Raw genomic sequence first — 144,179 nt, forward strand, 5'->3', positions numbered from 1 at the left:
CACAAATCGCATGTTCTGAACTGTGTTTTCTGGTTAATTATAATCCCAGTTTGACATTGCCGATTCTGCGATATGACTATTGAAGATTCGCACATTGCAATATCGATGCTGAAACGATATATTATGCAGCCCTAACATGCACTATAAGTGGATCAAATAAAATTAGCCTTAGTGTATGAGTGTGGGTGCTTAACAGTTTTAGGTTGCGGCTGGAAGGGCATCCGCTGCGTAAAACATATGCCAAAATAGTTGGTGGTTCATTCCGCTGTGGCTACCTCTGAATAGAGACTAAGCTGAAGGAAAATGAATGAATAATTGAATTTTAGGGTGAAATAATGCTTTTGGAGCAAAATAACTTTGCATTTGCCACATTTATACAGAAGATACAGATTAATACTGGATACAAGCCATATGAACTAGGATTGTGCTTTTTTTTATGAGCTCTTATTGTGTTAACTCTAGACAATGTTCTTCGAAATTCCCCTTTTATGTTTCCCACAAACACAAAATGCAAATATGACAGTTCGGGTGGCTGGTTGCATGGATGCAAATGTGTGAATAGACTGAACGAGACTAAATATCAATATAATTCACACTGTACATTCACACAACTAACACCTATTCACCTGATGTCTTACGAAGCCCTCAAAGCATTTGTGTAATTACATATTGCTTTCATTTTGATCTTATTACATTTGTATATGATGAAAATAAGTTTTTTTTTAAAGTGCATTTTTATTTTCCCTTCATTGTTCTTATTTTGCCCAAAACTGCTTCAAACCTATATATATATATATGTGCTGTTTAAGAGCCTCATCATGACATGAATTAGCAGTTGCCTTACTTGCATTTAGTAAAATACAGGTAAACCACATACTTTAAATATTACCAACATGTTCCTCGCTACAGTATACAACCAGGCACATATTTCCTTATTACTGCAATGTGGAAAGCTACTGATGGGACGCTACGGCATGCATGGGTAACTAATCCAATTTTAACCACTTCTACTTTTACTGTTCATTCATAATATACTAAAAGCGTTCTTATCCTAAAGTGAAGTTCTGTTGCGTAACTGTATTGTATTTCTTTCAGAGAGGACTCTTTATGATGGTTTGAGGACTGTGGATGTGTAAGTGAGCGCTCATCTCAATCATCAACATGCCTGAGCAATCTGAAGATCAGCTGTCGAACATCTTTGAAGAGCTCAACCTTCTGTCCCTTAAAAGACAGCAGTTCACCGACAGACGCAATGTGTTGGCCATGCTCATCCAATTCAAGAAAAACAACGGGCAAAACGAACAACGTCAGTATGATCAGATCGAACCAAATGAATGTTTGCTTTTAAATGATTTCTACAGAAGCCAGATATAATGTAATGTAATGTATTTATAATGTAAAAGACATCTAGGGATGAGGAATTATGGCTATAAGAGACCCTGGACTACATTTGTATGTAGATTTTTACATAATTGATAAATAGGCTTTTCATTGATGTGTGGTTTGTTAGGATAGGACAATAAATGGCTGAGATACAACAATTTTTTGAGGGTTAAAAAAAATTAATTATTGTTTACATGTCTAAATTAGGATCTTTGCTATGCACATTACTAATAAAAACTAACTTTTGATATATTTACACTAGAAAAATGTACAAATTTCTTCATGGAACATGATCTTTACTTATTATTCTAATGATTTCTGATGTAAAAGCAAAAAATAATCATAAAAAAATAATCATTTTGACCCATACAATGTATTTTTAGCTATTGCCAAATATATATCCCTGCAACATAAGAATTTCTGTTGTCCAGGGTCACCTATGTATGCGTGTGTATGTGTTTTTACAGTGAATTTCCTCTTGCAATGAACTGATGTCACTCACGTTAGATCTTTTACCCAACAGAGTATTCCAAAGAGAGAGAAGAACTTCAGAAAATTGATGAGAAGCTTAAAGAGCTCTCTGAGAAAAAGGTTGAACTGGAGCAAAAGCAAGAGCGATTAAACGGCTTGCCTACTTTAATAGGTAAAATGACACCTCATGCCTTATACTATGCTTAAACATTTAAAAATCGATCTTTATGTTACAGTTAACAGTATTATTGTTATTATTTCAGACACATCATCATCTGGTGTTGTATTTGTCGACAGACCACCCGATTTTCCACGTAAGAGTGTTTATATGGTAATAAATATCTGTGATGTGCACTCATAAAGTGATTTATTTTTCATTCAGTATTGGATATTGTACTTTCTCTCATGGGATTTTAAACCATTATGAGAAAAAAAAAATGACTATTGAAGTCAATGGGTGCCAGCAACCAGCATTCTTTAAAATATCTTCTTTTGGCTTCAGCAGAAGAAGGAAACCTAAAAAAGGTTTAAGTAAATGATTGCATTTGCATTGTTGGGTGAACTAACCCTTTATACACAAAGGTTCTTTCCACTGCATTAAAATAATAAAATTATTAGCTCCCACTTTAAATTAGGTGGACTTAACTACTATGCACTTACACCAAAATACATGGTACTTTATGTGTTCATAATGAATGGTAGAACACTTATGGTAAAATTGAAGGGGTGTATGGGTAAAGTTAGGGGAAGGTTTAGTTGTATGGGTAAGTTTAAGTTGTGTTAAGGTGTTTGGGATGGTCAACAGTGTAAATAGAAATAAAATTACAAAAAAAAAACTACACTGTAATAATTATATGAATAATTAGTCATGACAGCATATGTTTTTAGTTCATTGTAACTTATTAAGTGAAGTTTTATAAACTAATTTCAAGAGGAGCATGTGATATGATTGAGCACGGCTGAATTCTCATCCGTAATCAGTAATAATCCAATCAGAATGATCCAAGCTTACAATAAATAGACCGATTTTACCCAACTGCCTTATCTTCGTTTTGAAAGAATCCCCCCGTCCACCCCATCTCCTCCTTTTCCTCCCTTTTTTAAGGGCAGCTCTCGAGACATACCTGATCTCGGAACCCCTTTATATGCTTATTGACCAGGCAAGAGCCTTAGGCTCAATTATCTCCGAGCTCAGGGTTCTCTCCCGGAACAGCATACCAAACCTGCTATTAACGCCAAGCATATCTAAGTGTGAACTCTTGAAACTAAGTTAATTATGTTCTAACTTAATTTTATAAGTTCTGCAAGCTGTTTTATATCAGTTTAACATACTATAAGTTCAATGAACTGATAAGGTTAATTTGATTCAGCTTAAAATTTTAAGGCAACCATAATTTTATTGTATTTTTTACAGTGTACAGATGCAAGTGCATGCATAAGTACAAAGAAAAAATAACAACATGTATTTAGACAATAAGTACATTGTAACAAATAGTTAATTTGAGTGTAAGTACATATTAGTTGATGGCACTTAATGTAAAGTGGGACCAATTATTAAAACCTCACATAATGAAAAAAAAATGTTTTTTTCCCCCTAAAATTGTTCAAAATGAACAGAAAATCTTTTCTTTGTGACATCAAGGCTAAATCCCATTTATTTTTAACCCTTGTGTTCAAATGTATTACCGTTCGTTATGTTTTATCCATTATATACTTCCATTTTTTTTTGCAAATCTATGACATCCTAATCATGCATTCTTGGTTGTTGGCCATTTTCCCTGCTTGAAAGAGGTACAGGTTGTACATTTAACTGTTTCATCAGTTGGTACTATTAACTCCTTAAAGGCCTGTGCAATAAGTTTCTGAAATTTAGTTGGAGCTCTATGGAGTATAACTGTAAATTATACTGTGCAATAAATACACTTTAGATGTTTTCTATGTTCAGAGAGCTATTTTGATTTTCTCAGTCATTCAAAAGAAGTGTGCAAACTCACACAAGCACACACCCATACTATATTTCATATAAAAGTACTTACCCAACAGGGAAAACCACCAGCATTTTACCAACAATAAAGAATGCATAATTATATGGTGTCATTCTAATGGTAGTCAGTGGGGCAGAAACAGCCATTAACACTAAAATGTCAAAATAAGACTTGTCATCAAGAATCATTCCATTTGCTGAAATACAGAGAAAGTTTTGGTCAAATTAAGACTCAAAATCACCACGGAGTGGTTCAAAACATTCCCAACAGCACACAAGGGTTAAAAGTGTGGTGAGGTTTGATGTTTGTTAAGATAAGATATGGCGGCATAAATAGAAAGCAGCTTCCTCACAGAAAGCTTGTTTGTTTTCTCAGCTCCGCAGGTTTTTTTGAATGTTCGGGAACTTCCTCCACATGCATCTCAAACACAGTGTCCATTCTGTCAGCAGTTTATAACCACAGATGTCTCAACTCAAGTTGGCAGTGTGGCCTATCTTATGTGTTTCATCTCCATTATATTTGGGTGAGTTGCCCTTTATTTGCTTTATTGTCAGCTATGGTGAATACGATTGTTGGGATTCACTAAAATTTCCATCCAAACAGTCCTTTCAGTTTTCCATCTGATATGGCGTGAGGTCTGAAATCATTAAATATTTATTTTAGTGTTTCCTCAGTGGCACAATTTGGCTGTTCATTTCAGGAAAATAGCACATATATACATACAGTTGAAATCAGAATTATTAAACCCCCTTTGAATTTTTATTTATTTTTTTAAATATTTCCCAAATTATGTTTAACAGAACAAGGAAATTTTCACAGTATGTCTGATAATATTTTTTTCTTTTGGAGAAAGTCTTATTTGTTTTATTAGGACTAGAATAAAAGCAGTTTTAAATTTTTAAAAACCATTTCAAGGTCAATATTATTAGCCCCTTTAAGCTATATATTTTATCGATAGTCTACAGAACAAACCATTATTATACAATAACTTGCCCAATTACCCCAACCTGCCTAGTTAATAGTTAGCCTTTAAATGTCACTTTAAGCTGTATAGAAGTGTCTTGAAAAATATCTAGTCAAATATTATTTACTGTCATCATGACAAAGATAAAATAAATCAGTTATTAGAAATGAGTTATTAAAACTATCATGTTTAGAAATGTGTTAAAAAAAACCTGTTAAACAGAAATTGGGGGAAAAAAAAAATAAACAGGGGGCAAATAATTCTGACTTCAACTGTGTGTGTGTGTATATATATATATATATATATATATATATATATATATATATATATATATATATATATATATATATATATATATATATGTATGTATATGTATATGTGTATATATATATATATATATATGTATATGTGTATATATATATATATATATATATATATATATATATATATATATATATATATATATATATATATATATATATATATATATATATATATATATATATATATATATATATATATATATATATATATATATATATATATATATATGGGTGATGCAATGACGCAGTGGGTAGCGCTGTCGCCTCACAGCAAGAAGGTCGTTAGTTCGAGCCTCGGCTGGGTCAGTTGGCATTTCTGTGGGTCCAGTTTGCATGTTCTCCCAGTGTTTGCGTGGGTTTCCTCGGGGTGTCCCCCAGTTCCCCCACGGTCCAAAGACATGTGCTGTAGGTGAATTGAGTAAGCTAAATTGGCTGTAGTGTATGTGTGTGAATGAGTGTGTGTGGATGTTTCTCAGTGTTGGGTTGTGACTGGAAGGGCATCCACTGCGTAAAACATATGCTGGATTAGTTAGCTGTTCATTCCACTGTGGCAACCCTAGATTAATAAAGGAAATAAGATGAAAAGGAAATGAATGAATAAATGTGTGTGTAATTGTATATATTCAGGGTTGGCTTGAAGGTGAATAAATTATGAGATAATTTTCATTTTTGGAGGAACAACTGTTCCTTTTAAAGCACTGAATAAACATGAATCAACACCAGGTTTGTTAAAATATACAATGACCTCTGAAATGTATGATTCACGTTAATCAGAGATTAATCAGCGTTTCAATGCTGAACGACATTAAAATAGCTGATAAAAATAATGTTTTTCACCTCAGTGTCCACGTCTCCGTAGGACAAAACATTAGCAAAGTAAAAAGGTGACTCTAGAGGGCAGCATTTCGCTATATATGAATCGTATTAAATAGTTTACCCTAAACTTAAAATGGTCATCATTTGTTTCTGCTTGTTCAATACCTATTTGAGTTTCCTTCTTCTGTTGAACACAAAGAAAGATATTTTGAAAAATTCTTCTTGCTGGCGCCCATTGACCTCCATAGAATTTTTTTTCTTATTATGGAAGTTGATTGGAGACAGCAACCCCACCTGCATTCTTCAAAATATCTCCCTTTTTGTACAGCTGAAGAAAGAAACTCATTAAGACTTAAAACACATGAGGTGATTCTCATTTTTGGGTGAACCATCCTTTTAAACAGTATTTAGATGATGTTTTCAGCGTTTTGAGGGATATTGAGTGGTTCTTAATGACATTTGTGATATTAAATAAATGGTAACATGTTTGCTTTCTTGCAGCTTTTAAGGGATGACCCGGGAAGACTGAACATTTTTTTATTTTACTTTTTAACTTCGATGTGCAAGCCAGTGTATAATGAAATACAAACCATGCATCTAGAAACATGTTTGTGAATACTTACACTGTTTGTTGGTGCTCTAGATTTGCCGGTTTCAAACCGAAGAATTAATATTTTTGGCGCAAACATGCTTTCACAATGGTTTAAACCATTATAGGGGTGGTCAAATGTATATTGAAGTTATATATTATTTCAATTCTTAATATTATTTAAGATACAGATCAGAGCAAACTATTTCTTAACTATTACAGGGCAGACCCCCCTTCCCCCCACGTATCTTGTTTTGATGTCCTTCAGCAGTGATCAAGCTTTTATTAGGGAGGCCAGACCACCCCAAACCCCCCTGTAATTAGCACCCTGGTGCTAGTTAATGCTATTTGTATTAAGAATCACACGTAACATATTTGTGTTCTTGTTTATTGTGTAGTTGTGTAGCTGGCTGCTGTCTAATCCCGTTCTGCGTGGATTCCCTCAAAGACGTGATTCACAAGTGCCCAAAATGCCGCAGTCACATCACCACTTGCAAAAAGTTCTGAGGGCTGGAACTCTGATCAAGCTGCAATGAAAAGAAAGCTCAGCAGAAGAATCTTCACTTTTATAATCATTACGCAACCCGAGGCACCTGGAAATGTTTCGGAAATGTCATCCTGACCTTTTTTATACAGGGAAGATCCCAATGGAATTCCCTGCATGCCTGTTTTTAAAGGTACAGTTGTGATATTTCATTGCTCAATGTTTACCGAAAGGAAATAGTCAACTACTGAATCTTCAAGGTACCTTTTGTCTACTGGTTTAAACTTTAAGAACATTCAACACTTAATTACGACTTGGATATTTGCTGAAGTACTAAACGCATTCATCATGATGTAGTAGAGGAATATAACAAACTGAATCAAGACATCATGTGACTAAAGGCTTGATTCTGTCTGGAAATAATGGAGTTTGAGTTCTTCAGCCGATTAAAAGGAATTCAGTCTTGTTTTGCAGGCCTTTCCGCTGAGAAAAATATTATTTCTGGTGAAATGTCAAGTCTATTTATTGTGTTTTTAGCTTTCTTTGGATTCTGTTCTGCAAGTATGGAGGGCAAGTATTTGATGGTTTCAAATGCAGAAATATTTTAATGATAAAAGGCTGTATATACAATAAAGATATATATACACAAAGAGAAAGTATTTACAGTTGCACAAATAGCCTACATTTGCGTAAAAATATATACACTGTGCAAAATATGAGGCATACCATCTACATCACGCTGGTCAGTACATTTTCAACATTTTGTTTTCTTCACAGCAAAGCAATTACTCTGTTGAATAAGCTTGATAAAAGTACACCTCGCTACAGGTCTGATGATAGGATTTTGCTCCACCATGGGTCTTTTTTTTGTATAAAAAATATTTATAGAGAAATAAAATGTGATAAAAATATATGATTTTTTTGTGGTAAATTTAAAAAACTAAAAGCGCTGGGTCTCTGATAGAGACAGAACCGTGGTATCCCTTTACAAAATTACATTTCTAAACATAGAAATACATTCTTTCATTTTGACAACGTTTGGAGAAAGAACTGAATGTCAACGGGCTCAGTCTAAGATCAAGTAGGTGTACTATTTGGCGTTATTGGCATGTTTTCACAGAGCGTCTAGGGAGAAATGTGCTATAATATTTGCCAAAACAGATTATAGAGTGATAAATCAAAACACAGTGGTGATAAGAAAATCATTCAGATGTTTCATAATGCTCCAGCAGATGTCGCTACATTTTATAGAAAAATACTCTTAAAATTCTTGCGAATAACTGGAGAAGATGCGCTTTAGCTACAGTACATTCACAAAGGCTTGATGTCACCTGCATTTCAGTGGTTATAGAAACATTCCACCTTTTTTGGGGGGGGTAAGATTCTTTAGAATTCATTCAGTTGATTTCCAGGTCTGGTGGTAGCACTTTTAGCTTAGCTTAGCATAAATCATTGACTATTAGCATCTTGTTCAAAAGCTTGACTCTTTTCTAGCTATATTGTGTAAGACTGACAGAAAATTATGTTGCTATTTTCTAGGCTGATAAGGCTAGGATCTATTACAATAATCAAGCAAATTTGCTGCCCTACCATGACTACAGCAGGCGGAGTGATATTGCGCAGCACCAGAAAATAGTCCCCAACTAGGTACTAGTTCTTGGCTGCATCCTGAATCGCCTACTACTCAGTAGGTACTGCATTTGAATTTAAATGTTCTACTTGGTCGTTAGAAATGCATGTTCTGTACAGTATGAATGGAACTCGTGTGTACTACATCCACCATTTTGTCATGATCACATGACCTACCCGCGTCAGTTGCGTGAATTCTCTCGCAGGGCATCATATGCACACTTCAGAATCTCATCGGCAGTAGTAGGTCATCCGGGTACTTCTCGCATACTTTTTAAAAAAATTCTATGTATGTGGACACTACTCGGCTTGCATACTTTTTTAGCGTACTATAAAATATGGAAGTATGCGATTTCGGACGAAGCCCTTGATTATCTGTTTAAGTCTTGACGTATCGGTGACGTTTGGAATTCGGTTTCCGGGTTCAAGCCACTACTCATTTGAATTGAGAAGATATCCGTTTATTACCACTTTTTAGTCCTATCACACATTAAAGTGAATTTTATATAAAATCACGGTGTACTAGATAGTCTCTGGACACCAATATTTTAACATTATAAATATATATTTACATCTTAATTTTGATGATCACTTTCTGGCGGTCGGATATTCGGCATATATATATATATATATATATATATATAGCAATTGTGATTTTTGAAAGCATTACATCGCTTTGTAAACGTTTATTATTACCATTTGTCGAATCTCCCCACACAGTTTGAAAGAGTGGTTGGACCCGGAAGCCGCTTTACGTGATGTCACACCTAACAAGCAGATTATGCTGGACTGAGAATATCATTACATTTGAAATCGCATACTTCCATACTATATAGTACATTAATAACAGTATACAGTATGCAAGCTGAGTAGTATGTCCAAAAGTCCAATGTTTGATAAACAATATGCAAGAAGTACCGAGATGACCTACTACTACCACCAGCAAGATGGATGGTACGCTATCCCATCATGCCATGTGAGAGAATCTATGAATGGGAGTGAATTGACACAACTGATGCGGGTAGGTCACATGATCATGCCAAATAGTGGATGGAGTACGTCCGAGTTTCACTCATACAACTCACATTCATACTATATAGAACACACTTTTCTAATGGTCGTGTAGTAAATTCTAATTCAAATGTAGTATATACTTAGTAGGCAATTTTGGATGTAGCCTATAATTCCTAGCCATAATGATGAAAATAGCAACTTTTCATTTTCCGTGTACATGATGTAATTACAGAAGAGTCAAGCTTTAATAAAACTAAGGTTCTGAGCAAGATGCTAATGGTCTAATCCAAATCAATGACTTATGCTAAGCTTAAGGTGTTCCTGGCTGACCCAGAGATCGGCTGAATGGATTCAAAAATGGTAAAACTCAATTGTTTATCTCTAGGAGACTTATAAAATGAGCCTGTTTCCAAAAAAAAGTGGAGTGTTCCTTTAAGCAGAAAGAAGCTCTGTGAAATACAGTGAAGTTTGGCCTCAGCAGTACATCTACATCCAAAAACAATGACGTACAGTATAGCAGAGTCTCCAATCCGAATACAGCCTTATCTGAATATGGGAATTTCACTGGTCCTGTTCAATGTTGTTTCCCTGGTCAAGACACACAACTGTGCCAGTTCAGCTGGTTTGGTCTGGTCTGTAAGAGAGAAATGCTGTTCATCCTATCTCTGCTCTTTTGTGAGGGATGATAATGGCCACTGGTTAGGTTTGTTTGTGGGTTTTCCCCCTCCCTCTCTTTGGCCTCATGCTGGGTTTGGTAAACAAACTGGCTCTGTTCTTCCTCAGCTTGTGCGCTGTATAAATTTGAATGTTTTATGTTATTTTAGCTGCCACATTATTGAGTACCCTAATGTGATGGCTAACAGCTCATGGACAATGGCAGTTAATGGCGAATGTTAATGAGCCATATTTGTAACGATTATCACGGCACAACGTTTCTGTCACAAATGTTTGACATTTGCAAACTCTACAGAATTAAAGGGATAGTTCCGCCCAAAATTAAAGTAATAGTCATCACATTGTTATAAACTTGTATGAGTTTCTTTCTTTAATAGAACACAAGAGAAGTTATTTCATTTCTTAATACCGTTGTGGCTGGATCCGCTGTGTAAAACATATGCTGGATAAGTTGGCGGTTCATTCCACTGTGGAGACCCCTAATGAATAAACAGACTAAGCCGAAGGAAAATGTAATGAAGTTATTTCGAAGAATGTTAGATTTTAAAACTTTTAAGCTCCAAAATGAACATGATCCTTTGTATGATGTACAACGTGAAGTTTAAGCCCTTATTTTGTTTAATCGGAAGATTCAGTAAGATTAGACCTTTAATGTCATGATGGAAGACATTTTCTTGATTTGTGATGTATATCTGAGTTATCAAAATAGGGATTTATAAAATAAAACCCACAGACGTGTGAATCATTCACAATAGGACTTATTTTCATGCCAACTTTAAAGTTATTAATAAGCTATTCGTATGCGAACACTGATTAGTGTTGCACTATACACCGATACTAAAATAGTATCACGATACCCTGGCTCTTAAAACGATTTGATTCCGCATTTTTTAGTACCGCTACTTTTGAATGACAGCTGTAGTTTCGAGTGCTCGTCAATAGGGGCAGTGTGGAGGCTGCGTGCTTCTTCTACCGCAAACTGAGTGTGTGTGCTGTTGAACTGAGGGTTGTCCTCTCACACACTCAAATAAAATATATGCTAAATATATTGGGAAAATGGAGGACATATGCCTGAATTATTATTTTTTAACATGACAAAAATGTAAGTAGCGGTCTGTAAACATCATCTAAAGCTATGGGATGCTGTAATAATACCTTGTCAGAGGAACAATGTAAATGTAGATCTTTTCAACAAATTTTTATTAGCAGATGACATTATGGACAGCTAAAAATGCATGTCACGTCAATTACCCCCCACCGTGAACAGAACCAAGCAACATCTCCAGGTTTTTTGAGAACCAGACCAAAAAAGTTATGTGCACTTCTGTCTATAGTGTTTTATTTTTAATTTTTAAAGCTGCAACTATTTTATTGATTTTAAATGTTTTACTTTTTAAAAATGGTTCTACTCTGTTTAACTTGACAGCAAACACTGTTTATTAATGAATAATATTTTGAAAGAAAAAAGATGGTGTAATATCAATTTAGAATTGGTATCGTGATACTTAATTTAGGTATGGTATCGAAGTCAAAATTTTGGTATCGTGTAACACTAACATTGATCATTTTTAATTACAGTCTGTCAGTTAAAGTAAACCGGAAGGTGCTGTGGCTTATTTCAGTATATTGAAGTACTTCCATCTGAATATTGAGTAGGGTTGGAACTTCCTTTTTATGAATTGTTTCCTTGTAATAAGCTAGTTGGTGCATGATTAAGGATATTTTGGCTGAAGCCGTCAAACTGACGTCAACAGAGAAGCTCTAATCAAATTCTGACCATTTGCGTCTGCATTTGGAGTTGTAAAGATTACCAAAATCTAGAATCCATTTTTCCATGGATTAACTTTCACGGATTAATTGTTCACCTAAAAATAACAATGTCTCCTAGCAAAATAAACATTGTAAATTTGGACTTTTAAGACTTACAAGCTACTGTTATGTATTTTTTTGGAGCTTTAAAGTTTTAAGCTTCATTCACAGTACGAGCGACTCGCAGCAGCAAAGCGACAAGAGACTGTTCATTTAAATGGAGAGTGAGAGACTTCCGGCGACAACATCTTACGTGAGCGACAGTGACCTTTGGCGACCAGGTGGGCGTGTCAACCATCGAAGTTGAGAATCCTTCAACTTTATGCAAATGAAGAGCGACTTTCTTGAGCGACAGCCAGGGGTGTAGTGGACATTTTAAAAGTGGGGGGGGGACAGCTGTATGAAATCCAAAGGTTTACATTCTTAATCACCTGTTTCTAAATGGTCAGTCTCTAAAAGTGCGGGGGACGTATCCCCCCCCCCCCCGTCCCCCCCGGTTGCTACGCCCCTGGTGACAGCCAATAGGTGCACCAGTAGAGCTCACATGATCCTCTCTCAGCTTGCTCAGTGGCCGGTTGTATTCTCTCTGCTGTAGACCTGAGTTTGCAGCAGGTCGCCACAGCTAAATTCGCTCATATTGTGAATGAGGCTTTAAGAGACTTCAGCTGACAAATGACTGAAACAGCTTTAAAATGTGTTCTGTTTTCCACAAAAGAAAGATAAAGTTTAGAATAATTTTAGGATGAACTATCCCTTTAAAATAAATGACTACAGTTCATGGACAAAGTGAATAGCAAAGGCACAACGACTGCACTTATAATCCTAACTTTCCCCAAAATGAGTGACATGAAACTAATATACATATCCTGTCAGTAAAAAAAGACACTCATCATAATCTAAAACAAAACATTTTAGATACCAAAGGCCAACAGTTTCAAAAACTGCTTCAAAATATCTAAAAAGCAGGTCTCTGCCTAAATATATAGGTGATACAAAGTGTCTCTACATTCTTTTTCTGCCTTGAAAGAAGTGTTTGTAACAATAACGGCACACAAACCTGCGCAAATGAGAAAAGTGGATGCTAAACTATCAGTGGTCGCATTGGCTTTCGCACAGAACCCAACGACTGAGCTCTAAAACAGTCCATCCATTGTGAGCTCATTCCCAGTGTAACGGCAGATCAGTGGAATCCAAGAAATCTGATGAAAAGACTGCGTTTGGAGAGGAGATACCAGCAGGACCGGGGATCGTGAGGTCCAACCACTCCATGTTATCGAGACCGGGTACTTGAAGGGCGGTGGGCGGCGCATCTGTGAAAGTCAGATCTGAGGTGTCCATTGGGGAGTGTGGTCGCTCCAAAAGCTGGTTTTTAAGCTCCTCCATCAGTCTCAGGGTCCGCGGTTCTGCGTCCTCCAGAAGCGCCTCCAGCTGGTTATCGGACGCCAAGGCCACCAGGCTGAGTGGAGGCACATGGGTTTGGTTGGGCGGACGGGCCACATGTACCTGTGGAGGAGGACGTGATAGCACCGTGTTGATGGGCAGGGTGGTGATGTTGGCCGTCACTGGGTGAAGTTTGTCCAGAGATGGGTCCTGTCTGGATAGAGGTGGAATTTCTGGGGGACCAAAGAAAATGGTTTAGCCATACATGCTTATTACAGGTGAAATGTGAGGTTTGTTCTTTTGAAAGTTCTCACCTCCACTCTCGATTAAGACGTCAAACAAATCGTCCATGTGCTGACTGGTAGCAGTGGGAACCTTTATGGAAAAATACAAGATAAGACAATGATAAGGTCTTCAAAAGACATTATGAAGTATGCAACATACTTTGAGATAGCCTTCAGTTTGAATCAGAACAAGGACCTTTTATTGATCAGAACCTTTAAGAGAGACAGTGTTGATCCTGGACAAATGTAAAACTGCCAGTGTTAGCAAGTGGAACATAAGCTTTAGCTAAGTGCTCAGTATGGAGATCAATATTGTATTACCTACACTTTTCTAAAATTAACTGCTTGGTCCTATTTCAGTTATCCAAACAGGAGTAAAAGAGCAGGGGGTGCTCTGAGTGGTTGCTAGGGTGTTCTGGTGGTTATTAGGTTAGCCTAATTTATTTGTTTGATCAATCCGAATAATTAGTAAAGATTTCTAGCATGTTAGAGCTAGGGTTGGTCGATGTCGACCAATTTGGCATCGTACGATGTCTAATGTGAAACATTGCAATGGAATCGCCGTCGTAGTTGGCGGTGAATTAATAACTTTAGAGTAATTAATTAATTCATAACGAATTAATTATTTGTAGCCTACCGTTTCAACTACCTGACCCGCAAGGTCTTTGTTTTACCCATAAACAAATCATAAATAAATAAAGATAAGTTACACACAAACGACCACCTGTCAATCACTTTTTTTGTGGGACTCTCACATGTATAGGCAGAGTGATCGGTGTCATTATAATGGCGTCGACAAACTTGGTTGGTAAAAAATGTGCACAACCAACAGGAACCAACCAACAGTATCTGAGGTTTTCGCTAAAATTACTGAGTACAAGCATGAAGCGAAAGGTTGAAGCAGTGTACTGGCGCTGTGTCACATTACCTGATAGATTGATAAAAGACCGAAGAGTCATTAGATAGAGACAAGATTAATTAAATATCATGTTTAACAACTATAGTGAGACGTGATCCAGCGGTACATCCTTGATAAACTGTCTGATGTGCGCTGGGGTAGCTGGAGCAGACATGCACATACGCTGCAGCATGACAGAGTGTGTGTGTTTGTGTGTGATCACGTGATATGCATTTTCATCAGTTTTTCAGAAATGCTAGATGAAACGCCAGCATGGATGTGGATTGTTTTCATTCTAAAATGCCATTTTAAAACTAAGATGTATTAGTATAAGCGGGGCCTAAGTGTGTACTTTTTAAGAGCGGGTTGCTGCTGTGACGGGGCGGGGTTCAGGATTGCGATGCCAGGTCAGCATCGTGATGTCTATCGGCCATCGGCGATGGATGATGGCATCGTCTATCGACCCAACCCTAGTTAGAGCACTTAGCTAATCATTATTAGCATGCAGCTAGTCACTGCTAGCATACTGGAAGTAAGTCTTCTAAAATAATCCGTCTTTACAATGTCAATAAATCATACAAGTCCCCCAAAAAGGCTGGTCGTCCATGAAAGTCAAAAGTACTAGAGTATAGGATAATGTGGAGGATCTTCATGAGCAATCTGAAGTAAATTAGCTAATCGTTATTAGCATTAAGGTGACATGCAGCTTGTCACTGCTAGCATACTGGAAGTCCCATTTGCTGTCATTAATCTGCTAATTCCTTATTTATCTGACAAAAAACTGATATAGGGCGCACTCACACTATGCAATCTGAACCGTGCCCAGGCCCGTTTCGTTTGAGAAGTGTGAGTGCTCTGAATCGGGCTCAGGCGCGGTTCACTTGGGCTTTGGTGTGGTACGCTTGTAGTGTGAGTGCAAAGCGCGCCTGAGCCCGAAATCATTCTTACTGTTCAATGAGCGCAAACTGTCGTAGATTATTAAAGACACAAACCCTTTCACTGCATGACAGCTGTACCTTTAGCAAACCTCCTACTTCCTGCAGCACGAGGACTTGGCGTATCTGTTGGGCGAAATATTTGACTGCGTCCCAAAAGCATCCCAATCGATAACTAAAGAAATCTCCACTGTGCTGAGCGAAAGCGCTTACTGAACAGGGCATCATCGATGACGTAAGCGTGCCCAGACCTGAATGTAATGTGAGTGCGGGCTGTCGGGTGAGACGGCAGGTTTGGACAAGCGTGCTTTGGCCCGGTTTAAGGCAACTGTACATAGTGTGAGTTCTCCCATAATCTGGCTAAATAAAAATTTACTTGCAGCCAAACTGCAATTTTCACTGACAGCAGGATATTGAGCTGTTCTAAAGTGACTGAAAGACTCTGACAGGATGCTTTCCAGATAAATGTTAGCAAGCAATAGAAATTTGTCATTAAAATCGGTGATTTCTAAAATAATGCATCTTTACAATGTCAATAAATCATTCAAGTCCCCCAAAAAGGCTGGTCGTCCATTAAAATCAAAACCACGAGATGACAGGAGAATCTCAGTGGACAATCTGAGGTAACCTTTCGGATGTTTCTTTGTGCTACAATCATTGCTGTTCTCAAAAACTGATCATTGTATTTTCCACAAAATTTTTTTGTCAAAGTTGATTATTTTGTAAACATTCTACTAGCATGGCATGGACGCAACAAAAATTCCTTTAACCTTTAAATGACGCAGATTCCATTATGCCAGTGTTCATCAATTGTTCTTTAATATTGATCTCCATTAGTAGATCTAGTTAAAACGGAAGTGTATTTTAAGCATAGTTTTTAATTACCTGCATTGGGGCTTGCAGGCCTCTGGTTTGTTTGACGGCCTCCTCGTAGCGGGGTGGGTCTTTGCTTTTCGGACTGTGGTGATTGGGGAATGACGTTGGCTGATGGATGTAGTTGAGCTGACAGGGTGAGGGAGGCTGAACAAAACATAAAACATTTAATAACTACAGTACACTGACCAACAAAGAGCACGCATACAGATAGATTCTGTCAATGTCCTATTTTTTCCCTCAGGAAAATCAATATCAATTCTATGGAAAACAAAAATAAGTGTTCAAAGTGATGGTAACCAATTGCTACGAAGCTAAAAACGTTCTTCGTGCTCTCCTGATTGCAGAGTGCATTAGGGTACAATGCAATGTGAAGTTTGTGCCTGTCACTTTTTATCCAGCTGTCCAATCACAGAAAAAAGGGCGGGGCAAATAAAACTCTGACTCACTATCACATCTTACTTAAAAAATTACTGAGCAAGAGTCCATGTTTGTACAAGTTAGGGATGAGGAATTTTTTCAGTTTATTTATTGCGATAACAGTATTAATGACAATAATTCATAAGGATCCACTGAGAGACTTGTTCAAAAAATGTTATGAGCACATGCGTAATATAATGTTTCATTCATACTATACTCTAGAGGGCGAAACGGAGTACAAACTCCACATCTGCACCTGTGGTATATTTACAATGCAATGCTAATCGGTCTAGCTTTTTTCAATGTATATAATACTATAAGATTGCATGTTTCTTCCCGATTCTGTGATATGAAACCATGTCTGCTCACAAAAATAGTGATTTCAAACACTTGACCGATGAAGTAATAGGGTTAGGGTTAGCAAGACTATTAAGGTTAGCAAAATTGTATCGCACACATGCTCATAGAGTCAGCATTGGGTCATTCGTTTATAACACTATAGTTGTTGTGTTGCCATAGCAACTATACTCTTACCACAAATTAATTCAAACATTTTGCTACAGTATGATTACTATAGCATTTACTATAAATTACTTCAGTATTTTTTTCAGATGGGAATAAATGATTGCTATAATATAAGAGCCTGTCTTACATTGTTAATCTGTCCGTTTGGGGTTGTGTGTCTTGGGGAGACTCTGGGCGAGTTGTTGATGAAGCACTGGGGCTGGTTCTGGCTCTGCCTGTACTCAAACCCAGAAGGTGAACCTCCACACAAAGGTAAACCCTGTAAAAACATCAGACGGGAGGTTAATATCAGGCCCAGAGCAGCAGTGTAAGAAAATATGTGTTTATCAGTGTGTAAACAAAGACCTCTTGATCACAGACCAAGTCTCTGTCTTATTGATTAGTGCTCTTTTTGATTTCTCTTTTGGATCTTTTCTCCAGTCACCTATTTCGTCAGGTCTGCGTTTGATGTTGTTGAGAGGGTAATGAATCAACTCAACTGCTATCGCCAGGGCAACATCAGAGATAACTACAGGACACATCGCAGGCCTCAGAAATGGTTTTCGTTTTACCTACACGCCAAATCAGACAGAAATGCACCTGGGCCTTGTCATCACAAAAGTGAACTTATTTATGAAGTGTGGGAACACTGAGAGCAAGAGGAATATTAAAGGTTAATATTTACAAGCACCCTAAAGTATGTATTTATAAAAATTTGATCATATACTATAGTTTTATTAGAGCTGCGTGATTATTTGAAATGAAATAGAGATCGCATTTCAGCAAAATCTGCAATTCTCATGTACATTTTTTCAGGGAAACACAGCTCTGTAATCACTTTTGCTCAAAGGCCAGAGGGCAGAAGATTTAACTGCTTTTATTGATTCAGTATTTCTAATAAACACACAACTACTGGATCATCTCATAGAATGATATATTTCAAACCCTCGACTGAAGTGTGGAGTGAATACATGGTATTAAATGTGGTATTTTCACATGCTTTCATTTCAGCAGCAAAACAAAGCCATAGTTCACTGAGATGCAATGTAAACATCTGTAAGACAACTCTCATCTATTTCAGCCTTGTGTCGAATAAGTCTTACTCAATCTTTTGTGTAGCTTGTCAATGAACTATGACTCTGTGTAGTAAACTCTGCTCAATCTGAAAGCCGTTCCTGGAGATTTACATCTGGTTACAGAACCGGCTTTACTGACAAAATGTGCATTAATATTATCTTCGAATATTCGGCCAGCTCTAACTTTTATTCTAATATCTTTTAAATAATGCATAATACATAGCTAAATTTTTTTACGTTTTAAAATTATCACTGAAATGAACACTTGAACAATAAATGAACACTTATTTTACACAGTATTTACTTAAAAAGCAAACTGTGCTGTATTCAAAATCACCCCTATATCCTTGAAAGAGTGAATGAAACGAGTTGATAAATTCCTCAGACTTCTTGATCAGGCCCTATGGGAGTTATTTAAAATTGTCTATTAGTAATGAAAAAAAGTATTTAGATATGCCATGTACCATTAACATTTAAAAAATTTGTTATGAATCTTACATCAGTAGGATTCCACTTTGGTTGCCTCTTGTGGTCAGATGCGGAAATTCATTTGGCATGCAAACTCTCGCAGTGTATTATTGTATTCTCAAGCCACTGAGTGTACATAGCTTACACACTTATTTTGCGGTGCATTGTGCATTGGGATTGACTGCACTTCAGAACGTCCACTATGTTGGACACCACTACAAATGCCTGCTCCCTCAAATAGTGCATTAGGTTTGAGTGTTCCTACAAAGCGACATCCAGGAGACCTTTTTTCAAAACTGGATCAAAACTCTGCAAGACTGCAGGACCAAACTTGACCACCCCTGGACTATGCTAGTTGCTAAAATATGCTCTAGCCGGCAGCTAGCTCTTTGCAACTCTCACATGGACGCCCACTAAAGCTAAGCAGGGCTCCGCCCGGTCAGTACCTGGATGGAAGACCACATGGGAAAGTTAGGTTGCTGCCAGAAGTGCTGTTAGTGAGGCCAACAGGGGACACTCAACCTTCGGTCTTTGAGGGTCTTAACGCCCCAGTATATTGATGGGGACTCTATACTGCTCAGTGAGTGTCGTCTTTCGGATTAGACGTTAAACCAAGGTTCTGACTCTCCTGAGTCATTAAAAATCCCAGGATGTCCTACAAAAAAAGAGTAGGGGTTTAACCTTGGACAAATTTGCCAACTGGCCTCTGTCCATCATGGCCTCCTAGTTGCCTTCATCAGTCTGTCTCCTCTCCACTAATCAGCTGGTGTGCGGTCTGGCACAATATGGCTGGTGGTGGATGAGGAGACCCCCCCCCCCCCCCCCCCCCCTTGTGCAAAGCGCTTTGGATGTCAAGAAAAGCGCTATATAAATGTAAGGAATTAATAAAATATTTGAGAGCTGGATAGCACATAGATCATAGCTCAGGTGCTTTGAATGGTTCCACACTCTCCCAAATCTAAACTGCCTATCTCTAAATGGATATGAATAACGAGCCTTCTTCTTCACTATCTACAAGATTGTTTTTTCACCCATTCATCATTCACTAGATGAAAACAAAGTCCCTTTAAGGCAAGTCATTTCACTCGGCGGTCATCTTTGAAACATCTCTTGGGCAGTATGCTCGGGCATTTGGTCTGAATGGGGAAACACCAAATTCTCCAAAACTGTTTCCCAGGCTTACAATTACATTACATATTTAGACTCCCCAATAAAATTAAACAACAACCGACTCATAAGTTTTGTTACTAAACATTGAAATCGAACAAACTCAGCATATTGTCAGGTTGCCCAAGCTAATGCGTATGATCTCTCAAAATGAACAAGATCACAACACCAACCTCATTTATGGCCGTTCTACACCATATAAGCCTCTGGATAATGATCGTCTGATCGAGCTGCTCTTCTGAAGTAATTCACAACTTGTTCTTAATGGTGAATCCTCCCCAGAAATGAAAGTGACTACTCATTTACAACAGTAGTTGCTGTCATGTGATGTGTGTTTAACAGGATGGACTGTACCTCGCATTTGTTTCATACAGATTACAATATCAAAAAAACTTTTGTTTTCAAGTGCACTTGGTTCTTTTAAAAGTACAAATATATTTCTTATGTCTGTGAAGCAAAAATACAAAGACATTTCATTGTGTTTGTCGACCACAAAAACTGTTGTAAAAAGCACATGTCTGGTGAGAGCTTCTCCCTCAGAGAAACGTCAGTCTATAGCGATCGATGATTGGCTCCTGTACTAGTAGGCAGGGCTTCATTCAACATATTGACCGTTACACTTTTCCACATTCAAAACTGTACAAGTGACATGTCTTGTGTATTCTATAGTCTTCGATGAAAATCACACAGAAGTGGTATACTCACATGAGGGGGTGAAGGTGTCTGATTTGAATGCTGTTGTAGCATCGTATTATTGGACGTCTGTGTTTGCAGAAGTGGAGTCTGTATGATGCTTTGAGCCAAACTTGGCATGGCTGATTGGAGAATAGTTGGTGCCTGCCAAAAAGAAGAGAAAAGCTCCAAATAAAATATTTATAAACATATACATATTCCTTACCATAAACAGAAGTGAAATATCACCTTTGTGCTCATGGGGTTGCTTGGCAGGCTGAGGGGTAGCAGGATTTGTGAGGCAGACTGCGGGCTGATAAGTGCCTGCTGATGCAGCACTTGAGGGACTTGCTGGGTGTTGATATAGAACTGCTGCACTTGAGCGTGGGTCATCTGGGTATGTGGCTCTTCCTGTTTCACACCTGGAGCTTGCAGACTCTGTCCGGAGTTGCAGCTAGGGCTGGCACCAATCTCCTCTTTGACTTGGACCAGTGGACAGGGTTCAGCTTGGTGTCCTCCACTCCTTTTCTCCACCTCCAACTGCATCTTGAGCTCCTCCACCAGCCGCTGCTCCTGTTCCAGCTTGCGCATCAGCTCCTCAATCTGGCGCTCCTTCTCGTGGAGGCGCTGGTCTTTTTCAGACACCTTGATGTCCATGTCTTCAGGGACAAGTTTGAAGGGTGAGGTCCCTCCTGGAGGCTGGGCTGGAGACAGTGTGCATTGGGCTTTGGTGGGACTGTCCCTGCTGTCCTCCATGCTGACATTGGAGGCCTCGGGAGACACCGGTGGAGTTGTGCTCATGTTATCAGGTTGCAGAGAAGCTTTGGAAATGTTTGTGTCTATGATCTGAGAACTCTCCTGGTGAGCTTTGAGCCTTTCTATCAGATCGGTCTTTGTGCCGGACACAGGAAGTCCACGCAATTTTAACTCTGCCTTAAGCTCAGCCACCTAGAAGACAAAATAGCAGCTGTACTTTTGTTTGTATGTCTACTGGCTCGTTCCCACTGTGCGGTACAGTTCAGTACACTATAGTACGGTACACATTCATTTTTGTTTCCACAGTCAGAAGTACCAAAACAGTGTGTGTGCGATACCACATTATTGATACTCTTTTGTAAGAGTACCCAATAAAATAACGTGTAAGCATACACCCAAAGGGGTAGGCTGCCCTGTGAGAAGTTGGAGGTTAAGGGGCTCACTTCAGCCATAGTATTGAATGTTGAAGAGTGTGCTGGTTATTTACTTCGAACAGCTACAATCTACAACCTTTGGATCACTAGTCCAACTAGTCAGTAGTCAAGTATTCAAATCATTAGACCACAGTTGCCTCACATACACTACCTCACAAAAATCTTGTCATCGATCACAGGTGTAAAATCAGCAATAACTTGATTTCTAGCTGATCATTTGGAAATGTGGCAGAAGGTTTTTCTGATGAATCATCTGTTGAACTGCATACCAATCATCAAGAATACTGCAGAAGACCTATTGGAACCCGCATGGACCCAAGATTCTCACAGAAATCAGTCAAGTTTGGTGAAGGAAGAATCTTGGTTTGGGGTTACATTTAGTATGGGGGTTACAATTAGGAGAGGGCAAATTCTTCACCAGGATAGCGCTCCTTCTCATACTTCAGCCTTCACATCAAAGTTCCTGAAAGCAAAAAAGGTCAAGGTGCTCCAGGATTGACTAGCCCAGTTACCAGACATAAACATTATTGAGCATGTCTGGGGTAAGATGAAGGAGAAGGCATTGAAGATGAATCCAAAGAATCTTGATGAACTCTGGGAGTCCTGCAAGAACGCTTTCTTTGCCATTCCTGATGACTTTATTAATAAGTTATTTGAGTCATTGCAGAGATGTATGGATGCAGTCCTCCAAGCTCATGGGAGTCATGCAAAATATTAATTCTTTTAAAAAAAAATTCTATACTGTATGTTTTTTCTGTTGAGTGACAAGACTTTTGTCTAAGTAAAGTCATACCTTACTGTCCTAATTTAATAACTAAAAATCAAGGCTTGATCATATTTTATTTTGATAAAATATCAAATCTAGAGGCCGTAATCTAGAGGCCTTTGTCTTTCATATAAGCCAATTCTGATACCAAATGAACAACTAGAAGTCAAGTTATTATTTGTTGTTCCTAAAACTTGGATAGGCGACAAGACTTTTGCCAGGTAGTGTTTAGTATACAACCATGACACCATAATATTACAATGATGGTACGCAGCTCAAACAAAGCTTGTTGTCTTGAACAGCCACATGCAAAACAAGGTTATAACAGTTTTGCATTTTTAATTAGTTGTTATTTGTATACTATTTTTAAATTTGCTGTACATTCCAGTGTAGTTTTAGTTACTTTTACTAATGGCTTTGTTAGTTTTAATTTAGTATTTATTTTGTGAACACATTTCTGTTTTAGTTTGGAAATTCTAGTTAACATTCGAGTAAACAGAACAAAGTTTAATGTTTTCACAGTTTATGTTAACTCTTGTACAAATGTCTTAGTAATAAAACTAAAATAGTTTCTTGAACAAACACAGAAATCCAAAAGTTAAAAATACAAAGAATTCAGACAATTTTCTTCATATTAAAGATCCCACCAAATATGCAGTTAGTATACGTCTATAGCTGTAGTATGTCTAGTTTACGTTTTTGGCAAGTAAAGAAAAAAAGTGACGAATACGAAAAAATAATGCGTTTTATGTTTATACATAACATTTATAATTGATTTGCTATGCGCTTGAGTGGTGTGTTACTGCAGTATCTACAGGTTTTACTTTAAACAGCTGCATTTTTCAGTGCCAGTGTCTGTTGTTAGTTTAGTTTTAATTTATTATGATTCTAAAATTTTATTTCAGCTTACAAAAATGTTTTTTGACCAGCAGTTTTAGTCTTCATAGTCTAGTTTTCGTTTACTCAAATAACCTTTATGCCAAGAAGCAAGAACAGGATCTGCTGCATGTCCTTCATTGTTGTTTATGAGGCTGTTTTCGTCATATCTAAACAGGTAGAAAATTTGAGGGGTGCTGCTTTCTCTGTCTATTTGTGAGTGCTTGCCACATGTCTACATTTGAAATAATGAATTGAGCATGCAAAAGACTCGATAACTGAATGACCTATATGACTTGTTTTCTTCAAGTGAGAATAACGTTGAAGGAGGTTTAATCAAGTTGACCCGTATTATACTGTACTGTACTTAATCACACTGGTCAGTGGAAACAAAGCATATCTTGCATGGAGAACATGAACAAAGGGGTACATCACCCACCTTCATCTCATCTAGGCTGGAGGGAAGAGACCCGCTTTTACGAGTGTTGTTGGGACGTGAAGCACCCACACTGGGCAGAGACACCACAATGGGAGTAGGGAGATTGGGGCTGGTGCTCAGGGTGATGTTGGGGCAGCTGTTCGGACTCTCAGCTACTTGCCTGCAGAGGAGTGTGAGGGATTTTAAATGCAACGGGAACTTCCTGTTCCCCTCATCATTCACAATAAACAGCCTTTCTACACAATGGAAGCAGAGGTATATCTTGCGGCAACAGAAGCCAAAGTGGAAAATAATGTGAGGAACTTCTGTATTACAGCTGGTGTGATGAAAGGTCTTTTAGACAAGATTAATAGTTGAAAACGTTATTTAAAGGCTATCATTCATAGCACACAATGTTCACATTCCTTTCTGAGCTACGCACTTGTGTTATAATGCAATCAGGCTCGCAGTAAATCATTTCAGTGTCAGAACTGAAACTGATATATCAGAATTATATTCAATTGCACCGGTCCGAAACAAATAATTCAATTGAACTGACATTAAATAAAGGGAAATAGCATAATGTTTATGCGCATACATGCCTACAGGACATTTTACATTCCAGTGTTCCCCAATGCACTGAACTCTATGGAGCAAAGCGTGTTGTGCAAATATGTATTTATACAGCTCTGGAAAATATTATTATCAGTTCTCCAGAGTTTCAGAAAAATATCTGTGTTTTATTTTACAAACTACTGATAATGTGTCTTTAAAAAGTTTAAAGAGCGTATAAACATCTTGTTCGTATACTCATGTGTTCATTCCTTTCGAAAATAATATACATAAAAAAATTATCTGAAAGTGGAACTGACTAGGACTGCACAATATTAGAAAAACTTTGACATTGCAATGTTTTTTTCTCTGCTATATATATTGATATAAATACAATTTCACCAGATGACTTAAATAGCTCTATTTGGAAAGTCTTTTATTTAAATTTATTGGGATGATTTTGTACGGGAGTGAAATATAAATGTATTTTTTTGTAAGTAAGTATATATCCAGTTGAAGTCAGAATTATTGAACCCCCTGAATTATTAGCCCCCCTGTAAATCCCCACCCCCCAATTTTGGAGAGATTTTTTCAACACATTTCTAAACATAATAGTTTTAATAACTAATTTCTAATAACTGATTTATTTTATCTTTGCCATGGTGACAGTAAATAATACTTGACTAGATATTTTTATTTATTTTTATATTTTTATTTTATTTTTATATTTTTATTTTTATATTTATTTTTATTTAAGATACTTCTATACAGCTAAAAGTGACATTTAAAGACTTAACTAGGTTAATTAGGTTAACTAGGCAGGTTAGGGTAATTAGGCAAGTTATTGTATAATGATGGTTTGTTCTGTAGACTATTGAAAATAAAATGAGCTTAAAGGGGCTAATAATTTTGACCTTAAAATGGTTCATTAAAAAATAAAAACTGCTTTTATTCTAGCCGAAATAAAACAAATAAGACTTTCTCCAGAAGAAAAAATATTATCAGACATACTGTGAAAATTTCCTTGCTCTGTTAAACATCATTTGAGAAATATTTAAAAAAAGAAAAAAAATTTCAAAGGGGGGCTAATAATTCTGACTTCAATTGTGTGTGTATATATATATATATATATATATATATATATATATATATATATATATATATATATATATATATATATATATATATATATATATATATCTCAATCAAACGCAAAATAACATTGCATAGTCTTCATCTTTATTAAACTTCTTTATGCACTATTAAATTGCTTTAAACTTTCTTAAAATGCTCACAAAACCACAGGCCTTAAAACACTAAGCAGATGGTAAACATTCACTATTTTATGATCAATTTCTGCAGTGTTTCCACAAATCTTATGTGTTTTGACCAGTGGTTTCTCGTCAAATATAATCCCAACTATAGGTTCCAACATTGCATATCCTGCGATGTGACTATTGCGGATGCACACATTGTGATATTGATGCTGAAACAATTTATTGTACAGCCCTAGAATCGACCATTAAAAGATTATGATTGCTACATCTCTATTGCATCATACATATGATTAAAATGGTATGATTAACAAAGGTATTTCAAAAATATTTCACTTTTCTCATCATTATGTCTGTTCAGCATGCAAGTATTTTTGCAAAATTGAAATATACCTATCATTTACAGACCAAAATACATCATATAATTTATGTACTGGAGGAAAATTTCATTAAATATTACACATCCTGCATTAAAAAAATAAATCTTGTGTTTTACATCAGTTATTTCACTTTTCTTGCCGCAATATGTTGTGTTTGAAAAAGGTTTTCATAAAATGACGTAATTGACCTGTCATTTTCCTAAATAACCAATAATGTTATTTAGGAAATGACGTCATTTTGATGTACCCCAACGTTGTGGGGATGTTGGATTTTGTTTGGAAATGAAAATTGGGTCGACGTCAGAACCCAATGTCAGGCCAACGTCAATGTCCGACCTAAAATCAACCAAATATCAACGTCTAATTATGTTACCCTTGGAAGTTGCATGGACGTTACCACTATCTATCAGACGTTGGATTTTGGTCACTTTCCAACACAACCTAAAATCAACCAAATATGAGCGTAATTTGACGTCGTTGTTGGACATCAAAATAACGTTGTCCTAGACGCTGGCCAGACATTGAATTTTGGCCACCTGGCGTCACGACCTAAATCTAACCTAATATTAACGTCTTATGATGTTGTGTGCCTGCTAGATAATTTGCTGTTGACTATTTATCAGAAATAACTTGCAGCAGTTGAATTATCAATAGGTTATTATTGTGTTGGTGGATTTATTTTATTATAAAAACTATGTAATCATTTTATCATACTAATATCAGTATATTGTAAATATCATTTTATTGTAGACTTAAACAATGACATTTAAGAATAAAAAAAGGAAAGGACAAACTGTGCTGGTGCTAAACGCTGCATGCCATGTGAAAAGACTTTTAAATGCGAGTGTGACACATACTTGAGTGGTGCTGGTAGTATGGCCTGGTAATTGTAATGCTGTTGCTGTTGGCTGAGAATCTGGAGCTGTAAAAACTGCTGCTGTTGTTGAAGCAGCTTGGCATAAGACGAGTCCATCGGGGTTTCATTGGGCTCCTGCTTCTGGTCAGGTGGGATGTACTGGTGATACTTGAGCTTCTTAATGCGTGGTTTGGGTTCTTTACTCTTTTTGCTGCGGCTCTTGTCACTGGACAGTTTGGGCTGGCTTTGCTGTATGGAAAAACAGCAGAAGAAGTGAACAAAAGTTGCCAGCTGAAATCAACCACAGTCATCAACACCTTCGCCTTGACGTTATATAATCCGTCTCCTTGAATGGTGATTTCAGGTGTTTCTTGAACACCAAATTAAAGAAAATTACAGTAGAATCATTTCTAATAATTTTGATTTAAGCCTAAGGGTTCTCAATCAGCTCCCTTGTTCAGTCAACCGATTCAAATGTTATCACTCAACTGAATGGGCAATATCAGTGGTTATCAGCTGACAGATATGGGCCAGTAGGGGCCTTCTGCGCCTACTGGTAGGCTCAGAAGGCTGTTATCATCCATCCACATGGTTAATCAGCTATAGATCACATACAGCTGTGGTCAGAAGTTAACAAGAATTATTTATATTATTTATTAAATTTCCCATTAGTTGTATTTTATCAACGTCTACCCCAACCCTAAACCCAATCTTGACAGTAATGTAAAAACAGATCTGCATCTGGAGTCTTCTCTATTAGTATAGCTGATTAACCATGTGGATGGATGATAACAGCCTTCTGAGCCTACAAGTAGGCGCAGAAGGCCCTTACTGGCCCATATCTATCAGCTAATAACCACTGATAACGCCCATTTAATTGAGTGATAACATTTGAAGCGGGCGGTTCAGTAGTCAGGGCACTGATTAGGGGAGTCAGCCATTTTAGGGTCCCTCTCAATCACAAAATTCTTCCAGAAAAGTACCACAATGCACCATGAAAAGCATGAATGCTCAAAATGCTCCAGTAATGGTTTTCTGTAGAAACATGAATCACATGAACCAACTCACCAAACAAAGACACACGAGAAATGCTTTTAAAAAAATAAATCAATATCTATTTACAGTAGACAGCATTTAGATACAGTAGATTACATTATAGTACATTTATAAATTATTATTTGAAATTTTGTTGGTATATGAAAATAAAGGTGCTTTTAAAGTCCTTATGAAATTAATATATGAAATCTATCAATTATTTTGGTTTCATAAATTCGAGAATTTTATGATCAGTCTACTAGCGAACCAAGCTGTGCTCAAAATCATGTACATGACCTAAGGCAGGGGTGTCAAACTCAGTTCCTGAAGGGCCGCAGCTCTGCACAGTTTAGTTCCAACCATGCTCCAACACACTTATCTGTAGGTTTCAAACAAGCCTGAAGGACTTAATTGCTTTGATCAGGTGTGTTAAATTAGGGTTGGAGTTTAGTTCACTCCAGAATTGCAGCCCTCCAGGAACTGAGTTTGACACCTGTGACCTAATGATTCACGAGTTCACAACCTCAAGAGCTAGGAAGCTAATTGAGATGTATCCTATGTTTATTTTGTATCACTACATTGATAGATACTGTTGTAGTTTTATTGATGGGTTAGATTTTCATTATAATTTACGCCATTAGTAATTCTATTCAGCTGATCTCCAGCTCTGGCGGGAGCACTTTTAGCTTAGCTTAGCATAGATCATTGATTTGGATTAGACCATTGTAAAATAGTTGTAATAATTTTCCTATTTAAAGCTTGACTCTTCTGTAGTTACATCATCAAGTTTATCAGAAAATGAAAATTTTATAGACTAGTATGACTAAAAAATATACTCTTATACTGCCTGCTGCAGCCATATTAACACAGCAAGATAGTTGTTTTGCTAGGTTCTAGACATATCAGTCTAGAATATCAACTTTTTTATTTTGCATAGGTCTTCCCTACTGAAAAAAACAGCTTAAACCAGCCTAGGCTGGTTGGCTGGTTTAAGCTGGTCGACCAGTCTGGTTTTAGAAGGGTTTTGGCCATTTCCAGGCTGGTTTCCAGTCATTTCCAGCCTGGTCTCAGCTGGAAACCAGCTAAAACCAGCTTGACCAGCCAAAACCAGCTATGTCCAGCTTAAACCAGGCTGGTCAAGCTGGTTTTAGTTGGATTTAGCTGGTCCTTTTCCAGCCTGACCAGCTAAGACCAGGCTGGAAATGGCTGGAAACCAGCCTGGAAATGGCCAAAACCTCTCTAAAACCAGGCTGGTCAACCAGCTAAAACCAGCAAACCAGCCTAGGCTGGTTTAAGCTGGATTTTTCAGCAGGGTTAGAAGACGATGTACCCCCAGAAGAAGCTTTAAATAGGAAATTTATTGAAACTGTGATCCTTTTTGAGGGAGATGCTAATAGTCTAATTCACTTCAATGATTCATGCTAAGCTAAGCTAAAAGTGCTCCAGCTAGACCCAGAGATTGGCTGAATGGATTTTAAAAAATGTAAAACTCAACTGTAGTAGGGACTTGTAGAATTAGCCTACTTCCAAAAAATAGAGTGTTCCTTTAATGTTATTTAATGTGTATTTACGAACATGAACAAAGAATGAACAATGTATCTACAGCATGTATTAATCACAAATCAGCATTAACTAATGCACTATTACAATTCAGATTCTTGCTTGTAAACATTAGTTAATGCACTGTGAGTTAAGAATTAAGAATGAACATCCTGAAAGATGAATATATACTGTAATAAGTGTATTATTCATGGTTTGTTCTTGTTACAGTAACTATCATGAACTAATTCAACCATATTTAAAAGTTTTACCATGACTTTGTGGTTCAGTTTTGTTGTATTTGTTGTATTTTGTTGTATAATGTTGTAAATATTACCATAGATATTTACATTAGATGTCGCCTACACTATTGTTGTCTATTAAAAGGAATGCGTCAATAGAGCCGCTATTGAAATGAATGTGGGACCAAGGTGCAATGGAGGACTGTCATCCAGAGCCAGAGATATATACACATATATACATTTATCTATGATGATGAGTTCTCCCGGTGGTCAGTATGCAAATATTTTTTTTAAATTACATTTTTTAATTGTACATCACTTTTTTTACAAGTGACCGCACAGGCATTGCCGACAAAGTGTGTGTGTTTGTGTGCATGGAAAAAAATGTATTATCCTCACTGTTAAATTTGATCCAATCTATGTCCTGAAACACGACCCCTCTCCTGCTTTCCCTTCTCATTCTAACGGAGAGAGCGATTCGTTTGTGAATGAATCTCCGTTATGAACGACTCGTTTGCTTAGCCGAGAATAATACAAGCTTCTGGCACCGCAGCATCTTGTTGTCATTTTTCATTTACGTCATTTGCTTATTTTATTTAACAAAGCTAACATAAGCCTAGAATTTAGTGCGAGTTGGTGCTACTTTGCCTTATGGACAGCGCAGTAAGAGACTGTATTATCATCAATATAGCTACTTGATTAGCACAAAAGTTTGTACCATACAAAATCATAACAAACGTAATCTTATCTATGAAATGTTCTGCCTTTATGCTTTGTTTTCTTTGTTTGCTCGTTATTACACCATAAGCAACGCTGAAGTCCAGCATCTTCACATTAGCTTTAGTCTTAACAAAGTGCGGTTGAATGACATTTGTCCTAGGAGCACTGTACAAATATGGCGGCGCAATTGGCGCATGCTCAGGGTCCGTATACGATATCTATCAATGGTTTCATACATGTCAAGTTATGAATAAAAAAATGTATATATTAATTTTGGATTCTTATCCATCATTGCTTTGGCTCTTGTGATTGAATTGGTTGGGTTAGCTTTGCTAAAAACAAAACAAAACAAACAAAAAAGGAACATTAAAGATGAATAAATACTGTAATAAGTATATTGTTTATGGTTAGTCCATGTTACAGTAACTAGAATAAACTAATTCAACCGTATTTAAAAGTTTCACCGTGATTTTGTGGTTCAGTTTTGTTGTAGTTGTTGCATAGATGTCAAGTTATGAATAAATAAATATATATAATCATTCTGGGTTCTTATCCATCATTGCTTTGGCTCTTTTTATTAAACTGGTTGGGCTGGCTTTGCTAAAAACAAAAACTGAACAAAAGGTGTCACCTGAAGGTAACCACAGTCAACACCCTGTCGCTTGGAATATTATCACCAGATTTGTGATTTCAGGTGTTTGAGCCCGCTCAGTTCTCTTGCTAACCGAACTGTCAGCACTGCGAGAATACCTGCAGTTGAGAGATTTGTGAAGTTTGCAACCGCAGTGAATAGGTGGGACGTGCATGAGCATCAACCTAAAATCACAGGAAGAGGAAACAGGAAGAATGAAGGGGACATGACCCTCATTGTTCCTAAATACTGAGTCACAGGATACACAAAATGGTTTAGCTCCTGGGGAAGGGAGCTGAAAGTCATTGAGATGTAATAACATACCATTTCAGGCCGTCTTATTTGTGTGTGTGTGTGTGTTTGTAGCTTCCCAAAAGCACCATCTAGAGAGAAGGTCAGCGGTGACCCTGTGTTATGTGGTAAATATGCGGAGTATGCTTTGAAGGCATGGATTATGATAAATAAATATGAAAGCTGTTGGCTGACTCATGTTTCTGTGTCCCTGTTTGTTCTTCTCTGAATGTGAATGATTTAGTTTGACCTCCAATTGAAGACAGAAGGCGGCTGCTGGCTCTACTCTGCATCTGCTGCGACTCTGAAAGTGATTTGGCCTCAGATAGTTTTGACAAGCTGCTCTAAACAAGCTGTTTAGAGTGACAAACAACAGCACTGCTGCTGTGCTGCGCTGACACTGAGGTAAACGGTGTTTTTAGTTAGATATACACTACCGTTAAGGAGTTTTGGAGGGTTTCATTTTTAAGAAATCAATACTTTCATTCAGCAGGGATTTATTAATTGATAAATGAAGATTTTTTCGAAAAGCCTATTATTTCAAAAAGAAGACATGGTGGCTCAGTGATTAGTACTGTTGCCTCCAACCCAGGCTCATTCTGAAAATGTAGTCCCGAGGTCACTGGTTTAAGTCCCGGCTGGGCCAGTTGGCATTTCTGTGTGGAGTTTGCATGTTCTCCTCGTGTTCATGTAGGTTTCGTCCGGGTGTTCCGGTTTCCCCCACAGTCCAAACACATGCACTATAAGTGAATTAAATAAACTAAATTGGCCGTAGTGTATGTGTGTGTGATTGGGTGTTTCCCAGTACTAGGTTGCGACTGGAAGGGCATCTGCTTTGTAAAACGTATGTTTGATAGGTTGGTGGTTCATTCCGCTGTGGCTAACCCTGAAAAATAAAGGACTAAGCCAAAGGAAAATGAATGAATGAATATTATTTCAAAATTAAAAGTTATCTTTTTGAACATTTTATTCAGCAAACAATCAAATACTTTTATTTTATAATTTTTTTCTTGGAGAAAAAAATACTGAAATTATGTATGATGACTGAATGATTGCTCAAGTTGTTATGTTATTAAATCACTGAGACACTACTGTAGTTTATATCAATAGGCTAAACTGCTGTAGTTTATATGAATAGGTTAAACTATTGCAGTTTATATTAATAGGTTACACTATTTAATTATTCTTTTTTTAATTTCAATGTAAAATTCAAAATTGGCAGCAATTAAATTTTTGTACATTTTAAGTGAATTAAGTTTAACTTTAATAATCAACTACCTAAATAATAAATTAATTGTAAAAATGTTTTGATATTTTTGCGCATGAAGTCTGTGATTAAAGCATTACCCAACAGTCAACAGCTGCAGATGCTGGGTGTGAAAGGAACACCATGGTTGATAAATAAATAAATATACATTTGAAGTCAGAAGTATTACCCCCCCCCCTTTGGATTTTTTTTCTCTTTTAAATATTTCCCAAATGATGTTTAACAGAGAAAGGAAATGTTCACAGTATGTCTGATAATATTTTTTCTTCTGGAGAAAGTCTTATTTGTTTTATTTCAGCTATTAAAAGCAGTTTTTAATTTTTTTAAAACCATTTTAAGGTCATAATTATTAGCCCCTTTAAGCTATATTTTTAAAATAGTCTACAGAACAAACCATTGTTATATAATAACTTGCCTAATTACCCTAACCTGCCTAGTTGACGTAATTAACCTAGTTAAGCCTTTAAACGTCACTTTAAGCTGTATAGAAGTGTCTTGAAAAATATCTAGTCAAATATTATTTACTGTCATCATGACAAAGATAAAATAAATCAGTTATTAGAAATTAGTTTTTAAAACTATTGTGTTTAGAAATGTGTTGAAAAACTCTTCTCTCCGTTAAACAGAAATTGGGGAAAAAAAATAAACGGGGGCTAATAATTCAGGGGGGCTAATAATTCTGACTTCAACTGTATATAACTTATTAAGTATATGAACACACAGAGTATGTTTTTGAATGTTTCTGTTAAACAAGGCTGCAGGACTTATCCCAGAAGGAACTTTACCATACTAAACTATACTATACTTCCTGTATAGCTCGTCAGTCTAGAAAAGAGCAACTTTTCATTTTCCGTTGGTCCTAGAAGACGATGTACCCACAGAAGAGTCAAGCTTTAAATAGGAAAAATAATGACATTTTGATCAGTTTTGAGGGAGATACTAATGGTCTAATCTGATTCAATGATTTATGCTAAGCTAAGCTAAAAGTGTTCACGCTAGACCCACTTAACATTTCAATCCTAAAGGTGTAAAGGTGGTAAAGGTTTCAATCATAAAGGTGCTTCCTATTTTTGTAGAAACCATGAAACAAACTTTTCAGTATTCTTTGATAAACAAAAAGTTAATTTGTTATTATCGGTAAATTAATTTATTATTATTAGTTAATATATTATTATATATTTTAAATAAAATCAGTTTAGATTGTCCTTGATGAATGTTTTTATTTAAATTGTATTTTTAAACTGTAACAATTTTAATATTAATATTCAATTCAAGTTATTTGTATAGTGCTTTTCACAATAATTATTGTTTCAATTCAGCTTTACAAAAGGTGCAAACAAGTGCATTGCAATCAAATTCAGAAAAGTTAAGGTTACTTGTTACCATAACTTTACAAGTTACTAATAACTTTAACTAATAAATATATAATTCAATGCATTTACCACCCCCCCCCAAAAAAAAATATTCTGAGATCTGCTGACTTATTATTCTTGAATTTCCGATCTCAACAGCGCACAATTAAACAGAAATTAAACAGAAATAAACAGATAGTCCATGTTGTAAATTTCTCCACATACCTAGCTGAACTTGCTGTTGTGAAATTACTCAGCAATACCATGACTCACTGGCCTTTATCTCATAGCACAAAACAAACATTGGCAGGAAATGACATCACTGTGGTTTAGAGACATATGGTTTACCTTCACGAGGGTGGGTCCGGGTCTTGTGAGAACAGCGGCAGTGATGGTCTGAGTGGCATTCATTATTATTCTACTATCTTCTGCTGAAGTTCGGCTCAGGACGTCCGAGCACTGCATTGTAGGTGGACACGTGAGATAAACAGGGATTTAAAAATCCATATGGCCACAAAGAGATAAAAAAAAAACATAAATGAAGGGGAAAATATCATTTGTATAAAGGCTTAAAGTAAATATTTGCCGTCAATTTTCCTGAACTGGTTATCAGTCAGTGTGGTCTGGATGTTGATGTGGAGACTGTTAAGAGGCTGACCTGGAGTTTGGAGACGGTCGGAGGCGATACAGACGATGAATCAGGCAGTCTGGTTTCCACAGGAGAAGATGCAGAGCACTGAGACTCGTGACTAGCTGGCTGATCTGGAGAAAGAGCTTCACTGCTGTCATCATTGAAGTTACAGTCGTCCAGTTCATCAACTGTAGAAGCAGACAAAATGGGAAACAAGACAAAACAACAACAACATATTAAATAAAATGAGAAGAAACGACAAAGGATAAGACAAATAAGACAAGAAAAAACAAGATCAGACAAAACAAGGAACAAGACAAAACAACACATTAAACAAAATGAGAAATATATGACAAAAGATAAGAAAAAAACAAAACAAAACAAAACAAGATGAGACAAAAAAAAAATCCTGAAACAAAACCAGATTAGCAAAAAATAAAGAAACAAGACAAAAAAAAAAATCAACAGATTCACAAAATAAAATGAGAAGAAATGACAAAAGATGAAAAAATCTAAACAAAACAAAAAGCAAACAAACAAGACAAAACAAAAACCAAACAAGATTCAAGAGTTCACACTTAAATATTGCTTGATACTAATAGCAACCCTGAGCTTGGAGATACTTGAGCCCAGGTCGCTTAGGTCCCGTTTACAATAGTAAGCTTTAGTTTTAAAATGGCGTTTTAGAATTAAATTGATCAGCATCCACACTAACGTTTCACCCAGCGTTTTTGAACAACTCTCCGTCTACACTACACCAATGAAAACACACATCAGGTGACCACACTCTGGCATGTGCTCCAGCATATTAACCCAGATGAGAGCTGTGCTCATTGGACTGTTCATCAAGGATCTACCGCTAGATCTAATCTCACTATATTTGTTAAACGTAATATTTAATTCATCTAATTGTCTATATCTAACAACACACGACGACTTTGGTGTTTTGAATCTATTACTTATTCTCAGGTAATGTGTTTTGGCTGAGCGCAAAGATAAGTTAATAATTAATGTAACCATGTACATTCTGTATATTGACTGATTGCTTGCCTTTATTTTCTATAATGTATAAACTCATTGTACGTTATACTTTTTATAATGGCCATTATTGATTATTAAAACTGATATTCAGCCAAAGAGAGGGTATGTTTCATATTTTCAGTGAAATGAAAGGAGGCAGTTATGCTATAGGCTCCGTTTTGTTATAAATATGCATACAGTGAAGATGACGCTCATATAAATATGCAGCATGACATCTCAACATTAAGTTGATAATATTAAAATAAAATAGCAGTTCCTTATATCATGTTTTCATTTTATTGTTAAGATGATGTGAAGAAGGTTATGAAGTACACTGTTCCCTTTGAAGATTTACTCGACGTGTCCGCGGGAGTTTGTTTTCCATATCAAACTAGCGAAGTCTGAACTTACAAGGAGAGTGTGCAAGACTGAACTGTGTGTAGGCTACTTAATATTGAGGGAAAAGCCCCAATCAGATAGGCGAATGTCTGCAGCCTTGTCTCCGTTTTCAGATGTCTCTGTTTTCCCTCATCCACACTGACACAGAGCAGCAGCGTTTTAGAATGGGAACGGCCTCCTCAGCATTTTCAAAATGCTCCATTTTCGGCGCTCGAAAACTCCGGCGTAGTGTGGACGGATGGCGTAACTGTAGCAAAACTAAAACGTATTAGTGTAAACGGGGCCTTAGCCTAGAAGGGGATCTGAGATCAGTTAGGAATACTTTTTAAGACCACCCTGTTAAGAATTAACGACATTGATATTTTGGCCGATACTTATAATGATTACAATAAAAAAAAAATCTATTGGCAGATACCACCAATATATTGTGCATCACTAATAAAAACGGTTGTGATCACCAGTGGCGTTGTCTCTGCTGGCTATTACTTCCTGTAGTCTGTTGTAATCGCCAGCGGTATTTTCTCTGTTGGAGATTACTTCCTAATGAACTACAACTCCCAGAACTCTCTGCACTCATCAACTCCTACAGCAGCTGACAATAATATGGACACTCACACACAGTCACAGCTGTAACCTATGATGCACTGATTACAAGGACTATAAGTACACTTCACCTTCACTCACACATTGCTGAGTCTTGTTTATTTGTTTTTGATCCTTGCCTTGCTCCTTATTTTGATTTATTGCCGCCTAGTCTGGCTTATATTTTGACCACAATTATTGGATTACCCTTGTGCTATTGTTTTGCTCCTGTTTCTGACTATTGCCTGTACGACCTCAATTTTAATAAACTGGATTTGGATCTGCAAGTCTTTTGTAAGCGTCCACTTCATAAAAAAACATAGACGGCTAATAAAAATCCATACTGCTTTAAGGGATAGTTCACCAAAAATTGTTTATACTTTATCCTTTACACTTTATTTTTTAATGGCTTATAGTATAATTTTATGAATTTATTTCCACTATTGAACCCAAAATAAAATATTTTGAAGAATACTGGAAACGAGCAGCCATTTTCATCCATAATATACACTCAAAATTATGTTTGCTGTTTGTAACTACTTATTTAAAATGAGCTGAAACAATCTCTTCAGGTTTTTTGGGACAACTTAATTGTTTTATGTTCAATCTACTTAAATTTGTAAAAACTAATAAGCTAAATTAATTTCTTCATGCTGTCCCAACCCAAATCGATTTCGTGAAATCTTTTACAGTGTAGGAACAAAATACTGTGGAACTTTTGGAACAAGTAAGGAGGTATGGAAGACTTTTTGCTATATCTCCCTTATTAAGCATGTAAATAATCCTCGCTTTTACCAATGTCAACAGGCAGGATGTTCTTCTCCACCAGCTCCATTGGTCCAGGCCTCTGTGCGATCTTCTCATTGAGGTCATCTGCCAGACGTGCCCTCTTCAGTTTCATCTGAGTAGCTTGCAAAGAAGGTTCTGCATGGGTTTCTGAAACAAATAAACAACTTCAGAGCATTCGGAAAGCTACACAATAAAGCCTCCAGGAAGTGAAACAAAGTATTTTTATGAGACTAGTGGTTTTTTTAGCACATCTGTTCGGTGAGGTGCGTACCTTGTAAAATGTGCATGCGAACAAGTTCAGCACGGTCAGGTCTGCTTCGGATTTTATGTTTCAGGAAGTTTTCAGTCTGCATATGATGAAAATAGATATAAATTGAGTAAATTAATAGTCGAAACAGTTGATAACAAGAAGGTATAAATGAATTAATTACTGAACTGCATTAATTAAACTTATCATTTAAGCAGATTAATTGAATTTAATGGTTTTCATAACCTATACTATTACTTATTTAAAGGGCAGTTCGTTAATGAATCATTGAAAGTGTGTGAGTATTTCTGAGAAGCGCCTTCTTACCCTTGCCCTCTCCAAACTTCTGACCTGCTCATGAAAAGCTGCAGGTGTCTTTAGCGCTGGAAAAAAAAATAAACATCCTTTACATGACACTGATATGACATCATTTCATATCTTTAAAATAGATTATGCTTACGTTGTGCAAATCGCATTTTGGTATGTTAAACTGCTGAACTCTGAGATGCTGTGTCAAGAAAGGTTCATACATGTGTCCCCTTAAGCGCAATCTTAAAGCTAATGTACTTAAGTTTAACTAGAAAGTCAGCATTCTAACTGATTTTAGAGAATATGCACCATAAAATTTGTAAAGTATGTTGATCAATTTAAGCAGAAACTAATGTAAATTTGCCAATAAGAGCAATAAAATAAAAATAAACGGATAGTTCACCCAAAGAAGAAAATTCTGTTATTATTAACTCAGCCTTTATACATATCAGTTTTGAGTTTCATTCTTCTGCTGAACACAAAACACATATTAAAAATCCGTTGACTTCCATAGTATTTGTTTTTCCTACTATGGAAGTCAATGGTTACAGGTTTCCAGCTTTCTTCAGAATATATTCTTTTATGTTCAACAGAAAAAAGAAGGTCAAAAATGTTTATAACCACTTGAGGGCGAGTAAATATTCAGTAAATATTTGGGTGAACTATTTATTTATGAAAGATATACTCTCTGAGAACAAGTCAGATTTTGTCAAGTCAAATTTTGCTTTGAGAGGATGATGTTTTACAAGGACAATATGGCTACAGTTGAAGTCAGAATTATTAAACCCCCTGAATTATTTATTTTTTAATAACTGATTTATTTTATCTTTGTCATGATGACAGTAAATAATATTTGACTAGATATTTTTCAAGACACTTCTATACAGCTTAAAGTGACATTTAAAGGCTTAACTAGGTTAATTATGTTAACTAGGCAGGTTAGGGTGATTAGGCAAGTTACCGTATAATGATGGTTTGTTCTATAGACAGTCGAAAAAAACTAGCTTAAAAAAGCTAATAATATTGACCTTAAAATGGATTTTAAAAAAAACCCTGCTTTTATTGTAGCCAAAATAAAACAAATACGACTTTCTTCAGAAGAAAAAATATTATCAGACATACTGTGAAAATTTCCCTGCTCTGTTAAACATAATTTTGGAAATATTTAGAAAAAAAAAAAAGAAAAGAAAAAAAAATTCAAAGGGGGGGCTTCAACTGTACATTCTGTATGCACACACATCACATAAATAAATATTGTTATTAGTTTTACAAAAAACAAAGAAACACTACAGTCGGAAGTGTAGCATGCATTCATAACGTGTTTTTGCGCAGCGACGCTACTTTGAATGAGCCCGATTTACTATACATTAAACAGCAACACTGTTTCATGAAAGACAAAGTTAAGATGCCGTTCTTTAATCCCACATGGATGCTATGAGGATAAACAAGAGATGAAAAAGAGACCAATACTCTGAGTATGGTGAGAATGAATGAATGACAGCTTCTAAAAGTGTCTGCGAGACATCCCCTTTTTGCCCAGGAGGCCTACCTTGTGTTCTATTTGCTAATTTAAGCTATGTTTTAAAGGAGAAATTTAATATATAAAACTACACATTATTTATATTACTTCATATTACCTAAACCTCTTATAAGCTATTTATATTAATGGACAATGCACAGATATCAATGTTTTATTTTTACACTACATTATTTAAAATATACCAAGCTTAGTTTACAATGTTTACAATGTTTACATTGCTCTACTTACATTGAATCCAAATCCCAAATATCAGAAATGACAACAGATTATTAAGATTAAATTAATGTCAGTTTTAATGTTATTGATTAATGCACTTACTTGACAGATTTCATTTATACATTTTCCTTCTGCTTAGTCCCTGGTTTATCAGGGGTCACCACAGCGGAATGAACCGCCACTTACTTGACAGATTTATGTATATTTTTAATTTTAGGTGGTTTGTGTATGTGTTTTATGTTTGGTAAAATATTTCTAATGGCATCTTTAGTGATTTTTCAACTTGTCTTGTCTCAATAGGTGCATTTATAGGTTTTTGCAAAAAGTGGGTTTAGCTGGTTTTGATGCAAAAGAAAATTTACTTTGTTAAAAAACAAATAATTGTGACATAAAAAAAAAAAGTATTTTATTTACCAGCTAATAACCTTTTCATTATCTATAAAATGAAACTTCTGAACATAATTATAGGAGTCTGATAGAAAACAGAAGGTTAAAAAAGAGGTCTGATGGATTTAGAGGGTTTTGCATCTGAACTCTTCATATGTCTATGGATTTAACCATCAATTTAACCATTAACGTCCTTTGAGCACATTTAAGTTACTAAGGGTTGACAGAGCATTATTTTATTTTCCTCCGTCCATGCCAATTCCATGCCCTTGGTCTGCAGAGCATGTGAGACTGTCTGCGGGAGTCTGACAGGTCTTGCACACACAACGAAACGGGTAAACGAGAGAAGATTTTCAACTACTCAATCGACCGTGAATACAAAACATTTAAAGTATGTTAATAACAGTAAAGAAAATGTGTCTCTAAATATACAGTTGAAGTCAGAATTATTAGCCCGCCTTTGATTTTTTTTTCTTTTTTAAATATTTCCCAAATGATGTTTAACAGAGCAGGGAAATGTTCACAGTATGTCTGATAATGTTTTTTCTTCTGGAGAAAGTCTTATTTGTTTTATTTTGGCTAGAATAAAAGCCGGTCAAAATTATTAGCCCCTTTAAGCTATGTATTTTTTTTGATAGTCTACAGAACAAACCATCCTCATACAATAACTTGTCTAATTACCCTAACCTGCCTAGTTAACCTAATTAACCTAATTAAGCCTTTAAATGTCACTTTAAGCTGTATATTCAGTGTCTTAAAAAATATCTAGTAAAATATTATTCACTGTCATCATGGCACAGATAAAATAAATCAGATTTAAGTTATTAAAACTATTATTTTTAGAAATGTGTTGAAAAAATTCTCTCCCTTAAACAGAAATTGGGGAAAAAATAAACAGGGGGCCTAATAATTCTGACTTCAACTGTACTTAGATGGCCAGTCCAAGTAAAGTCTATGTGTGGGAAGCACTGGGTATTTGAGCTGAAACTTCACTACGCACTCTAGGGACATCTGAGAATTCTTTTACATCTTGTGATTGCATCGTAATAGGTCCCTTTTAAGACATCAATGCATCAATCTATATGATGAATAAATGTCTTTTGATCATGGATTCACGTAAACGTTAAGACAAGTCCAAAACAAAACAAGGAACCTTTTAAAATACTACAATTCTGAAACATGTAGTAACAGAGAATCGGTTCTGCTTTAAGTATTTCTGTGGGTGTTGAACTGCCATCTTCATCTACGGTCAACAGGAAATGACACAGCGGATGTGCCTTAATTAGAAAACATTTCTCACTAACACCGATCTGCCCTGCATCAATAACCAAGCATGACCTCAGCACTGCTAACAACAACACTTTCAGCAATGTAATCCTGACATTAACGTGATTAAGGAACGCAAGAGCTGCTCATAATGGGCAAATCCCAAGCACTGACTATAAATCCATGAGGAAAACCACAGATCTTGCTAAGCTAAAAGGCCCAGTCGCTGACTCACTATTGTGACTCTTGGATCATGACATTAGGGGCCTTAAACAGACGGCAAGCAGCAGACACACATCAGCCACACTATTGTTCTATCTCTCCTTCCTTATCAGTTTGTATCCTCAACAGACGTTTCTTTTATTAGAACTGCTCTCCTTACTGACACACATTACTTACTCTGTCCACTCGCTGCCTGAGGAGTAATCCTTTAAAAAATGATTAAAAAACACACATCGTGGCTGTTCCACCTTATGAAGAATAAGTACAGCATGTGTGCAGAGCTTAACCGATAATGTCTATGGTACTTTGTCAATGACGCTGGGATTAAGAGTTAAAATAACCAGGAAATTGATCATATGACTAACTTATTGTTTCGGACTTGGTGGATTACTTTGTGGAAGTGCAACGCATGTGGGCTGAATGTGTGTAAACATTAATAGATGACATTTAAGCGCTGTGTTTCCACGAAGCAGGTATGCATACTCACGTGGCATGATGCCCTGGTCTGCCAGCTGCTCGCGTGTGCGTCTCTGCTGCAGTCTTAACTGAAGCACTATGGAGGAAACAAACAAAAACTTAGGGAGGATGGAAAATGTAGGTTTTGGGAAGGGTTTCAGCTTTGTATGATGTGAAATTAGAAATACTCCACAACAGGTCTTCACTTAATCAAGAATAATGGCAGGCAATTATAATTCTTGTATTCTTTAAACAGTGTACTGCAAATAACCCCCCCAATTCTCAAACTTTTTAGGAAGAAACGTTAAAGTCTACATGAAATCTACATTCATTCATTCATTTTCCTTCGGATTAGTCCCTTTATTCATCAGGGGCCACCACAGTGTAATGAACCGTCAACTTATCCAGCATATGTTTTACAACACGGATGCCCTTCCAGCTGCAACTCAGTACTGAGAAACATCTATACACATTCATTCACACACATACACTACGGACAGCTTAGCTTACTCAATTCACCTATAGCGCATGTCTTTGGACTGTTGGGGAAACCGAAGCACCCGGAGGAACCCCGCACGAACACGGGAAGAACATGCAAACTCCACACAGAAATGCCCTTCTTGCTGTGAGGCATTAGTGCTAACCACTGAGCCACCGCACAGCCCTGAAGTCTGCATTTACAATGTTTATTTTGCTAGCACACATTGTTAGTCTTAAGGTGAACAATTAACCCATGCAAGTTCATTTGTTTAACCAGTTAAACTGTTTGTTTTGGTAATCTTCAATCAAAAACTGACCATTTGCTTCTGCACTGGAATGGCAGTCAATCTCTGATGATGTCTGTGCACAATATGTTTAGCCACGCCCCTCCAATCATTAGATCGCATGAGTAAAAAATGAGAAGAGGAGCGCAAAAATTATACCCCGCCCCCTACTCAATATTCAGTTTCAGCTGGAAATACTACATCCTACTAAACTAAAGGTCTGCAGCAACTGCTGGTTCATGCAGACTTTATTATTATTAATAATAATAATAATTAAAAAGAATTTCCCAAGATGGGTTGCAGCTGGAAGGGCATCCGCTGCGTAAAACATGTGCTGGATAAGTTGGTGGTTCATTCTGCAGTGGCGACCCCGGATTAATAAAGGGACTAAGCCGAAAAGAAAATGAATGAATGAATGAATTAATTAAAAAGAAATCAACAACTCAATATAAAACTGGGGTATTATACACTACCTGACAAAAGTCTTGTCACCTCTCCAAGCTTTAGGAACAACAAATAATAACTTGACTTCTAGTTGATCATTTGGTATCAGAAGTGTTTTATATGAAAGGCAAAGGCCTCTAGATTACGCTTATTTTACCAAAATAAAATATGATCAAGCCTTGATTTTTAATTATTTAATCAGGACAGTAAGGTCTGACTTTGCTTAGACAAACGTCTTGTCACTTAACAGAAATAAATGTACAGAATATAAAGTTATTATGATTGAGGCATGCTTGCAAGCTGTCATTGATAACATAATTATACCATTTTTTTCCACTTGTAAAATAAGACATAATTATCTATTATTATTATGTCATTATTAGATTCCTTATTTCATTATATTCAACATTATGTAGGTTATAGTAGTTATACTGACACTTAAACATTTATTCTCATGCATAACACTCTGTGTTTGCTATGAAAGCAAAACATCAAATGCTTGTCGTAATCAAAACTCTAAAATGTGACATGATTAAATAAAGGACGTGTGCTCTTTCGGTTTCATTTTTCACTGTCAAGTGTGGTTCATACTTCCTGCGTGGCTCCCAAACTATCACTCTGTGCCACAAACTGAACGTTATTTACAACTTTATTACCTCTTATTCACAGCCTATGCAGGTTCTGTTCACTAAAGTAGACTTTATTCACAGTTGTGCACACGCCCTCTCTGTGGTAACGGATTTATTACATGAAGACAGAAATGCCATTTTTGGGTGAATTATGCCTTATAAATACAGTGGGTGACTTTTTAAACACCATTTTGAGGTGTCCAAGTTGTTGAGCAACTTATATAAAACAATGTGAAAAACTTGTGCGACTGCCTTTCTGCTTCTGACCTTGAAAATATAATTGGCCGAATTGTAGAAATGCTGAATTAAGATCATCTATGGGGTCGAATCGAGCTCATGATCATTTTTCGATTAATCGTGCAGTCTTAAGAAGGAGCACTATCCTGCTAAAGAATTAGCCCTCTCCTGTGGTTTGTAATGTAATAGGCAGCACAAATGTCTTGATACTTAAGGTGTCGAAATTGACATCCACTCTGCAGATCTCTCGCATGCCCCATACTGAATGTAACCCCAAACCATGATTTTTTCTTCACCAAACTTGACTGATTTCTGTGAGAATCTTGGGTCTATGTGGGTCCCAATATGTCTCCTGTAGTATTTGTGATGATTGGGATGCAGTTCAACAGGTGATTCATCTGAAAAATCGACCTTCTGCCACTTTTCCAAATTACTAAAAGTAAATATTTGTTGCTCTTACAACTGGAATTGAAAACAAGACTTTTGTCAGATAGTATAGTTAACTAAAAATGTAAAATATATTCAATATATTGGTTAAACTATTTTTTTTAGCTTAACCAAATAAATATGGCTAAAAATGACCACAATTAGTAAAAATGACAAATCAAATTACTTTAAAATCAAGTCATTTATTTATTTAATTTATTTATTTTAGGGCCATAACACCCATGCATTGAGAGAACTTGGAATAGAATAAAAGTATAAAATGAAATCAAAAAATTTATGAAATAACAACAGCATCAACAACAAAAATCAACGCCAAATCATAAATGACAACAAACAAATCCATAAAATTGGGTATTGGTTGAACTAGCTATTTGACAGCTATTAAAATCAAATTACTTTGAAATGAAGGGTGCCAAACTCTTCTATTTTAGGGCCATAATAGCCATGCCTTGGGAAAACATGGAGAACATGGACGGTTTATTCCACTGTGGTGACCCCTGATAAATCAGGGACTATGCCAAATGAAAATGAATAAATGAATGACATTGAATCAAACAATTATAATATAACAACATCAACAATAAAAATCATAACAGCAAATAATAAATGGCAACAAACAAATTCATAAAATGGGGAATTAGTTGAACCGACAGCTATTAATCTTGACATCATTTAGTTTAAAAGCTTTACATTTGTTTTCAAAACCCTTGCAGTACATGTTGAAATGATATTAATATGGTTAATACTGGTAGCGCTGCATAGTTTTGGTGTGTCTTGAGATAAATCACATGTAATCACTGTTTTAAAACCAAGCGAAAGAAACCACCAAATATACAATCCATCATTTTCTCTTTCATCTGAAATGTTTCGATGTTAAAGGTCAACCCAAGATTTGTACTTTATGCAACGCAATAAAAATCTCAACAGCGCTGACCTCGAAAGCAAACATACAACAGCACACTGTTTATAAAAGGGATCAACAACAGAACGGCGTCCAAAGCACAAAATAATAAACAGCGCAACGGTCCTATCAACTGCACAAGGTGATGTCATCTTAAATCTTTGGCTCTGGATTCGCTGCCCATAAAAAGCGAGATGCGAGGCGTTATTGGTTTGAACGAGGAAGCATTGAAAACATCAAAAAGACATCGAATGCCTGAGTGAAAAGGTGAAATGCGGGACGATATGCACAGCCTGCTGCACCCAATGCCATTTCTCCATCCCACAAGACGGTTGGGTTTATGCATTTCAAAACACTAGTGTGGGCATGTTGGTTCAAGAGAAGAACAGCACTCCTCTGCAAAACATTCGGAGAGGAGGGCGACAGTTGATAGTGACAAATGGGATGCTGGAGAGCGGAACATGCCCAGCAGAGGCAATCTGATTGGCTGAGGATTGAGGCACAGCACACCCAGTTCTGCTCCAGTCCCAGGAGAGCGACCACTCTGTCTGACTCACCCTTGCTAAAATAAACCCAGCCGTTGTGAGAACAAGGCCTGGGAAACACACGATTTTGGAAATGGCATGGAGGGGGTGTGGATGCGGAGCACATGCATTCTGTATTACACACTTGTGAAAATAACGGTTCCATAAGAAGTTGTTCTTCTGCAATGCAATAGAAGAATGATTTTTGTGTGACGAACGCTTCAATGAATTGTTCTTGACACATTTTCTTAGTGTTGGCTGTGCATAATTGTAGTTTAGTTCTTTTGGTCTCGATCAAAACCCACACAAACATAATATATAGTCTGTAATATATAGTAATATATAGTCAGTAATATATAGTCTGGTTCACACAGTCATTTTTATGACAAGACCTAAAGTTTTTGTTTTAAAGTAATTTGGTTTTGTTTTTTGGTCTGAGAAAGAAAGAAAGAAAAATATATTTTTAAACATTTTAAATGTAATAGTATTAATAACTAATTTCTCAATTTTAATAATTAATTATTCATACACTCACCGGCCACTTTATTAGGCACACCTGGCCAACTGCTCATTACTGCAAATTTCTAATCAGTTAATCACATGGCGGCAACTCAATGCATTTAGGCATGTAGACATGGTCAAGACGATCTGCTGCAGTTCAAATTGAGCATCAGAATAAGGAAAAAAGCTGATTTAAGTGACTGAATGTGGCATGGTTGTTGGTGCCGAACAGGCACTAAGTCTGAGTATTTCAGAAACTGCTGATCTACTGGGATTTTCATGCACAACCATCTCTAGGGTTTACAGAAAATGGTCTGAAAAAGAGAAAATATCCAGTGAGCGACAGTTCTGTGGGTGCTAATTCCTTGTTGATGCCAGAGGTCAGAGGAGAATGGCCAGTAACAACAGTAACTCATATAACCACTCATTACAACCGAGGTATGCAGGAAAGCATCTCTAAACGCACAACATGTCGAATCTGGAGGCAGATGGGCTACAGCAGCAGAAGACCACTCCGGGTGCTACTTCTGTCAGCAAAGAACAGGAAACGAGGGCTACAGTTTGCACAGGCTCAACAAAATTAGACAATAGATGACTGGAGAAATGTTGCCTGGTCTGATGAGTCTTGATTTCTGCTGCGACATCAACAACATGAAAGCTTGGATCCATCCCGCCTTGTGTCAATGGTTCAGGCTGGTGGTGGTGGTGCAATGGTGTGGGGGATTTTTCTTGGCTCACTTTGGGCCCATCAGTATCAATTGAGCATCGTGTCAACGCCACAGCCTCCCTGAGTATTGTAGCTGACCATGTCCATCCCTTTATGACCACAGTGTACTCATTTTCTGATGGCTACTTCCAGCAGGATAACGTGCCATGTCATAAAGTGCAAATCATCTCAGACTGGTTTCTTGAACATGACAAAGAGTTCACTGTACTCAAATGGCCTCCACAATCACCAGATCTCAATCCAATAGAGCACCTTTGGGATGTGGTGGAATGAGAGATTCGCATCATGGATGTGCAGCCGACAAAACTGCAGCAACTGCGTGATGCGTTCATGTTAATAAGGACCAAAATCTCTAAGGAATAGTTCCAGTACCTTGTTGAATCTATGCCATGAAGGATTAAGGCAGTTTTGAAGGCAAAAGGAGGTCCAACCCGGTACTAGTAAGTGACTAATAAAGTGGCCGGTGAGTGTATTTTACCAAGATATTCAGCTTAAAAGTGTATTTTAAAGGCTTAATTTGGTCAATTGGGAACTAGTCAAATTATGCTTATTAGCAAAAGTATTGAATTGCAATGGACAGCACTGGAACTATGATGAAAAAAGTATGCTCAAGCCTTTGTTCTTTTTATGATTTAATATGATCATGTTTTGTTATTAATTTATTAAAATGTATTGGGTAAGTGCTGCATTCGTATTTCAGTCAAACCCCATCAGAATGTTTTGGAATCCTCATGTTTTCAGCTTGTTTGGTGTTCTCCAGCATTCAGCTGGCAGTGTTCACACTTATTCAAATGAACCGCACAATCAGATCAGTCACACCAGAGTTTGTTTCAATTGAAGCAAACATGCCAAATGTGCACACCCTTTAATAATTGAAAGACCTTTTCACCACTGAAGAGCCTTTTGTTCATTTGAATGTACTCTGGAATTTCAAATTTCCTTTTTGGTCTAACTAGTTACAAAGTAACTGCAATTAAATTACTTTTCTACTAAAAAAAAGTATGCAGCAATGGCGTGAATGATTTTAGTATGGCACCCTACCATGGAAGAATGAATGTAGCAGAAACCATGGTACGGGATTACTTAAAATATTTAGGTAATTTAATTACAGTTACTTATAATGTACTTGCATTAAATACTGTACATAAAGTTAACAGTTCTTTATAAATCAATTTAGAGCAGCATTTTAATTGCATTTTTTGATATACAACTATATTTCATATGTATATACTATAGACGGTTACAATTATAAGGATGATTGAACTTGCGTAACATGAAATTAAATGAGTGAGTAATTAGTTAATGAAAATATAAGGTATACATTCAGAGAAGCACAGTAAGGCCCAATCCCATTTATACCCCTTAGCCCTTCCCCTTTTATCTTGTTTTGTGAGTTCACATGAAGGGGTCCCAAAGGCATAGCGCATAGGAAGGGGCAGATACCCCTTTAAACTGAGATTTTTCAGGACCACACTCGAAACCAAGGGGTAAGAACATTTCCCAGAATAGGCCAGCCACAACGACAGCATAGTTGAACCCGGAAGTAAGGAGATCCACAAATTAGTATTTCTTGTTATTATCACAAACTTTTACAACAAACAAATCATATGTTTTAATACATTCATAATGGCATTCGTGTTTTATAGCCATGCTTTAAAAAAAAAACACGCTAAAATAAAACCCGCAAAATTGTGCTTATAATAGTAAAACTCATAATAGTAGTCATTATAGTAGTCCCACAACATACTGACACTCAATGACACTCGAATACCCTGTCAGAACAGTCTAGTGGCTGGGACTGAGCTTTTTACAGTGTCTAGTATAATGTTAATGTTGTGTTTTGGTGTGTTTCTATAGATGAATATGGCCACTGTGTAAATGCGCAGTACAATTATGATCTTATTGCCACATTAGATCATTATGATAACATAATATATGCCTTCAGTGATTTCTTGAAGATAAATACCCAAAAAATAACACAACTGGAATAACTACAGCAGTTCATCTGATCTCATATGAAGCAAGAGATCGCGATGACATTTGATGACGTGTGCAGGTGCTGAAGTGCTGTACCATTTCTTAGGGGTAAATTTTGAAGCCCTTCCCCTTCACACTTTGTTTTAAGGGCCAAGGGAAAGGGGTAGGGGTACAAAAATAGAATTGGGATAGGGTCTAATTATGTAATATATTGTGGTGAATTATAATATACAGATTTTGTTCACCTAAAGAATGATAGATTTGTGAAAAAATCAAGAAACACTTTGATAAGAAATGTATCACTATTCTATATAAAATGTGGTGTCGTTAATGTGGAACGTTTTGAAATTTTCAAGTGCTGTTTTGAGCTTTAAATAAAACTAAAAGTGTCTGTTTGACTTAAATTAAAAAGGTTTAATTTCTACTGTCTACATGCATTGAGATTTATGGTAATTTTTAAGTAGCATTAAGTCAAGATCACTGTAAAAAATGCTAGGTTACACACAAATCCTTCAGGTTGTCCCAACACAAATCAATTAAGTTAACTTGATTGTTTTTACAAATTGAAGTGGATCGAACATAAAACAACTAAGTTGTTCCAAAAAAACCTCAACATTTGGGTTGATTCAGCTGATTTTAAACATGCAGCAAAACTATTTTTGGAGTGTAATTAAATGACTCATTGAGAAACCAAGTTACGTTTCAGACAAAGTAACTAGAAAAGTAATTTAAATGGCATTTTAATGATGCAATTAGCAATTGATTACTTTTTACTTTTTAGTAACTTACCAAACACTCGATGGCAATGAACAACATTTCTTTTCAAAAAGTGAGCTAAAGAAAAATAATGGTCAGACTAAAGGAGGGGGGCCTGAGAGCCTCTCCCACACCACCCTGCCCCCAAAAGCTTGGAACACTCTGTCCCAATCCAGGAGGCAGTGCGTTTCAATATTAAAGCTGTTATCCATTGCAAATCAAGATCCGTGCCACCACTGAGTGGCTTTTTTCAAAAAACAATGTGGCGAATGAAGCCTGTTGAAAGAGTAATACCACAATCATCTTCATGTCATGCCTGCAGTCATCCCAGTGTTTGCTGAGCTGATGTCATTCCTGATGTTCTCCGCTGAACCCTGACTGACCTTCATGTGGCTCCGGGCCTCACTCTCTAGCTGTACAATAAACAACAGGCAGCTCGGAGCCCGGTATATGCCTCACTTCTCTAAACCCTCTCAAGATTCAATCCAAAGCCAAGCCTAAAGCTGTGGTCAGATTGATCATTGTTTGATGAGGTTTTGCTCTAGGTGAAATTCGGTCATTTTGATAATAATCAGGGACTGGGTATTTTGTGACAGACTTCACCACACATTAAAGGGATAGTTCACTTTTTTTTATTATTATTGTTAATATACTCCCCCTTAAGTGGTTCAAACTTCTATAAGTTTCTTTTCTGTGTTGAAAACAAAAGAAGATATTTTAAAGAATGTTGGAAACCTGAAACCATTGACCTCCATTATAAAAAACACTCAAAAAATTTACATTTGCTGTATGTTCAAACTACTTTGACTTTGAAAAAGACTTTTTCTTGAGTTTTTTTGTGGGGGAAACTTACTTTTTTATGTTTAATCCACCTAAATTTGTAAAAAACTAATAAATTAACTTAATTGCTTTATGTTCCTTTACATATCAATTATGTGAAACCCAGCATTTTTACAGAGTATAGAAGACAACTGATGCCAGTTTTCAAAATTTTTTTTCAAAATAAGTTTTTTTTGTGTTAAACAGAACAAAGAAACTGGGTGAATAAACAATTTTTGTGTGAACTATGTCTTTAAATTGAGATTATTCATCTCAATGGTAGAAAGAATTGTATATATTTATAAAGACTTGATATACCTCAAGCAAAACTGAAGGACAAACTATGGAGTCAGATCAGTCTCAAAAATAATACATTTACAAAATATAACTCAAACATCCACAACACAATTCACATTTACAAAATGAAATTCGCAAGTTCACAAAATACGATCCAAAAGTGCACAAATCCAATTTGTACTTCAAAACCGGGTTCATAAATACACATTTTCAATTCATAATTTCAAAACACGATTCAAAACTGCACAAATCTAATTCGTACTTCAAAACACGATTCAAAAATATACAAACCCACTTCGCAAATTCAAAACACTATTCATAAAATGCACAAATCCAATAAGCACGATTTAATAAGCACGATCCAATAAGCACGATTTAAAGCACGATTCAAAAATGCACAAATCCAATTTGTACTTTAAAACACGATTCATGAATACAAAAATCACAATTCGTAACCTTGCTGAAAAATCCAGCTTAAACCAGCCTAGGCTGCTTGGCTGGTTTTAGCTGGTTGACCAGCCTGGTTTTAGAGGGGTTTTGGTCATTTCCAGGCTGGTTTCCAGCCATTTCCAGCCTGGTCTTAGCTGGTCAGGCTGGAAAATGACCAGCTAAAACCAACTAAAACCAGCTTGACCAACCTGGTTTAAGCTGGACATAGCTGGTTTTGGCTGGGCTCCCAGCCTGGCTAGGTGGTCAAGCTGGTTTTAGCTGGTCATTTTCCAGCCAGCCTTCCAGCTAAGACCAGGCTGGAAATGGCTGGAAACCAGCCTGGAAATGGCCTAGGTTGGTTTAAGCTGTTTTTTCAGTAGGGAAATTCAAAACACAATTCAAAAATGCACAAATCCAATTTGTAAATTCAAAGCACGAACCAAAAATACACAAATCTATTTCGTACATTCAAAACACGATTCAAAAATACACAAATCCAATTCGTAAATTTAAAACATGATTCATTAATACACAAATCCAATTCGTAAATACAAAACACTTTATTAATACACAAATCCAATTCGTAAATTCAAAGCACGATTAAAAACTACGCAAATCCAATTCATTTGGCGAAAATATTTATGATTTTTACTTGTGAATTCATGAATTGTGTTTTGAATTTACACATTGTACTTTGTAAATATACATTGTGCTGTGCATGTATGGATTTTTATTTTGTAAATGTATTATTTTTGAGACTGATCTGGCTCCATAACAAACTACCGTGATTTCAACCAAAATCAGACCCAACAAAGTTTCTGTGAGGAAAGTTTCACCCCAAACATGGTTTGCATTAGTTTCAGATAGCTCAAGCAAATTCATCACTGACAAAAATAAAGCCACTTCTTTTAAAGCCCTCTCATGCTTCAAAATACCCTGAAAAACAAACCGAATTGATGTAATTTCAAGCATAATCAGGACAAAATGAAGTTTGTTTTGGGACTGTTTGAAAGTAAACTTTCTGGAAAAAAGCATTTCACATTTGTTCGCTAAAACACTTCTAACACAATCTGGATTGACATTATTTTTAAAAAATTAGTTCCAGAAGTTTGAAAGTGAATAATTTAGTTTGTACTAATGTCAGATAGATACAAATTCACAATTTTAAAAAGAACTAACCAGACTGTTGTCATTTCAAGCATTAAACCCTGCTCAGGTCTTTCAATCTCTATACCGATAAGAGAGAGAGAGAAAAAAGCTACATGTACAAGTAATGTCTGTGTGAGCTGTGCTTCACACATCTACTACTATTGACAATCAACAAAAAACTTTTTTTGCCCACTTAATTTTGCTAATGTGACCACACCTTGACGCAACCAGACGCTGCAATCATAAATTAAATGAATGGGCTGTGTTATGGCTACTGAGCCTGTTAACGCTGACTAAACCAAGCTGTTTATGAAACACTCTGACATGGACCTGGGCTGTGTTGACATTACAGTTAGCAGCTCGAAAGATGACTGTATCTTCATGGGTGTTCAGGAGGACAGCAGAGATTTGAGATCTGATAAACGAATGTATTAATGAGATTTTGAGGTTCATCAATAGGCACAACTCTTAAAACTGACATCATTTACACTAGTGTAAAGTAACAAATTACAAATACTCAGAATACTATAACTGAGTAGGAAATGTACTCATTTCTAAGTAGTTTTATAAATGTGTACAATTACTTGAGTACATGTTTAGTGCTGTATCAGTTATTTTACTGTGCTATTTTGCTTCAACCTGCAGTCATTGCTTTATTTTGATTGGCTAAGTAGAATAATCCATCATGTGATTACCCAATCAAATTGCGCATAGGAAAATCTCTTTAAAAAGACATTTAAAGTGTCCAAGAAGATGCAAAACCATTACACACAATGACTGAGACTATTTAGACTGGAATATAATAATATACTAACTACTCTTGAGAATTTTTAGAAGGGCTACTACTTCTCACTCAAACTTTGAGCAGTATTCACAACAGAAGACGAACAATGCCTACTGTATGATAAGGGAAATTGCCTTAAACAATAACAAAATGCACTACAGAATGTTACGTTTTCAAACACATACAAAATTCCATGTACTCTATCAGTGCTGCATGAGGTTGGTTTGTGCCACCAACTGTTGGAAACTCATGACTTGTTAGTCAAAGTTCAATTACTAATCAATAACATATAGTCACAGTTACATTTTTTGCATCTAAGATTACATAGACTACACGCTGCATGTAAAACGAATCAACCTCCAGCTAAACTTTTAATTTGTAAGTATATACTCACTACTCTTAAGTATTTTTAGAAGGGCTACTACATTTTACTCAAACTTTGAGAAGTATTCACAACAGAAGATGAAGGATGTCTACTGTTTGATAAGGGAAATGACCTTAAACAATAACTAAATGCAGTACAGAATGTTACGTTTTCAAACACATGCACAAATTGTATGTACTGTGCTGCATGAGGTTGGTTTGTGCTGCCAACTGTTGGAAGCTCATAATTTGTCAGTCCGAGTTCAATCCTAAACAATAACATATAGTCACAGTTACATTTTTGCACCTAAGGTTACAAAGATTTTGCACCGCATGTAAAACAAATCAACCTCAAACTAAACTTTTAATTTGTAAGTACATACTCACTACTTTTGAGTATTTTTAGAAGAGCTACTGTACTACTTTTTACTCAAACTTTGGGCAGTATTCACAACAGAAGATGAAGGATGCCTACTGTATGATGATGGAAAATGGCTTTTAACAATAACTAAATGCACTACAGAATGTTACGTTTTCAAACACATTAACACATTTTTTGTACTCTATCAGAAACTCAAAGCTTGCTAGTCAGAGTTAAATCCTAATCAATTACATATAGTCACAGTTACATTTTTGCATCTAAGGTTACATAGATAACAAGATAAACTTTGAATTTGTAAGTATATACTCACCACTCTTGAGTATTTTTAGAAAGGCAACATTTTATTCATATTTTGAGCAGTTTTCACAACAGACACTTTTACTCCACTACATTATGACAAACAATGGTACTATTCCTCGAGTATGACTTTTCAGTACTCATTCCACCGCTGTATATATATCCAAAAGATAACGTCATGCACTTGAAAGTCTAGTTGTTGAGAAACCTGTAGAGAGCTGTTCCTCCCATAAGGCATTAAATGCAGATAAACTTCCTGAAGTGACACAATAAGAGCTCTAAATGATTAACTGAAGGGTGAGGTAATGTTTGGGTGTATGTTTGAATGAAAACCTAGATGATAAGATGACAGCACAATGTATCTGGCATCAGACATCCAAGAAAAAAACAAAACACGTTCAACCTTGAGTCAAAATCTATCACTATTTATGACATTATAATTCTGTCAAGCGCATTTGTAGTACAACATTTGTACACACTCCGGATCCTCTCAACATGTGCTCTGCTAATAATTACCAGCTGCTGTGAGTTTAGCATCAGCTTCAATTCATGCTCTCATAAATCCATGCACACAGGAATTTTAGGAAAGGTTTTTAAATATTTGCATTTACCCCTGCAGACATTCAGCGTCTCCACTTCAAGGCAGGCCATGGAGATGAGGGACGGATCGGACTGCTGCCGTGTCTGGAGTCCCATGGATTGCTATGGGAAATCAGGGCCGAGGCAAAAAACGGCAAGATCTGTCAGGAAATTCCCCAGCGTGGAGCTCAAATCCAGACCGTTCCGACAAGTTCCTTCACCGGCTCTGTCTCTAGACTGGCTGTGTGAGTGTTTGTGGGTGTGTAGTTCTCCCAGGCGCAGTGACTGACAGCAGAGGTGGGGCTACAGAGCTCTGGCTGTTAACCCTCTACAGCACTTCATCATCCTCTCGGGCAATAAAGAGGAACTCGATGCAAAAAATATTCACGCCAAGCCAGAACTTCCTACAATATCGCAGCATACTTCAGCTTTCACAATGAGAACAGAAAATGTGCAGCTTTTTGACCTCTAAAACATGATGTCATGGAAGAAAAACAGCAAAAACAACCCCCCGGGATGCCTCTGTTTGTCTTTGTCACTTAAAGTTGACAGAATTCATATCCAGGGTTTACAGTTCCTTGTTTGTTTTTCAGAAATCCGACTTTCTAATAAAGCACAGCGTGTCTCCAGGGGTTTTCTGGCAAAAAAGCCATTAAATTTCTTATCTACAGCCAGGGTTGTTGTTTTTTTTTTTCATAGTCGCTGGAGATTAATAATGCAGAGGGAAAGAAAATATTTAAACAAATCCTATCTGAATCTGCCAAAGTGATTAAACACAATGGAACAGGAACGTCCCGGGGGAAAAACAATGGGAAAAGTTGTCCCGGGCCCAGTATGGTGCTGCGTGGTTTAGTTTACTCGGTGGGATTAGTGGAGCAGGAACTGGGGATGTGCAAAGCTATTTTTGTGGGTGGGTTGAGTGATTGATAAACTATAGTTTAAATAATCCATGAATTATTAAGGTAAACTCTACACACACACACACACACACACACACACACACACACACACACACACACACACACACACACACAAAAAAATCTCATTATTTATACACCCTCATCACAATCTACACTAAAAAAAACTATATTTGCTGTTTGTTCAACCTACTTTTTTTGCGGGGACAACTTAATTGTTTTATATTCAATCTACTTAAATTTCTAAAAATGAATAAGTTAAATAATTTGTTTTTGGACAAAATGAAAAAATTGTGTTGAGCCCAGCATTTATTACAGTGTACAGTACATGTTTGTGTATGATCATTGCCGAGTCAGCACAAAGTTGATAATTTTACTCATGAATTTAGATGACACCTGTCCTCTGAACTCACCATGAATCCAAAATGATACCAATATAACAGTTTCGGTGAGTACACTAAAAACTTATGAGGAAAAAAAAAAGTGTATCATAATACTTGATCCGTGAATTATGTCTTACATTTTTTTCTTTTTGTTTCTGTTTTAATTTACTGGTCTGTTTTTAACTTTTTTAATCCAACCAAAAAGCACAGAGTAAATCACTCATGGTTCTTGACTGAAAAACATTTTGAGTTTTAACAAAAATGTACCTATATTTATTTGGATAGTTTATGTAATTTTATGTTTGATTAAAATTATTCATGCTATTGCTTAGTTCATATTTTTATTTGTTTTAGTTTTGTACTCAAAAATAAATGTAAATAAATGTAGTACTCAAGTACTAAAAATATTTTCTTTTGTTATAATGTTGATTTATTATATTCTTGTAAAACAAATATCTGAATACATGATAGCGTTGATCAAAAACCCACTAAAACAGTTTTTGTGTGTGTCTGGGCCAGGGAAAATTTTGCCAGTGTAAGTTTAAAAGCTGAAACACAATGTAAGATTGTAAAGTGGTAGTTAAGTAAGTAAAGTAAAGTTTCCCAGTGATGGGTTGCAGCTAGGGCATCTGCTGCGTAAAACGTGCTGGATAAGTTGGTGGTTCATTCTGCTGTGGCAACCCCAGATTAATAAAGGCAAAGCAAGGCAAGTTTATTTATATAGCACATTTCATACACAGTGGCAGTTCAAAGTGCTTTACATAAACAGGAATAAAAGAGACAAACACAAGAAAAATAAAAACAAATAATAAAAATGATTAAAAACAGATAAAAACAGATTAAAATGTGTTAAAAACAGATTATAAAAGAATGAAAAAGAAGAGAAAAACATAATAGTGCGAACTGTCGGATGTAGCACAGTGCTCATTCAGTAAAGGCACAACTAAACAGATGTGTTTTCAGTCTTGATTTGAATGTGCCTAATGTTGGAGCACATCTGATCATTTCTGGAAGCTGATCCAGCAGCGGGGGGTGTAGTAGCTGAAAGCCGATGCACCCTGCTTTGACTGAACTCTTGGAATTTCTAGTTTATATGATCCTAAAGATCTGAGTGATCTGTTAGGTTTGTATTCAGTGAGCATATCTGTAATGCATTGAGGTCCTAGGTCATTTAGTAATATACAGACAAGTAATAATACTTTAAAATCTGAATGTAACTGGGAGCCAGTGTAAAGACCTGAGGACAGGTGTGATGTGCTCTGAATTCCTGGTTCTGTAAAGAATCCTGGCAGCAGCTTTCTGGATGAGCTGTAACTGTCTAACTGTCTTTTTGGGAAGGCCAGTAAGGAGGCCGTTACAGTAATCCACCCTGCTGCTGATAAAGGCATGAACAAGTTTCTCTAATTCTTCACTGGAAACAAAGCATATAATTCTTGCAATGTTTTTGAGATGATAGTATGCTGAATTACTTACTGATTTGACATAACTACTGAAACTCATATCTGACTCCAGAATCACAACAAGATTATTGACCTTATTTTTGTTGTTTGGCCTATAGAGCCAAGGTACGCATTCACTTAGAGAAACTCACCTCTGTTCCCAAATGCAATGACTTCAGTTTTCTCTTTGTTTAACTGAAGAAAGTTTTGGCACATCCAACTGTTAATTTCATCAATGCATTGGCAGAGGCTGTAGTCATTAGGCAGTAAGGCTAAGTAGATCTGAGTGTCATCAGCATAGCTGTGGTAGGAGATTTGGTTATTTCTTATTATTTGGCTCAGAGGGAGCATATAAAGGTTGAACAGGGACTAAGCTGAAAAAAAATGAATGAATAAATGAATGAATGAATAGATAAAAAAAAAAAAAATATATATATATATGCTTTGTGTGGTTTTTGAAGTGTCAGCTTTGCGGAGACCCATACAATTGTATTGTTTGAAGATAAATTTTATTTCTAAAAGTCTCAGTTTGTGTAACAAAACTGCCTGTTTCAGGTTATCCGAAACATCTGAAGCATTCAATTTAGCAGGTGGTTAATATAGACAATGCATTTGTATTTTCAAAACTAGTAAATGGGAGTGGAAAAAAGAAACGGGTCTTGAGACACATCTCAAAACACAAGAACAAAAATCACAGGACAAAATCTGCTTGTGTACTAGTGTTCATTCATTCATTTTCCTTCGATTTAGTCCCTTTATTCAACAGGGGTCGCCACAGCAGAATGAACCGGCAACTTATTAACATATATAACTTAGTATATGTTTTACACAGCGGATGCTTCTAGCTGCAACCCAGTGCTGGGAAACATCCATGCACTCTTATTCACACACACACTCATATAATACGGCCAATTTAGTTTATTTAATTCACCTATACCTGCATGTCTTTGGACTGTGGGGGAAACCAGAGCACCCAGAGGAAACCCACATGAACACGGAGAGAACATGCAAACTTCACACAGGAATGCCAACTTGCCCAGCTGGAACTCGAACCAATGACCTTCTTGCTGTGAGATGCTAACTACTGAGCCACCATGTCGCCCTGTACTAGTGTTCCTGAAGGGAATTAATTTAGCTCTATTTTTTACAGTATCAATACAGTAAAGTCATGGAAGTTTTCAAAAAAGCTTATTTACATCACAATTAATTACAATTACAGAACAGTTCAAAAACATCAATGTACAAACAGATCTCACAGAACATTTCATTTCCACTTAGAAATGTGTAGGTCGTGAGATGACCTGTGGGAACATTGACATCAGTGTTTGAGTAGGGGAATTTATAAACAGCGCTGACGTTAAGTTTCACTCTGCTAGACGGGTGGGTAGAAAAGAGGAAGGATGGGTACGGCCTGTCCTCTAGCCTGAGCAGGAACAGATCATGTTGATTTAGGCCAGACTAACAAACCCTAAATGAGCTCATAATATCTTTAGGCAGCGGCGAGCAGGAATCAATTACGAGCACAATACAAGAAAAGAGTGTTCCTTTTAAAGGTATTTATTGCTGCAGTTCTTCTGATAAACGACGTTCACTCAAACTCATAACTTAGTATCTCTAAGCTGATAAAAAGCAGAAACGATGTCTCGTGTTTGGATTTATTGCGGGACTCTTTCAAGTCTATCATCATACACTGAATGTTATGAGGTGGTCTGTTGCGCATTACGCTCTCGTTAAGCACAGCTTGTACAATGAGCTTTGAGTGTGGCTCAGCATTCTCAACTGAGGTCAATCGGTTTGAGTTTTTAGTGACCACCCTATACACTATTAAAGATTTGATTACATATTTGACTTCTACTCTAATCAATAAATGTATATATACAGTAAAATAAATCAGTCAAGTTTGGTGAAGGAAAAATCATGATTAAGGGTTACATTCAGTATAGGGTGCCAGATCAGTTACCAGACATGAACATTATTGAGCATGTCTGGGGTAAGATGAAGGTGGAGGCATTGAAGATGAATCTAAATCTGATTCTTGATGAACTCAGGGAGTCCCACAAGACTTTCTTTGCCATTCCAGATGACTTTATTAATAAGTTTTTTGAGTCATTGCAGAGATGTATGGATGTCCTCCAAGCTCATAGGAGTCGTACACAATATCAATTCTTTTTCCACTGAATCATAAACTTTATATTCTATACTGTACATTATCTGTGTTAAGTTTCAAGACTTGTGTCCAAGCAAAGTCAGACCTTACTGTTAAACAATTACAAATCAAGGCATGGTCATACTTTATTTTTTGTAAAATAAGCACAATATAGAGGCCTTTGCCTTTCAAATATATATATATATATATATATATATATATATATATATATATATATATATATATATATATATATATATATATATATATATATATATATATATATATAGTTAATAAGTACATTTTCCTATATTATCTTATTACACATATCTAATCCTACTCAATACATATAGCTATAGCCAACTACTATTAATAAGCAGCAAATTAGGAGTTTATTGAGCAAAAATCAAAGTTAATGGTTTGTTTATTGTGAGAATTGTACCTTAAATAAAGTGCGACCTACATAAAATTAAATATTTTTTTAGTAATCTAACATTTCCAAAACCTACTGTACCTGTAAAGCTACCTGAAAAACTATAAAGCAGTGTTTTAAATGCAAAGTGTTGGCACACCAAATGTTGATTTGATTTAGTTAGCGTAAGTTCATTGATAAATAAAATGTATTTATGCATTGTTTTTGAAAGTCTCCTCATTTTAGAGCTTTTTTACACAAGTGCCTAAAGCAGGGGGGGCCCAAACTCGTTCTTGGAGGGCTGGTGTCCTGAAGAGATTGGTTCCAACCTCAGTTAGACACAGCTAATCAAGCTCTTTCTACTGTAGTTATGCTTGAATCTTTCAGGCAGGTGTGTTGAAGGAAGTTGGAGCTAAACTTTGCAGGTCACCGGCCCTTCAGGACTGAGTTTTGGCACCCCTGGTCTAAAGCTTTGAACAGTGCTGTAGCTTTGCAGGTAGGACTTTTGAAGTATTTTAGAGATGTTGCCAAAGTTCTTCTGGATTGAGTTTGTCTTAGGTTGTCATTCCAGACAGACTGTGTGAAGTACTGGCTGTTGTCTGACTCAATGTACAGACAATAATCTCACTTTTTAGGTACAATTAATGACAAAAATATTGTTTGGAAATGTAAATCGATATTTCAAACCGACATGCTACATAATATATTTTTGTTTTGGTAAAAATATCAGTGGCCTAAGACATTTGCACAGTATGTAAGTGTGTTTGTGTGTGTGTGTTTAAGACATTTAGCTTAGAATTTAAACTTCAAATATTAAAGGTCCCGTGAAGTGCTTGAAAATGGGCATTTTTATTTGAAGTTTGACATAATCCTAAAACACAAAGAGAGAGTGGGACGTTGTGTAGCTCCTCGTCTTTCAAAAAAAGACAGCCAATAGCATTTTGTTTTACCACAGCTCTGTCAGTGAGAGTGGTTGAGCTCAAATGCATCATATGAAAATTAAATGAGAAGTGCCTTGAAGGAGGTGGGGCATGTTAGATACTAGAGAGCATTTGATTGGTCAACAATTGATGAGAAACTGAAGTATGGGTTGACGTGAATAAAACTGTTGATCCATTTAGGCAGAAGTGACAAACTACAAGCTTTACACGTTTATATCGGTTTTATATCTTCTAAACTCAAACTTTGGCACTGTTTTGAAGCACACTAGCTTATAGATATCTTAAAAACGAACAATACTAATACTAACATCTAAAAAACGTTGTTAATTTCATGGGAACTTTAACAACCTGCATTTTGGCCAAATCTTGCAAAATATCTTTGCAAGTAGCAATAGCTGTAGCACAGAAGAATTATTGGATGGAAATATCTCCAGACATTGCTGAGGCCAGCAAAATCAACAGGGTATTTCCAATGTCATGTTAAATATGAAAGAGTCTTAGTGAGTCACAGTTTTAAGACTATTTTAATGCAAAATGTCTGAGAAAACCACTGATTACTCCTGACCATAATGAAGACAGTCATGTAGTGGACTCAAACGCTCATATGCCTGATGAGGTCTCTGTTTACTTCCCTTGAGCACTAAATTACCCAACAGTCCAGAGGACACGTTGACATTCTCAAGAGCAGGGATGTCCGCAGGGAGTAGGACAGATGTCAGTGTGTAATTTGGCGAGGTTCACGGCCAAACTGCCCACTGGACAAGCCATTCTAGTGCCTTCTTATTAGGGCTCATATACCAGTAAAAGATTTCCAGAAAGAGGCTTTGGCCAGATTTGTGAGAGCCAGACAGAAGGAAAAAGCGATAACATCGCAGTGACCATCAGTCAGAGCCAAGTTTATAAGATAAGAAGACAAGTAAAAAAATGTTCTGTCAACATTTACTCAACCTCATGCCATTTCATATGAAATCCATATGAGTTTCAAAAGAGAAATTTTGAAACCTTAATCACAATTTTCTGTGCAATGCAACTATACTTGGTAACTACACTGGATCAGTCCATTTGTCCAACAATTTGGAAACCAATAATTTGATTTGTGAGCTGAAAATGACCAACCAAGGCTATTTCTAGTCTATGTTGTGACTATTTCTAAACTATTTTTGAATTTTAATGATAATTGAGACGACGCAGTGGCGCAGTAGGTAGTGCTGTCACCTCACAGCAAGAAGGTTGCTGGTTCGAGCCTCGGATGAGTCAGTTTCCTCCGGGTGCTCCGGTTTTCCCCACAGTCCAAAGACATGTGGTACAGGTGAATTGGGTAGGCTAAATTGTCCGTAGTGTATGTGTGTGTGAATAAGTGTGTATGTGTTTCCCAGTGATGGGTTGCAGCTGGAAGGGCATCCGGTGCATAAAACAAATGCTGGATAAGTTGGCGGTTCATTCCGCTGTGGCGACCCCAGATTAATAAAGGGACTAAGCTGAAAAGAAAATGAATGAATGAATGATATTTGAATCATTCACTCAAATGGTTTTGTTTGAAAATAGATTCATTGAGGAATGAAAGCCCACAGTTTTGCTCTTAGATGCACTGCTGAATGTTCTGCTACAGGTTTGTTTGGAAATATTCACTCATTCATTCATTCATTCATTCGTTCGTTCGTTCATTCATTCATTCATTCATTCATTCATTCATTCATTCATTCATTCATTCATTCATTTCCTTCAACTTAGTCCCTTATGGCTGGATTTCACTGACTGGTACAGTACGGTACGGTACGGGTCACCTTTATCAGGCTTGCGTTTCCACTGCTAAAAGGGTACTCTTTTGGTGGGTGTGGTGTATGACATTAAGTTTCAGTCAATGTCATTGTCGCTTGAGAAAATGTCTACAGTAAAGCTGTACAGGTCGCTCACATATCATATCACATAAATATTTCTGTATAAACGTTTATTACTAACTTTTCCATGAACCTGATTTGATTATAACTGCAGATCAATGACAGTGTGAAATAGCCTATTGTAACGGGTGTAATTATTTAAAATAAACAAATAAATGCAACATATATGTACACACACAGACCTTTACAGTCTCCGATATGTTACCAATTTCGGAAAAACAACACACAGCATACATTTAGTCCTTATTTGGGTTCAAAACAACACAAAATATAGCCTACAGTCAGTGAAAACCTCTCGTGATGAAATTTGTCTTTAATCTTCAGCAGCACGTGTAGCCTCTTGGTAGAGGTAAGTAATTCCTTCATTCCGAGTTCATAATAGTCCAAAAGGTGATGATAATAGTTAAACATGGCAGATTGTTCATGTTTGGCTTCCGGCTTCTCCTCATGTTCCGGCTTCTCCTTTGTTTTTTGGCGTGTCACTTTCGCGTTTGTCAGTGTCTGACAGGATTGGGTTTCAAAAGCACGTCAATAATCAAGCGCACGTTATTATCATGAGCTCAAAATGTTTGTTATTACAGATATAGGCGTGCGGCGAGCGCAAGCAAGAAAGCGAAACCGCTCACGCTTCAGACTGGCTCGTAACAAACTACGAGGCACAGGGTAAAATCTGCTCTTCTTTTTGGCTTTGTGGCTGTTCATCAAGACGAAGACAAGGTTTGTTTGATCATTATTATATGTATATATAATTCCGCTGTAATCTCTCGGCTGTGTATTTAAAACATGGCGGTTCCATTGTTTTCATTGCGTGAGCCAATAGCGTTCAGCTGCGCGTCTAGCTCCGCCTTTTGGAACCCTTTCTCGTGTTTTGGTACCCTACTATTCCAGCATTTATTTTACGCAGCGGATGCCCTTCCAGCTGCAACCCAGTACTAGGAAACACTCATACACTCTCACATTCACACACTACAGCCAATTTTGTTCTTCTATTGTGCATGTCTTTAAACTGTGGGGGAAACCTGAGCACCCGGAGTAAATCCATGCGAACGCAGGGAGAACATACAAACTCTACACAGAAATGCCAACTGGGCCAGCCAGTACTCCAACCAGTGACCTTATTGCTGTAAGGGGACAGTGCCAACCACTGAGCCACCGTTTATAGATAAAACAGAAATATAGTATTTTATTCTATATATTTTGAACTGGTGAAAACACTTACTATCACATTTGCGATGATGCTTACATGTAGATATTCAGTATCTATTAAGAAGGTACTTGTACCAGATTAATAAGCAGTAGATAATGAATATGCACTAGCGGATAATGAGTGTGTACTAGTATTTAATGGAAACAAAAAAATACTAGATGCTCATCAATAAGAAGTAACATAAAAATAGATACCAGTATGCAGTGTTGGGCAATAACGCGTTATTAGTAATGCGCTACTTTAATGGCATTACCTTTGACAGTAACTAACACTGTAATGCATTACTTTTTAAATATATTAACTCTGTTATCGTTACAATATGATGCGTTTGTCCGTTACTTAATGAGTAAATTAATTTTAATTAAACTGCAGTCTAGCCTACATCTTCCTGTTTACAACGGCGATGCATTGTGGGATTGATGCATGCCAACCAACTACTGTAAAGAAGACACGTTGTGTACGAGGTGCCAGACTGGACAAAAGTCAAGCGAAAGCAGAGACCGAATGCGCGCAAAGTACAGTACATTTACTGTACATTTACATTTAACGTTACTATTATTAATTGCTATTACTAATACTACTATGTTTGCTGTTTCAAATAAATAAGCACACATTTGTTATCTGTATAAAAAAAATTATTAGTTTAGTAGACATAGTGACAAATTTTTGTTATATTTCTGTTATATTTAAAAATGCTGGTATTTTGTTTATTGTTTTACATATTTTTACAGCAGATTTTGCTCTTTGAATATACACAGCTTACTTTCCAGAAGTTTCCAAAAACATGACATACCACGATTAATTTGTGGATAGTTTGAAAATTGATCATCGATTTCATTTTTGAGCAGCTGTTATGTTTTTGTTTTGTTTAAAATTCATGTATTCATGAATGGTTGTCTATAATAGCCGAGTTTCACCAAATTGATTCTGAATGATAATTCAGATTACTTTCATTTATTTATTTCATTAAGGTTTTGTGTTTGTAGTATATTGTTATTAGTTTTCATACTCGTGAAGGAACGTGTTTAAGGGTTAATTACAACAACTTTTATGATGATGTAGCAACTTTAGTTTTTGTCTGTCTTGTGTTTTAGTTGTGAGAATGCAAATTAATTAAACCTGTGAAGCTGATCAACAGTGTATTTTCCATGCAGCAATTAAGTGACATTACAAGGGCATTAACAGGAGCATTAAACCTGTTCTTTGGAAAAGTAACTCAAAAATGACTTTTAACAGTAATGCATTACTTTATGGAGTAAGTAGTCAATAAGTAATTGAGTTACTTTTTGAATGAAGTAACTAATAACTAACTAGTTACTATTTTTCAGTAACTAGCACAACACTGCTATTATGTTTAAAAGTTCAAATGGCTTGCAATACAAAACTGATATATCTACCTGTTGATGCTAATTCAATTTCACCTCCTCATTTTCAAACTATTTCTCATAAAACTGAAGATGTTTGTATTGTCATTTAATATTTCTATGTTGCCAAAATGTTGGCGCATCACTACACAAAATAGAAAAGGATTTGTGTCACTAGCATAAACCTATCATAATCCAGAATTCAATTTATTGTCATTTTTCTAAACAACATAATTTATTTTGATTATTTTGGTGGAGACATTCGAACAAAAATGTGTTTGACAAAAGAAGGAAAGTCCTACTGCTTTGAAACACGATGATGGCGTATAAATTCTGACAGGATGATTATTTCTGAATGATCGACTGTTCCTTTGAGTTACTGCCAAACCAAAGCCGCAATATGACTGCGAGTCTAAAAAAACTCCTCTATATCGGAGACTTTCTGCAATCGCGCTCGACACAAAAATCTATCACATTAGATTAGCAGTCGCGCACACGAACCCGAGCCAAGAACACTTTGGAAAAGAGTTAAAGGCAGCACTTAAGACATGATTACATACTGGCGTTCGCATGCAATTCCTGTGTAATTCCCCACGTCTTACCACAAACAAATTTCTCAACCTTCTGGCAAGCCTTATTTTCTCAGTGTCAAATCGGGGCGGTAGTTTAACATATGAGGAGGAAATAGGAGCTTGGGAGCAGAGTTATGGCCTGAGGGGTCTGAACGAATGGTCTCACTCACCGTTCTTGCGCTCTTTAATGGGTGGAAGGCTTTGAGTGGGCTGAAGAGACAGTTCCTCCAGGTCATGGGTCACAGCTTCACTCCGTGGGCTCGGCACCAGCACCCCTAGAGCACTCACGTCACCCTCCACTCCCAGACTCCCCCGGGGCTCCATCTCTCCTCGGGGGGAGAGAGGAATGGGTCTCTCGCTCTCTGTGAAAAGTACCACAGCGGCACAGACGACTAGTGGGACGCTTAGACTGCAGCCTGCCGGAAAAACAAAAGGCTTTTAAGTGTTTTGCAGCGCTTGTAAACATTGGAAAGCCCTAATGGAGGTTTAAGTTGCTGTTGTTGCTGAGGTGTGGTGGCAAAACTAATTTACTTGTGTATGGTTGATTGTTAATAAACTTTAACTGGGCCAGAAATGCGGATGAGGTTAATGCATTTATTTGTATTGCATTACATTCACTGGTGATGGTAAACTTAGCTCACCTCAAAATGAAAATCTATGGAGCCAGATCAGTCTCAAAAATAATACATTTACAAAATTAAATCCATACATGCACAGCATAATGTATATTTACAAAATCTAATGTGTAAATTCAGAACACAACACAATTTGTGAATTCACAAGTAAAAATCATAAATATTTTCGCAAAATGAATTTGCATTTATGAATCGTGTTTTGAATTTATGAATTGTATTTGTGTATTTATGAAGTGTATTGAATTTAAAAATTAGAATATTTATTAAATATTTAAATAAATTTATTAAATTTAGAATATTAGAATATTTTTGAATCATGCTTTGAAGTACGAATTGGATTTGTGTATTTATGAAGTGTTTTGAATTTATGAATTGGATTTGTGCAGTTTTGAATCGCGTTTTGAATTTACAATTGGATTTGTGTATTTATGAATCATGTTTTGAAGAACGAATTGAATTTGTGTAGATTTTTTTATTGTTTTTTGAATTTATGCATTGGATTTGTGTATTTATGAATCATGTTTTAAATTTATGAATTGGATTTGTGTATTTTTGAATCTTGTTTTGAATTTACTAATTAAATTTGTGTATTTACCAACCCTGTTTTGAATTTACAAATTGGATTTGTGTATTTATAAATCGTATTTTGAATTCATGAATTGGATTTTTGTTTTTTTTAATCGTGTTTTGAATTTATGGATTGGATTTGTGTATTTATGAGTCATGTTTTGAATTTACGAATTAGATTTATGTATTTATGAATAGTGTTTTGAATTTATGAATTGGATTTGTGTATTTATAAATCGTGCTATGAATTTATGAATTGGATTTGTGTATTTTTAAATAGTATTTTGAAGTACAAACTGGATTTGTGCATTTTTGAATCGTGTTTTGGAATTACGAATTGGATTTCTGTATTTCCGAATCGTGTTTTTTATTAACGACTTGGATTTGTGCATTTACAAATCGTGTTTTGAATTTGCTAATTGGATTTGTGTATTTTTTAATCCTGTTTTGAATTTACAAATTGGATTTGTGCATTTATAAATCGTGCTTTGAATTTGCTAATTGTATTTTTGTATTTTTGAATCGTGTTTTGAATTTACAAATTGGATTTGTACATTTATGAATCATGTTTTAAAGTTCGAATTGGATTTGTGCAGTTTTGATTTGTGTTTTGAATTTACGAATTGCATTTCTGTATTTACGATTCTTGTTTTGGATTTATAAATTGGATTTGAGTATTTTTGAATTATGTTTTGAATTTACAAATAGGATTTATGTGTTTATGAATCGTGCTTTGAAAGTAGAATTTGGATATGTGTATTTTTGAATCCTGTTTTGAAGTACGAATTGGAATTGTGCAGTTTTGAATCGTGTTTTAAATTTACTAATTGGATTTGTGTAATTTTGAATCGTGTTTTGGGAACTTGCGAATTTGATTTTGTAAATGTGAATTGTGTTGTGGATATATGAACTTTATTTTGCAAATATATTATTTTTGAGACTAATCTGACTCCACAAAATCTGCCATCAGTTACTCACTGTCATGTTGTTCCAAACGCATAATTTGCTGATCTTTGGAACACAACTTGAGATATTGTGACAAAATCTGAGATTTTTTTAAGTAAAGCTAAACATCTAAAAAAGCGATGCTATAAAAAAATCCAATAAAATAAAATACCTTGTTTCACTATAATAGGAAGATTGAGGAATGTAAAATACCTCAGTAGTTTAATATAATTACTGTATTTAAGCAATATTTTGAGGAATGTGGACTTTACTCAGAATGTGAAGTTTCTTAAGAATGTGAACTTAAGAATGTATATTTTTGGGGGGCAAAATCACTTTTCCACTTAATTTTATAGAGACAAAAGGTATATTTTTACATTTTATCTTCTTCTATTTTGTTTTAAGGACATTAAATATGAAGTTGGTTCTCAAGCATCTAGCATGTATAACTGAACTTCTGTTTATATTTGCTAATCAGAGTTTAAAAGTCTTAATCCACTTGATTTATCCTCTTTAAACGAGTTTTAGGTGAACATACTTTAAAGGTTCAATAGAATGAAACTATAAGTTTAGTACAAGTGAAACTCCAAGTAATATGCTTTTTTTTTGTAGCAAAAGAATATAGCTAGGCATAGTTAAATAATAAGAGTTCAGTACATGGAAATGACATACAATGAGCCTCAAGCACCATTGTTTCCTCATGCTCATGTAAATCCTGTGAGATTATAAACTTAAAAAACAGGCCATTTGGAACAAAACATTGACTCTGATGATCCACACAAGATCATTGATGCAGCTTAATTGGCCACTACATTTAGTAGTGGGATTACAACAAAGATTTTTTCAACTGATTTATTATAGTTTATTGAAGCTTGTATTAAACTATGTATGTGGGACTCTTACTTTGAAAATGGGAAAGGTTTTAAGGATAAGTAAAAATGTGTTTTAGTGCACAAAAGGTCTGTTTAAATGTTTCTTATCTTAGTTCAATGTAAAATTTGATAAGTATGTTTGTAATGAGGCCACAAACACATGTATAAGTATTTAAGCAAATGCACATTTATGCATCGTGTCATATCACTCAGCTCTTGGGGTTTGAAAGTACATCAATAAACTTTATAAAACTCTTCAGTTTATGCAGAGGTTATTATTAATTCCTGCCTGTTTTCAGATATGTGAAACCCACAAAATACAAAACCAAATACATCTCTGTCAGTCCCTTTTGTCAAGTATAATTATAATCTAGCTCATTCATATTCACGACTGTCCCAAACATAGGCAAAACCACATATTCATTCTAGGGGTAATTGTTTTCTGGTTTTAATTGAGCATATAAAACCATTTCTGGAGATTTTTTTCAACCTACCTAAGCCAAACACTTATATAGATATCAGAAAACATTTTGGATCAATGCACTGTATGGCACCGTTAAATAAATACATAAAAATCCCTCCGATTTTACTAAAATACCTTCATTTGTCTTCCAAAGATATATAAGTTTGGAACAACATAAGAAAAAATAAGAAAATTGTGACAAAATGTTTCTTTTGGGATGAACAAACCCTTTATGAAATGCTCTTACTGTGATTCACAGAGCTTCATTGACTGAAATCTGACTAGTCAACCCCCACTAACCTATTATCCTAAAATGGTCCTTCCAGTTAACCTATAAAATACCTCTTAAATTCTTATGGCTGATGTTTAAAAGTGCACGTTCTATATGTCATGTTATGGCTCCAAAACAAGAGAAAGTATACGGGAGTATATCCAGGCAGCATATCTGGTCCAGCTGTTTAATGTGTTATTCTGACATATGCTGTATGTCTTGGTACACAGAAAGGCCACATGGGACAAAGACGTCAGTAATATCTGCCTCATCTAATTTTGCAATGCACCGCACTGGAAAATATATGCTACCACATTTCACAGTTCAGACTTGGGGATTTATAAAGCAAACATTTGAAATGAGTGTAAAGGGCTCCATAAAGTACAAGACAGATGGAATTTAAAACAGGTCATGTTGCAAATTTATGAGCAACATATCAGGAATATCCATGTATGCAGTTATGCAAAGAGAGATAAAGAACAGTGAGGCATACTAGTTATTCCATCAAGGTAAATCAAATTAAGATTACATTCACACTGCAAAACATTAGTATTAATTATAAATTAATATTATACTATAAATTTATATAAATTAAAGAGGCTGTGAAGAGTCAGTGGTTGAAGTATTTTTTTGCAAAAATACCTCAGCATTTTAGCCCCAGCCTTGTGCTGTGTTCCCGTCATTTTTCTGACAAGTGCTTCTGCAATCTACATGCTTACAATGAGACATTCGTCGGCCGTTTGTTAAAGGAAGGGCCAGTAAAGGCTATTGATGTATGGGACTTTGTCAGAGCTTGACAGGAACTTTACAGTACACGGTTCATGGATCAGTTTCTTCCTCCATTTCACAAATGTAAGTAATTAAACTGGTTGGCTCCTTGTTCCCCTTCGAGAGGGGAACTTCAATACTATGTGGAAAATCCCCAGGGCGCCGTTAAGTCCAGTAAACGGACCACGAAGCATCCCTAAGACGGGCCATCTGAAGGAGAGGGATGGAGTTGGACTCGGTCACCATGAAGGCGCACCTCTTACAAGAGTGCGCCGGGCTAATGCTGTCTGAGGGAGTTCGACAGGAAAAAGGTGGTACCCCTGAAACTTTTTCGGAGGCTCCTGGGGATATAAGCTCCCCCCGCATGTCTCAGCTCGCTCGTCGTCTGCTCCTCTGGAGTCTTACGTGGCTGAAATCGAAGCACCCCGTTTATACTCCAGGCGAGCTCAACCATGCAGCCGATGCGCTCTCACAGCAGCTTCTAACCCCTGGGAGAATGAAGACTATGGGCGCGCTTCGGAGAAGCCCAGGTCAACCTGTTTGCTTCCTCCACACTGCCAGTCTGGGACGCTATGCTTTCCAGCTCGCAGGATCGGCGTACTTCACCAGTGGCTCATAGAGCGCGAGAGAACGGTCTCCATTCTCTCCTACTCCCAGCCCCTCCTCGGAGAACGGGTGTGAGATGAGAGTGAATCTCTCACCTCTCACGCTCTCCTGTGGGACAGCAGTGCTGCCCGATTCAGCCTACCCACTCCGCGCTGCCCCACCGCTGGTATGTCAGCGTTCGTGTGGATAAAGCCACTTGCGAGAGCTCTGCTTGCCTGGTTAACGCTGGCCAGCCCATCACAATGGCTCATCCGCAAGATCAGACTCGGCTATGCGATTCAGTTCGCAAAACGGCCGAGTTCACAGGCGTGTATTTCACCAGGGTTAGCCCTGTGTCCGCCCCTGTCTTGCGAGAGGAGATTGTCCTCCTAGCAAAGGATGCAATCGGGCCGGTTGCTCCAACCGAGATGGAGAGCGGGTTTTACAGCCCGTACTTCATCATATCCAAAAAGTTCGGTGGACCAAGGCCAATCCTAGATCTGCATGTTTTTAACTGTTGCCTTCAAAAGCTGCGGTTCTGAATGCTTACGCTGAAGTGCATCATCCGATGCGTTCGTCCTCAGGATTGGATTGCAGCAATAGACCTGAAGGACGCGTACTTTCATGTCTCCATTCTTCCACGCCACCAACTGTTTCTGCGGTTTGCGTTCGAAGTTCAAGCATGGCAGTACAAAGTCCTCTCCTTTGGGCTCTTTCTTTCTCCGCGGGTTTTCACCAAGCTCGCAGAGGGTGCCCTAGCACCCCTTCAGCTCGCAGGCATCAGCATACTGGCTGATTTTAGCCCACTCGCAGGATCAATTGATTATGCACAGAGCTAGGGTGCTTCAGCATCTCGACCTATTGGGGTTTCGGGTCAACCGAGAAAAGAGCAAGCACGCCCCCATGCAGAGCATCTCTTTTCTCGGGTTGGAGCTAGACTCGGTCACCATGAAGGCGCACCTCTCACGAGAGCGCGCTGGGCTAATGCTGAACTGTCTGAGGGAGTTCAACAAGAAAAAGGTGGTACCCCTGAAACTTTTTTAGAGGCTCCTGGGGCATATGGCATCCGCAGCTGCGGCCACACCGCTCGGATTGCTCCATATGAGACCACTTCAGCATTGGCTTCACGATCGAGTCCCCAGACGTGCATGGCATGCGGGCACACATCAAGTGACTGTCACTGCGCTGTGTTGCTGCGCCCTCGCCCCCTGAAGGTACCCCTCGTTCCTACGGGTGGGAGTGCCCCTAGGACAGGCGTCCAGGCATGTCGTCGTCTTGACGGATGGGTCGGTATAGTTTCTGACGATATGATAACTTTGGATAACAATATCATGGTTTGACGGTATTGTGATTACTGCTTTAAAATAAATTATTTTTAAATGTCTTGGTAAAAAAACTAAAACTTTTTTCCCCTTTGAACACAATATATTTTATTTTCAGAAACATTTATAATATTTTGTAACAATACAAATGTCTGTCTTCATTTGTTTCAAAAACAGATTTTTTTTTACAACATATAAAAAAGATTAAAAACCCCTTACACATACCTTTGTAAAGATATAACACAAAATTTCAGCGGTTTTAAAGACAACTTTTCCAAACAGTGGTAAAGCTTGAAACTGGTTATCATCCCATGCCTAAAATTCACTGCTGAAAGTCCAAACTTTGAAGAGCAAATACATCAATGCGCAGCTCTTTCACTGAATTGACATACTTTGATAACTAAATTAAGTTGATAAGATTAATATATTTTGAAGGGGTTAATGTTCAATAAAAAGCATAAACTAAAAATTCAGATTTAATAACATTCATTCATTCACTTTCCTTCGGCTTAGTCTCTATTTCAGAGGTCGCCCCAGCGGAATGAATTGCCAACTATTCAGGCGTATGTTTTACGCAGCAGATGCCCCTCCAGCCACAACCCTGTATTGGGAAACACCCATACACACTCATACACTACGGACAAATTAGTTTTATTCAATTCACATAAACCACATGTCTTTGGACAGTGGGGAAAACCAGAGCACTTGGAGACAGTGCTAACCACTGTGCCACCGTGCCCCTATTTAACAACAAATAACAGATTTTTATATTTCATCAGTGTGGACACAAATATATTTATCATCATATTAATAGATATCGTGCTTGTTGTGAATGGCTCTGAAGTGTTCTTTAACAAAAGGCATGATCGTTTGAAAATGCTACATTTTGTAAGTCTCTAAAATGAAAGTCAAATGTATCCTGTATGACATCTGCACTCAAACTACATTAGCTTCTCCTTCCAGACTGTGAAAACTCAAAGGCAGCGTAAGAGCAGACACACGGACTGATGGGATGTGCAGCTACAGGTTTCCAGGCTATGAAAATGCTTCTGTCAAAGACAAATCCTGCTCTTGGCATCTTCATCCCTCAATGCCAAACTGAAGACAAAGTGGAGTTTGGCAAAACCACATCAGCATCTGCTTATATTCTAGCCCGACTGAGTCTGTCTGGAGAGCTTCACACGGAGCTTTTTTCTAACACTGTAGAAGGGTGGAGAGTGTTTGTGTGGACAAATTAAAAGATTTTAAACACCAACCGTATGAGAGTGCACTCATGCGATCTGTTGTGTGAGAAACTCAAATTATCCTCCTGAGATGCTCAAAAACAGATTTGTGACCCTGGACTGCTTTTAATCTGACTGGGTAAATTCTCCAAATGCAAAAGCCAATGGTCAGATTTTGATAGAAGATTAATAAAACAAATATTTCAGTAAATTAACTTGCACAGATCAATTGTTCACCTTTATTTAATTCTAAAAATTTATTAATCAGGTTTCACATGTACTTTAAGTTATTTGTGACCTTACCCTGATACAGAAAAACTGGTAAACAAGTTTATGCAACCATGTGCTTTGTTGTCATATTAATCATGTCCCAGAATGCACCCAGAACCTTCTCATGCTGGTGCTCTTCTGCCTGAAGGTTTTGATGGTGGTAAAGCAGGCACGGGTACATGCTTTTGTTCTGAAGTCTTGCATTTCACAACCGCCAGAGAGTGTTTATGGGTTGACATTAACTTGGCACAAGTTCTCAAAACATCCTCCACCCACTGTACGGTTATCTAGAGAAGTCTAGTTTCTATAATAATAGTCATAAATAAAAAAGCTATGACCTATGACGTTAATGCAGTTTTGAAGTGATGTGGAGCACTTCATTTGTAAAGGGTATTAAAGATAACTTTAGAGTATTAAGATTGGGCAAATATATGTATATCAGATATAAATCTGACATTGCGATATTTTGTTTTGCTGCGATATATATTGCGATATGAATATAGTTTCACCTGATGGTTTGAATAGCTCTATTTGGAAAGATTTCAGTCATTTAGATCGATAAGGATGACCAAGTCATTTTCTATGCAGTGCATCTGCCTAAAATATACTAAATTGCAAGCATATTTAAATACAATAAAGCGAAAATTTTGGGAAGTTTAATTTAAGTAAAGTCATTACACAACATGACTGTTTCAAATAAGTTTTTTTTTAACACTCTATTCATCAAAGGATTCTGAAAAAAATTGCATCCCACTTTCCACAAAAAATGTAAACCATTTTCAGTGTGATAAATGTGTGTTTTTTGTTGTATATTTTACAGATTTTAAAGTATTTTAATGAAGTATGTCAGCATTTACACCAAAATATTATTAGTCACACTTCTAAGTTTTCGGCTTAATTCCGGCATATTCCGGCATATGTTTTACGCAGCGGATGCCCCTCCAGCCACAACCCAGTATTGGGAGCATACACAATCATACACTACGGACAAATTAGTTTTATTCAATTCACATAAACCACATGTCTTTGGACAGTGGGGAAAACCGGAGCACTTGGAGACAGTGCTAACCACTGTGCCACCGTGCCCCTGATTTAACAACAAATAACAGATTTTTATATTTCATCAGTGTGGACACAAATATATTTATCATCATATTAATAGATATCGTGCTTGTTGTGAATGGCTCTGAAGTGTTATTTAACAAAAGGCATGATCGTTTGAAAATGCTACATTTTGTAAGTCTCTAAAATGAAAGTCAAATATATCTTGTGTGACATCTGCACTCAAACTACATTAGCTTCTCCTTCCAATGACCAAGTCATTTTCTATGCAGTGCATCTGCCTAAAATATACTAAATTGCAAGCATATTTAAATACAATAAAGCGAAAATTCTGGGGAGTTTAACAGTATTAAAAGACAAAAATCAAACCTAAAATAACATGGTCACCATCATTGTATAAATAATTTATTTTTAAATAATATTTAATATCTTTTTTTCATCTTTAATAAACATTGATAGATAATAAATATCAATACTCAATTGATATATTGTTCAGCCCTAATATATATAAACATATACATATATTAGGGGTGTCCAAAGGGGGAAGTTTTTTCTATAAAAATGTCTTTGTAAAACAAATTTTAAAAAGATATAACAAAAATGTAAATAAAATAAGAATTTAAACAAAACAAGAAATAATATTATATTTGTTTAATAAATAAATGAATTAATCAATTAATAAATAACTTGTTGTATGTAAAATGATAAATACATAGATGAAATAAATACATTGATAATAAGCCAAATCAAATGACATTAGAATTTAAACAAATGGATATTACTAAAAACAGACAAACATAAACATAACAACAATAAAATGAGCAAAAATAAATATTATTGTTTAAGTATGTTTAAAAATATTGACTAAACAGGTAAAGAAATATTAAAGAGAAATTACTCAAATAAATTATTGTTAATAATGATTATTTAAAACTGATAAAAAATAAAACAAATTAATAAAAAATAAGATAAACAAAATAAATAACAATAAACATTTTAATGGTCATTACCATAATTTTTTTCTTAATATGATGGTATGCTTAATAAATCAATCAATCAATCAATCAATCAATCAATCAATCAATCAATCAATCAATCAATCAATCAATCAATCAATCAATCAATCAATCAATCAACACATCCCAAAGGTAAAGTTGGCAAAATCTATCACTAATATTTTAAAGCTATACCCCCAGCCTTGATAAAAATAACACCTCTGCAACAATAACTCCATCCTAAATAAAGTCCCAAGAATATGAGCTTTACCTGTGAAAGCAGAAGCAGACTCTGTTTCTCAGCTCTCCAGATAAAGATCACTAGGTCATGATGCCACTGAAACATAAATACATATTCTTACATTAGACAAAGCAGAACAACATCAACAACAACAACAGTTTCAATCAACCTAACAGCTAGTAGTTCTCCATTGGTGAAAGCAGATCCGCTGTACCTCATTCTAAAGTGAAAACACATGTAAAGAAGACGAGGGCAAAGCAAGAGAAGGCTGGTTCGCATCTAATCAACACAGTTGCTTTGGAAACACTAATCTAGTTGTGCGCTGATTAATGGCGGAACAATAGGATGGCAGATATTTATGGATGTGGGGCACTCCAGAGAAGAGGCCATCAAGAGATATGGAAAACAAGCTTATGAGAGCCTCAAACACAGCCTCATCAAAAAACAACCACAATAATTTTTATTACAGCACAACAAACATTCAGCCTGGCGAAGCTATATTGCATATCTGTAATTTCGTTATGGGATAAAGATGAAAAGGGGTACAAGCAGACATGTGGAAATATTCAATAATGCAGTATGTCGTGATAATGAACATCCAGGATATTGTTTTCATGGACACTTCAAAATGCTGTGAATATTTATGGATTATTTAAACATTTAAAGTGGCTTTTATGAATATTCAGATTGTGGTATTGGTGGTTTTTATCACAGCACCAAAAGCTTGAAGACTTTGGCTATTCTATGGTGGCCAAGAGAGCTTAAACGTAATGTAAATTAAAGGAACACCACCTTTTTTTGTGAAAAAGGCTCATTTTACAAGAGCAGAGTTTCGAACCTTTTTTTCTCGTCATTTTTACTACACGATGTATCAAGAGATGTTTTTTTAAAAATATTTTATTTTGAATGAAATGCTAATGGTCCAATTCGATTCAATGAATTATGCTAAGCTAAGCTAATAATGACCCATTAGAAAAAGAAATTGAATTGTTTCAAAAATTGTTCAAGTCAACTTGACTCTAGGAGACTTGCAAAATGAAAAGGTGGAGTGTTCCTTTAAGAAAACAAATTCATTCATTTTCCTTCAGTCTCTATTTCAGAGATCACCACAGCAGAATGAACCACCAACTATTCCACCATATGTTTAATGCAGCAGATGTCCTTCCAGTCACAACCCACTACTGGGACATAAAAAAAACACATAATTGAAATAGGCTAACAAATTGGCAAAACAGATTGGGAAATTTATTAAGGCCAAAACTTCACACATGACTATACCATCCTGATATATCATATATCAGAATGTTGAAATGAACAAAAAATCTCACCTCTAAGATCTCTGTCTGATAGCACAAACAAAAAAAGTTTGTATTTACATAATATACAAAACTATACAAAACTAATGCAAAAAGTGTACTGAGTATTATGAATACACACATGCTTGAGTATTTTTCAGAAAATGTTCATTATGTGTAGATTAATTATGAATTGAAATATGTAAATATTTGTATTTTGTATACCTTTGAATGTTACAAATAACAATATTTTATTTGAAATGTGGAAGAAATGTAATGAGATGTTTATATACAATAAAATCTATGAAATCCAGAGATTTCAAACACTCTTAATTTACTCTACAGCTGTAGATATGCTGATTATTTTTATACATCCTCAAAAATAAATGTACAAAACCTGTCACTGGAGTTGTACCTTTTCAACAAGTCCAATTTTGTACATAAAAGGTAAATATTTGTACCTTAAAAGCTACACATTAATATGTAAAAACCTTCAGTGACAGGTTTTGAGAATATGTTATTTCAGATATATTTAAAATTACATTATATTATATGCATTTTACTAAAAATAAAATCTTGGCCATAAGCATCATAACAGTTGTAAAACAATATAACAATAACAGTGAGCTGAAATTAATAAGTGCAATTAAATATTTAAAACAGACAGACACAGATAAACTTAGGAGTGTGACTAATAATAATTTGGTGTAAATGCTGACACACTACATTAAAATACATTAAAATCTGTAAAATATACAAAAAAACACACATTTAGCACACTGAAAATGGTTTACATTTTTGTGAAAAGTGGGATGCAATTTTTTTCAGAATTCTTTGATGAATAGAGTGTTAAAAAAAAACTTATTTGAAACAGTCATGTTGTGTAATGACTTTACTTAAATTTGATCAATTGGAAGTTTCATTGATAAAAAAACCGTATTACTTACTGACCCCAAATGTGTGTACAAAGACTATTGTGATATACTGTACATATACAGTACAGAATTAGAATTCTGTCAGAATTATTAGCCTGCCTTTGAATTTTTTTTTCTTTTTTTAATATTTCCCAAATGATGATTAACAGACCAAGGAAATTTTCACAGTATGTCTGATAATATGTTTTCTTCTGGAGAAAGTCTTATTTGTTTCATTTTGGCTAGAATAAAAGCAGTTTTAAATTTTTTTAAAAACCATTTTAGGGTCAACATTATTAGCCCCTTTAAGCTATATTTTGTTTTTGATAGTCTACAGAACAAACCATCGTTATACAATAACTTGCCTAATTACCCTAACCTGCCTAGTTAACCTTATTAACCTAGTTAAGCCTTTAAATGTCACTTTAAGCTGTATAGAAGTGTCTTGAAAAATATCTAGTCAAATATTATTTACTGTCATCATGGCAAAGATAAAATAAATCAGTTATTAGAAATGAGTTATTAAAACTATTATGTTTAGAAATGTGTTGAAAAAATCTTCTCTCCGTTAAACAGAAATTGGGAAAAAAATAAACAGGGGGACGAATAATTCAAGGGGGCTAATAATTCTGACTTCAACTGTATATTTAAATGTATATTATTGTCCCATCATGACTTCATCTTCATGTCTGATCTCAGCAAGAGAGATCCCAGTCATCCAAAACTAAACTAGTGATTCCTCAGAACAATAGACCCTCAAACTATACACGCCAGCTTAATCTACCGCATCTTTTGCTTTTGAATTCAATGACAAATGAACGGCTTTAATCCCAAATACGAAGACTTGAGGACTTCACGCTTGTTGAGTTCACAGTCACTTTCTATGGAAAGCAGATTAAGTGACTCAGTGAGCACTGTGATCTTGTTATCTCCTGCATATTAAAAACAACAAGCTGATGAATGTCTTAACTCTTCCAGGCGTACGAGTCCCGGTGGCTTCGCTAAGCCTCGGCTGGCTTTTTCTCGCACGCTCAGATTCCCTGCCTTCAATCTCACTGAGCTGAGTTTAAAGACGTTGGGCCGTTTTCTCACTAGAGATCAGCATTAAGCCCCTCTCTCTGACACTGACACAGAATTCATCTTAGTCCAGCGCAATTTCCAAACCTCAAACAGAATTACGTTCTCTTTTTTTGAAGAGGCCAACTGAGGACACTGTACTGCAGTCGGTCAGTGAACTGGTTGCATTGGGATTTTCTTTCTTACTCCACCTAGAAAAGGAAGTGAGGATGTGCATGACTGAGAATTGAGGGTAAACAACTGCTCTCTCCCTATGGAGGGAGATCGAGGCACAAGGAATTAAAAAAACCAACCCAGACTCAATGGAAATGAGTGCCTCAGCCTACATTTTTGTAAAATGTAAAATACATTGCTCTGGGTAGGTTTTCTTGCACGTTTCAGATGACAAATCCACTAGAGGGCACTGTCTTCATTTTTGCAAATCTGAACTACATTACTCAAGAGATATTTTGTAGTACAATTTTGAATTCACACCCTTCCTGTACACATCCAAGAGAAGGAAGAGACAGCCTAGACAAGTGAACCACTGATCTAAATTGTTCGCTAAAACCAAACCAATATTGTTTCAAAAGCAGATGTAAGAGAAAAGTGAACAGCAACAATATCATTTTGCCATGCTTGCTGTTATCTCTTTTGTGGAACTGCACGTCACCAGACTCCGAGCACACTGACCACTCCAGAAAAGTAGGGAGAGCTAATTTTTCAATTACAAATCATAGACTTTAATCATGTGTCCCTGTAAATATCATTAGTGTGAAAAGGAACTAAAGTTGTCATCATACAGGCCCGCAGCTTTTATTCTAACTAGAAACTGCTGTCAAAGGTATGTTGAAGCACGTTTTTGTGGTTTCACAAACATCTAGGCTGAATGAAGTATTTCCAATGAGCCTGTGTTGCCAATAACATGGGTTTGATTTCAAGGAAATGCTAGCACTGAAAAAAAAAAGTTAAGGTGAAACACAATTTAAAGGATTTGATATATTCACCGTCAACTTCTCTTAAGTCATTTGCTTGGGAGTAAAAAGAGGTTTGAAATATTTTTCCGGTGACATACTCTTAGTAAGCTACGTGTCATTTTTCATGCGCCTGAAAGTGAGGTTAAGGTCAAATAGGTAAATATGTGCAGCACACTTTCAATCATTCACTTTCTTTTCGGTTTAGTCCTTTTATTAATGCGAGGTCGCCACAGCGGAATGAACCACCAACTTTTCCAGCATATGTTTTATGCAGCGTATGTCCTTCCAGCTGCAACCCATCACTGGGAAACATCTACACACACCCATTCACACACATACACTATTTTACAATTACAATTTAGCTTACCCAATTTACCTATACCACGTTTTTGGATTTGTGGGGGAGCACCTGGAGAAAACCCACCCCAACACAGGGAAAACATGCAAACTCCACACAGAAACGCCAACTGACCCAGCTGAGGCTCGAACCAGCGACCTTCTTGCTGTGAGGCGATTGTGCTACCCACTGCACCACCGTGCTGCCCATTTAAGATAATTAGTCTACCGAAATGTGTATATTCTATACAAAATATGAAGCTGATCGGTCAGATCTTGTCACTTGACTCGCGATGTGCTCGTGGCATTCATTCAACTGGGTGCATCTGAAAGGTGCAAATGTGTCACGCCACTTGGAAGAAACGAACTTGCGCAAACTTTAAAAACGACATGATATGCGAACAGCCCCTAAAAGGCCACCGTTATTTGCAATCTCAAGCAGTTGATCTTCTTGCACAGACATGGTGGATTCACCTGATTTGTTGCCAAACGGGTTGCGGATTCATTCATTGGCAGTTTGTAGATCCTTCACTGGGCTTTTCCTCTTCACAGAGAAACTTTCCAAAGATGTCTGTTTCTTACTCAGTTTGCTGCTTGTGGATTAAATTTGGGCGCTCGAGTGACCGAGATGTAAGCGAGAGAATACAGTCATTTTTCAAAATAAAAGATTTTTCAAAATAAAAGATCATTCAGACTCAGATAATAAATAAAAGGAAAAAAAAAATGAATGAGTTTTTGTGCGGCCCAGTACCAATTGATCCTTGGACCGGTAGTTGAGAACCACTGCTCTAGTGAACCTTCTCCAAAAACCAGAGGGCACTTTCACGGAATGTAATTGAACCATTTCAATTACTCGCTAAAACCTAGGAAATTCCATGGGGAAATAGGGATTGTTGAAGAAACAGAAGATTTAACTATTATCTTTGATTGAGCATGACTATTAGACACAAAACTGAATCAACTCAAACAAGCGTTAAATTCAAACACTCGACTGCAAAACCATGTTATTCTATATAATTATATCACGTGCAGCATTATCTACACAGAACAACAGTTCATCGTGAAGCTACGCAAACAGCTGTCATTATGGCAGAAAGATTATCTTAATGTTGTTACTGTTCAAATAAATAGAATTATATTTTTTGCAGTTTACTATGAATCTGTGTAATAAATCTGCTCCATCTGAACACATGCTGGAGTTTTACCAGAACTGGCTTTACTGACAACATTTGCATGGAAATTGTCTTAGATCAGGGGTTTAGCTCCAACCCCAATTAGACACACCTGAACCAGCTAATCAAGCTCTTTCTAGGTATACAAGAAACTTCCTGGCAACTTGTGTTGAAGGAAGTTGGAACTAAACTATACTGGACACCGGCCCTCCACGACTGAGTTTGGACACCCCTGTCCCAGATTAATCACCCAGTCCTATGTATTGTAATTGAAAAAAAAACCACAAAAATATTCAAGATATGATATTTTGTCTAGATCCCTAAGACCTGACTGAGATCCTGGATATTTCTCTCATTTCCAAGAGGGGCAAATCAGGCATAAATTGAGGCAAAACTGCAGTGTAAGCTCAGCTTACCATTGGCTGTTTCTCAATATGCGTTTTTCAGCGGTCTTGCGTCCTCGTGTATTCGTGTATTTGTGTAACGTCATCATCAACTGCCAAAGTTCAGTTCCAACACTCAAAACCGCAAGAACTGAGGACGCGTGAAACTTCCCGGACGTGTTCTTGATATCGAGGACGCACCGATGCAGAATTGAGCACCGATCTCGCTCTAGAGGTCTCAGAAGTCATTGTGACTGGAGGTGGGAAGCGCAGCATTTTGTTTAGATTTATTACTTCAGAGATATTATTAGTTCAGAGATAAAACTTATCTAGCTCAGGAGTTTCCCTAAATGAATATAAACATTACCATGTACATCTTAATAAAGGAATAAACACATTAAGAGTGTTTGTTCGCTGAAATTCGTATTAAAATCTGTTTTATTTATAGTGTGCAACATATATTTATAATGCTTTTGTGCATAGTATATATTTTGAAAAGGGGAAAAACAATAAATTGTTGTATGAATGCTGTAATGTTTAAATAGTTTTGCATTTAAAATGTGTGAAGGTCACGTGACCATCAGGAAGAACGCAGCATCTCATTTCTCACAGGACGCGTTCTCTGTTCTCGTGGTCTCCTGAGTTCGTTCTTTGAGGACACCTGGCAAGACCGGTCTCCACAAGAACGCAAGTCCGTTCTCTGCGTTCTTGGAATTGAGAAACAGCCACTACATTGCTGGTCAGGTATGTCTAAATTCTTTTTGCCTATAAACAACAAATGAAAGAAGTATAAGTAGAGCCTTAGGAAAAATAAATCTGCCAAATGAACAGATGTAAATGTTGACTAAAACAATCGCACATGGTACAATTTTCTCAATTGAAAACTCTTAAATAATTTATGCTAGTTAAAAAAATCTTAGGTATGTTTTCCAGTTGTGTTTATTTTAAATAGTTAACAGTTGTTCTGTAAAATCCTATCCAATTGACATTTGGCAGGACACATTATGGCCATATTACAACATTACTACACAATGAGAACTTCTCCTCGCACAAACACTGAATGACTCATCCGCAGTAAACCAGAGGGGGTCAGCTGTGCTGCTAAATATAGTTGTGAGAGCGGCCAGAAAAAGCACCAGAAATAATAAAAAAAGAAAAAAAGCCTCCAACGCTTTTCCATGTGTGCACGGGAGAATGTAGGCATCGGGAGTCAGCACAAAGAAAACACTGTGAGACCCGCTTGAGCGAGGAGAGGAGAAGGATAGAGAGGGGGAAAATTTCTTTACCATTCCCAAAAATGATCCCACATTTTAACTTTCCCAGAAAGCCAGCTAATTCCCAAGGGGCGGTCCTTGAGCTCAAAACACATGGCCTTTGCCCCGCCCACATCCCCTTGTGCTATTAAACCCACCCCTCGCTCTTGTTCCTTTGGCTCCGCCTTCTTGTACTGCACACTTCATCTCATGCTATTGGTCCAACACACAACAGGGAGACTAATATTTTTTATTTCTATTACGCTTAAAGCAGATTACGAAAAAAAAAAAGGCTTTTTTACATTGCCATTTAGCAGACACAAGAAGTGCTAATTATACAAAGTAACTGTTAGTGTTCAGAGAATTAAGCAGGGGGAATGGAGTTTTTAGAGAGAGAAGAGTGTTTCTACAGGTGGTTTGTCAAGCCCACTCACCTGTGGGAAGCACACTTCATAAATGCACAATGCTTTTTTTAGAGGTATGGAGTGATTAAAATGCTGGTGCAAAACTGGTGCAAGCTCTTTTTTAGAACGCAAAATTGGATGCTAAGATGCTAAGAACTTCCGGTCGGCAGTTTTATGTATATAAAGAGTCACATTTGGACAGTTTTGAAATGATAGTTTTAATCTATTTTACGTGCTTTTAATGTCTTTGAATTAAAACTGATGTTGATCAGCACCACCTCCTGGACTGATTACTTTAAAATGTGATCTAATGGCATACCTGTCAACATTGGAATGTGAAGATGAGGGATATGGCCACCATAATAAGGGATAAAAAAAATAAAAATGACTAAATATGTTCTTCTGGAGCTGTTTCATTGTAAATAAACAGTTAAATGATTAGTAATAGATTAGATTAGATTAGATAACATTAGATTATATTAGATTAGATTAGATTAGATTAGATTCAACTTTATTGTCATTACACATGTACAAGTACAAGGCAATGACATGCAGTTTAGGTCTAACCAGCAGCAATAGCAGCAAGTGCAGGATACAGGTATAAGTTATAAAGTGCTGTTATAGAAAAACTATAATGATATTGTTTTAAATAAGTAATAAATAATTAATATGTTTAAATAATATGTTTTATTTATAATAATTATTATTTACAAAAGAAAAAATAAATAGTATACATTAGCAGCAAATAAATTAACAGTTAACAGTTCATATAATTAAAATTAATAGCTATTATAAAGAAATAGAATCAAGTTAAAGAATCTCATTAATCTTTTCTTCACTGTATACCATTCTGATTAAAGAGCAACGAATGAATCTCTCATTTATTTGGATTTTTCATTTGATTACATTAAATAACAGAGCTGTCACTTTAAAAACGCGCACATCTAACGGTATAATGAAAGCATTCTTATACATGCAACTTTTTATGCTCATTTAGGACAAAATTGATTGAAAAAAAAAAGCCCACCAAGATCGACATCTTTAGATGTTATTATTAATTATTTGTATGTCTGGTCAAACATATACCCAAAACCCAGACTTTTTCTCCGCTTTAAATTGCATGTACAGAATCCGTTTGGGAAGCAGCGTCTATTTATCGCTATGAAGCGCTTCAGCTGACAGTCATGCACCGTTATATAACTGTTTTGAAGACTGCATAGGAGGGGCGACGGAACCTGTAATGAAAAGGAAAGGGAAACCTGCCGTTTTTATATTTATTTCAAAATGTTTTCATGCCTAAATAAAGCGAAAGCACAGAACGGATTCACATTTAAGAGCAAGAGGCGTCCCCTGGTGGTTTGGCAGTATGGGTTGTGTATAGGGAAAATCAGCCCTTTAATGTTTATTGCCACCCTTCAGAGAAAGACTGAAAATACTGGAGAAATACGGGAAAATACCTTTACGGGATAATAGCGGGATAGAACTGTAAAATACAGGAGAATCCCGAAAAAAAAGGAGAGGGTTGACAGATATGTCTAATGGGATGGAAAACAACTGCTGTGAGGTATTTTTGGCTCATTGTCAGACAGCATCCTGTGCCGTTTAAATAAAGCCTCGTCATATCTAAAGTAAAAATTTTCTTTCAAATATATAAACAACTCAAACAATTGTAATTCACCAAAATAATTGACACACAGGTAGCCTGTACCGTCCCACTGACACATTGATTGAATAAGTGCCACAAAGTGAAAATAAAGTGGCATTTTGAAATGACAGAAAAACACATACCGTGGTAAATACTACACAACACCAACTAACTAAAGAACACATAAATGGCTCCCGATTAGAATCAGAATGAAAATCAGCCAGTATAGTAATGTAATGTAATGGGTTTTTATATAGCACATTTATCATGTGTGGCCATACATTTAAATAACTTCACAATCACGAAGGGAGTCTCTCCACACCACCACCAGTGTGCAGCATCCACTTTGATGATGTGATGGCAGCCACAGGACAATGACATCAGTGCGCTCACCACACACCAGCTACAGGTGGAGGGGGGAGACAATGATAGAGCCAATTCGTTGGGTAGGGATGATTGTGAAGCCGTGATGGTTAAGGGCCAATGAAGTGAATTTGGCCAAGACACCAGGGTTACACCCCCACTCTTTAAAAGGAGTGCCATGGGATTTTTAATGACCAGAGAGTCAGGACCTCGGTTTAACATCTCATCCGAAAGACAGAATAGCCTGAATAGTATCAGTAACCTACTTTTATTGGTAATTTTTAGAAATTACATGGCTTCATGCCAGTAATATGGTTTGCTCTTTATAATGCAGTGAGGTATTTTGTGTGTGTGTCTGTGTGTGTATTAAAGAGCCAAGGAGTACACTGTAATAGCTGACAGGTCGGGAACACTGATGCTATATTTCAGCATCTGATCTGACGTAAAACACTGAATTAGAAGAGCGTTTTTCTCTCGCACTTGTACCGCATCTGACATAAGTATAACGGATTTAACACATGTCTTTCTTTCAAAATTAAAGTTTTGCATTACAAAAAAACTCCATAAGCCACTAAAAACAGTATTGACACTAGGGGTGGGCGGTACACCGGTGTCATAGTCATCACCGGTGTGACATTGCGTCACGACATGGATTTTCTAATACCGTCAATACCGTAATAAATCAATTATGCACCTTAAACGGCTGCATTTACATCAATAATAGCTAATTCTAAATAATAAGGCATTCAATTTTCTTCAAACGTTCAGTTGTGGTCTGAATACCTGTCCTTATACTACAGGGCTCGAAATTGCAACCATTTTGATCGCATGAGTGCCCGAAATGTAATCTATGCGCCCTCATAATATATTTGGGAGCATTTGACTGAATATAATGGTTGTAGTGCAATCTGATTTGATTTTCTCTAAAAACTTGCTGAATCGCTCTACCCTGCCGCTGTATTGGTTCATATTAGCTGTCAATCACTCAACGCTTCCCGCTGTCAGATAACAGGGAGCTTTTGTTACTGCAGGAAATGCAAACGGCTGAAGAGTGAAAAGTGCACAGATTTGCAAACCTCACCTAAAGTTATAATAATAATAATGGTGCAGATGACAGCGATCATAACATGAGGTAAATGTTGATCCGCCAGCTGAGATCAATCGAGTGTTTTCAGAGAAGGTGTCTGAATCTTGATGCGTTGCATTCACCGCATGTTCAGCGCAAATGTCCGCTAAATATAAAGTCTAATACTGTAAACATCATCGCCAAAGAAACTCGCCTTTACTAAGTTTACACTGAAACTACAGCTCATAACAAAGAGCGGTATTGCGCCGGTGGTCATCATGAGAATCCTGCTCTGTCTGCTTATAAATTGGTGTGGCTGACTTGCCTGCTTTATTCCAGAAACACATTAAATGAAGATCAGCTCATAACGAGACTGAGCATTTAAAATTAAAATTAAAACCAAAACTTTTAAAGAGTGATAGAAGTGAGACTTTCTTTTGTCTGTTCTTCCTTGAGATGTATATTATTTTGCTATTTAAAGTAATACCATGATATGATACCGTCACCGTTCAAAAGATGAAAAATACCGTGATATTAATTTTAGGTCATATCGCCCACCTCTAATTGACACCCAGGTGAGAAACGCTGCTCTGGCTGATGACAATTCTAAACGGAAGTTCAAAACATCCTACCAGAAGGTGCTTGTCAGCATGGCGCCCTCCATGCAGCAACGAAGAAAAAGGTCTATAGGTTTCACAGAGTTCACACTTAGCTGATGATTGATAAATAAAGCGTGTTTAGCATTCTGTCCCAGAAGATCTCCAAGGACTCTTTCATTGGGAGAGAGGGAAGTCTGAGCTCAGGTAGGTCTCGAAAACTCCCTTGAATTCATTCTTTCAGTTTATTCCTTTGTTTATCAGGTGTTGACACGGTGGAATGAACCACCAGCATATGTTTACTCAGTGGATGCCCTTACATTCGTAACCCAATACTAAAAACACTTATACACTCTCGCACTAATATACTAAGGCCAATTTAGTCATTCAATTCACTTATACCGCATGTCTTTGGACTGTGAAAGGAAACTGGAGTAGCCAGAGGAAACCCATGTGAGAACAGGGAAAACATTTCAACTCCACATAGAAACGTCAACTGGCCCAGCCAGGACTTGAACCAGTGACTTTCTTGCTGTAAGGCAACACTACTAACCATTGAGCCACCGTTGCACCCTACCCTGAATTATGCTACACTGTAAAACCCAAAAAAGTTAAGCTAACTCAAACCGTTTGAGGAAACCGATTGCAACAAACCATTTAAGTTCAAAAACTAATCCTAATGAGTACTGTGAACTTAATCCATTTGAGTAAATGAAGCAATTCGAGCACTGTAAAACCCAATAAGTTAAGTCAACTCAAAACATTTGAGAAAAACGATTGCAACAAAACATTTGAGTTAAAAAACTAATCTACATGAGTACTGTGAACTTACTCCATTTAAATTGAGGCAATGAGGTATTTAATGAACTCATTGCCTTCAACACTGAGCTCAAAACTCTTTTCAATTGAGTAGAATTAACTTTCAGTAAATTTTGAGTTAACTACACTCTTTTCATTTTATAAAGTTGACTGTTGGGTTTTTCAGAAAGAGGGGCAGGAGAAAGGGTTGATAGGGGGATTCTTCAAGATGACGATAAGTAATGTAAGGACATCTGGTTATTTATGTGTGTTTGGATTTTTGTCGCTTTCTCCCTCTCTGTTGCTCTCTCTCTCCTTGTCTGTCATTAGCTCTTTGTCTAACCCTATCATCTTTTGTTCTGCTTTTTTTTGCCTTCTAAGGTATCTGCTGATTGGATCCCGAGCCTGTCACTCCTCAAAAGGATGTTTCCTCGTGGACCAATCAGGCAATCAGGCTTTCCAATCAGGCATTCCGCAGACTTTAAACTTGACAGGTATGCCTTGTTTGTTCAGTGCTGTGTGTGTGTGGGTTTGTGCTGTGTATGCATGTTTCTGGTTTTGTATCATGATTTGTTTCATGTCTCTAAACTTATCCAAACAACTGTTAATTCAATATGGTTTAAGATAGTGATGGTGAAATGAAGCTTTCTGAACCAGTGAAGCGCTCGACTCAATTTTATCGGAAAAAGGTTCGTTACTTGAAGCTTTCTAAATCAGAACTCGATGAGGACCTCTGCTGGTTAAAGTGTGGGAAAGCACTGTGTTTCAAAATTGTCAAATGTTCACAACTGACCAACTCATTAATGTAGTAATACAACAACAGTAATATAAACAAATTACTCAATTACTGTAGTTTTTACACATAAGGTATGTTACATTACACCACCGATGATTGAAGTAAAATCCAGGGTATTCTAAAGTATTTACATTCCTGGTGTTCCAACTAGTCCTTCACCCACCCCCTCGTTCCAAACGGGGATCGAACCGGCGATTCCTGCATGGGAGGCGAATGCTCTAAGGAGGAGGCTACGGAAGTGATGCTTTCGGTTCGCACTCACCAGCTGGCTTCTGTTAAACACTATACTACGATAGGCTGTATATACGCTAATACACTTTAGTGTGGTTCAAAACCTTTTTACTATAAATTACTATTGTATTTTAGTTTAAATACGGGTGTGTGGGACCGGTGCAGTGCTTTAAAACAGTAGAAATGTATGAATTCGAAGCCTAATCTCTCGCTATACACTTTACTAACCCATGAGGGTGTTTAAACCTTTGAATCAAAATTCGAAGCAGTCACATGGGTATAGGCAAAAATGAAGCTTCGGACATCACTGATCACGTGATGATGGCAAAATGAATCAAGCTTCGGTACACTGCTTCACTGCAAGATGTATTGTTTTTTGATACATGCTTTGAAGCCTCGGTGCACAACGTCACATCACTAGTTTAAGAGTTTATCATTCCATTTCTTGGGAAAAAGGAATCGGTTTACATGTTGGGCAACATACATTTTGCCCGTAGTTAAATGAGTGTTCAGAAACACTAGGTAAGTGCCGCTTTTTGTATTTTTGTTTATTATTTTATGGATTGTACTTTATTAGCGTCGAATACGATATAATATAAGAATAAGATTTCGGTTTCTTTTTCACAATTTTATTTTCATTAGCAAGTTTAGAGGCGATTTTATGTTCTAGTCTATGTGGCTGTTGGTTTTGTTTAGTTCTATGCTTTGGTGCCACTCAAGTCCCTTTCCCCCAACCCTATATACTATTCTAAAAGTCATCCTCCGCTCGTTCTACAACTGCACTGTGGAGAGCATCCTGTCTGGCTGTATCACCACCTGGTATGGAAACCGCACCAACAGCAATCACAAAGGTCTACATAGGATTGTGCGAACTGCTGGACGCGTAGTAGGAGGTGAGCTTCCCTCCAGGACATCTACACCAGGCGGTGCATGAGGAAAGCCAAGAGAATTATCAGCGACTCCAGCCACCCAAGGCATAGACTTTTCTCTCTGCTACCCTCAGGCACACAGATCTGCAGCATCCGGTCACGCACCAGCCGACTGATGGAAATTTTCTTCCCTCAGACTATTAGGCTGATGAACGCTTAATACGCCCCACACAAACTCTTCCATACCCCCTGACTGCACACCATCAATATGTAGCATGCACTGCACTTTAACCAATTCATACTTTAAACAATACTGCCTACAACTATGTGTACACCTATTCATTGTACATATCGCTGTCAAAATTGTTAATTTTACATTGTCCTGTTTTTTTTTGGGGGGGGGGGAGTATGTTGTTGTATGTTGTAGTATTTTGCACTGTCTGTATTCTGCACTGTTTGTATTATGCAATGTCTGTATTTTGCACTGTCTGTATTTTGCACTGTCTGGAGCCAGCACTTATACTTTTCACTCATTATAGCACACGTGCTGCTGCTGATGTGACAATAAAAAGTGATTTGTTTGGCAAATCATGTGATAGCTAATGTGGGACCATAAGCACGTGATCCTCTCGAAATTAGTACATAAACTTCATAAAGTGTCAGAAAAAGGAAAGAGTGTGTTTTCTACAGGTGGTTTGTCAAGCCCACTCACTTGTGTGAGGCACACTCAGAATTGCGTAATGTTTTGGGGTTGTGTTGAGTGGGAGAGTAGAGGGAGTCTTGGTTTTGTTCACAGGTGTCCAGGTGATCTCGGATTAGATGGGTTTTTGGTTGTCGTTGAAATGATACTAGTGAATAAGCACTATATAATCAAATAATAAGAAATCAGGTATGAGTAGAGCAGAAATCAGCCTGCTGTCTTGTAGTCAGCATATTGATGGGCTTTTGATGGGTATAATGGTTCCGTGCATTTCAAAAGCAATCTCTCTGGTTCCCTTTACGGCCATACATGATTACTTCTCAGAATCTGCTTCCCTTTTTTTCATAACATGATTCATCCAAATTATTGAGACATGCAGATATAGCTTTTAATAGACTTCTGTGAAATGTGGATTACTCCAAATATTACACATCTTTTTTTTTTTCTAGAATAGCAGATGTTCTGTTTCATCGGGAAACATTGAGATAAATTTCGAACAATGACCAGAGTGATGAAGTGAGTACTTTCACAGTGTTCTTTTTGGGTAAACAAACATATCAACAGCAGACATCAGCGCCACAGCTCCTACTCAAAAACAAACTGGACCCGTGACAGCTGGGGCCATGACAAATAAGAGCAGCCAAGATAAATTAACAAGACAAATATATATATATTTTAAAAATATGTGCTACTTCTTGGAAAATGCTCTCTTTTGTGTTTATGGATTGCATGTTGTTTTGAAGAACTCTTCATATTTCTTGTAGCACATCATCATTTTCATTTAACTTAAAAATTAAACAACATTTTTCTCATGTCCTGCATTTATACAGTACGAGTGCAGGTTAATTATTTAAAGTTGTACATCCTTATGGACATTCTTGTCCTTTTAGTTTTATTTTGCTTTCTCATATTTTGGCACATTTCCATAATGCTGGAATTGCTTAATATATATATATATATATATATATATATATATATATATATATATATATATATATATATATATATATATATATATATATATATATATTATAATAATACTAGTTATAATAATACTAGTTATAATAATACAAGGTGATTATTGTTTATTATAAGATTACTAATAATAATAGTGAAAATACTATTATTATTATTATTATTATTATTATTATTATTATACTTTTTTATTTATTTTGTGGGAAGAACATAAAGAACTTTTTTACAGTTACAGCAGAAATACCAGAAATGCATTATCATATTTGAGAGGAAGCAAGGCCTTTGAATACTGGGTTGGAAAACATTACATTTGATGCAAAAACACTGAGAATCCCTGACTGATGATTGTTTTCAGCACACATATGGACTTAGTTCATAGAAGTCAACAAAAAACAAGCACTAACCAACAAGTTGCCACGTTACCAGAGTGCATCCCACGCAAGTTTGTCGACCCCTTGAGAAGCTTAAATTTGAATTGGCAGCACTGACTAACAAATTACACTGACTGCTTTTGATCTGAGGACACCTGAGCATGGATATGAATCCGGTTCATCTGCATCAAAGCCTGTGAGGTCGCATCACATGACATCTCAGAGGAATGTTATTGTGTCATGTGAGCAGACTAAGGTTAAAAAAAAAAGTATTTGTCCAGATTCCCTTTTTACCAGGCATTCGCTTGAAATATGAAGTTTAAAAAAATAAAGCCAAGCAGCTGTTTGGTTTAACGGAACACTGATATCTACAAAAGCAAAGAGTTCATTCATGTTTGCGAACTTTAACTTTCGCAAACTACAGTTCAAATGCAGGCAATAACATTTACCCGATGATAGCAGGTAACGATAACAACGCAAACTTTAAGTCAAACAGGCGATGCAGTAGACTAAGAAAACAATGTCCAGACCACCAGGGACACACTATGCTTACAGTGCCTATAAATACCAGGACCTCCAGCTTTCAAGTCTCGCTCGAGTGCAGCTGTAGACGAAAGGTCCCGTCTTTACTGCAGACATGTGGACACGAAGATATCAAAACATGGGCCGCTGTTTTAGAGCATGTCAAAATTCCTTTGAATTGATTCACAGACAGGGAACAGTCCTCACCGTTCATCTTTTCAGCACATGCAGCTTGAGGATGGACACATGTATGTGAAATATGCTGCGGTGAACTGACACCTGCGGTGGGTGAGACTCGGCCTGTCGACAACTGAGAATGCTTTATTATTCAAGTCAGCGCTGGCTAACACGAGCTGTATTAAGGTTAGAGATGACTATTTTGGCTTTGAGTGTTGGCTATGACTTACATCATTAAAGTCTATATGAAATCCGAATTTGAATGTTTATTTAGTATTTTGTTTATTAGCACATTGTTTTTCTTTAGGTGGATGGTTCATTTGTGCTAGACAAAAAAAGTTTGTTTTGGTAATCTTCAATCAAATTCTGACCATTTGCTTTTGAGTTCGGAGTGGCGATCCTTCTCTGATGATGTCAATTTGATGGCTACAGCCACAATATTCTTAGCAATGCCCCTCTTATGGTTAGTTTTGGTTGCTGCTAAAAGGAATGCAGCTGTGATTCGAAGTTAACAAGAATTATTTATAGTATTTATTAAATTACCCATTAAATTGTATTTTATTAATGTCTACCCCTACCCCAACCCTTACAGTAATGTAAAACAGTAATTATAACAAGAATTATATATATTGTTTTTTTAAATTATTTATCAGTTGTATTTTATTAATATCTGCCCCTACCCCAACCCTGACAGTAATGTAAAAACAATAATTATAAAGGGATTTATTTATATTATTAATAAAATACCCAATAAATTGCATTTTATTGATGTCTACCCCCTACCCTAACCCTCACAGTAATGTAAAAACTTTTAAAGGACATTATTAATAGTATTTATTAAATTACCCATTAATTGTATTTTATTAATGTCTACCCCTAACCCAACCTTAAACCCAACCCTCACAGTAATGTAAAAACAGTCATTATAAAGTAAATTATTAATATTATTTATTAAATTACCCTTTAATTGTATTTTATAAATGTCTACCCCTACCCCAACCTTAAACCCAACAATCAAAGTAATGTAAAAACTGTAATTATAATGAGAATTATTTATATTATTTATTAAAATACTCATTTAATTGTATTTTATTAATGTCTACCCCTACCCAAACCCTAAACCCAGTCCTCACAGTAATGTCAAAATAGTAATTATAAAGGGAATTATTAATAGTGTTTATTAAATTACCCATTAAATTGTATTTTATTAATGTCTACCCCTAACACAACACTCAAAGTAATGTAAAAAGTATTTATAATGAGAATTATTTATACTATTTATTAAATTACCTATCAATTGTATTTTATTAATGTCTACCCACACCTAAACCCTAAACCCAACCCTAACAGTGATGTAAAAACAGTAATTATGAAGGAAATTATTAATAGTATTTTTTAAATTACCCTTTAATTGTATTTTATTAATGTCTACCCCTACCCCAACCTTAGACCTAACACTCACAGTAATGTAAAAACTGTAATTATAATGAGAATTATTTATGTTATTCATTAAATTACTCATTTAATTGTATTTTATTAATGTCTACCCCTACCCAAACCCTAAACCCAGTCCTCACAGTAATGTCAAAACATTAACTATAAAGGAATTATTAATAGTGTTTTATTAAATCTCTCATTTAATTGAATTTTATTAATGTCTACACACACCTAAACCCTAAACCCAACCCTCACAGTAATGTAAAAACAGTAATTATAGCGAAAATTATTTTTTTATTTATTAAATTACCCATCAATTGTATTTTATTAATGTCTACCTCAATCCTAAACCCAACAATGACAGTATTGTAAAAGCAATAATTATAAAGGGAATTATTAATAGTATTTATATAATTACCTATTAAATTATATTTTATTAATGTCTACTCCTACCCCAACCCTCACTGTAATGCAAAAACTTTCATTATAAAGGAAATTTTCAATAGTTTTTATTAAATTACCAATTAAATTGTATTTTATTATTGTCTACCCCTACCCCAACCTTAAACCCAACACTCACAGTAATGTAAAAACTGTAATTATAATGAGAATTATTTATAGTATTTAATAAATTATCTATTAAATAAAATTTTATTAATGTCTACCCCCAGCCCAACCCTCACAGTAATGTCATTCATTCATTCATTTTCGGCTTAGTCCTTTTATGAATCTGGGGTCACCACAGTGGAATAAACTGCCAACTAATCCATATGTTTTACGCAGCGTATGCCCTTCCAGCTGCAAACCATCACTGGGAAACACCCATATACACTCATTCACACACATACATATGGACAATTTTAGCTTACCCAATTCATTTATAGCGCATGTCAAGGGAATTATTAATAGAATTTATAAAAATACCCATTAAACTGCATTTTATTAATATCTACCCCCTACCCCAACCCTAAACCCAATCCTCACAGTAATGTAAAAAGTAATTATAACGAGAATTATTTACAGTATTTATTCAATTACTCATCAACTGTATTTTATTAATGTTTACTCATGACCCAATTCCATGCCTAACCCTCACAGTAATTTGTTATGTTCATTTCAGTGGCATCTTTGCTTAAATTAATAAACCCTGCCTCATATGAGCAGAGAATCTGTGAAAATAAGTTGCCATTTGATGCTGCGCAGACAAAAGGGCACAGATAAACAATTAAAACACATGGCTCTGCCATTTAAGAGCAGCTTGCAAATATTATTCTTAAATCATAACACACATTCACTAGTTCTGACAAGTCTGTTTGTCAAGCAATTTCTAGCGAAGCCATTTAATATGAGAAGCTTGAATAAATATCAATAATAATAATCTGGTTCCTCCAGTTCTGGCCGGTTGTTAAATTCTTCTTGACAGTAATGACTGCAAACAGCCGAAACACAACACTGTGGCACTTTAAAGGCACAGTTCACCCAAAACCTAAAATTCTGTCATCCTTTTACTCATCCTCCACTCGTTCCAGACCTGTTTGAGTTTGAAAATCAGCCACTGACTTCTATAGTAATTTGTTGTTCCTATTGATGTCAATGGCCATTTCCCCCAACATTTTTCAGAATTTGTTTTGTGTTCATCAGAAGAAAGAAATTCAAAAAAGTTTAAAAGCACTCGAGTGTGAGTTAAAATACATAAGATATCAGACTTTTAATTAGTTTGAAGTCACTATTGAGCAATTCCATGCAAATGTCAACCTTGCTATGAAAAAATAAAGTTTGCAACATAATAGTGAAAGCCTTTCTAAGTTGTTTGTACAGGCTTGTATTTACAGTACTGTAAAAATACTAAACAGATGTCTCTATCATAATTTTCAAACAATATTATTTGATTTACCAAAGTCACACAAGTGCAGATTTAACATTTGTCACATTTGTAAAAGCTTTTTCCTCATAAATGCAAAAATTTTAAATAATAATAATGATTTTTGTTCTATAGAGATCTAACTCTTTTCCTTTTGAGAAGTAATATTTCTTTTGGCTTGTGTGGTTTAATTCACAGAATTTCTACAAAGCATGTTCACAAGCATAATGCATGTTTATTTCCTTCATTTAAAATATAAAACACATTTATAGATTGATATTTTTCTGGTCCCTTAACTCTCTGCTATTTATATTATGGAGAATATAAACAGATGTTTAAATGCTGTTAACAGATACATTCCCTGTGAATTTTAGCTTGTTGTTATGGTAAATGTCACATCCATAATGCTGGAATGACTCTATTGCAAGAAGCAATGGCCTACGGTCCTGGGGTCGTATTTAAAAACATGGCATATGCACAATATGGGGCTGGAAAATGTATGCAGGTCTAAATAAACACATTTAACTTAAATAGTGACTCAGTCGAGCTAACTGAACTTTAAATCATCAAAATGAGCCATAATCTCTAACAAATCAATTATATTTATTCTGGCGTGTGTACATTTTTAGAAAGGTTTCTATGCAAAGCTTTATAATACCAGATTTTTGGGGGCATAAATCTGGCCTATTTGAGGATTTTGTACCTGGCGCTGAGAGTCTGAGCTGAGGCCTGTGGCAGTAAACACTGGGAGTGTCTGAGGAACCACACCTCCACACAATCACAGCAAGGCTAAAGGTCGCTGCAGAGGAAACATCAACAATGCTGCCATGCAGACACACCCATAAAGCCAGGACTGTGTGCGCATTTAACAACATTTTAATGAACTATAGACTGTTTCAGTTGTTTTTGGTAACAAACAGCCCAGTCAGACTGCACTCAATGCCCTCACACCTTTTGCGCTTCTGTGAAAATGTGCACTGTTTCTTTGAGAAGCTGTTTCAACTTCCAGACTATAAAAATGACTTGTGTTGAATTGTCCTAATGTTGTCTAATAGATTTTGGTTTGAATAAAGAAAGCTAGTCAATGAAAAGCACTATATGGCCAACCCTCAACCCATTTTATGTTCATGTTTTATGTTTAAAGGATTTTTTAACCTTTGTAAAAACAAATTATATTGTATCAATGTCAATAAGGTTAACAATATATTGCTCTTTGCCCAATAAAATCTTAATAATAATAAATATTATTATTATTAGCAATGTTAATAAAAACTTTAACAATTAAAGCTAATTATTCATTAAAATAAATTAATGAACATATATATATATATATATATATATATATATATATATATATATATATATATATATATATATATATATATATATATACACATACACACCACCGGTCAAAAGTTTGGGGTCAGTTTTTTTATTATTAATTTTAAAATAAGTTAAATACTTATTTATTAAATATTTGAAGAGTTCAGATGCAAAACCCTCTAAATGCCATCTGAAATTTCCAGCGAAAATGGACATTTTTCTCAGACCCCTTCATTTATTTCACGTTACAGATTATGAAAAGGACTTTTTCTTTTAAAAAAATCATATTAATTAAACCTACACACTGGAGCCTGATGAAAAAGCAAATTTTAGAAGAAAATTTCAGATGGCATTGATAGGTTTTTGCACTTGAACTCCAGTCATTAGTACTTTTAGTACTATTACTATTAATAATAACAACAACAACAACAGCAACAATAACAACAACAAAAACAACAACAACAATAATATTAATAACAATAATAACAATAATAATTAATATTATAATTCTATTCATTATTAAAATAGCAATTACATAGCAATATTAATTTGATTTAATTATGTCATGTGGAGTTCAAAATATGATTTAATTGACAAACTTTCTTAACGGTTAAATCACTCCATCTCTATAAATTAAATATTAACATAGTATGCACTAATACAGTATATTACGTTAATAAAAAATGATATGATAATTAAAAAATAATATTAGGCCTATGCAATATGTAATATTTTATGTGCTTTCAATTATGTCGTGTTTATGCATGTTAACATATTACATACACTTTAAAAAATACAAATAAACTACAGTTTAAATGAAGCATTAAATACTTCGACAATGAAGTTGTCTGAACTTTGTGTGAACTTTCTCTAAGTAAACAAATAATTACTTGACGTTTTTCTTTTTATAATATTGTAATTACTCAAAACAAAAGTGTTCAGAAAGTGACATAATTGTATATGCTGCGAAAAAGTCTGTACAGCAGTCATCCCGTTTGCTAAGAGCTTGCTTATGGCTCATTATAAGGAATTAATAATAGTTCTGAAATACTCAGGTATTACATAGCCCATACAGTTGGAGTTTCATTCACTCACGCGAGCGGCTTTACATCTTACTCTGATACCACACAAATAAAATAGAATAAATACTGAACTGAGAAAAACGACATCTTACCACTTTTTGGGCTGCCAAATAAGAAGCGTTCCCCTGAATGACACATCTAGAATACAAAAGAATACATTTATTTTCTTTCTTCAGTGGAGCAGCAGTTGTTGCTGTTAGTAAAGATGGCCGCTGGTATTGTGTTTAGCCGGTGATGTAATGAATTTGCGTTAACCCTTCATCACACTTCCGAAGTGAACTGACGCTGAATAGACATGGTTTAACACAGTGCTCGATTAAATTAGAAAGTGAACGGAATAAATTGTTGCTCTTTGATTCTCATAACATTCGTTCTGAAATGTGAAACTTTAAATTGTACACTGATGAACGAACAAAACGTTCAAGAAGAGTAAAATGTTCAGCACTGTAGTGATAATGTACCTGCTGAGGGAAAAGTAAACAAACAAACAAAAAAATAAACCTTTACAGAATATGAATGGTTCCCACAAACACCATTGAAACCATTAAAATCATGACATTTAACTATTAAAACAAGTACATTTAATGGGTTAAAGTGAGTTTTGGGAGATATTCAATTAGGATTTATTGGTTTTCAACGTGCCCCAAATAGAAGGCAAAATAATGCCAGTAGACACTAAAATGACCATTATACCTTCAATTAACCAACAGAATTTCCATTATAACATTATTAAAATCATCAGAACTTCTGTGATGGTTTCTGAATGTTTTATTTTCAGCATGGGTGTCTATTGTTCTATAACATATTGAAACAACTGCAAGGAACATTGAAAAAACACTCTTCTTCAGCTCATTTCAGAATTTCAGCCTACCAATGTTAGTGGTCGCTATAATTGGCCTCAGCAAATATGCCCAGTATGATAAAATAATATAAACTGAAACAAGCTAAATAAATAATAACAAAAAAAAAAAAAAAAAAAACCTGAGTATGAATTACATAAAAAAAACCTTTATGAATGTGCAGGCTTTTCTGTATGTGATTGTAAGACACTGCCATCTGCTGTGCTCTCGAAGTCAGTTCATACTCGACATGTGATCATTTATATAAAAACAGGAACAATTATTTGTGAGCAGCCAAAATAGCAGACAAATCCATCATATACCTTACTGTCAATGAAGTGACATTGTTTTGTGTGCTTCCACAAGGTTGTTGTAGTTTATAAAGATACCAAAATATTAAATAAGCACAATATGTCTGTCTAAAAGAGTGCATGCATAAAAGCCAAGCATAATAGGTCTCCCTTGCTAGTATTAATTACATATGCATTTGCATATTTGATGCATGTGCTTAATATCAAATTATTATTAATTAATGTATACAGATACATTAATTCTGCACCATTTAAACCCCCCTTTGCATTGATTTGCCCAATTAAATTGGTTTTACAATGTGAAAAAATATTTTAATTACTGAAGAATTATTAATAACAATTTGTGTAAAACATTTATATATAGAGATTATTTTTCACAAACAAGAAACTACATGTAGCATTTAAACATGAAATACGCTTTTTTTTAAATGTTTAAATAAAAAACAACTGAATTTCTTTTACATAAAAGTAATATTTTATCAGTTACTAGGTTAATTAATAAATGTTTAAAAAAAAAACTTGGTAAATTTTTAAAACTATCTAACTTGTGGATTAACAAACATCCAAAGTCAACACAGAGCCATAACACATATAAGGATGGTTATTACTTATTTACAACCTCAATAAGTAAAAGAGTAAATGCATGTAAAATTTGATGCTTGATTAGACAGTGAGGAACTGAATATTATTTACACCTTTGCTACATTTAATCCACAGCCTTGGTCCAAAAAGTCCTGAGCATATTCATGTTTACAACTGAAAGAGGAAATGTTTGCTGCAATGTTCCACAAAATGGTGTGCGCTTATTTTGGCTGCTTCAACCTACAGTATATGAACAAGTTGTAAACAAACAGTGTTGACAACTGTACATGTCAGTGCAGCCATTGCACACAGCAGTAATTAATAATCAATAACCCCAGTTTCAGCAAAAAAAAAACTTCTATGTTGAATTTTAAAAATTCACCTTTATCGTAGATGACATGAGAGTTAGTAAATTAACAGCAAATTCTCCTTTTTTAGACTTTGTGAATGTCCTTTTGTTTCAACAGCCTTTAACAGGATCACAGATCATTTGCAAACCAAACCAGAGCCAACATCAAAACAAACTTAAGTTACAAAGTGTGAGTCATGCGAAAGATCATTCTCGCTCTCTCTTTCTCTTATGTGATTGTTTTTAATAGCTCCCTTATTTGAGTTATTAGATAAAGTAGTTACTAAATTAGGCCTTATGTTTACAAAATTAAATTTTATTATTTATTATGGGAGTAAAGTATAAAAAAGAATGGAAAGCGCAATGTGTACTATAAACTTAATTTTCAGATGGGACAAACAAAATTGGCCATTTTAAAATCTCATAAATGTAAAAATGAAGGGAAGAACACTCATTAGATTGGAAAGTTCAAATATTTGGTAGAGTATCGGGCCACTGTGCAATAATAATATGTATTTCTTTAATGCGAGGTGTGTGTGAAAAATGCTCTTGTGATGAGAGTACAATTATGTTTGGTAAGGTGTAAAATGTAGGAATGATTAGATTATGTGTTTTGGTTAAAGTATTTTTTAAAGTTAAAATCTCTCTCTCTCTCTCTCTCTCTCTCTCACTCTCTCTCTCTCTCTCTCTCTCTCTCTCTCTTTCTCTCTCTCTCTCTCTCTCTCTCTCTCTCTCTCTCTCTCTCTCTCTCTCTCTCTCTCTCTCTCTCTAAGCTAAACTATCAATTAGAAAACTGAATGGCTATTGAAGGGGAAAAGATAGAGATTTAGATTTTTTAATTGCCTTGGTTAGATTCAGGCTAGAATGGAATATAATTTTATTATCAACTCACAATTAATTTATTTTATTCATTATTAAAATTGTATTCATAATATAAATTTAAACGGTGTGTGAATGAAACCTGCTATGTGGAGGACATGTCGTTATTTGATTGGTGATGTCTGGTGATCGGATAGTTTCTTGTGATATTTTGTAATTATTGCTCTTTGTTATTGTAAATTAAAGAGGTTTTAAAGTCAAAAAGGTCCCTCTCTCTAACTCTCTCTCTCAATTCAATTCAGTTCTATTCAAAAGAGGTTTATTGGCATGACTTGTTAAGTATTGCTAAAACATTGCAGATTATATAAGCAATGAACAAAATTGTAAAGTGATCGTTTATTACAGGTGAAATCAGAAATATTAAACCCCCTTTGAATCTTTTTTCTTTTTTTTTTATATTTCCCAAATTATGTTTAACAGAGCAAGGAAATTTTCCCAATATGTCTGATAATATTTTTTTTTTCTCTGGAGAAAGTTATATTTGTTTTATTTAGGCTAGAATAAAAGCAGTTTTTAATAAAAAAACAAAACATTTTAAGGTCAGTGTTAATACCTTTAAGGTATTTTTTTTCCTCGATAGTCTACAGAACAAACCATCATCCGATAACTTGCCTAATAACCATAATCTGCCTAGTTAACCAAATTTACCTAGTTAAGCCTTTAAATGTCACTTTAAGCTGTATAGAAGTGTCTTGAAAAATATCTAGTCAAATATTATTTACTGTCATCATGGCAAAGATAAAATAAATCAGTTTTTAGAAATGAGTTATTAAACTATTAAGTTTAGAAATGTGTTGAAAAAGTCTTCTCTCCGTTAAACAGAAATTGGGGGGGAAATAAACCGGGGGTCTAATAATTCAGGGGGGATAATAATTCTGACTTCAACTGTAAATAAGTATTGAACATGTCACCATTTTTCTCAAAAAACATATTTCTAAAGGTGCTGTTGACTTGAATTTTCCCTGGCTGTTGGTACTGTAACAACCAAAGAAACCCATATATGCAAAAAAATAAAATAAATAAATAAAATAATAATAATAAAATAAAAATAAACCAGTTAGTTCACATATTAAGTTATGTGTAATAAAATGAAATGATGCAGTGAAAAAGTATTGAGTACACGAAGAATGGGAGGCGTAGAAAGGCAGTGAAAGCCCAGACAGCAGCTGAAATCTCTCAGTTCTTCAGCAACGCTCTGCTCTTCCTCATTGTGAATTAATATGCTGCTTTAGTCCAACATCTACATTATCAGGATGATGAAGATAAATCCAGAGTGGACATTTCAGCAAGACAATGATCCAAAACATAGCCAAGGAAACTCTCAAATGCTTTCAGAGAAACAAATTCAAGCTGTAGAATCGCCCAGCCAATCCTCTGACTTGAATCCAATAGAGAATACAAAATAAAGATCAGATTTGATCCACAGAACCATCAAGATTTTTACACTATTGAAGTATGTGGAAAAAATCTCACATTAGCAATTCGTGTGACTTCATTCTCCATATGAGAGTCATCTTTAAGCTGATGCTTTTTAAACACTAAAATAAAATAAAATGTAGAGTTTAGTTTTCATAAAATGTTAAATGACTTGACAATGTTCAGTTACAAATGGGGTGCAAATCAATGTCATCCTAACTCTGAAAACCTTTTGCAAATCTCTGCCTTAGATTGTGTCTTATTTTCTGTTTTATATCTAAATTTTAAAACTTGCAATAAAGAGACCTTAAGAGTCAAAGTTTCCTGTCTCTGTGTCTCCTGCTTCCGTTTCTCATGTCTACTCCTACATAGCCGATCACGTCCCATGTTGCCCACACCTCTCCACCCGCTGATGGAAGTGTGAGGCTTAATCACGGCCCAGAATAGTGTGTGGTTTAGGGAAGGGGGAGGCAGGCTGCATGCCAGCCGTATCTCTGAGAGTGAGATGTGACTCATTGTAGTGTGTGTGTGTGTGTGTGTGTGTGTGTGTGCGTGTGTGTGTGTGTGTGTTTTTACATTCTGCTTCACACACAGCGAGATGATGGGCAGGATGGAGCCTCAGCTGCCTAAGAGACTTTGAGGCACCAACCACTGATTATTCATTTAGATTACAATCTATCAGTGCAAACAAAACAATGTGAGTTTGTGCTGCAGCTGCGCCCTGGCAGTCAGTACACACACAATCTGAGACTGATTCTAGCCAATGGAGTGTTTTCTCATTTCAAAAGGTTTCAGAAAAGGAAATGGTCACAGAGATAAGCCTAAACAACAACAAATTTAATTGATGTGCTCCTATTTCCCAGCCGGAAACTTGATGTCAAAACAATATCAATAAAACACACACAAAATAAACTACCTTGATGTTAAACAAATCATTACCTTAAAATTGACATCTAACATATGGCATCAAAAGCAAATCAAAAATCGATTACAGTCCTGAAACTTTTAGATGATTAAAACCTTTCTTGTTTTATATTTCTTGTTGTGTTGTTATTTTGCTGATCAAAGTAGCATCAATGTGTGGAGGTCAAATGGACATCAAGGTTTTGACATCAAATCGATTTGTATTTTTGATGTGTTTTTTTACTTGTTTTTGATGTAATTTTGACAACAAGGTGCCTGCTGGGTCCTAATATTAATATATATATATATATATATATATATATATATATATATATATATATATATATATATATATATATATATATATATATATATATATATATATATATATATATATATATATACAGAGAGAGAGAGAGAAAGAGAAAGAGAGAGAGAGCATGATGTTCTAAAAAGGAAAACATAATAAAGATACAAACATAAATATTGTCTTTGTCAGGGGCCTGTTGCACAAAGCAAGTTTACCAATCTGCATGTTTAGCAGAGTAAGAGTAAGCTTTGGTTGACAAATTCAAAGAAATCAAACCTGCACTGAAAAAAGTGTTGCATGCAAAACTGTTGCAAACAATTTATTTGTGTTGAATTTAAACAATCAAATTACATTTAATAATGTTCAACTTTATTTGTTTGTTTAAATTCAGCCCAAATAAATTGTTTACAACCACTTAACGTAAAAAAAATTCCTTGAATAAATTCAAGGAATCATCTTTGAATAATTTTTTTCAGTGTGGTTAAGATCAAGTTAAGGGGTTTCACAACGCTTTATATAAACCTTCTCTGTTAACTCTGGGTTTAATGCAGAGTTTATGAAATAACTCTGGACCTCATGCAGCTGAAAGTCTGACATGTGCAGCAATGAAATAAGAAATATTCAGATTTTAAATACATTTACAAGACAGAAATGAACACTGCTGTCTGTTTGAGAAGGCAAATTATAGCACATATTATTATATCATTATGCAAATCAATCAACTGATTTTTAACCAACTGATTTTTAATCAACTTTGATTTTGTAAACCATCATTTAAAACAGTCATTCTTTAAATGGCTTTAACAGTCATTATTTAAAACAGTCAAAACATGGTCAACCATCTGGTAGAGCAGGCAGTTAAATTAATGAACCTCTCTGCATTTACCACGTCTGTAGCAGCAGAGGGCAGTATAGCATTTCTGTTGTTTCTGCTTTATTTGACCGTTTCAAAATTAGACTTTCTGTTTTCATCCATTAAACCAGAGCAAAATGATTTCACAGGAAAAAATACACGTCTTGCTCTTTGAGAAATTGAAAAACCTAAACGAGATGGCGGAGGCCCAATTTCCACTTTACTGAGAGAATGAGAAACTGTGCACGTCTTGCTCAAAACAAAGCATCAACTGCAAATTAGCGAAATTAGCTTGTCAAATTAAAGCCTGCGTTACATCTTTGACAGCGTAAAGCTGAACCACAGATGATCATATTCTCATTATAACATGTCCCCATACTGACAATCACACATTTATTCTGCTTTAAAATGATTTAAAGGGGTAGTTCACCCAAAAATAAAACATTCAGTCACAATTTATGCACATTGTTTCAAATCTTTATGAGTCTCTTTCCTTTGTTGAACACAAAAGAAGATATTTTGAAGACAGCTGGAAACCTGTAGGGTGAAGCATTGACTTCCAATGTTTTTGTTTTTCATGCTAAGTCAATGGTTAGCCTACTGTTTTTCATACTTTCTTCAAAATATCTTATAATATCTTACAGAAGAAAAAACTCGAAGACTCATTTGGAACCACTTGAAGGTGAGTAGGCTTGTGAGTAATTTTTCATTTACTGGGGTTAACTATATAGCCTACAGTAGCTACCTAACCTAAACCCCTTAAATGGCCGTTTTATAAATAACAACGGCCATTTCTAATACCAACATGGATATAGCTGGTCTGAGAGGCAAGTACACAAATTTCAAATTAATTATGAAATGCTTATTGATGGACAGCATGTGCTGTGTGACGGCATCAGAAAGTGTGTGCGGGGGTGGTTTAAAGAGCTTTATTTGGTGTGTAATGAAAGCCTTCTCAATGGATGGACGCTGAAAGCTGAACATCTGCATCTAATTTAGTGGCCCTCCTATGATGACGCGAGTATATCGCCGTTTATAGCAATGATGCGTTCATTCTTACAGTGCAACAGTTAAAGTCCTGCCAGGCTTCACAATTCATCGTCCATAATGACATCCCATGGTGGAGCGAAATGTCGAGCTGGTAATTGACATGCAGAAGGGTGAGCTGAGCGCATCCCTCATGCCAACCACACCAGAGCATCTGATTCTGACCTTGAATGAAGAGTCGTCTGAGAAAAGAAGTGTGCGCCAATTGCTGGGTTTAATGGCTTGGGTACATGGTGATTTCTTTGAAAAAAAAAGTAGTCTTTATTCTTTATTTGCTTAATTCAGGCAATCTTACCAGAAATATGGTGTGTACATTCAAAAAGTTTTATTTTGATGTTTGTTATTAGAGCACAAAATTGTACACTCAAGATAGGTCAAACTGCTTGTTCAAACTACTTCTTTAAAATGAGCTGAAACAACACAGTTCTTAAGATTTTTTTGGGACCACATTTAATTGTTTTATGCTCAGTTAACTTAATTGATTTGTGTTGGAATGTGTTGAATCTTTTTTCACAGTGTAAAAGATTTTAAGGAAAAGTAAATGAAGGGGGATTATCAATATACACATAAAAGATGACTATACAGAACCACTAAGACAGTATGGTCTACTTTTTTGGTTGTTTTTTGATAGTAGCAGACACCGTTTTAATTATACTATAGCTGCCATCTTTCCACCAAATGTATAAATTGTATTCTTATTGTTATCCATATTATTTTTAACAATTATATTAAAAAAATTTCATTAAAATATTCATTAAAATAAAATAACAAATACAATTTTGTTATAAGTCATGTTTATATTGTAAAATTACAGTAATAGCTGTTGTGAAATATACATGTAATGCAAATTAAAATCAAAGTTTACTGTTTTAAAATATTTCTGTGAAGCAAATTTTTGTGATTTTTTTCAGTCTTCAAATGAAATCAATTTAATGTTTTGCTGAATAAAAGTATTCATTTATTTGAAAATAAATACAAGTCTGATTGGCCACAAATGATGATGATGATGATGAAGCTTTACACTTAGAGAACTGATCCAACAAAGCAAATGCAAAAGCAAAGCGAATGTATGAACTGTAAAACATGCGTGATTTATCTATATTAAAAGATCTTAATTTCTGTAAGCAGTATAGTCTTTGTTTCCCCTTCATACACAACATATTAGTATTAACAGAAAAGGACAATTTATTATCTAAAACAGTTCCCAAATACCTATACTGATCAACACTCTCAACACCCACTCTATTAATACTTGTTTGCTTACCCTTAGTTTGAACAAATAGCAGACATTTTTTTTTTGAGTGCAGAAAATATTTATTATAAAAAAAAAAAAAGACACATGTACTTCTAAACAAAATCTAGGACAAATCTGAATGTGTGATTAAGAATATTCTTTTTATCACACTTAAATTTATTAAAGTTATTTAGGTAACACTTTAGTTTAGGTCACAATTCATGCTATCAACTAGCTTTTTACCTGTCTATTATTAAGATATTAATGGTTCATTAGCAGTTTTAAAGCATAATCTTATTCTGCATTTCTAATCCCAACCAAAACCTAAACCCAACTCTTACCTTACTAACTATTAATAAATCTATATGGATGCTTCATCTCACAGTCTGCATACATTGGATACTGTTTACCATGGTGCACTAAGATTTATAACTATTTTTAAATTATTTACTCATCATGTGCTGTATACTAGGGTAGGTGGGTCTGCTTTGTCCATTCGTAGGCTCGTAGCATTGGCATATCTTTGTTTACAAATCTATATTGGGTTTACTCCCATCATATCTACTGAATTACATTTGTAAAAAACTTGTCTTTAGCAATGGCCTTCGGCCACAGAATATTTATTTACTGTCTGTTCATAACGTGCGGCCTGAGATGGGTAAAAAGGCTTTTAAATACACAGTACCTTTTGCATAGAATAATCTACAAACAAAGTTGCAGTTTAAAGAACTGAATACTTTTAAATAGAGTATAGTATGGCAAGGACGCTCTTGTAAAAGAGATTTTTAATCTCAATGTGTCTTTACTGGTAAAATAAAGGCTATAATAATAATATTAATAATGATAATAATAATAATAAACAGCTAATTAATAGTTTATTACGCTAGTAGTGTTAGTTAATGATTTGGTAATAACATGAATTGTGACCTAAACTAAAGTGCTACTGTTATTTAGAAAACATAATAATAAAAAATGATATAGTTGAGGATAATGGAATGAAAACTTCATTATTTACATCAGTTGTGAAGGTGTTATGGAGATTGACAAATCATCACTTCAAGGGTGATCATGAAATCTTCTTGCCAGACACAGGAAAAGGTTTAGCATTGATTTTGGCAATATATTCTGACATTTAGAAATGTGTGACTTCAAACACTCGCACTTTGAAAGCTAGATATTATCTTTAGGTCAAACCGATTTACATTTATTTGAAGCAGCTTGTTTTTGCATTTTGCATTATACCTCAGTGTGATATATTTCTGTTTCGAATATCCCTTTGCTGCGTAAATAAATAGATTCGCAGTTCTTAATCCAGATGGCTGTTAAGTAACTGAGGATTGCAGTTTGATTGTCTGTGCGCTTTCACACTTTTGCCGTGAACTGTGATCTCGTTGGGCTGTGCGTGCAGAGATCCCTGCATATCTGTCATCAGAGACATGGTAAGTGAGGTTTAAAGAGGTCCTGTTATGCTTTTGACACTTTCGGCTTCCTTTACTGTGTAATGTGGCTGTTTGAGCATGAAAAAGATCTGCAAAGTTAAAAAGCACAAAGTCACTCCAAAGGGAGCCATTCTCTACATCAGAAAGCTCAAGTTTTTGAACGCCTGCGAACGCCTCGATTGTAGTTCTAACTGAGTTTTCATACACATCACAATATCCCAATTTTAAACTATTCTTACCTAAGGGTACAAGGCCTGGTTGAGTTAAATAATGCGTTGTCGCCATCATTTCACAGATGTTTACATTTACAGCCATCAATAATGTTAGTAAACTTGTGTTTGGTCTTGTTTTTTGAGCTTATAGTATATGAATAACTTATACTGACATGGCTTTAAAATGCATTTCAAGAGTTCACACTTAGCTGATGATTGATTATAAAGCATGTTTGGCATGCTGTCCTAGGAGAAAGCCCTGAGCCCATAAGATCCTCGATCCCTGGACTCCCTCCCGTTAACAGGGCGAGAGGGGAGTTTGAGCTTAGGTACATCTCGATGAACTCCCCAGACGTATTTATGGCTAATGACAGATATAGAGATGACTGGAGAGAGATGTACAGCTTACTAAGAGTTCAACTGTGATGCCAATTCAGAATGTTCAATTTACTTAGGTCATGTGTTTTTGGACTGTGGGAGGAACCCACATGAGCACGGGGAGAACAAGCAAACTCCGCACAGTAATGTTGACTTGTTCAGTAGGGACTTTAACTTGTGACATTCTTGCTGTGAGGCAACAGTGCTAATCACTGGGCTGCCGTGTCACTCAATAGAAAGAAGGAGAAGTAGGGGCGGGAGGAGTGATTCATCAAGACAAAGATCCTAAAGTAAGAATCTCTGGTTAGTTATAGTGAGTTAGGAATTGTCTGATTGATGAATCATGTGTTAGCTAATGTGGGACCAGTCGAGGACAATCATAAGCGCGTGATCCTCTCGAAATTAGTTTATAAATATACTTCACTGTTAATGTTTTTATTTTTGTTACTGGGGTAACCAAGGCATGGAATTTCAAGTTTCCGCACTGTTCTGGAAAAGAGGTGGGGAATAGCAGCTCATTTGCATTTAAAGAGACACAAAAGAAAAGAGCACATATTTGTTTATTTCCAAAAAGGAGCGTTTTTGTAGCATTGCATCTTTGAAGCATTTTGAACTGAAACGTCACAGAAACTGGAGACTTTAACTGACATACAGTAACGGTCCACAAAAAGAACCAATGACATTGTCAAAATATCCCAAGTGACTTCGGTGGTTCAACTGCAAACATACAAAGTTCCGAGAACACTTTTGTGCACCAAAAATCTGTTGAAAAATAACTTTGCGTGGCCACATCAGGTCAGGGTACACGTTTACAATGGGCAATTTTGGGGTGAACTAACCAAGTCGTTTAAAACAGATGTAAAACAGTGTTACAATGGTTACACAATCACTGTATTGTTATTTCTCCCTTGTTCAAATCAACGTCAAAGCCAGTTTTGTTGATCCCATGATCTGATTATTAATTAAAAAGTGATGCCAAATAGTGTGCACGAAAAATGCACTGAAAAGATTCGGATCAGTAATACTGGGCACAAACTACAAGAGGCTTTAGATTGATTTGTCTTAGATTTATCACTCCTGAAAATTCTAGAAATGTTCTTGTAAAGAACATCATGGTTCAATGTTCGGCCCTGATTATATGCTAATGTGGTTTTTACAATATCCGCTTGATCTTTTTTTACATATAAGAATCACTGTAAAAGTTTCAGAGCTTTGAGCTCAAAGTGTTTCGTTAGCCTGAAAAAAGCGTATACAGAAGCTAACCTGCCAAATTGACAGGTTTTGAATGTGTTGTCACTTTAATACATAATATTGTCTAAACTCCACCTACACAGAAGAAGAACTCCTACTTTAACATCACTACCCATTTAGCTCTGCACACTTCATTTTTAATGACGTTTTTGACCACGGTAGGAATTTTCTCTTAATTTTAAGTGTTTACAACTGTTTTATTATGTAGTCACTATTGTTTTGTCTGTTATTACAAATCAATTGATATGTACTGAGTATATGTTTTTTTTAATCTAAATCGAAGCAGCGTCTGACTTAAAATAATGTGAGCTGTCAAAAATTCAAGTTTAAATCAGCGGGCACACAACTTTCTTTCCAAACAATCAAAAAGTCAATCACACTAGTGGGCACAAGTTTATTTTACAGCCATTAATCTGCCACAACTATGCAGCGGGATTCAGTGAGGGGGTCAAAACAGGACAGAGAATAACCCATTACTCCTAAATTATGTACTTTTTTTGATAACATTATAAGTGGACCACAGAGAACAGAACAAAATAAAACAGCCAGTTCATGACCCCATTAAACCTCTCCTGAGAGAAATTATCGCCTCAGTTTTGAATGAAGCAAGTAAGTGTGGAAAGTGCTAGTGCTTGTGTATATGGTGTAAACATTAGCTGAATGTCAGTGATGATCTACTGCATGAAATCACCGGAGTTACTCTGGCAGGATAATCTTAATAATATTTTTTTCATGTGAACACTAGTGTGTGATGCAACCACTGTTAAGATTTAAAAGCTCCAGTCCAGCTTTAATTATGTTTCTTTTCTTTTTCCTCTTTCCTCTTTTGTAGTTTTTTTCTTGAGAGTTTCAGTATAATATTTCAAATGTTTTAAAATATTTCAAGTTTTCAACAATGTATATTTCTTGATCATCCTATCATCATATTAGAATGAATTTATGATAGATCATGACAAGTGAACAAACACATAAAGAAATACATCATAATATGTCTTTGTCTTGACAACATGAAATGACCAAAACAACAAAACCTCTATCTTTGTCATGTCAGTTTGACATTATCAAGACAACATGTCATAAATCATACACAGGCTCATTGGTAAAATGTGCCCAGGGACACATTTCTGAGAAATGTGTGCCTAGTGGTACATAATGGCGGCATTTTGTGTATAAAATCAAAACTATGGGGTGGTACCGCTGACCGCTTATCTTTTCTGGCTTGACTGGTTTGCTCGATAGCTCACCACAAACATCACCAGACTTGAGAGGCGAAGTTCGAGTTCCAGAGGGCCAGTTCCAGAGATCACTTAAAATAATACCCAAGACAAAGAGCAGTGTGAAAACATGGTAGATGCTGCCGTGATGGCTTATCTCTTCTAGTTTGCTTTTGAAAACACTATTGGTTGGGTTTACGGAAGAGGGCAGGTCAGTCGATATCAAGCTGATTTTTTATGCACGATGACAAGCTGAGCGGCCTGTTTCATGGATATATCGCCAGAAGGATGGTACAGGTGGTACAGTACAGGTGGCCAGAAATATACACATCGGCCTATGGTGGAATGTGCCCCAGTGATGTATTGGAGACTGTCAAAAATAGACACAACTGCAAGAAAACATAGTCCAGGGTAAATATTTGTTGGTTCTAAAAATGTAGTCCAGGGCCCATATTTCCAATGAGCCTGGGTTGCATAAATCTGTCAGAAATATGATTGTTATTAGGTTGTTTTAATTGTGTCATAAATATTAAAACAAAATCATTAATATTTTTCTTGACCTCAACTACAGTGGTGCAAATTGAATTTGTCATTGAAATATCATTAAAGGTGCAGTATGTAAGTTTGACACCCAGTGCTTGAATTAGGTATTGCACACCTGGTTCAAAACCCATGCAAGAGCAGGTTGCCAGATTGACGACATCAACAGAAGTGTGCCTGAAAGCTGATTTAAACTGAGTTTTAAATAAAAGCAAGGCACCCGATAGAAGGAATATTTTCCTTATTAAAAGGAGTTTTTTTCCTAATCAACACCTAAAATACATATTTTAGAAATGGCTTCTTTTTCTTGCAGCTGAACAACAAGATAAACTGACAATGATCAGGAACACCTCATGTGCTTTATTCAGTGTTAAATGCTAATAATGTGAGTTTGCCATTTAACTGCTAATAATGTGAGAATGCCATTTAACATGACATTTATTGGCATACTACTGAAAGCAGCAGTAGTTCACCTCAGATCTTGAAAATAAAATAAAATTTAACTTTAGAACTGTGATTCAGTCCAAGCCAACACATACCAGTGATTCAGCACGCGCATATAATAATGTTAAAGAGATTTAATATATATTAATTAGATTATAAACCTTACCATTTTGTTGGGATGCAGTAAGTGCACTATTCTGTGCAACTGAATGGTTGTATTTAAATTTCTGTCATGTTTTGTGTGGTGCAAACAGCCAAATTGCTTATTACTTTGTGTCTCGTCATGTAGCTTGTTGTTAGGACACGGGGTTACCTGCTCACTTAATGTTTACACTCATAATATTTATATTTTTTGCCAATTAATGAGCCCTTCATGTGGAACTCTGCGTCTCATTTCGGAGTCTGCTACTTTATTGCTATTGTGGTCCTGGATTCACACTTTAAGAGCCTTCCTGACAGAATGAATGAAATATGCTGTTTTTAACCAAGTCAAGCTGAGGTGCTGAAATATATTTGGCTAAACTGGCATTGGGCGGGTTAAATGACCAAAACAAAAACGGCTCGTAATGAACATTTTCAAAGTAGAATATCTGACTTCAGCATTGTTTGTTAGATAAACAAGAATGTTCACTGGGCATACTTCTTAAATATCTGCAAACATATTATGGGATTTTTAGGCTTTAGAAGAGTCAAAAACTTACATACAGCACTTTTAAATGACAATAAATATTAATGTCCATTGAAAAAAATGACCAGAAAATATTCATGGCATTGTGATTTGTTTATGTTTATGGCGATGTGTTTATGACAGATATGTCAATATCACCTTTGCAATTAAAATGACTTAACTGAGGTAATGACACTTGTCACAAGCATGCATAAAATCCCATCCATATTCATGGCATGTGTCATGTCATAATTATAAAGGTCATGGCGACCCTTACGAACAACCGCTTCAAGTAAAATGTTACCCGATAATCTTAACTTTGACCCAAACCACTGGATTTAAGAGACAGATCTGCTTGTATCCACAGAAAACACAGCAACTGATCATGTACAAGCAGTTATGAAACACCCAGAGCAAAAAAACAACAACCTTTGTCCTGCTTACTGAAGTGAAACCAATCTAATTGAATTCCTTTACTTCGAGGTAAAGTGTATTAACTCTAAATTGATCTCATTTTCTAACCACCAGTAGCTGGTTTTCGTTTAGTGTTGTTTACAGGTGCGTTAATGGCAGGGACAATTGCTTGGGTGTTAAATTGGGTTAAGCAGATTTCTCAAAGGCCCAGCGGTGATCAAGAACACTTGTGTTATTAAAGACTGAAGAGTTTCTGGGTCGCCCCCTGCTTGAAACAAAAAATGCAACTTTTGCTTCAGAGCCCTGGATGATTAACCATTAGGCTTCTGTCGCTGAAGTGTGACAGAGAAACAGCCGTGAGGAATTATTCCAGCACTCGCTTACGCCTGTTGTCCCCAGATTAGCGTTTTCTTTTTTTCATTCTTGCTTTAGAAAGCACACGTTTTAATAATTCATCTTCAGATAAACAAACCCAACACCTGCTATAGGTCATCCGATTGTCAAAAAGTGAGAAACACACACACATACACCGAGCGAGCAACTTCTTTAAGAGATTATAGTTTATCTCTAGGGTAGATGCTGTTGTTGCTGCAAGTCTAACAAGCTTGTCAGGTTTGATTCTGCCAAAAAGACCCGGGCAATAAAACCCAGAGAAAATATTGTTTGCAGGCAGGATCAGGGAGATATATACGACTTGGGAAAGTAAATTTACTTGGAGAAGAAAATGGGAGCAAAACAAATAGACATCCGAGCTCGAATGAAAAAGTGCATTCGGCGGAGTAGAGAGCGAGCGTGAGAGTGAAAGAAAATGAATCGTAAGGTCTGCCGGCGTTGAGACAGATGGGGAATGTTTGAGAGCGCTGACAAACGGTGACAGTATCAGCACTTTGAAATGTAGTGCTGGTGTCACTGTCTCATTAAAACAAGCCCAAGACATGCGGCATGATGAAATGTATGCATGTTTTATGGCCTGCGAATTTCAGAAGAAAGTAAACTTGTGACTGATGATCAGTGGGATTAAAAACACATCCAGTCCTTGAGCGTGAGGTACTGTTCAGGAGAAGTTAACTAGCTGCGGTTTGATCCAGTCGGTTTGTTCTACAGTGAGGCTAAAGGAGGCTAGTTCACCCCATACATTTCTTCAGAAATTCATAAACTTACGAATTCCTTGTTTCCTTGGAACACAAAATAAGATGTTCTGAAGTATGCTGTAAAAAGCAACCATTTACTAAATCGAATAAAAAGTATATCGATTAAAAAGCTTAACGTAGACTAACTATGTTCTGTACACTTTTTTTCTATTCAGTGCACTCAAACGACTACTCCTCCGTCATTGAAAGCCAGATAAGCATGTTTGTGTGATCATTCTCTGGGTGATTACCTATTGCACAATGCAAATTTTGATTGATGTTTTTTGGACTAGCAGTTTTTTAGAAATGCATGTGTACGGAAGATGACAGGTATTAGCGATATTCCGTACACGATTATAGTGTTCCCTATAGGATACATAACTTCAATTCACCGGCAAAATAGACATAGTTTTAACTCTGATTAAAAACCAACGTCAGAATATACTATTATTGAGTAATTAAACTTAAGGTTAATGTTATATTTAATAACTTATCATGAACGTTTGAAATTATATTAATGTTTATATCATGTTTATTTTATTACAGCATGACAATTTTTTTATTTTTTTAACATTGTTAGATTTAGGTTGTGATGTTGGGTAACCAAAATTCAATGTCTAGCCAGTGTCTATGAACAACGTTATTTTGATGTCTAATAACGACGTCAAATGATGTTGATTTTATGTTGTGTTGGAAAGTGATCAAAATCCAACGTCGAGCCAACATCTTAAACCAACATCACATTGACAACCAATACTGACATTTATTTGTCAGGTACTGCAACCAAAATCCAGTCTCTGATAGACGTCATACTGGTAACATCCACCCAACATTAAGCTGTAACATCGTTAGACGTTCATATTTGCTTGTTTTTACGTTGTGGCCAAAGTGGCCATAATCCAACATCCGTCCGCCATTGGACACTGACATCTGGTTCTGACATTCTGACGTTCATGATGTTTTTTATTTTTGTTCAAAATTCTATCCACCCTGACATTGGGGTATCAACATCAATATGACATCATGTTGACGTCCTGTGTCTGCTCAGTAGTTGTACAAAATGTTCAATTCTAAGACAATCATTCATTCATTCATTTTCTTTTCGGCTTAGTCCCTTTAATAATCTGGGGTCGCCACAGCGGAATGAACCGCCAACTTATCCAGCATGTTTTTTCCAGCATCTCTGGGAAAAATCCACACACACACTCATACACTACGAACAATTTAGCCTACCCAATTTACCTGTACCGCATGTCTTTGGACTGTGGGGTAAGCCGGAGCACCCGGAGGAAAGTCACGCAAAACGCAGGGAGAACATGCAAACTCCACACAGAAATGGCAACTGACCCAGCTGAGGCTCGAACCAGCGACCTTCTTGCTGTGAGGCGACAGCACTACCTACTGCGCCGCTGCGTCACCCTCTTAGACATTTAATTACCTAATATTTGGTGGCAAAATTGACGCAGCTCTATACTCCACACAATAGATGAATTAATAAGAAGCATTTAAAACGCATTGGTTGTATTGATATTTTTACTATTTTTGTATTAGTTCAATTAAGTTAAAAATATCAAAATGGATGGAAATTTTAATTGCAATCTAAATACGTAAATCTAATTTGTTAGGCCTAATTATTTTTTTTGAAGTGTGAGTTGGATAATTTGGATAATCTGATAAGAAAAAAATGTGCATAAACCACGATGGAAACACATTTACCGACTAAAATCTAGCATATGCATCAAATGTGATTTTTTTTCTTTGCAAAAGTAGGCATGAGAGGATTATGTTAAAGGACAAACCAGTGGAACGACCACATCGACAACATCTAAAATGTCCTTTAATCATAAAATACCAAAGTCAGTCATCAAATTCCCAGCACCGGACGTTAATATTATGTTATATTTAGGTCATGATGTTGGGTGATTTTAGGTTGTGTTGGAAAGTGACCAAAATCCAAGTCATATTGATGACAAATACTGACATTTATTTGTAAGGTATGGCAACCAAAATCCAACGTCTGATAGATGTCATTGTAGTAATGTCCACACAACATCAAGCTGTAACATCATTAGATGTTGATATTTGGTTGATTTTAGCTTGCATTGGAAAGTGTTCAAAATCCATCTGTCTGACAATGGACACTGATGTTTGGTTCTCATTTCCACCAAAAATGCTATGTACCCTGACAATGGGGTATAACATCAATCAGACATCATGTTGACATCCTGTGCCTGTTCGGTAGCTATACAATACGCTCAATTCTATGAGATTGGTTTATTTAAAATTTATTTAATACCAAACTTCACACAACAGACGAATTATTAAGAAGCATTTAAAACACATTGGATGTATTGATATTATTACGTAAAACGCGTTCTTATTTGTTTCATTTATGTTTAGCTAACAAATATCAGTCACATAAATTGTGGTAGTTCAATTATGTTAAAAATATGACATTAAAATGAATGGAAATTTGATATGCAATCCAAATACAAAAATCTGTGTGAGTTGGATTAACTTTTTATGTGATAAGAAAAACAATGTGCATAAACTTTGATGGAAACACATTTACCAAATAAAAACCAGCATATGCATGAAAAAGTTATGTGATTATGGGCACAAGTGGATGACGTTAATGAACAAACCATTAGACCAACCACATCGCACAATGTCTGAATGTTGTTTTAATCATTTTAAAATACCTATGTCAGTCATCAAATTGGTTCTGTAATATAACCTCACAGTCTTGAGCGGTTGTGTGAATGCAGCCATGTTGGCCTATCAGTAGGTAGAAAACAGCTCATGAAACTAAAACTCGTCATGAGACTAAAACTCTGATTTAAGTGTTCACACAACCTCACTGGCCGGAGTTTTCAGAAAGTCTCGGTTTTAGTCCTGCGACATTGGGTTTTCTTGTGGAAAAACAGTGAAACTGCATAGATAAAAGTGTGGTTTTGAAAATAGCCTTATTTGTGCAGACAGGGCCCTTTTATCAGGGGTCACCACAGTGGAATGAACCACCAATTACTCTGGCATAAGTTTTATGAGAGCAGATGCCTTTCCAGCTACAACCCAATACTAGGAAACACATTACAATACTACAAATTTCTATAATTATTACAATGTTTAACTTGTAACTTAACTTGCTGGGGCAGTTGACGTTTCTGTGTCGAGTTTGTATGTTCTCCCCACATTTGCGTGGGTTTCCTCTGTGTGCTCCGGTTTCCCCCACAGTCCAAAGACATGCGGTACAGGTGAATTGGGAGGGCTAAACGGTCAGTAGTGTATGAGTGTGAGTGAGTGTTTATGGATGTTTCCCAGAGATGGGTTGCGGCTGGAAGGGCATCCGCTGCATAAAACATGTGCTGGGATAAGTTGGCGGAACATTCCGCTGTGGCGACCCCGGATTAATAAAGGGACTAAAGCTGAAAAGAAAATGAATGAATGAATGAACTTGTAGGTTGCAGTTGCTCTCCTAGACTTTGAAGTCCTCCTTCAGTAAGTGAGTTGTTAGGGCAGTGATGGTGAGTCATGGCTGCCTGGATAAGAGCATCACGCTGTCCTGTGTGTCACCGCTGCTCCTCATCCACTCGCCTGTCAAATTCCACCTGAGCACTCCTCTCACCTCCACGTTTCGAAAGCTTTTTTAGACTCGGGCTGAATCTGTGATGGACATTTACTCTGTGATTGGGCAAAGCCTCAGAGGTGTTTTTGTTAGCTTCAGACCAAACATGCTGAGTTTTGTGTCTGGAAGGTTTATTTTGAAACGTCTCATTAAAGACTCGACAAATTAGAAAGTAATGCGCTGCGTAAAAATAAATAAGTAATGCAACTGATAAATCCAAACACAGCATGACATTTTCAGAGATTGTACAAAGCAAATGAATATTAATTGAAGCAAGCTCTGTTTAGTTTATTAACGTTGCTAAACAAAACTAGATCCACGCACCATGTTTTCTAAACACTTGATTTAGGATTAAAACTCATGTCTGAAGAATTAAACTAATTACAGTACAAACATGACCTTTTTGTAAAAGTAATTAAGGTTAATCGCTGGATCTCTGATTTTTTTATTCTTCTAATTGGTCATTTCCTTGATGTCCACAATAAGGTGATAAACTCCAACACCTCATCTCTTAAATTAGCATAAGTTGTGAATTTCTAAGATACACATTATATGTGTAAGGATGGATTTTACTCAGAATTAAAATGTGCACTGTAATAAAACAACAAAAACTCTGGAATCTGAAGAAGACTTTGCCTTCTTTCCTGAACTTTCCTTCCCCTCTGGTATTGATAAATACTCATGTGTGACTGGTAACAAGGTTTTGTTTACTATCTTTGATAACATTTTAATTGAACCCCAACAGATGAGTAAATCTTTAAGTCACTGGTTAACTGTAACAAAATATCCATTCATTGATCTCATCTAAAGAGAAGGACAGAATGTCTCGGGGTCGCAAGTCTGTATCCAGATCGACCCGTAGTGAAGAGCTCTCAACCTCAACACTATGTATATTTTGGACTTCCATCTATAATCTTAGCTTTATCTTTGAGTAAATGATGTTGTACATTTCTCAACTGGCTTTTATTGTTTGATTGTGTAACCGATACACTTTCATCTGGAAAATAAAGTGTTACGTTTTGGTACATTCTGAATTCTCCTTTTATATCCAGTATGTGGAGGCTTATGTGGAGGCTGGTGCTACCTTGATCGATGTACATGATATCTAAACAAATTGCATGAGACTGTTTGGAGCAGTCGGCTCTTCAGCTTGGAGACTACTCGATTTCTGGTTATCGCTGATTCAGCAAGTTGTGTGGAAATGACTAAGTTAACTACACTTTTAGTACGAGTGAGTCGGAGGCAACCGGACTAATTGGGTATTAGTTAACCCTGCATCCTCTGACTAACTTCAGAATATCGAGATCCTGTCCGTGAGAAACACGTAAAACCCCAGGGTGTAAAAACTGTGCAGCATTGGGTCCCCTAATGAACTTATAACTGAAGAGTATAGGATCAGATAGAAATCAATCCTCTTAATCGATTCATGAACCACAAATGTGACCCATTCCTAATTAGAAATACACTCTAAATTTGACGGTCACTTAAAATTGGAGTCAGATTCAATTCGGAGTTGAAAACAAACATAAATAAATTCTAATAAACAACCAAATTCTTTTTAGAAGCACTAGAAATGGCTTGCATGCATTTAACCTTCAACTATTCATCGGAATCTGTTGTTGGGCTGATAGAATGGAATCTTACATATGGAAAATATAATTAGCAAGTTTCTGTCCTGTTTTTTTTAAGAGAGATTTTTGGTACATTATTGGGTCACACTTTACAATAAGGTTTCATTAGTTAATGTATTTAATAACATTACTTATTATGGATGGTATTTGTACAGCATTTGTCAGCATTAGTCATAGTTAAACATTTACCAATGCATCATTTATTTCCAAATTCATGATTGTAAACATTAACGTTAACATGAACAACTGTATTTTCATTAAATGCTGTTTACTATCATGAACAAATAACATAGTAAATGTATTGTTCGTTGTTCGTTTATGTTAGTAAATGCATTAACATTAACTAATACAACCTTATTGTAAAATGTTACCATAATTGTTGTGTAAAATACATGATCCACTGAAAAAAAGTCACGAGAAAGAATTTTTGTGGTGCATCAAGAAATATACTGATAAAAATACGAGCGTAATGCGATATATGTACACAGACTTTTAGCTTTCAGTCAGCCAGCTCAAGTGCTTCTGGTGAACTTTCATGCCATTACAAAATCACAGCATTTAAGATCCGATTTCTTTAAAAATCAGTGATCTTTACTCTCAGACTGAAATACGATATAAAGTGGGTGAAGGAACCATATGAAAACCGTCACATAAACCTTTCACCGGAGGTTTACCAGTGGCTGCAAAACACTAGCTGTGCATACAGCCCATTTGTTGTTATTTCTGTAGCAATAGCTGGCAGTTTATTCCAAAAATATTTGATTCCCCAATTCCAAGCTATGTTACTGTGGATCAGGAGATGATTAGTAAGGGGAATCAACTCCTGCTTTATAAACTTTTTTTTTTTCAGTTTAAAAGTAGTAATTATTCCTAAACTCAGTTGGAGTGACATATAAAGTATACTTTGTCATTAAACTGAACTGTGCACATGTATTTAACAAGCAATTTTCTTTAACGATCCAAAAAATAAATAATATGCTCAAATGAGGCTCATTTATAGTACTGGTGAGGTGTGGGTTGAGATTCAAATTTCATTTTAAAAACAATCAAAGCTATGGAAATGTGTCTTCATATTTATATACAAAAAAGTCTTTCAGCTACCTTTAAATTCTGTGCTCAAAGCTTCTCCAATCTTTAAAAAACTAAAAAGTAATAGAAAGAAAGAAAGAAAGAAAGAAAGAAAGAAAGAAAGAACACTGAGAAATCAATCCCTAGAAAGAAATCCATCAATTCCACTATCAGGAATTGGAATCAGAATAACAAACAAACAAACTCTAAGTAGTTCAACTACACTCTACCTTAGCTAACATAAATTTAAAAAATCTTTCAATTTTATTAAACACGTGTAAATAAGTAAATGAACGAATTAATTAATGAATAAAAATACAACAACACTGAGAGAAATAAAATCCAGTATCAGAAATGGAATAGTAAAAATATTAATAATAAAACAAACAAGCAAGCAAGCAAACAAGCATGAATAAACAACTGAACAAACGACAACATTGAGAAAAATAAAACAAATTATTCAAAAGAAATTCATCATTTCCTGTATCTATAAACAAAAAGGTTGGAAAATTGAAATAAAAAATAAAATCTACAAGCCAGAGAACAAACAAGTGAATGAGGAAATGAACGAACGGATGAACGAAAGAAAGAATACTACATTGAGAAAAAAATCCTCGAAATGAAATCCATCATTTCCAGTATTAAATTCAATTCAATTCACCTTTATTTGTATAGCGCTTTTACAATGTAGATTGTGTCAAAGCAGCTTCACATAAAAGGTCACAGTAAATAGGAACAGTGTAGTTCAGTTTGTAGTGTTTAAATTCAGTTCAGTTTAGCTCAGTTCAGTGTGGTTTAAAAATCACTACTGAGAGTCCAAATATTGAAGAGCAAATCCAACGATGCGCAGCTCTACAGATCCCAAACCATGCAAGCCAGTGGCGACAGCGGAGAGGGAAAAAAAACTTCACTAATTGGCAAAAGTGAAGAAAAAAACCTTGAGAGAAACCAGACTAAGTTGGGCACGACCATTTTAATTTCTCCGCTGGCCAAATGTCTTGTGTAGAGCTGCAGTCTCAGCGGTCGGAGGCTGGAAGCTGGCCTCAGCGAAGTCTCGTCTGGTCCCTGGAGCGTCACAGGAATCAGTCTCATGTTCTCCACTCCTCCATGACCACCACAGTAGCTGCTCAGGATACGGCCTGGTCCAGGATATGGAAACCTTGGGATCATCTCGTCGCTGGTCTTGGATCGAATCAGTGACTCTACATAGTCTGAGGCCCTTGGGAAGAGTATCCCCAGGTGGAAATGGAGAATAAAGAGAATAATTAGCGTAGCTGCTGTTCATAGTGTATATAAACAAGATGCAGAAACCTGTGTGGAAACCCGCTAAGTGGTACACTGAGTGTATGCTTTTCTAAAAAGATAGGTCTTTAGTCTAGTTTTGAATTGGGAGAGTGTGTCTGAGCCTCGGACGTTATCAGGAATTAGAATCAGAATAAACTAAAATCTTTTGAAAAACAAAGGAAAAAATGCACAACAACAATACTGAGAAAAAAAATCAATGTTTAGAATGAAATCAGGAGTTTTAGGAATTGGAATCGCAATAAACTAAAAAAAAACATACCAAAATGGGCATAAATTATGTGGAAACATAGCTAGTTTTACTGTCAAAAATTATGAAACTCAAAAAAAAAAGTATCAATGATGATGGGCTCATCGATAATGTCAGTCGTAGAGTAAGCAGTTACGTCACTGGTGGTTCATTAGCTGAGTCACTCCTGAAAAGTCAAATTAAAAACTGTACATAAAGTGTATAACTACAAAAACTATAGAAGTTAAATCCACAAGATGTCAAATGTCAGCCGCACAGATTACACAAAAATAATGACTGATTCAAACTAATTGCTTAAAAACTTTCATAAGCAGGCATCGGAAAAGCCGGAACAGATGCTTCTGATGAAATGGAGCAATCATCAAAAAAATGAAACGTTTCGGAGCTCTTCTGAGCAGATCCTTGAGCAGCAGATCTGTCAGTATTCCAGCATGGCTGTGCTAATAGGAGAGCGCGTGTCAGATAGTTACTGTATCTGTATCCCTGGGGTGAGACAGAGTGGAGAACTCCAGCTGAGACCACAACTTATACAGCACACACATCAGTTCTTTCAATCTCAGGTTTCCCAAGATACTCATTTAAAGTAGTTAAAATACACTCTCAAACACTTTTATTCATGACCATTTTTATTAAAATAGAAACATAACAAAACAAAAATTAGGTCAAAAGTTTTCGCGAAAACTTCAAATGTGTTATAAATATGAAAAAACGTGCACACATATTAGTGAACCATGATATAATCATAATATAAGTGGTATAATTGACTACAGTCTGCTATGAGGCACCGAGTAGAATTGAAATCAAACATTGCTTATCAACACATACATAAAACATGTGCATATACACCTATAAATTACTCGCATATACATCTACACTATTGGATGTTCAAAACAATATATAAGAAACTTGCATATATACATATAAACTTGATGCATGCGTACACCCACATACACATACATACATATAAACTTGATCCTTGCTTAAATACCCATATTAACAAACAAACACACATAGTTCTTCAATTGGGTGTGCATTCTTCTTCTAATAATTCAACAGCCCATCATCAATTATTCTTTACTGTACATGTTCAACTCAAAATGCATTTTCATTTAACTGCATTGAACATGTTTTAAATATTTCTGTAATAACTATTTCTGTAATAACTATTAAAATATATGTTCAAGCATACCTCCTGTATCCAATATCCGCAAAATTTGAGTCATATCGAATTGCTGTCACATTACTGAAAAATAAAAAGTTCTAGTTCTTCAGTATGTTTACATTGAAGTTTACATTTAGTCCAGGCATAATCCCATGGCAAGCTCAATTAAAAATGGTTTAGAAAATGCGGTACAATTCTAGGAATATATTTTGATTAATGGTGGTATCCGAGCTATGCTATGACTTTGATTTATTTGTAAAAAAAAACAGGATGGATTTATTCGAACGTTCTGGTGATATTCTGGTTGCCCTTAATGTCTTGATTATTCTCATTTCACCTTCTGCTGTGTGAAAATGAAGAGTGCGAATGTAAGCCCTGAAGTGATGATGTCGTGATAGGTAAAAGCACCAGGGGAACCGCATTTCGAAACAAATCTTGTGCTGGAATCTCACGTCTCATTTCTTGTTCTAAAAACAAACATTTCTAAGTAGATTTGAAAATTATGGCTATACCTAGAACAAAAAAATACTCCACTAATAAACTAATGTTTCACTTTCTAAAATAACAATTAGTATAAAAAACTTTGAGTCACACACACACACAGGGTGCGAATCACAGGGAGATTTGACCCCCCATATAAGGCTCAATCACCCCTGAAGGATGTCTGGGGGTCTGCTCTTTAATTAGCCGGAAATAGTTTGCACTGATCTGTATCTTAAATAGTAACATTATTAATTAAAAATAATGTATAATATAAATGTACATTTGTCGTCCCCTACAATGGTTTATACCATTGTGAATGTATGATAGCATGAGGAGATTATACAGAAAAAAAATATTCAGTCAAAACAGGCAGATTTCGCCTACTGATAAATTAAACTAGGTAATGAACATAATTAAAATAGGTGTTTGTGTCAACATTTAGCTTAAACGGCACCTATTTTACCTCCTTTTCAAGATTTTTGTCTTTTGTGTCTCCAGAATGTGTCTGTAAAGTTTCAGCTCAAAACACCCATCAGATTATTTATTATATCATTCAGAATATTGGGATATATATCGTCACCTTAGAATTATAAGGTTCTATCTGACATTTTTGTCAAAATTGAGTAATTGGCATATTCTTATTAAATGACAACTTATTTACATTATGGGATGTTTTTTTATAAGTTGTTTACAATTTATTTTATTTAAAAAACAAATGTTAAACATATACTGTTTGCTATGGAATGCAAAAACTTTAAAGCTAAATATCTCAATATCATTCAGAACGCAGATAGAACCTTATATTTCCAAGGTGACAATATATATATATATATATATATATATATATATATATATATATATAAAATATATAATATATATTTTCTGCTCTGAACACAATGTACAGTAGCTGTTTTTGCTGCCTATGCCTTTAATGCTAGTTCTCCCTAACCACCATTCCTAACCATAGTTCTTGACTGCACACTGTCAGAATGTGCCTCATTCTCCACCTCAGCTGCGTCAGATAAACAGCACAGTGACAGACACGAAGGAAGCAGATGTCACGTAACGTTTGTGCGAAATACTACAGTAAGAACTTTCCCAATGATTATTTGATTTATTTGTTGTGTAATTCAAGCCTTTCTGCAACATCGAGTCACACGCAATGTCGTTACACAGTTCATGCACACACAGACACATACACTGCATGCTCGTTTAACTTTGCACTGTGTTTGCATGCAAATGTTACAGAATACACGTTTATATCCACTGCTGTATGTATATCCGTTATGAACCTGATTTATCATCCACAATCTGGGATTGAAGCGTCTTCTTTTATAATTGTACTGACATGCGGCTGTGGAGATAAAGTAAAGATGGTAAAACTCATTACAAACATGCACTGTTTTAAAAAAACGTTTTAAACTTGTAAAACTCATTCTTGATCACATTTGATGATGATTGATGATCACAGAGAGCTGAACAGATCTTTTAATCCCAGTTGCTTTGCGCACATCCTGTCTTGTTGATATGATTATACACGTTACTAGAGAGACATGTTAATATGCGTCTGTCAATCAATTTGCGGAGAAACCACACTCCAATGTCACGTTGCAGTGGGCCTCAAAATGGGAGGGATTTGGATCCTATTTTAACATCAGGAAATTAAAAAAAGAGACACAGCTCTGTCCAAACAGCTTAAAAAATATGATTTTCATCATAGGTGCCCTTTAAAAGAAAAAGAAAATTAGACTTGTTTTATAATAAACACCTATTGTTGCACATCGAACAACTGAAAGAAATGTGGGTTTGGGATTCAATTCACAAGAGTATTACAAGTCAGAGTTACAGCTTTTAAAAAATGTACATCTCTGAGGCTGTGAGAAAACCCCACCAGTACAACCTTGTAAAATGGAAATCAATTCAAATTCAGTCCTCATTCTGAATGATGTACTGTAGAAATGCATTAATGCTGGCAATGGGATGAGAATGCACGATGGTTTACATCTTTTTTTTTGTAATGAGACGGAATGAATCACATTTCTGTCTCCATTCCCTAAAGCACAATTAAGCTGCTGAAACTGTGTCAGAATCAACAGTGTTAGATTAGCTCCACAACAACCAAACATCAGAAGCTGTTTGGCTCGGCTGCTACCTTCTAATCGTGCCTTTGTGCAGAGCAACTCCAGGGGATTGTGGGTACTTGTGACTGAATAAATCTCTGCCTCTGTGTATTTTGCGACAAACTGTGACAAACTGGCTATGTAATGTTGATCACACACTTTCAGGACTTTCTAAACAAGCACAGAGTGCCAGAATGCATGGAAAAACTCAAGTCAAAATTGTATAGGAGTTTTCGTTATAATGACATAAAGATTTGCTCAAATCACTCACTTCATTATTTCATTACAGTACACTGATTCATTTAGAAACAGAATACAAATAAGTGATTGACTTGATGATTGAGTCACAGAGTTATTCACTACACTGATTCGTTGAAACACAATGATTCATCTGGAAGTTCATTTCATTCATTCATTTTCTTTTCGGCTTAGTCCCTTTATTAATCTGGGGTCGCCACAGCAGAATGAACCACCAACTTATCCAGCATATGTTTTACGCAGCGGATGCACTCGCATCACTGGGAATCATCTAGAAATAAAACAAGTAATTGTAATTATGGTTGAGTCAAAGATTCATCCACTCTACTGATTCATTTAAACACACAAATTTTTTTTCAGTTCAAAAACAAGTGGTTGCATTTAAGAGTGAGTCATCGATCGTCACTGTCTTCATGACTGAACCACAGAATCATTCACTTTACTGATTCATTGAAACACACTGATTCGTTCAGTACAAAAATAAGTGAGTGCATGAGACGTCTTTCAGATGAGACGTTAAATCGAGGTGCTGACTCTCTGTGGTCATTAAAAATCCCATGAAACTTCTTGTAAAGAGTAGGGGTGTAACCAAAGTGTCCAGGTTGGGTAGTTGGTGGTTGGTGCAGTGAATAGCGGAGGGGTGTCGAACGAAAGTGAAGAGGGTTGGGGAATCGCGGAAGAAAGTAAAAGTGAACAGTGAACGGGGGAGGAGGGCGTTTGAGGAAGGGGATCGGTAAAATGAGGTTCAGTGGTAATCTGGAGGCATTACTTGAATTCCTTTTTTGATGTGAAGTACTCCCTCTGTTGAGCACGTGGTTAGATGGTGTTCAGTTCTTTTGTCCTCACGAGGCTTGGAGTGGAGTGGAGTCTGTCGTTTAAAGTTTTTGAGGTGGCAAAAAGGACTGGTCGTGTCGACTTGAGGTTTCATGGTGTACTAAACTTAAACAGACTCTCGACGGAAAAGAAAGTAAGAAAGGTATCAGAGATGAGAATGTCTAAGTTGTGTGATTAACCCATTTTGTATGGGTACCCGCCTGCTCCCTGGAGTCCTCTGGGCTTCTCCTGGATTCTGAATTCAAGTCTTGCTCTGGTCTGGGCCTTCAAGTCTTTGGGCGGTGGCCTTAGGGCACAAGCTTTTATAAGGATAGTTTTCTATCCACCCTCCAGAGCAAAGCGGGGTGATTTGCACAGGCATTCTGGTTGTAAACTGATACAGAAATGTTCAAGTTTCCTAAAATGTTAATATGTTGCACACGTATTAACATGAAATCATTCAGTACACCAAATTAGCTTTGCAGGTACATCAAACATGAACTATCTTGTTTAGCTCTGGTAGAGTTAAACATTGATTGCAGAATTATTAAAACCATAATATTAATACATGAGCAAGAGACTTGTTGCAAAACACCTGATTACACATAAAGAGAATAAAAGTTTACATTCAAAGCATCAGTCTTAAGCAAGGAGCTTATAGAAGTTCTCTGTGTGTCCAGTTCTGAGTGTCCTTGGGATCGGATTACAACTGACCATCCAGTCTTTTCCGGGTGGAAGAAGCTGACAGTTTATTATTTGTTGAATAAAAGCAGAATAATTATGTGCCTGATCGGCCATATTCGTTACACAAGGGATTGTCTTCACATCATAATTACTCCCTTTTCTGATTCATTCAGTACATTTTTAAGTACACATATTCCTTCAGTATATTTTGACTATATTTGCATTTTGTCCACAGACCTTTCCTTACCTGCAGATGTTTAGGAAAAATACTAATGGAACATTTTTATTTTAAAAATCTATACAAAAGTCCTCGCACTGCATTCTAAATAGCAAGTCTATATACTGCATTCTGTGTCGGAATATCTGTGTTTGATTTGGTCTGTGTAACTCCACCCACTGCAAGTTAACTCGATTATATTTCAGCACCCTGGGTTGCTTTGACACTCTTTAAAACCCAAAAAGTTAAGGTAACTCAAACCACTTGAGGAAACCAATTGCAACAAACTAATCCAAATGAGTACTTTGAACTTAATCAATTTGAGTAAACAAAGCAATTTATGCACAGGAAAATCCAATAAATTAAAAGAACTCAAACCAACTGAGTAATGTAAAACCCAAAAAGTTAAGGCAACTCAAACCGTTTGAGGAAACCGATTGCTACAATCCAGTTAAAAAAACTAATCTATATGAGAACTGTAAACTTACCTCATTTGAGCTGAAGTAATGAGGTATTTAATTAAGTTCAAAACTCTTTTCAAATGAGTAGAATTAACTTTCAGTAAATTTTGAGTTAACTACACTCATTTCATTTGATAAAGTTGACTGTTGGGTTTTACAGTGCAGAAAACACAGCATATTTCATTTTAGCCTCAAAGGCTGTCTTAATATATGAGCGTGACCAAAAATGCAAATTTTAGAGGAATGAGACACACCAAATCTACATGAAGGGGTTTTTAATTAAAAAATAATACAAATATTACAAGCTTGATCATCAGTTATTGTCAATTTGGCAACCTGCATGTGAAAATTGCCAAAGAAAGGGCCAGGTAAAAAAAAAACCTCTGCAACATTTTGAATTAGGATGCAATACCTAGTTCAACCACTAGGTGGTCAATCCAACACTACACCTGCAACTTATATATATACTTGGACTAAATATTTGGAACCACAGAACCCTCTCTCTTGATAGTGCTTGAATATGTGAATATATTGATTATTTGATTAAATATAGTTTTTGCAAGGTTGGTTTATCTTGGATAAGTTATATTAAATTGAAAATAGAGTGGGCGACATGGTGGCACAGTAGGTAGTGCTGTCGCCTCACAGCAAGAAGGTCGCTGGTTCAAGCCTCGGCTCGTGGGTTTCCTCCGGGTGCTCCAGTTTCCCCGACAAGTCCTAGCTAAAAATTGTCCGTAGTGTATGTGTGTGAATGAAAGTGATGGGTGTTTCCCAGTGATGTTGCAGCTGGAAGGGCATCCACTGCGTAAAACATATGCTGGATAAGTTGGCGGTTCATTCCGCTGTGGCGACCCTGGATTAATAAAGGGACTAAGCGGAAAAGAAAATGAAGGAATGAAAATAGAGTTTCAGGATGTTGTCAGGTGTCATAATGTCGAGTCAAAGTCTGCATCTCAAAATAAGCACCTCTTTTTTATGGTCATCTAGACTATTTCTCAGCTGTTGCCATGAAAACCACTTTTTTCATCCTCTCGCACTCTGAGTGTGCAAAATAGCAATATAAAAGAGAAAAAGAGAGAAAAAAGTGGCTTGTCAGTCCATCTGCACACACCCCACATCCAACTCCTCTCATCGCAAACAACTCCAATTTGGCAATTTTATGGAAAAAAAAGACTTAGAAGTCCTTTCATTTTGAGCTTTGATATTTGAATTTCAACAAGTACACTGAAACAGCTGCAGTGCTCTGTATAGGATCCACTAGAATTGATTACATATGGCATAGAAAATATAGAGGACATATCTAAGTTTGACAGTAAACAATCCAAAATGGGTGGCTAGCACCTACATTTGACAAATACCGACCCAATGCTGAAGTATTGAAGCCTGCGACTGCATGTGACATTAACAAACAATATTCTGAGCTTTCGAAAACAACGTGAATATGATGCTGTACAAAGAGCCTGGTACTCAGAATAACAAAAGCCTGTTGCAGAGGCTCTCCACTCATTTTGCCATGTGGGCTGAACACCCACTCCTGTCCAAAATGTGTCATGCATGCTGAACTCACATCTCTCACCAGAAAATACAACAGTCATCAGAGCAACACGTTTGCCAGAGTTTCATCATACATTCAGAGTCATGCATTCAGATATACCGCTACATGCATGCACTGTAAAAGTCATCAGATGCTAAAATTGAAAATAAAAGGCAAGGGTAAAGGTTGATTTACACTTTTGCGTCGAGTGATCAGCATGACACGGCACCTGCCTTGCATGTAGTCACGCATTTATACTTCTGCATGCTGTTTGTTTTGCTCTTCAGTAACACTTCCGAAACGTTAGCTGGCAGTAGGTTTTTATGTTCCTCTTTGTCGAGTTTCTTCACAGGTATTTTGTTTTTTCTAAATGCTACCTTAATGTACAAGTAGCTAAATCTCAATAATTCAGAGGCGGGAACCAGTGGACGTGCAACGACTTTAATCATAAAGTAAACACAAAACAACAGTTTCCATCTAGAGCTACTTCAAGGGACTCGACACTTGTAAACACTCGCTCCAATGGATTCGCTGAGTAGAGTCTGTTTGCAGACTGCAAGACAGGGCTGAAACATGAAGGGGAGTAACTTTGTAGTACGTTAACTTGAAGTTATGGAGACCCACTTGCCAAAACTATGTTGTCGTCAAGATGGCGCTGTACATCAGTTAATAACATCTACACCTACTCCACACCTAAACCCAACCATCACAGTTATTAATGTCTACACCTACCATAACTCTAATCCAAACCATCATCGTTATTAACATCTACATCTTCCCCAAACTTAAACCCAATCATCAGTTATTAATTTCTACACCTACCCCATTAATACAACTATTACAGTTGTTTACGTCTACATCTGATTTATACTTCTGCGTCCAGTGACTGGTGTGACCCATGGTGCATGCCTTGCATGTAGCTGTGCATTTATAGTTCTGCATTCTGTTTGTGTTGCTCTGCAATAAAACTTCCGAAACGCTAGTTGGCAGTAGGCTTTAATGTTCCTCTGTGTCACGTTTCTTCACCAGTGTTTTGTTTTTTCTGAATGCTACCTTAATGTACACGTAGCAAGTTTTAGCGGTGGGAGGCAGGAACCGACGGATGTGCAATAACTTTAATCATAAGGTAAACACAAAATAAAAGTTTCCATCTGGAGCCATTTCATGGGACTCTAAACTTGTAAACAATCAGCTCCATCATGCTCGCGGCTCTTAGCACAGCCCACACTCGTTACTGCTACCACACATACCTTGTGCTACGCATCGTTGCTGCATGTAGTTACATTTTTTTGAGAGGTGCGCGTCGGCATCAGCCACGGCGAGGTGTCTGTGACCGTGCGAAGGCTGCGCTGGAGCATACATGTGAGATTGACGCAGAAGAATAAATCAGCCTTTAGTTTTTGTACTTCTTTTGGCAAAATAGAAAATACTTTAATAGCACAAAAAATATATACATCTAAATAAATAACAATAAATAACATCAAATTTGTTTTCCTGCAAGATATCCTTTTTAGTTTAAACGTTAGTGAAAATATAGGGGAAATAATGTTCTATCCTTATTTAGCATTATAGATATTCATGTAAAAAATATTTTTTGGCCTGTAGTTATTAAACTTTTATTATACGATGAATACATGTATGGTGTCACACTTCAGTATTGTTTGTGGTTTTACTGTAAATCACTCTAAAATTGACCTAATATGACAAAATATGGTGACAAAAGCATTGAAAGAGACTTGATGCATTGATGCCTGTATAATTAATAATTTCATATGCTGATAAACAGTAACAATAATATCCCAGTCCTACTTGAGATATATACTGACAACAACCATGAGAACATATGGTGAAACAGAAGGCCAGAAGATGACAAGTGAAACTATGCATAATATTAATCATTAATAAACAAATAAAACAGCTACATGATGCAGGAAACATTCATGAAACAACATCAAATGTTACTAGAAACAGCTATGCATACACAAGACTCGTTTAAAAAATAATTTAAATGCACTACCTGACAAAAGTCTTGCCATCGGTCTGGGCCAGTTGTAAGGGCAACAAATAATAACTTGATTCCTAGTTGATCATTTGAAAAAGTGGCAGAAGGTAGATTTTTCTGATGAATCATCTGTTTAACTGCATCTCAATCTTCACAGAAACTGCAGAAGTTCTATTGGAACCCACATAGACTCAAGATTCTCCCAGAAATCAGTTTGGTTTTTGCTGGAGAAGGAAAAATCATGGTTTGGGGTTACATTCAGTATGGGGATGTGCGAGAGATCTGCAGAGTGAATGACAACATCAACAGCCTGAGGTATCAAGACATTTGTCCTGCCCATTTCATTACAAACCACAGGAGAGGGCAAATTCTTCAGCAGGATAGCGCTCCTTCTCATACTTCAACCTCCACATCAAAGTTCCTGAAAGCAAAGAAGGTGAAGGTGATCTGGGATTGGCCAACCCTGTCACCAGACATGAACATTATTGAGCATGTCTGGGGTAAGATGAAGGAGGAGGCATTGAAGATGAATCTTGATGAACTCTGGGAGTCCTGCAAGAATGCTTTCTTTGCCATTCCAGATGACTTTATTAATAAGTTATTTGAGTCATTGCAGAGATGTATGGATGCAGTCATCTAAGCTCACAGGAGTCCGACACAATATTAATTCTTTTTCCACTGCACTATGACTTTTTATTCTATACTGTACATTATTTCTGTTGAGTGCCAATACTTTTATCTAAGCAAAGTCAGACCTAATGGAATATTTAAAATTTAAGGGATGATTATATTTTATTTTGGTAAAATAAGCGCAATCTAGAGGCCTTTGCCTTTCAAATAAGCCACTTCTGATACCAAAAGATCAGAAGTCAAGTTTTTATTTGTTGTTTTTAAAACTTGGATAGGCGACAAGATTTTTCTCAGGTAGTGTATCTTCACATTGAATCTTAAAATGATTTGTAACTTTATATTATTCTGCAAAGAATTTTTTTTTGGCAAAACTAAATTGAATAATTTTGTAAACTACACTGCCATACATACAAACTAAATTAAAACAGTTTACAAATTAAAACAGTTCTTTCTCATACAATAAATGTAAATTTTTAATAAAATAAATGTACAATCCAGGTTGTTCTATTCAACATGTTTAAAGCAGTTAATGCTAAAGTAAAGACCTTTCAGTGTTTTATTTTAAGTGTATTTTTCTATACCCACATTTGCTAAATTAATGTTTTTTTCTTTGTGTCCTTCATATTTAAAGTAAAATTTGAGTCGTGAATCATAAGGTCTAGACAGAAGTTAAAATTTCCCATTATGTGACGGTGTAAACGTCTTAAGAACCCGAGGATAAAATAGACTGTAATAAATTGAAAGGGCAGTGGTCCAGGCTTTTATATTAAGACAGTGGCAAATCTAACAAGGCTTTAACAGCTGGCATTAAGTCACAGATCCTGAAGGGTGCTTTAAATCGGGCGTGTGTTAAGAGAACAATGGAGACTTGATGCCTTCAATCACCCAAAGGCTCTAGAAAGGTTGAATTAGCATGGAATCTGAAGGAATGTTAGTATTTCCCCCCTCCCCTGTGCATTAACTGATCTAATGTGAGTGTAATAAGGAGGGAGCTGCTCCACAATGCCAGGTTTTCACAGATGACTCGCTGGGCTTATGGAGCGGATAAACGCAAGTAATGAATTTTCAGCACACATTCTATACAGTATGTGCTTCACAGTAGGGTGCTCAAGGCTCAGAGAATGACAAACATCCAAGTGGGTTTAAAAAGCTGTTCATTTGCTATGTGATTCAGATTCGGCTTCGTTGCTTAATAGTTTGTAATTACAGGGTTGCTGTAGAACTTGAGGAAAAGTCCTGCGTATTAATCTACTCGACTCTGTTATTTAGATAAGAAAGGAAATAAATGACAAATTCCACAATTTTTGTCAACCAGAGGGGGGAAAAACAACTGGCTCACTCAAAATAGAATCAGTGTTGTAATATTTTTGTGTTCATTCTGAAACACTAAAGTCCCATTTCCAGCCCAAGCTCAATGTGGATACGTATATCTGTCTACATTTCTGGAGACTGTGAAAGATGTACCCAAAGATACGTTTGGCTCCCTTTCATCTGTAAAACGAACACTATAATGTGGTATGATGCCACAGACAGCTTTTGTTCCTTTTCGAGCTACTGCTGACCGATTACCTTTGTGTGGACAGATTTCTGGTGTTACTAGTTTGCCCAGTAGCTCACTGCATATGCAGATGGACTTGGGATGCAGAGTGAAATTGACCGCGATGACAGGGCTCGAGTCTTGCAAAAAACGATTCCAGAAACCAGATAATAAATAAATACACAACAGGCTGAAAATGTAGTTAAATCGTGTGGCTGCGACGGCTTTTCTTTTTCTAGGTTGTTTTTGAAAATGCTATCGGTTGAGTTTAGGGAAGGGAGTGGGTGAGTCAGTCAGTCAAGCTGGCCTGGTTGGCTGAAGTGCATATTGTGCCCTCTGGTGAATTTAAACAAGAAAAAGATGCATGAGAGAAATTTGAGATCATTAAAAGTGTACATAGCGGCCTCTGGTGGATTTGCCAAAACAGAAACTGCAAGCAGATATACCTCTGGTAACGTACAGGCCGGTCCATAGATATTGGGACAGTTACACAATTCTAACATTTTTGGCTTTATACACCAACACAATGGATTTGAAATTAAAAGAACAAGATAATACAAAATAATAATCATAAATCAAACTTTCACTTTTTAATACTTGGTTGAAAATCCTTTGCAGTCAAGTACAGCCTGAAGTCTGGAACTCATAGATGCTGGGTTTCATCCCTGGTGATGCTCTGCCAGGCATCTACTACAACTATCTTCAGTTCCTGCTTGTTCTTGGCCCCTTTTCCCTTCAGTTTTGTCTTCAGCAAGTAAAACGCATGCTTAATAGGATTCAGGTCAGGTGATTGACTTAGCCATTGCATAACATTCCTATTTTTTCTCTTCAAAAACTCTTTGGTTGCTTTTGCAGTATGCTTTGGGTCACAGTCTATCTGCACTGTGAAGCGCCGTCCAAAAAGTTCTGAAGCATTTGGCTGAATATGAGCAGATAATATTGCCCGAAACACTTTAGAATTCACACTGCTGACAAAAGTCAGCAGTCACTTTATCAATAAATACAAGAGAACCATTGCCACTGACAACCACCATGCTTCACTGTTTAGGATAATGAGCAGTTCCTTTCATTCACCAGACTCTTCTCTTCCTATCACACAGGTACAAGTTGATCTTGGTCTCATCTTTCCAAAGGAAGTTGTTCCAGTACTGTGAACTCTAGAATCTGGCCATCCTATTTTTAAAGCTCACTAATGGTTTACATCTTGTGGTGAACCCTCTGTATTCACTCTGTTGTAGTCTTCTCTTGATTATTGACTCGGATACACATACCTCCTGGAGAGTGTTCCTGATCTGGCCAACTGTTGTGAAGAGTGGTTTCTTCACCAGGGAAAAAATTCTTTGGTCATCCACCACAGTGGTTTTCCGTTATCTTCCGGGTCTTTTGATGTTGCTGATCTCACTGGTGCGTTCTTTCTTTTTAAGAATGCTCCAAACAATTGTTCTGGCCACGCCTAATGTTTTTGCGACCTCTCTGATGGGTTTGTTTTGTTTTTTCAGCCTAATGATGGCTTTGCTTGACTGATAGTGACAGCTCTTTGTATCTCTTCTTGAGATTTGACAGCAATGGAGTCCAAATGCAAATAGTACACTTGAAATTAACTCTGGACCATTTATGTGCTCATTGTAATTGCGATAATGAGGGAATAACATACACCTGGCCATGGAACAGCCGAGAAGCCAAATGTCCCATTACTTTTGGTCCCTTAACAAGTGGGAGGCACATATGCTACTGTTGTAATTCCTACACCGTTGTAAATACCCTCAAATTAAAGCTCACAGTCTGCAGTTAAAGCAAATCTTGTTTGTTTCATTTTAAATCCATCTGGTTGGTGTAGTGTCAATGTCCCAATATTTGCGGACTGTATTTTCTGTCCCCAGAAACGTAGACTTGAGTTTGTGTCCGCAATGAGCCTGGGTTGCCCACTTCTGTGGGTTGTAATGTGCAGCTTGTACTCAGCATGTTTGTGTAATTGTAATATTGGAAATACGTGTAGATATGTACCACAAAAAATACTTCAACATGTTTGACTGCAGTTTCTAATTAACATGAATGCTAGGGGTAGTAAAATGACAACAACTTTTGGTCTCTTTCACACTAATATTGTGGTGAACCCTCTGTGTGGTGAACACTGATATTTTCAGGGACATTTTTGTGCAGTTCTTTGCTCAACACTAAATAAATATGACGAATCAACTTAAAAGTGTCTATGACCTGTAATGGGATAAGTTTACCTCAACTGTATATTTTCATGTGGACAACTTTTCTGCCATGGTGAGTTTGCGCAGGAGCCCAGTTAATTTTTCTTTGGCTTAATTCCTTATTTATTACGGGTGGCCACAGTGGAATAAACCACAGACTATTCCAACTTATGTTTTATGCAGCTGATGCCCTTCCAGCTGCAACCCAGGAGGGAAACACCCATCCACACCACTTACCAATCACAGCCTCTCCCTCCTTACTTTGCACTTCACTTACCAACCGTCGTCCTACAACCCCCCCCCCCCCCCCTTCTCTCTTCAATTCCCAATCACACAACACCCCACCCTACCCGTTCTTCACTTACCGATCACCGTATCTTAGGTAGCCTGTAGTAATATCTTTTTGCACAGGCGGAGAGAAGGTGATGTTTAATGGCTATTCCAAAGGATTGAACCACATTTGTGTTCACACTGTTAGGGCAATCCGATCGAACCTCTATTTACACCTGTACTTAGCCTTGTCTACTTGTGATCGGATCAACGAAAATGCATCTTAATACCAGGTGTGAACAGGGCCTTAGTATGTTCCCAATCAAACCTACTTGAAGGAACTCATCCGAACATTAGAAGAGACTCCAAAAGCTGAAGTTAATTAGGGAGACAATCAAAATATGTACTGTTGATGTGCCTCCAGTAACAGGGTTGGGAAACACTCGGGTACAGGATTGTGGTCACATCGCCTTCTACTGAAAAACATTATTAAACAAAAAAAATGGGGTAAAAATGAAGAAATTACAAATCACTTGTAATTGTAGAATTTGATAAATTTATCATATAGCATAGCTTAGTGTTTGTTTTCTGATAGCAAGGCAGTGAATAGACAAACAATATATATATTTTTTTAAAATCATGGTTTCATTTATGACTCCAAAATCTGAAATTAATTAGGGAGACAGTCAAAATATGTACTGTTGATGTGCCTCCAGTAACAGGGTTGGGAAACACTCGCCTACAGGATTGTGGTCACATCGCCTTCTACTAGCCTGGCATCCAGAAAACTGTTTTTTGCTGTTGTTTAAAGAGTCTGTCTGATCTGATCATTTTATTACATTGTTGTCTGTAAATATGTCTTGTACTAAATGTTATCAAACATGTTTGACAATTTTATGTACATCCTGTTGTTTCTATGGCAGCATTTTTTAAATGATATGCCAAAATGGGCATAAAAATAGATAAATGAAACAAAATCTCATGAGAGCTGTGTCAATCCAGAATGCAGTACAGTAGCAGATGACCTAGTTATGTTATTAATGCTAATGAAAAACAGTAAATTACACATAATCAGGCTGTCATTCTCGTGGATACTGCCAGCCAAATCATTGATCAGAATGGCCCAAAATAACCAATCACATAGAACATTTTTGTGACATTCTTTCTGTGTAATTATCATAATGCTCTGAACTAACTAGATTTTTACTTGATATGTTCCCCCCTATTTTTCTGGTGTTTAAAAAAAAGAAGTTTTGGAGCTCAAAATAGCTATTCTCTGTGTGCATGAATGTCATTGGCTGTCATTTTTGTCAAGAGCCCCTTGGCTATCAATCCACTAAACCAGCTCTCTGAGAACAAAAACGTTTCTGCCCAGTAACCCTGAAATTATCAAAAGTGCTCCTAAAGACAGAAAGCTCTCCAGAGAGAACGGAAATATTTTAGGTCCTCAGGCATTATGTCTAAATATATATATATATATATATATATATATATATATATATATATATATATATATATATATATATATATATATATATATATATCCCAGTTGTAGGAGCCACAAATAATAATTTCACTTCTAGTTGATTAAAAAGTGGCAGAAGATATATTTTTTCGATGAATCATCTGTTGAACTTCATCCCAATCATCACAAATACTGCAGAAGACCTATTGGAAGCTCCATGGACCCAAGATTCTCACAGAATCAGTCAAGTTTGGTGAAAAAAAAATGGTTTGGTGTGACATTCAGTATGGGGGCGTGCATTTGTGTAGCACATTACATTACAAACCACAGGAGAGGGCAAATTCTTTGGCAGGATAGCACTCCTTCTCATACTTCAGCCTCCACATGAAAGTTCCTGAAAGCAAAGAAGGTCAAGGTGCTCCAGGATTGGCTAGCCTGGTCAGGCATGAACATTATCGAGCGTGTCTGGGGTAAGATGAAGGAGGAGGCATTGAAGATGAATCCAAGGGATCTTGATGAACTCTGGGAGTCCTGCAAGACCGCTTTCTTTGTCATTCCAGATGACTCCAGATAAATAAGTTATTTGATTAATTGCATAGATGTATGAATGCAGTCCTCCAAGCTCACAGGAGTAGTACACAATATTGATTATATTTTTCCACTGCATCATGACTTTATATTATATACTGCACATTTCTGTTAAGCGACAAGACTTTTGTCTAAGCAAAGTCAGACCTTAATGTCCTAATTAAATAATTACAAATCAAGGTGACCATATTTTATTTTGGTAAAATAACCATAATCAGGCCTTTGCCTTTAATATAAGCCACTTCTGATACCAAATGATCAACTAGAAGTTATTACATGCTGTTCTTGAAACTTGGATAGGTAACAAGACTTTTGTCAGGTAGTGTGTATATATATATATATATATATATATATATATATATATATATATATATATATATATATATATATATATATATATATATATATATATATATATATAAATACACATAGTTTTGAACTGACCAGGACAATGCACAAATAAGCGAACTACATCACTAATACATCTCCCTGTATCACAATCTATATGTTATTATTCTAAGATTAATATAAAAATATAGTATAAATATTTTTATCTCCTTAATCCACATAATAATAATTAGTGAATAATGGGTCTTTTCCCACATACATGTCATTTTATGTCCAGTATAGAAATAAAAAAAGTTATAATAAATAAATAATTGAATTTTAATAGATCTGTCATACATTTTATTTTAAACCTGTGAATACTTCATTCAACCTTTAACATATTTCCCAATAATATCATGACATGGTATTTAAATATGTATATTTATTATCAAAACTCTATAGTGTTCCATATATGATGACTGAGAGATTCAAAGCCTGATGGATGGTATTTGAATAAGAAACAAGTGGAGTTATTTACTGGTTTATCATTTATTTTATTTTTTACTTACTGGTTAGTTAGTTTAAGTGGTTAGCACTGTCACCTCACAGCAAGAAAGCTGTGAGGAGTTTTGCATGTTCTCCCTGTGTTTGCGTGGATTTCCTCCTCAGTCCAAAGATGTCCTTAATGAATTAGGTAATCAAAATTGGCCATAGTCTATTAGTGCATGTGTGAATGTGAGAGTGTGAAGGGTGTTTCCCAGTACTTAATTGCGGCTGAAAGGGTATCCACTGCGTAAAACATATGCTGGAATAGTTAGCAGTTCATTCCACTGTGGCAACCCCTGATAAATAAAGAAATAAGACGAAGAATAATGAATGAATGTATTTAGATTGAAAGATGTTTAATTTCAGTGAAACATTACTAACACTGTATTGAAAACATTCTAAATAAGGCTTAAAATTAGATTGTGAATATGATAAATGAGACACCTGATTAATATTTGTTCATTTTGCTAAGTGTTCTGAAATAAGATATCATTATTAAAACATTAGGAGTGTATACTCTCTGTGTTTTCCTGTTTACCTTGAGACATCAGCCTTATATTAACAGTATCAATAACAGATCCTCTGAATGAAACAGCTGTCTGATGTGTTGTTTGCAGAGTGGCTTCAGATTTAATACCTTAAGCTTATTACATGGATGCTGTGTGCATATAAATGGATTCTGTCCAGTTTAGCTTTGTAGTTAGCTTTATACAAAAAGCCACCATGACAATTTGGCAGCATTTATTATTGCAAGATTGCTTTTTTACTCACATCTGACACAGATCAGAAATTATTTCATGTTTAAACGCAGATCTGCATCTGTTATGAACTCTTCCAAGTGTGGTTTTAAACCAGACACAAATCTAACTTCTGGACGTCTGAAGACAATACAATTTTACCGCAATTTGTAACTTTGATTTAAGGGGTAATTTGTATGGATTTGTACGATCTCATTCGTACAATTTAGCACGATTTGCTTATATATATATATATATATATATATATATATATATATATATATATATATATATATATATATATATATATATATATATATATATATACACACACACACACAAACAGTATATATTTCATAGACAGTTTTATTGATCACTAAGATGTGATTGGCTTGTATTTAAGTTGCTTTGATTTAAAAATTAAAATTGCAAAATATCTTAGATGTATTTTTTTATTGCAAATGCCACAAAAATCACACTGCACAACCAACTAAAATTTTGTTTTTGTAACAGCAGTGAACTTTGTTATAGGTCTGGTTTTGTGGTGGCTGTACTTAACATTAAATGAATATAATCTTAATTTAAGTGATGAAAGATTTTGAAATTCTAACAGTACACAGAGTCCTACTGTAAGGTCACACCTGCTTGGTAATAATGTTTGAAAATGATTTAGCTGAAAATATCCATTAGAAACTTAAAAGTAATTAGATGTAATCAGTTACTTTATGTTTATAAAGTAATCGAAAAGGGACACTACTTACTACATTTTAAATAGGGTATTTTGTATTCTGTAGTCTATTACATTTCCAAAGTAAACTCCCCAACACTGGTGAAATATCTTGTACCTTTGTTTCTGAGAGTTTGGCTAATTTAACATCAATATTTTACTTTAGAATGATAGATATTTACACACTGAATAAACAAGTAATTATGCATCTGTTTTTCTTTCTCATTTTATTGCAACAGACATACATGACAAATTTTACCTCCATGCAGGGAAATCATGATATGAATTATGCAAATAAAATTGTAATGTCCATGTTTATACACTGTAAAACCCCAAAAGTAGAGGTAACTCAAACAGTTTGAGGAAACCGATTGCAACAAACCATTAAAAGTTCAAAAACTAATCCTAATGAGTACTGTTAAGTTACTCCATTTGAGTAAAATAAGCTATTTGAGCATAGTAAAACCCAATAAATAAAGAGAACTCAAACCAACTGAGTGCTGTAAAACCCAATACGTTAAGTCAACTCAAACCGTTTGAGGAAACCGATTGCTACAAACTATTTGCGTTAAAAAAACTAATCTATATGAGTAATGCGAATTCACACCATGTAAGTTGAAGTAATGAGGTGTTTAAATAACTCATTACCTTCAACACTGAGTTCAAAACTCTTATTAAATGAGTAGAATTAACTTTCAGTAAATTTTGAGTTAACTACACTTCTTTCATTTGACAAAGTTGACTGTTGGGTTTTACAGTTAAGCAAAATAATAACCAACTGATCATTTTAGGATGGGATTAATGACCAATTGGATTGAATAGCAATTTGTGTCTAAAGGTCTAAATTTTTTTAGATATCATCAAAAACTCTGTACTTTCCTTTCTACTTGCAGTGCACTGTAAACACAGCCTTCGAGATAAAGTTTCAATAAAATAGCAGGGTGAGGGTGACAAAACAATGAGTACAAAAACAGGCCATTAACATTATAAAAAAGCAGAGCCTCACTTGACAAAAAAACCCAAAATAAATACAAATAAAATGTGGATAGTGAAATGTGAGCCAAATGTGCTTCATTTGAATCCGAGCCAAAGATAAGAGTGTCCAGTGAAGCCTGTGGTGATGAAAAATGTATTTCAGGAGCGAGGAATGGAATGTGAAAAGGTGACTATGAGTGAGAGCAATCCCAATACTCTGTGTGATAAGAATCGCCAGCAAATGACCGAAATGGCCACCTCCAGGGCACAAAGCAGGAGAGGAAGAACCTCCTGCATCAAGCTAATAAAAATACAGCTTCTGTCAGAGGATCGGATCTCACGCTGCAAAATTAAATTGAGGCTTTCATTACAGTCAGAAAATTAGCTCAGTGGGGCTAATGCCAATTTCACATCCCGACATCCCTACTCGACTCCAGCAATCTGCTGTTGCTAGAGCAGCAATGTTTGAGAGAACCTCCAAAGGGAACAGGTTTTCTGATTGATGTGTGTGTTTTGGGTGTGAAAAGGCAGAGACTGTTCTTGGCCAGAAAGTGAATCCATCAATGTCTCCTGCCGTTAATAAAATCTGTCACGAAGCAAAAGTCCTGTGATGGCTTTGGGAAGAGCTCTGCTGAATAGGTGGTGTCAGCAGCCGGTCCTTTTTTTTCTTTGAGTTTTGCACACTGGCAGACAAGACGGGTCCATTGTTACCGTCTGAGAAGCCTGAAAGGGCAGCTAATGTGAGAGAGGGAGTAATAGAGGATGGGTGTGAAGGA

The 144,179-nt window shown here is 36.0% G+C and overlaps 1 protein-coding gene across 2 annotated transcripts; it reads right to left on the reverse strand.

The window, feature by feature from the left end:
- Positions 1-7,592: 7,592 nt before the first annotated feature.
- Positions 7,593-99,594, reverse strand: mrtfbb (myocardin related transcription factor Bb). 2 transcript variants are annotated; one of them, XM_056454224.1, is made up of 17 exons: positions 99,471-99,594; positions 76,807-76,872; positions 66,728-66,973; positions 42,304-42,369; positions 38,204-38,259; positions 37,901-37,976; positions 37,636-37,776; positions 34,867-35,027; positions 34,557-34,667; positions 27,133-27,380; positions 24,091-24,250; positions 21,069-21,767; positions 20,853-20,984; positions 17,585-17,716; positions 16,525-16,659; positions 13,837-13,897; positions 7,593-13,755 (listed from the first exon to the last, which is right to left on the reverse strand). In XM_056454224.1, the coding sequence occupies exons 3-17, from the start codon at positions 66,879-66,881 to the stop codon at positions 13,301-13,303; spliced, it is 2,787 nt and encodes a 928-aa protein (XP_056310199.1). In that variant the 5' UTR covers positions 66,882-66,973; positions 76,807-76,872; positions 99,471-99,594; the 3' UTR covers positions 7,593-13,300. The 2 variants fall into 2 exon arrangements, with proteins under 2 accessions (XP_056310199.1, XP_056310200.1); XM_056454225.1 differs by lacking the exons at positions 66,728-66,973; positions 76,807-76,872; positions 99,471-99,594 and adding an exon at positions 55,311-55,580.
- Between the last annotated feature and the right edge of the window lie 44,585 nt (positions 99,595-144,179).

Source organism: Danio aesculapii, chromosome 3 (genome assembly GCF_903798145.1).
Source record: "Danio aesculapii chromosome 3, fDanAes4.1, whole genome shotgun sequence".
Taxonomy (NCBI): domain Eukaryota; kingdom Metazoa; phylum Chordata; class Actinopteri; order Cypriniformes; family Danionidae; genus Danio; species Danio aesculapii.

Bases quoted from the DNA above. Each gene is read 5' to 3' on its own strand.
- mrtfbb (XM_056454224.1), bottom strand. From the start codon at position 66,881: ATGGAGCCCCGGGGGAGTCTGGGAGTGGAGGGTGACGTGAGTGCTCTA. The intron at 27,381-34,556 runs GTAAACCATATG...TTTTCCATACAG, and splicing joins CCGGACCCACCCTCGTGAAG to CAAAGCCAGCCCAAACTGTC. The intron at 21,768-24,090 runs GTGGGTGATGTA...TTTGTCTTCTAG, and splicing joins CCAGCCTAGATGAGATGAAG to GTGGCTGAGCTTAAGGCAGA.